Source organism: Centropristis striata, chromosome 24, assembly GCF_030273125.1.
Source record: "Centropristis striata isolate RG_2023a ecotype Rhode Island chromosome 24, C.striata_1.0, whole genome shotgun sequence".
NCBI lineage: Eukaryota > Metazoa > Chordata > Actinopteri > Perciformes > Serranidae > Centropristis > Centropristis striata.
This window is the reverse complement of record NC_081540.1, coordinates 12719796-12840837: the sequence shown is the minus strand read 5'-3', so window position 1 is coordinate 12840837 and position 121042 is coordinate 12719796. Positions and strand designations below refer to the sequence as shown.

Here is a 121042-nt window from a genome sequence, read left to right as displayed (position 1 = left end):
ATTTTCTGCTTTTCTCCATTTTAAATCATATTAAAATGAATATTTTTTTAGGTTTTTGACTGACAAAGCAAGACATTTAAAACATCAGCTTGGACTATGAGGAACTGGGATGGACATTATATTTACTATTTGACATTTTATAAAGCAAACGATTAATTTAAGAAAAAGCATGAGCCTATTCGATACTGGCTGTAATTATTAATTGCATTCCTAGGAAATTGTAAGTTGTTTTGGGTATATTTAGTATAACTGTTTATTTTTTATTTTGGGAATACAATCACATGTATAAACACCTCTAATTTCATGCGCTTTATAAACGGTACTTTTATTTTTGTCGCGGCAGCCGGAAGTGTGCGTGGCTACGTGTAATTACCTTGACAGTAGTGAATAGTGCAGGGGAGTGGAGAGACGCTGGGAGAGGACTCAAACACTCACACACACTGACACACACACTCACACACACACACTCAACACGCACACTTGGAGGAAAAAGACGCACTAAAAGACGCACGAAGGTCAGCGGCTTTTTTTTTTTTTACTGATATTCTGCGCTTTTCTCTTTCTCTCTCTCAACAGCAGGAGAGAGAAAAAGTTTCCAGAAAGAGAGGAAGAGGAGAGGAGAGTCGCCCGGTTCGAGCACGCACAGACAAGCACGCGCTCTTTTGGCTTGTCTTTTTTGTCCTGGAAATAATTTTTCTTTCCTTGATTTTACATATTGTTTTTAAATTTTACGCGCCTCGCTCCTCGCCGGGGGATCCCTTCTGTGCGGGCTTTCCTTTTTTGCACAAATTCGCACCCCAGTGCTGTGTGTTGACAAACAGTGACAGAAGAAGGAGAAAGACAGAAAGAGGAATCGGACCAGGGCGGACCAAAAGGGGCCAAAAACTCACCAGGTAGGCACAATTAAACCCAGGTTTAATCCTGCATATTCCTTACCTGCTGCTGCTGCTTTTATCCTCAATTCTGTCATATTTGCAACCAAACAACCGCCTGTTATTGTCGGAATATTGTAGGAAATGCATGAAAGCCACATAGGATGTCTGTAAAACTCTGATAGGGGGTAACTGAGCACCACACACATGCTGTGAGTCTCTATTCGGCAAATATGGCATGAAAGCACCATAAATGTCAATTATAGTATAGCTAACCCGGCTGAATTCCATTAAACACTTACAACAAAGACTTAATTAATGTCATAGAAATAACATTAGAAATGACAAATACCTTAAAGCTCATTTTCAGCCCTCCACATGCACATTAAATGTATATGATGTGGATATTATAGGACTTAAAGTGCTACGAAAGGTGATTGTGTCATTGTAGATTCACTACTGAGCACCTTTGATAAGTTATGATAGGAATATTATGGGAATTATTATGTGATTTGTCTTGTCAATAGCTTGTGTGGAGAATTCATGTTATTTTTAGCTGCTTGAGAGTCATTTTTATTCATTTATTGTACTAACTATGGTGCTTTCAAGGACCAAGGACACTCAGTGTGAACGCCAGGTCATAGTGATGATCACAACGTTATTGCTTCAGGTTGAGAGATTTGGAAATTCCTCCTGAATCATAGTGAAATCAAAGGATTCCTCACTTTAGATAATCCTGGGCTGCAGCGTGGCACTTCACCTGGAAAACTACACATCAGCCTGTGTGTGTGTGTGTGTGTGTGTGTGTGTGTGCATGTGTAATCTAAGCGTGTGTGTACGTGTGTGCCATTGTGCCAGCGCACGCCTCTCTTCTCCAGGTGAAAAGCCAAACTCGCTCAACTCGCTTTTGTGAAGCAGGACTTCAATTAGAGCCTGCCATTCACAGCCGCCTATTACTCCCAGAACACACACACACACACACACACACACACACACGTCTCCTGTGATAAAACTGGAGTAAGATGGCAGGCTGTTAGATATCAGTCTTGAGAGTGTTTGTGCAGACGGCTGTTGAACTACAACACTGACAATAAGCTGCGTTATTGAAGCTATTTTCTCAGTGAAGTAAATTAATCCAGTTTCTATTTGCAGAAAAAAACACAGTGTGCTTCTTTTTGAAGCTGCAGGAATATTTCATTCTCCAGAAAGACATTTGTACCTGCAATACGCACACAGGAGTTCACACTGCAGCTAAATATAGTTATTCAATTCACACATCCTCACTTTATTGTGAAAAAAACTGCAGAAAAAGCCTTAAATGATAAAAGTGGCAGTTTGGCACAAATAATATATAATACAATAAACAATAAAGTACATTTCTTATCATATTAAGACTATTTTTTGCCACTGATATAATGATAATTAAAAGGGTATACTTGCATTATGATCCTTTATGATAGCAATGAACTTTTAATTATTAAGAATATTCAGAAATTGGACTTGGAACGTGAAGAAAAACTAATAAAATTTAGATATCCAAATAGAAAAACAATGAGTAAAAGGACAAAAACTGCACTTGAATAAACATTTCGCACAGAGATAATCCTTCATTTCTGTCTTTCTGCAGAGATAATAATAATAATAATGACTTTATTTATATAGAGCTTTTCAAAAAACAACTTATAAAGTGCTCGACACAGGAAAATACTAAATAAAAGTAGTAATTGATGCTATAATAGTGGCAATGATTTATTAGAAAACAGTAAAAACAAGTAAAGTAGTATGAACAAGAGTTTAGAGGCAGAGTATTGACAACACAAATTCTGCTGTTGTTATGGCATCATGTTGGCTATGACACATGACACACAACAGGAAGTATCATATGATATACGGACATTACACCACCATGTTTGGGGATAACCTAATTATCGACCTTGTGGCAACCTCTGTTAGCTGCAGTGTTGCATTTAAGTCTGCAGCAAATAAGTACTTTTAACAGTTTTGTCCTTGAATTATCATAAAATATAGAACTATGTTGTCAAAGAACCCAAGATGACACATTTATTGACCTTACTTTATCTGAACAACTGTCCTAAAACGATTTATCCATTTTTTGGTGATTAAAGATACAATATGTAACTTTTCCCACGATAAAAAAACGACCCGATCTTTGTGATGTATAAACTTAGAGAAATCTGTAGTTTTTAACAAGGTAACGGTCCGTTTGATCTGGTTGCCCTTTAAATGGCACCACAATCTTCAGCGTTGTGTTTGACTTTTTCATCCAGTTTTAACCACATTTTCTAGACACACTTTTTAAGTCTCGATTGATTGATTTTACTTATGGATTATCAGATACTGAGGATGAGTTGTAAAAGAACACTTGTTCCCAACATTTCCCGAGATGTTATAAGACAAAAAAAAAGACAACAAAAGACAAAAACAGAGCTAAACGATCCTGAAAACCCAAAAAGCATCACCACAACTATCTACAGAAGCAGCTAAAATATCACAAAGCAAAATTCATCATTAATAAGTTACCTTGTTCCATAGAATAGACCAAACCTGACCTCTATCTTATATTCATTCTTGAATTTTTATATTTTTCTCGACGTTTTGACTTTACCTGCAGTTTATTCCTACGATTAGCTGTCAAACCTCTATAAAAATCAGAACAGGATTAATGGAAATTACATTGGATCACCTCCTGTGAATAGGAATCTGAGTTTGTTGACACACTTAGATAACGTTCTTTTCAACGTTTTAACTATATTTTGACAAGATGAAGGATTTTAGTTGACGGACGTCTGGATCTTAAGTGATCAGAGAAACAAGCTGAGCAAACATCAGCATCCTCCTCGGTCCTGTGTCCACCAAACATCACTGAGAAACAATACATTTTGACGTGAAACTGCATTTTTCAGTATTTTAACTGGTTTTAATCAGCAGTTCTGTTTGTTTTGGAGAGGAGGAGACCTCTATGGATAATTCAGGGGGTGAAAACAACAACTCCCATGATCCCACGCTACTTCACAACATCACCAAACTCCATCGGTTGTTCACAGTTATCTCTGTATTGGTGATTTACTGAGGCCGTTCCGAACAGGTTTAAAACTACCTTGTGCCTGTTTCAAGCTTTCCCTTTTGGATGTAAATGGGACAGTGAAGTATGTGAAGCTCTGATAACTCATCCATCTGCAACTTTATTCAGAACTCAGCATTTCAGTGGTGCAATGTAACCTATTACATTTACTAATAATAAAAACCTCCATATTTCTTGTCCACCAGAGGGGAAATATCTTTTTTTTTTCTTCAGTTTTTACAGCTTTAGTTACTTTACAAACAAACATTATTTTTTTTATTTAATTCTATTTTCTCAGTCATTATTTCTAGAATTGGTTGACAGTGTAAAACATATATAATGTGTAATAATGGTAAATATTCTTTAATACAGTTATTTGTTAAGAAAGCAGCCCTCTGAGTACCTTAGCCATATATGTAATCAGTGAATTTTTCCTCTCTAAAATCAGTAATATTATGTGCATTAATTGCATTAATCTACCAACAGCATATAAAATATTTTGACTGTGACTAACCACAACTGTAAAATACTAAATAACAGTAAAAGCATCAATAACAATCCAATATATAATAATAAAACACTCACAGGGGTCTTTATTCAACATTATGAGTATGTTACCTTTAATACTTTAAGCTATTATGAACTCTTCTTATGTGGATATAACTTAGATTTGACCAAATATGATTCTGTTTTTCTCATCCATGATGAGACAAGTTGTTTTGTGTCTGCTTGAGTTGGTTGTGGCATCATCGATGCTCATGCTGCACGTGTAGAACTTCCTCTCTTGTGCATGACTTTATTTTCCCACAGTGATATTTTCACTGTGTCACCACTTTATTTTACAGCACTAACTCTGGTTGTAAATGCCACCACACACATTTGTCTTGACGCAGGTGATATAGATGGAAATTCAGCAGGTTGAGCTTCTGATAAAATTGTTCTCAGGAAATAACGAGCATATTTATAGATCTGACACTACCTATGTCCCAAACTTCTTATTTGTTTTACTTTTTTAGACTATTATAAATGTGGAAAACTCACAACCTTTAATTTAAGACTGTTTCTATTTCCAAAGCTGTCACATATAACACACAATATGTAGTCTTCTCTAGCTAGGGCTCTCTTAAATTAAAACAAGAACAAAAGAGTTTGGTAATGTAGTGATGCAGCATGGGATCATGGGAGTTGTTGTCTTCACCAGCAGAATTATCCACCGAGGTCTCCTGCTTACCAAAACCAACCGACTTGCTAAATACAAAAAAGAAAAATTTAGAATTAAGCAGTTTCACTTTAAAATCTGCATTTTTTAATGGAGTTTGGTGGACACAGGACATCAGAGGCCACAGGGTCAAGCTGCTGCTAACATGTGCTCAGCTTGTTTCTCTAATAACTTAAGATCCAGATGTTCGACCAATAAAAACTAATAAAAACCAAAATCTTAAAAGTGTATTGTAAAAATTTGGCTTAAAATTGGATAAGGAACTGTTTCCTTTAATGTTAGGTTTGAAAAATATTTGGAATTTCAGCTTACAATTCAACAAATAATTCATACAGAGGTCAGACATTTTCCTGCAGAAAAGTTACACATTGTACCTTTAATCAGCAACAATTCTTATCACTCTTTTTAGTATTTTTTAGGCAAAAATAATCTCCACTTCTGACTTAAAAAAAAAAAAAAAAGTTTTTAACCAGTATTTATTATAGGTCATTGAATTAAACTTGACAATTGTGTCACCTTGGACTTTTTTGAGGATAAAATTCAATATTTTCTGACCATTCATAGACAAACTAGTGAAAGCACTTCTCTGTTGCAGCCCTAAATACAAATATGCGGTGAACAGAGGTTGTTGATTTTGTTGCTTTTCTTATTACGAGTGCCGATTTGTTTGATTTGTATCCACAGTTTCTAGCTGAAAGTAGCAGAACGAAGCGGATTGATTAAATTATTAGCTTATTTGCTTAAATTTCAAATATATGCCTTGAAAAATGCTTCATTTCCAAAGCAATTATTGATATTGATGATTGTTATTATTGATAGGGTTGTGTGAATTGGCATATCACGATATCCAGAGTGAAACATCATGATGGAAGATGATATCGTTATAATTATTGATATAGAAGTAAGAACAAAGTCACAAAGATATGCTGGAAAAACCTAAGGAGAGCTGTCGTTTTGTGAATGCTAACAAAGGAATCGTTGTTTGAACGTGTTTAAGGGAGTTAGCTCAAAGTATGGATTATAAACCTGGGTACACACGTCACTTTTTTAGGACAGATTGAGTGTTTTGTTGCTCGTCTGGTCAAGAGATTTAAATGACAAACCATTGTGGTGTCTGCTAGCAGGTCTGTGACTGAGCAGGAGCTCTCTCAGCAGCAACAGTAGTAGTAGTAGTTGTAGTGGTAGTTGTGTTTGTAGTTGAAATCAGCGTCTCGTCTCAGGCAGCAGTCGTCATTTTCCCGACTCAGTCGGAGGCTGAGTCGAGGCCTGCCTGGCTCCCTGGGCTGAGGCTCTCCGGGCCTATTCTGGGCGAGGCGAGCCCACCACCTACACATCCTGCAGGGGTGGAGAGAGGCATGTGGTCCTCCCAGCAACCCGGGCCTGCTGACTGCCACTCCTCTGTGAGCTGGGCCTCCGCCGAGCCTCGCATGCACATAGGAAGAGTCGAGAACAAGCCTCCAATTTTTGCCTTTTTCTCAAATTTAAGGGCGGCAAGAGGCGAAATTTGGCACAGATCTGAGCGCGTCTTTGCTTTGTGAGTGCAGAGAGAGGAGGCAGAGTGAATGACAGCGAAGATAAATACTAATCTGACAGCTAAACATATCATTCAGAAAAGGTTTATTGACACAATTTGCCCTGGTGCATGTAGAGACTCAAAGAGAGGTTAACAGTAGATCACATGTTTTCAAGCAGAATATGGCATTGAACTGATTGTTATCTTGATTTCTCGTTTGAAATGTCAGAAAAAAAGAGGAAAATGTCCATTGCAGTTTCTCAAAGTCCAATGTGATGACTTGTTTTGTCCAAACCAAAAATATTCAGTTTATAATGACATAAAATACACAAAAGTAGAAAATATCCATATTTTAGAGGCTGAGAACAGCGTTTCCTGACATTTTTTGCATGAAAAATGACTTTATTCCAATTAATCGATCCAAATATCTGTCAATTTGACTCATTGATTAGGCAATTCATGATTACAGCTCTGTTACTCAGATGTCAAATCAAGTGTGAACATTTTTGGAAAGTTATGGAATTTGAAATACAAAATGTGTGGGAACCCTGGAAACACCATGTTTTATTACTATGTGAATTCAGCAGAATATTGCATGAAATTACTGCTCATTAATAGATCAATGCTCCACGTATAAGTGCAATAAACAGTTATTTTCTTTATCAGTTAATCTGCTGATTATTTTCTTGAATAATCAACCCCAGTTCCTCAAAGTCCAAGGTATTTTAAATATCTTGTTTTGTCAGTCCTTAACCAAAAGATATTCAATTTATATTACATAAAGCAGTGAGAAGCTGAAAATCTCCATATTTGAGAGGCTGAAAACAGCATTTTCTACCATTTCTTTAAGAAAAGCAACTGAAAAGTTAAGTGTAGGAACCCTGGAAAAAGCATGTTTGTTTACGATGTGCATTCAAGCAGAATACGACATGAAACGAATGCTCATTAGTAGATCAGTTCTCTGCAAGTATAAGAAATACAAAATTAGCTTTATGAAAATCAGCTTTGTAGTATTTTTGAACCCATGCGTTGAAGGAATGTCATTTCTAAAAAATCTTTCACCTGAAAGATGTAGATTACTGCACAGAGTTAAAGCTTGAATATGAAATACCTTTCTGGAACATTCAGGCTAAAAATGTGAGGCACTCATGCAACGTTTTCACGCACCTGCTGAGGCCTGATAACCTGCAAATCATGCACCTGCCAAGAATAAAATGCGCAGTCCAAATATAAGTCATGTACATGTTTCATAGAAAAAAGCCTTCATGTCAGTGTACAGTGGTGGTTTTGCTGCAGAATAAGGTCTGAGTGGAGAAAGGGTTTTTATTTTAAATGAATTCCCTTGTTTGCAGTCTTTATGCTAAGCTAAGCTAACAGGCTCCAGCTATATTTTCGCTATACTGAGAGGAGTCAATCTTCTAATCTAACTCTCAAGAAAGTAAACATTTTAAATGCAGTCTTGTTGACCTGTCGTGCGTCCTCCTTCAGGTATGGCGGCGGTGTTGCCGAGGACCCTGGGTGAGCTGCAGCTCTACCGGATCCTGCAGCGAGCGAACCTGCTCTACTACTACGAGGCCTTCATCCAGCAGGGCGGCGACGACGTGCAGCAGCTGTGCGAAGCCGGGGAGGAGGAGTTCCTGGAGATCATGGCCCTCGTCGGCATGGCGAGCAAGCCGCTGCACGTGCGGCGCCTGCAGAAAGCGCTGCGGGACTGGGTCACCAACCCGGCCATCTTCAACCAGCCGCTCACGTCGCTGCCCGTCTGCAGCATCCCCGTCTATAAACTGCCCGAGGGCTCGCCCACGCTGCTCAGCGGACAGGACCGAGCCAACACCGCCAGCGTCAAGATGCCCAAAGCAGTCGCCGCCGCCTGCTCCGACCCGGGGAAGCTGGATGTGGCGCGGGACAAAGTATCGGCCGGGTCGCCCCTGCAGGGCAGCAGCGAGGCTCGGTTCTGGTCGGGCCACAGCAACGACAGCGAGCACAGCCTGTCGCCGTCAGACCTCGGCTCCCCGTCCTCGCCGAGAGACGCGTTAGAGGCTCTAGACGCCGCCGCCGTCCAGTCTGTCCTGGAGTGTGTGGACAGGATGGCGCCGGGACTTCCTAAGACGGACTTAGCCGAGGTCAAAGAGCAGCTGAAGAACAACAAGAAACTGGCAAAGATGATCGGACACATCTTTGAAATGAGCGACGATGAGCCACGAAGGGAAGAGGAGATCCGAAAATACAGCGCCATCTACGGACGCTTTGACTCCAAGAGGAGGGACGGCAAACACTTGACGCTGCACGAGGTTGTCCACAAAAAGACAAAAAATCACATTAGTGCTTGACGAATGAAATTGTCCTTGAACTTGATGTGTTTTTGTAACTGTGCAGCTGACGGTGAACGAGGCGGCGGCCCAGCTGTGCATGCGGGACATGGCTCTGCTGACACGACGAGACGAGCTGTTCGGACTCGCCCGCCAGATTTCCAGAGAGGTCACCTACAAATACACCTACCGCACCAGCAAGTGAGTGACACTGCTCTGTCTGCTTTATGTTATTGTGTGCATAGAACGACAAAACCGTGCAAGGAAGAGAACAGAAATGCAGCTGAGACATCATGAAATCAGGCAGAATTATGGTACAGCCAAGGATAATCCATACGGCCTTATGGACGACCACTGAGAAGAATCCTTTAAAAATCCCTCACAATGAGTTTATTGATGCCAGTAACATTGAGATACGTAGCATTTTAGATACTGTTCGATGTGATTTGATTTCAGTTTTTCCAAACAAAATGTTTCCTGCCGTTCTCTTGAAAACAACTTTAAAACAATTTCATGCAAAAAAGTTATTTTGTGAATAAGCTGTGGTGTTTATTTTGAGAAGAGTTTTGTTCTCTGCTTACTGTAGAATAAATCCATTCCTCCATTATTCATGCCTGCTTTTAAAGTCTAAAGTCCTGAAATGTGTTTCCGGATGTTTCTGTGCAGGTCTCGCTGCGGAGACAGAGACGAGCCATCCCCTAAACGGATTAAAACAGAGGTAAGGTCAGCAGGCTGAAACGTTGCAGTCAGATTACAGCCGTGCAGTAGTTGCTGTTGCTAGTGCTTACTGAAATTCAAACATAGACATTCTGCGTCTTTATATGTGTTTTTCCAGTCGTTTCCATGAGTTGTTATTTGTCTGTTTGTGCCTCAGTGTGCAGGATGATATTTGTATCACCTCTATCTGCAGAGGGAGACAGTTTCTTTGTGCTCACCATCAATCTTCAATCTTGAAGAATCAGTCCAGTATTGAGGGAGAGCAATAATAATAATCTATATTATAATGGAATCAAGCAGGGCCACTGCACAACTTTAATGTGTGCCCACTAAAATTGCTTTTTTTTCACCTCGGACGGGCTCAGATTGTCACTTTGAATGTCTGAAACTCTCTGAACAGCAGTTTTCTTTCAAAGAACATGCTCTAGTTTAGGATTTCTTCTCCTCTTTGGCTGGTCCGATGGTCTGCAAGGTGCAGTAACAAACACTACACCACTTCAGCCTGTTGGTATCCAACAAACATAGTCTAAGGCAGAAACAGATCTTTTAGTATGTCAGAAACCGCAATATGAAACCAATAGTACGTGACTAACATACTGTTTCCGGTGAAATGTTACAGTGGGGCAGTTAAAAACATGAAAGATATTTACATATTTTCAGGTTTAGTTTTTCACAATGAGCGAGAAAACAGAGGTTTCTATTTTAGCTATTTTGTGAAAAAAGGGGAAAAATTGACTCTTAAAGGTGCAGCATGTCAATTTTATTGATATTGCGTCATAGTATTTTTTCTTTATTATTATTAATATTTTATTAATATCATTTTTGGTTCTATCTCTTATCCTATTTATTTATGGGATTTTTTTAATTCCAAAAAAATGTCTTCATTTTTTCTGGCTCTGAGGTTCAGATATTTTCATTGTATTGTTGTCTATTATGTTCATTTAAACGTCGTCAGAAATGTATACAATGGTTGTGACAAGGTTGAGTGTTGTTCAGAAAAACAAAACTTTTTGTCTCTGTACAGTTTTATTCCTAATTAACACTTAATAAAAAAGGTCCATGTCGCCAAATGCAGAGACTTTTGGTGCACCGAGACGTAATGTTAGCTTCGTGCCATCCTGTTCCTGTTTCAGTTGAAAGCGAGGTTTAAAAAGAACCAATCCTAACGCCAATGGTGTCATTATCCCATTTCCATTACATTTAGCATCAATTCAAAATGTTAAATTAAAGGAACAAACTTGTTGATTGCCACTTTAGATTTAAAGACGCAGCGCTGGCAGATGCTCTGTGTGCAGCTATCAGAAACAGAATGGACTCAGCCTTGAACAGAGTACAAAGCGATCTCTCAGCGTTCATCTCCTGACACACTTGGCTCTGAGAGTTTTTCTTTGAGCTCTGAATGGCTCCTCTCACTTTGTAAAACGATGATAGAAAACATGTGGCGACTGCAAACTCTGCAGGGATTTTAACCGACACGAAGCGCCGCAGATGCGTCGACACCTGCTCACAGAAGAAAACTATTCTGAGCTCCCAAAAAGGGAAATTCCTGCCAAATTCACTTTCAGGCCGCTCTTCTGCAGAATCAGAAAAACTCCCAAAAATCCCACCTTGTTTTATCAGCTGTTGTTTTATCAAAGGAAATGAAAATAATGTAGATGTTTCAAAATGATGTCGCTGATCTCATGTCACTATGTTAAAGTTACTATGATAAAAAGGTTGATATTATTTATGTGATACTTTCTCAAAATAGCAGTTACAAGAGCTTTTTAAAGTATGTATATTATGATATAGATATATGCATTAATTAATCATTTAAACAAATAATAGTAAACAGTGTAGTAAAAATTTGATTACAAGAAAAAGCAAATTTAAAAACTATTTGAAAGAAAAGATGACGCAGTTAACATTAAATAAAACAACTAGAATAATATATGAAGTACTGATAATAGAACAAACCAGCAAATTCATTTCATTTACATTCAACAGATTTTTTTAAACTAACTAGCATCAGAAGATTTTTATTTTTTTGATCACATTCAAGAATTACATTTTGGTGTTAAAAGAAGATATGATGCTGTTCATCTTCCCGGGTTGTTTTTTTTTCTTCTTCTTTTCTGGTAGTTTAATATATCATATTATGACTATTATTATGTGCATTTTTATTTTGTTTTATTTTATTTTTATTTTGTTTTATTTTACTTTATTTATCCCTCTTTTTTTAAATAATTCTTTTGCCTTTTTTCTTAGATTTTATTATTTTTATTATTATTACTATTATTATTATATTTATATTATTAATAAATCATTTTTTATTTGATATATGTTATCACTGTAGAAATATTTATTTATTTACATTAACATATCCAGAATTTGGCATTTTTGGCACCAAAAAATTAAATAAACAATAATAAGTAAACAACAAACAAAACAATAAACTCCTCTTTTATTTAGTTATCCCTCCAGAACTTCCAGCAACAGTACAGTGGACACATCTTAAGTTTCCTCAAAACCTGACCTATTACTCTACTGTTCTGTTACAAAGAGTTAAATAAGGAGAAAACTAATCAGGACTTTATTTCTGTTTGTTTTTGACGCATTCAGGAGAACTTCTTCGACATCCAGGAGGCGCTGCAGGCCATCCACATGAGGCAGGAGATGCTGAGGGAGCAGCTGGCCTGCGCCAAGTCGAAAGGAGAAGAAACTGTTGGGCGAAATCTGCAGGTAGGCAGACCAATCAAATGAAATAGTCGAAGCGGTTGCTGGTAATTTTGTTAGAATGTGTACACAGTCTTCTGTTAAAGTCCGTGTTTCTATGAATTTTTGTCACGTGACCGTTCGTCTCGAATGAATCAATCTTTGCTTCACAGTGTAGTCAAGGAGCACAGAATTTAATATTTTTTACAAGATCTGATTAGTGCAAATACTCAATTTTAGGCAGATTTTTAAACAAGACTAAAGTGATTTTGATAAAATATAACTTATTATTATTCTGGACAGAAGAGTTTGTCACACATGATGCATTCGATTACTGTCAGAAAGTTGATTATCGTACAATAATTACTGTTTCTACAGATTCGTCTATGATAATTAGTGTAATTTGGGCAATTTTTTAAAACAAATCATTTTTATTTTAGGTTTCAGAGCGTTAAAAGCCTCAGTGTTAGTTGGTTAGAGTTGGTTTCCCCTTCAGGAAAAAATAGCAACAAATATCATTGCTTTAATTCTGCGAAGCCATTTAAAACAACGCTAAATTTAAAAGAGACTAACACACAACCTACGTCATCAGCCCTGTTTTTTTCTCAGCAGCAGACATGGCGACAGATTTCCATGTCAGCAGATGTTTGTGGCAGCAGGATCCAGTTTGATCCCAGTAATGTTCTTTATTGGTTTCCAATGCCTCTGCTGCTGTGGCTTGTTCCTAATTAGAGCCGGAGTGTAGGAGGAGAGCTTTATGATAACTCATTAGCAAGAAAACATGCTCATGTGAACCGTTTGTGGAAAACCAATGCGCCTTCACTTCTTCATGTGTGATCATGTGTACATATGCCGGTTCACCCGTCTCGTCATTTTGATGTGATTTCTCAGAAATCGTACTCAGAAGAAGAAAAAGAAGAGATTTCATGGCTGCGTTCACACCGCAGGCCCTCTGCACTGCTGCTCCCATCAGCCTGTGTGAGGATGTGGAGCATGTCCCGTAATAATCTGAGCTGACAGTGATGTGCAGACTGACATTAAGATGTTTTTATTCCTGCACATTTCTATGAAACTAAGGTGTCAACAAATGTTTGTCAGTCTTCACTTTATTCGTCCTCCGTGTTAACGCTCAATGGCGGCCTGCAGCTGGAGTTATAATTCTCAAGGCTGCATGCAGGACCGCTCACATAGTTTCCTTTGTACTTTTGTGAGGACTAAAGAAAAGCTTGATTAGGTCCAGTCAGATGTCTGAGAGGATTTTGAAGCTCTGTGGGTAAATATGACACCAAATACAAAAAAAATCGCCACGTTTGGATTTTTACTCCAATTTGCCAAATCCACCGTTTATTGTCGAAAGAAACTGTAAAAACAGGCATTATTGTCAGAACAGTCCTTGAACAGATCATAAGTTAAATGTTTCTGTGAGAAAAATATCCAAAACAAAGCCTAAAAATGTCATATTTCTGTCAAAATCACTTTATTCTACATGACTCATTTAAAAAATCGCCAAAAATAAACCATGTGGAATAACTAGATCCTATTAAAAGCATTATATTCTGCTCCTCAGTGACACTGTGAATCCATGATTGATTCTGCTGAGATGAACGGTCACATGACAAATATTCACTGAAAATCTGTTTACACAGACCAGAGAGGAGAGGACAGGAGAGGTTGTAAGTGGAAGTTGGAAAAATAGTTCAATATATATAGCATATGGAGACCAAATTTTTATTTATTAATTTTTTAATTCATGGCACTTGTGGGCACTTGGAAAAGTGTTGTTTAATTAATTAAATTTTATTCCAATTTAAAAGAAGAAAAAAAAAAAGAAATTTAACTGGTGTTTTTTTGTTTTTGTTTGATATATGTCATTATAACAGCTTTTCTGCACTGCAAAATAAATAGGAAGAAGAAAATGTAACTGCTTTAACTGACTTTTAAATTTAAAATTCTGTAAATGCAATGACTGGAATTGTTCAGTTTGTCCTAAACTATGAGTCCTTAATAAAGTCCTTGTTTGTGTCCATCAGATGCAGCTGGAGCGTCTCCTGGCCAGGCAGATGGAGATCCTGCAGGACGCCGCCGTCCAGGAGCGACTGCAGGCTCTGGACTGGAGGATCCCCCCCGCCGCCTTAAAGTACCTCAACGACGCCCAGAACACCAACGGAGCCGCCGTGGACGCCAGCAGAGACAACCAAGGTATGAGGCATGAGGAGACGGTGGAGAGGAGTTTAAATGCTGGTTAAAAAAATAATTTTACTGACAAAAACAGTTTTTGTTTCAGCGCAAAATCAGCCCTGAATAATGTGTCATCTTTAAGTTGTTGTATCGGAAGTTACAAAAATCAAAAATACTGCTTGATTAATTAATCAGTATCTCATTAGATGCATGAGAAAATAATAAAAACAAATATATAGACATTAATTCCTTGTTAAAATGGGTTATAAATTGATATTTTTTTATTTGTCTATTATTATTTATCTTATTAATTCCCCTATTTGTTTAATTTCCTATTTAATTCTTCAGTTTATTTGTATTAACTTTTAAATGAATGAATTTGTATTTGTTTTTATTTTTTTAGATGCATAATAATAATAATAATGATAATAATACATCAGACTACATAGCAATTTTCAAAATTCTGAAAGACACTTTACAAGCAGTAAACAAAAACAAATAATATTCCAGAAATAAATACATTAAGTAAAATTAATAGGTGGAGAAAAATGAAAAATACATTTTAAAATATTTTTTTAAATAGAAAAAATAATACATTTTAAAAATAATAATTACATTTGAATGAAAAATTCATTTTAGAATTGTTAAAAATAAATTCGAAAATATCTTAATAAATGAAAAGGATATTTCAAATATTATCAATTAATTAATGCCTACATTTATTTTTAATATTATTTTGGTAATGTAATAGCACATTTATTTATAGAGTCATTTATTTACTTAAATGTAACTTTGGCAGAAAATTCCTGAAAATATTTCTGGTAAAACGTTCACGTTTGTTTGGACGTGTTTTTGGCCGAGTTGTTTTTGGCTCAGTGCTGCCCCGAGTGTCCAATCATGATGTGGTTGCAAAAAAAACAAAAACAAACAAAGCCTAAAGTGATATTTTTTGGAGAGTATTTCATGTCGTAAAAGCCACTGGATGTGTATGTGGCCTATAGGTGCTGATTTTTAACACCCAGCCGTGGCAGCTGTCACTTCTTTATCTCAAACACAGAAGAAGAAGAGAGAGCGAGAAAAAAAACATCATTATTCAGAATCTTACTTCTCCTCCGGGCCTCATCTCATTTTCATCCCTTTCCTCCTTCACCCACTCCCGACAGCTCATTATATCGCTGTTCCCACAAATCCCACAATGCACCTGTAATTATCACGCCCACGCCTGTTTACCTCCAGCCAGTTGCCTGGAGGGGGGCGTCTCTCTCTCTCTTTCTCTCTCTCTCTCTCTCTCTCTCCTCCCCCTCTTCTTCTCTGCTTTCTTTCCTCTTTTTCGACTTCTTCTCCCTTTTCTTTTTTCCTCCCTGTCATTTGTCATTTCTTTTCTTCTCCTTCTTCTTCTCTGCCTGTCCAAACCTCCCTCTCCTCCCACAGTTTTTTTTTTATTTTATCCTGTATTTTCCTGTTTATGTCTCTCTTATTCACCATTTTCTCTGCTTTTTCTTTTCTTCTTCCCTTTTTTTTTAAATCCCTCCACTGCGCAAATGTTTCTTATTATGCACATTATGCTCGGCTTAATGAAGAAAATATCATTATTTTTTTTATTTGTTCTTTTTTTATTCTGTTTTCATTTATTTTTTAAATTCTTAACATACTGTGAAATAATACAAAAAACAAGCAGTACACAGCAAACAGCAAACATAAAGAAATGTTGAAAAAATACACAAATAAATAAATAAATGGAATCATACATTTTAAATAAATATAAAATGACCATATCCATAAAATAAATAGATGCATGCAAAAATAATAAATAAATACAAAAGGGATATGCTACATTTTAGCAGTTAATTGCCTTTATATTTATTTTTATTTAGCTTAGTTTACTATAATTACTCCTTTTCTTTTTCTGGCTCTTAACTGTTTCTTTTCTTCTTTTTTGTATTTTTTTTAAAATCTTGTTATCAGATGGTCAATAATCTGTGAAGCTCTTTGAACTGCACTAACTTGTATGAAAGGTGTTTTAGAAATTGTTTGATTGATAAATATTTATTTATACTAAAAAAGCCATAACCATTGAAACTAGTTTGATAATAAGCAGTTTACATGTTTGGTTGCACCACCAAGATGTGAGGTTCAGTTTAGCTACTCTGGCATAAAGTCCTATTAACTTAAATATTGTTGCAGAAAATTGCCTATGGTGTTGCCTCTGCAGTACGGCAGCGTAGAAATCTGATACAGTTTGGGAGGAATTTGGGACATGCATATTTTCACTGGTAAAAACCTTAAATGTACAACGTACTAGTGTGCATGTAAAGTTAAAAAACAATCTGTAAAATGAAGAATTTCTTTCTGTTATCAGTATTAAAAATAGAGGAAATGCAGATAAATCTCCCGCCTTTCTCTCTCTCTCTTTGTTCCTGATGTTCATGCTCTCAGAGGGGATAAAAGACAAACACAAGGGATCTGCAGCTTCACTCACACAAACACACTCTGTTACCACTGGGAATACTCAACATGTACTGTGGAACAAAGCCAGTGTTAAAACAACATCTGGGCTCATGTTTACTTTCATTGAACAGGATGTATGTATCGAGGCAAGCATTAGGAATAACTTTTGTGTTTCTGTCTGTTTCTTTCGCCTCTCAGACGAACGACCAATCAACTTGCGCGTGGTGAGTCAGAACATGCAGGAAGGCGACCTCCCATTGGGCAAGCAATTAGCCAATGAACTGAAGCGCCATCACAACCACAACAACAACAACAACAACAACACAGACGAGACCAAAACACCAGCAACAGGTTTGTGATGTTGTGACAACATTTAGCTGATGCTGTGAGCTGTGACCCTCCAGGGTTTTAACAAAGTAGGTCAAGGGTCAAAGGTCGTGCTGAAAAACAAACTGAAAATTTCCAGCATCAAATTTGTTCTGTGGTCAAAACTTTGTGAGTTCCTATGAATATATGTTAATAATACAAAAAATAAATGAACTGAAAATAACTAAATATATAAGTAATAAAAAAGGAAAGCATAATAATCTAAATAAATAACTCTAAGAATAAAATATAGTCCACACTAGAGTATTCTAATTCAACTCCAACTTACATTAGAATACTCTGTATTACTGTTATGATTATTATATAATATATAAAATGATGATACAAATTTGAAAAATGTATAAAATTCTGTCACATACATATATGTTTTATATTGTTTGTATTATTATTATTAATATTTGTTTTTTTAGGTAAGGGCATATTAGATGAATAAATAAAACAAAACGGATAAATACATTTGGTAAAAATATAAAGCAAAGTAATAATAATAAATAAAATATGAGTATTAAATTAATCAATGAAACAATAATCTATCAATCACATACATAAGTAAATAAAATTAAGAAAACACATTTTAAATGAGAAGTGCTTCCTGTTCCGACCAATAGAAACCAGTGAAACCAGTTTGACTTTTAGATTGAAATTCTGAGACATGAAGAAACGATCAGGAGGAGGAGCTTCCTGGTTCCCTGTTCTTAGTTTTGGGCTGTTTTTTGAATGAGGTTTGGTTGATGAGTAATGAAATCAGAGCAGCCATTTATTTTCTTTATATTAGATTCATTATAAACCTCTATGCTGACAATACCCTCCTCTATTTTTGTCTTGATCTTCAGAAAACGGGACGTCGCAGCGAGCGTCCAGCAACGCAGAAAAGAAGACCATCAAGTCAGAGCCGGAAGACTCCACATAGTGCCTCCCGCCCCGACTCCCCCACTTTGTACCCACCCCCAATTCATTCTACTCACACTTGACAGTATGCATTTATTACCCGTCAATAGATACTAAGCAAGCACAGACACAGTAGAGCCTTAACAACCAATGTTGCCTCATGAATAGCATTTATTTTTCTTTGATTTAGTCTTTTTCTGTTTTTTGTTTTTTAAAGGTATTTGCCAAAGCACCTAGAGAGCATGTCGAGGAGCCGCTCAGTGCTCTGCAGGTCTTTGTCTGTTGATTAATTGTACACGTTAGATGTACATGTAATTTAAGAGTGATCCGTTTGTTTACTCTTTACCTCTGCCTGGGTGTTATATTTGTTGCTTTCTTCAGACAGCCAGGCTGCAGGCTGTGACGCCGGGGCTGAGTCGTAACTCAAACGCAGATTCAGAGATGAGATAAAAGCGGAAATGTTGGCTGCGTTGTTGCACGTCTTCATCCCGAACATGTAGCCGATGTTTAAAGGCCTTCTTTGCTCATTTGCACCTTAAAACTGAAGCTGCAGATGCTGCCAATATCCAAGGTAAAAGCTTCAATTCCAAAAGTATTTCATATCCCTCAGACGTTTAGCAACATTAACAGTGCTGCGCCAGAGATGGACTGAAATATCTCGATAATTATTGGATGGATTTGCAGAAAATTCTGAAAAGACATTCATAGTTCCCTGATCATTTAACCTTATCACTTCGGTGATCCTCTGCCTTTTTCTTCTAGCCCCAACCTTCAGGTTTAGAGGAAAATATCTGCACTACTATTGAATAATTTGAACAAAGTTTAGTAAAGAAATTCAAGTCATTCACAACATGAATTTTACAAGTTTTGGTGATCCCTTAACCCTTTAAACCCCACCATCAGCCAGCAGACACCTATTGATAAATATTCACTGTAAATCTGTTTACACAGAGCAGAGAGGAGAGGACAGGACAGGAGAGGCTGTAAAAATGAAAATAGTTCAATATGTATAGTATGGGGAGACCCATTTTCCCCCTATTTTCAAGAAACGTAGGCAACTGGAAAAAATAATAATTTTAAGAGTAATTTAAGTAAGTTGTTTTTTATTTTTATGTTTTTTAATGATTGATGTCATTATAACTGTGTTATTCTGCACAAAAGACATTTTTGAGTTGTTCCCACTTCTAGCCATGATTGTGCTGATTCCACAGAGCTGCAGGACTTTATATAGATTGTATATATTGCAGTGAAATACAAGACCAGTAGTAGTAAAATGTAAAAAGAGCAAAAAACGCCCTGAAACAGCTTTTTGGGGTTCAGAGGGTTAAGGTCTCATAAAGCATCTAGACATACCAAACACTCCCTAACTTTTAGATTTAGACGAGAACTGTCTTCACACTCCATTTCCATGACTTTCCAAGGCAACTAGAGTTCTTGTGTGCAACAAGACGATCTAAACCAGCAATAGCCAAAGATTTAGCAGCATTCGGCTGGTGGCTTATTGTCATTTCTCTGGCCGCAGCCCCGCGTCTTCTGAGCCTCCGTCTTTCTCCCAAATCTAACATAGGCGTCTGCATTTGTACTGTAACTCCGAGGTGTAAAAGTACTGTAGGGAGATTGAGTTAGGACTCAGCCTCTTCAGCAGGTTCGTTTTCTTTTTGTGTCATTCACTTCAAATGGGAAAACAGGAGAGGTGGGATTAATCCTTCGTTCCTCGCTCTTGTCTCGTGTATATTTATGGAAGGTAATTTAAGTAGAGGATGTATAGGAGCTGTTGTGGAGTAACAGCAGGGGACCTCTGTCATTCGTCTCGGTAGGATGGCTGGGCTGGCACGCCGGAGGCCGAGCTAATTGGTTCATTTCACTTTGTAATTTAGCAAAACACTGCTGTTGAGGCGAAGCCACACATCTGCAAACAGGGAGTATTTCAGGAAGAAACATGCCTGTGAGTGTTTTTTTAGCAATGATCCAACAGCAGAAATTGACTCAGTATATAAACTTTCACCTGAAGGCAGAGTGTTAAAGATTGCAGGTATGTGTTTTTTTATCAACAGCAGCAAAAAAGCAAAATGTATTGCTGTTCCTCTTGGAGCGGCACCCTGGGGTCTGTAAATAGTACCGTAATAACAAATAGTGCTAGCCTAATCTCTCAACCAGGGTTTTCCTTTGTCAAGTGTAACTTTGCTGTAGATTTCTCGGTGTCAATACAGTGTTTATGTATGTAGAGCAAAAAGAAAAAAATTTAAGTGTCATTGAGGAAAAAAATTACAAGTGTGAAAGTGTCTGGTATATAAAAAAAACATGCTTTACATGATGATAATGTTGATTAGCCTTAGCTCTTAACAGTGTTTAATCCACCTGTGATGGCCATCAGTGCATATTTCAAAGATGTGTTTTTGCTGTTTAGCGGTAGATACATAACAAATAAGTGTTCACTGTGTTTTTACGTGTTCGCCACACTGTGTAAATACGTCTGTTTGGTCCAAGATGATGATAATGTCCAGACAATTTGGTCTAACTCCCCTTTCCCCAAAACTCCCTGCAGATAGTTTAGTCCCACTCAGCGTAACGGCAGACCAATGCAATATTTATGTAAGTAACAAGTCTATTTGCATACTCCATTTTGTTATGTGCTCAGTAACTGTACGTCTGTCATGAACTTCAAGGGTGGGAATTCACCTGCAGCTTGGTTTGTGTCGTCCAACTTTAAGTGTATTTTAAAGACAATGAGCTCTTTTCGTGGAGGTTGTTTCGAGCGAGGATTTGTCCTTGATCTGGAGAATTCTGGGAGATAAAGCCATCGTGGTTTTTGGGGACAGATAATGTTTTCGTCTCCGGTCCTCTTGGCTCAAACACTGTCTGAGTTTGTGTGACTGTTGTACGATGTTTCAGAGATTAGCGCATGTCTGACCGGCCGTCTCACTGATCACCGTTCTCCTCACTGTTTATTGTAAAGTGATAGATTAGGCTTCACCTAGTTATGCACCTGTTTTTTAAACACTAATATATTTTATTTGTTATACAGCACATAAACATTAAACTTTATTTTTTTGAACTCTATTGTGAGGTGCGTTCTGTGATTAATAGCTTCTTCAACTGAATCCTGGCTGGAAAAAAGAAGCCGGGGACTCGAGTCACACTGAAGTCGCAATTTGAAGACATGACTAACTTTAACCCTCTGGGCTCACTATAATTTATACCCTTTCAGACCCTTCGGGCTGAAAATGTCCACTCCCAAAAAAACGCTATAAAAACATTACAGATTAATATTTTTTCTACTTTTTTTCTGCATAAACCTCTTAAATTACTTCAGCCCTGCTCAAAATTACCAAATATTTAAACATTTTGGGCATTTTAACCCTTTATATGCCTGTTTGATTGCATGATGTCACTGATGTTTTTTATGGGGAAAAAAATAAAAAATGATTTTTGGCTTGGGCATTGTTTCTTATCACAGTCATGGCTATGTCAAAGATTAAAAACAAAATTGATTTTGATGCATTTTTAGGTTTTGTGTAGGGTCAGATTTAGAATGTGAAAACCCCTTTCTTTGAAAAACAGTGACATCATGTAATAAAACTGGCATTTAAAGAGTCAAAATCCACACAATGATTGAATGTTTGGTCATTTTGAGCAGGGCGGAAGTTGTTTAAGGGGTTTATGCAGGAAAAAGTAGAAAAAAAATATTAATCTGTAAAGTTTTTATAGCATTTTTTTTGGAAGTTGACATTTTTAGCCCGAAGGGTCTGAAAGGGTAGTAACTCTGTACACAGTGTATTATAGACCCATTAGAAAAATTGAAATTTTAATTACAAAATATATCAAGAAAAAAAACCTTCATTTGCAGTATCACAGCCAAAATTATTGCCAAACAAAAGTGAAAAATGACAAATATGGCTGAAAATGTCCCTATAGTACCAGAGGGTTAATAAAAGACTCGACTCCACTCGACCTTGACATGAAACAGATGACTCAAAAGGACCTGACTCAATTGTATTATTATATATTCATGACATGTGTGGGCACTTGGAAAAATGTTGTATGTATAAATTCCATTTTATTCCAATTTTGAGAGAAATTAAATCTGTTTATACAGATCAGAGAGGAGAGGAAATGAGAGCCTGTAAATTAGAAATATTTCTATTTGAATAATATGTGGAGACCAATTTCCCCCAGTATTCATGACACTTGTGGGCAGTTGAAAAGGTGTTTTTATAAGAATTCCGTTTTATTCCAATTTCAGAAAAAGGTTTTTCCTTTTTTTTTTTTTAAATGATTTCTGTCATTTAAACTGTTATTCTGCACAAAATACTTTTTTTTGAGTTGTTCCCACTTCCTGTCATGATTGTGTTTATTCCAAAGAGCTGCAGGAATTATATTTTATATATTGCAGTGAAAAACAAGACCAGTAGTGATAAAATGTAAAAAGAGCACAAAAAAAACCCACTTTCAGAAGAAAAAAATTGTAAAAATCAGAATTTGACTTGACTTGCTTGAATTCTAACCACAGTAACCTCACTTCATGTGTGACTTATTCCCACATTTGCTGCTTTGACACATTCATCATCCAATAACAACTGTGAACGTGCCTTTGAGCAAGGCAGGGAGAGCCCAGCCTCTCTCTCTCTCTCCCTGAGATAATCTGTGTGTGAATGCAGAGCAGGGTGGAGCTGCAAAAAAGTGCTTAGTAATCGTAGCAAAGATTGGTCAAAAAGAGATGGGTTGAAAGTGGAGATAGTACAGCTTCCTTTTAAGGAGCTTCTCTATCCTCTCTTCTTCTTCTTCTTCTCTTCTTCTTCTAGTCTTTTTTGTGTTGTTGTACAGAGATGAATCCCGGCGCAGGCCCATTTGCATCAGCGTCACATCAACACATTGTGAAACTGGCTGATGAGTCACTCTGACGCAGGTCCTTTTCACATACCTCCCGTCATCCTCTCCCTCTCTCTCTCCCTCTCTCTGTCTCTCTCTCTCTTTCCACTCCCCCCTTCACACACACACACACACACAGACAGATTTTCTCTGGAGAGCAGCTCAGCTCATGAACACCCTTTGCCGGTCGCCCTGCTCGGCACTCAAACAGCGCCGCCCCTCCCCTTCCCTGTCCTCCTCCTCATCCTCCTCCTCCTCCAGTGCAAGTCACTGATGATGATGTGTTGCCGTGGCAACGGCCGGAGGTGGGCGGGCTCCACAGGCGGTGGGCGGAAGCCAGCCGCTAAGCAGCGTGGGAGTGATCTGCCGAGCGCACCCATCACCCTCATTTTGAAAGGAGCATGAGGCTGACTGCTTCTGAGAAGGTGTGGGTGTTGGTGAATTATCGCCTCTCCTCCCTGCAGCTTCGTTAGGGATCGTCTTGTTTGTCTCCCTTCCTTCCTTCCTTCCTTCCTTTGTTTTCTGCTTTTTCTGCTGCATGCAGAGAAAAGCGCAGCTGCTCACGGGGGAATTTCTGCGCAAAATTAAACTTTGAGAGCACGCTGTTAGTTTGAAAAAGTGGCATTTTTCACACTTATTTTTACATCAAAGTCTCTCAAGGAAGACTCTTGACATCCAGAAGTGATTAAAGGTGATTAAAATCACCATTGAACTCCTCTAAACTGATAATTTACTATTTCAGATTACAATTAAAAGAAAATCATCCATAATCCACCTCCACTTCAGGTTGGCAATGGACATCCCCAGGGTGTCTCTCAGCTGATTTCAAGACATTCTGATGTATTATTTCAAAATAAAACCCTTTTGAAATTTTACGTAATACAATATATGTCCTCTAATTTCAGATTACAATTAAAAGAAAACAGTTCATAATCAAAGACTCATTCCACTTCAGGTGGACAGTGGACATCTTCAAGATGTCCCTCAGCTGATTGCAGGACATTCGGATGTATTTCAAAGTAAAAGTCTTATGAAGTCTTACATATTCTGACATTTTTAATAAGAGGAAAAATAGCAGACTATCTGAGATTTAAAGCAATAGCACCAGCAGCCTTCTTTTCTTGCTAAAGTCTACATGCCTGCTGAATGCAGTTAAACATTTCTTCAGTCGAATGGTGATATTCCAGTTTCTTCTGACACAGCGTACATACAACCTGATTATAATTTTTATTATATTTTTATGTTATTTATGTTCATCTTTTGTTTTCACTTAAAACTTAATCTCTTGAGATGTTAAATACATTTCGTTACTGTCACTGCCACAGCAGTAGATTGCGGAGCTTTTCCCGTGCTTCTCCATCACGAGCCCTGCTGAACGCCATCTATGAAAGGTAATGCACTGACTAAAGATAAGTACCTGAAACAACCACACTTGAGATAATCTGAATTGTCTGAGAAGTCATTGACGAAACTCTCATGCAAGTTTTAAGAGCACTTTATTACTACTAAAGTGCTCTTGAAACTTGCCTGTGAGTTTATTCAATGAAAGATATGCAAACAACAAATTATTAATTGAGATATTTATGTAAGTGCATTAAACTAGCGGTTCTTACCCTGGGGGTCAGAATATCACGGGTTGTTGTGAAGGGATCACAGGAGATCATAGAAAGGGTACTAGAACAAGTAATATGAGATTAAAGCTCAGAAAAATATTGTTTAAAGTCGAAACAGGAAATGTGAAAGAAAAAAAGGCTTAGGATTGTAACAGCATTCATAACTGAGTGGGTTTTCTTTTTATATTTTTTTCCATAGCTCTACATGATGACAACTGTGGCTTTGTTCTGCCCTTCGTTTTTTTGTAATGTTGAATGAAGTGGACTTGGAAACTTTGTACTTTATGGTGGAAATCATAAAAAAAGCATAATTCTGATAATGAACCAGAGTACCATGATGCCACAGAAAAAATTCAGGAAAGGCTTGCATCGTTACCTTTGCAAATGCAAGCAGTCCTGTATGTTTCAAGATCAGCCACTCAATAAATAGTCTGTATACAAACACAAATAGACAAAGTGGAGTAAAACAAACACCTACATTTATATTTTAATTATTTATTTCATCTAATCTAAAAGAGGACGTGTTATGAAAGTAAAATAGTCCAAAATCTCTCATGTTTTTGCCTTAAGGGCAGAAATATATGAATAGAAAAAATATTTATGTTTAAAGATAAGGTGGATATCATGCATTGGTGTCTCGTCTAAAAATATGAAGTTTATAGGTCATCAGGGTCAAGTAAAAATAAATATAAATACAAAATATCAACATACTTTCATCTATATAGTGTTGCAAAAGACATGCTGATGTTGTGTCTTTTAAGCTCATGCAGCAACTGCAAAAAAGTTTTTTTTTCTGTTAAATATGTAGCTTCCTGTAAAATAACAACCTACAAGAAAAGTTTGTTGGAGTTCCCCTTTAATTCTTGACCCCATTCAATGGAAATGTCTGCCAGTTTGTTTAGTCCAAAACTTTTAATGTTCCAAGGAGCATTATTAGTCAGCATGAGTGTATTTGTTTTATCCTTCTTGGAGCTCCGGGTGGGTGGAGTTTTACTGAGATTCAGATAAAATCAGATAAAAAGTTTGGGAGCCACAGAAAAGTAAACTAAAGCAACTCAGAAAAAAAACTTTCCAGTGAGTAATCTCTGTTGTAGGCCATTAACTTATAAGTAGTGTCAAACTCCACCCACCCAGGCCATGAAAGAGGTCAAAACAAACATGATAATGCTGTCTGACTAAAGCAGAACGGCAACATTTTGCTTTATCAGGCTACATAAAAGGAATTTTACCTCACATGAAACAAATCTGCTTAAATGTACAGTAATAAAATTAAAAAAGTAAATTATAACTGTTAATTTAGGGGCTGAGATTGATTTTATAATTATTATTGGACTCACTTAATGTCGCTTACCAACCGGAAGATGGAGCTGTAACTATTTAATTAAGGACAGAGAGCACCATCTGCTGAGAAAATCACAGTCTGAATATGTGCAGTACCAAAAGATCTCACATGGTGTCACAACAAAACAACATATTTAAATCTGAATCTGGCTTCTGTGCTGCTCAGTGATGATTTAAACTGACTTTGAGGGGCTTTACTTCCCTCAACACTATGTTTCAACATGTTATAATGGTCATATGTTAGTGATAAAGTTGCATTATAAGACAAATTAAGGAGATATAATTGTTGTAGACTGTAAAAGAAACTCAAAAGCAAAAAACATGAATGTTTTATACTTTTTTGTTTTTACATACATTAAATTTAAAGTTACAAACAGAGAAAGTTACGTTTAGTTTTACATTAGCAATATTTTGTATTTTTATATAGAATTAACTGTAATTTAACTTTTTTTGGTATAAAAACTATGCCAAAGAGTGGAAATGTTCTTTAAAAATATGATTAATGTATGTATGTATTCATAATTTCTATGGTTAAAAAATAAAATAAATAGTCACAACAGTCAGCCAGAGCCATTGATAGGAAGTAAAAACTTGATTACAGCATCAAAATACTCATCTTAGATGGCCACTAACCACTTTAAATGATTAAAAGAACAGTTTAAGACCACTGATTACAGTTTAGACAATTAAAACAAACACTGGTTAGATATACCTACCTACTAAAGACCATGAACAGACCAGCTGAGGTGGTTTCTTCACCTTCACTGCTGGATGTTGACAAGAGTTCTTTGTCTGGAGTCAGGACTCCCTCTGGTGGCTCTTTGTCTCCAGTACTGCCGGTAAAAGCTGCAGTTAGGTGCAGTCTACTTTCTACTAAATCACCTACATCCTCAGTTGATCAGATCATGTGATTTTACCCCTTTAAGATAATGGCCTATGTCAAGTGTGTGACTTAAGCGGATTTATTATGCCTAAGTCAAAATAAAATGTGACTTAGGCAATTTTTTGAACATGCCTTTGTGACTTAAGCAAGATATGGTAACACTTTATTTTGAAGGTGTCAAGTCTGACAGGCTTGTGTCACTCTTATGTAGACACCTTCAAAATAAAGTGTAACCATATCTTGCTTAAGTCACAAAGGCATGTTCAAAAAAATTGCCTAAGTCATTTATTTCTCTTAAGTTACATAATTTACACACAGTGTTATTACTATGCCAATAGCCATCCTTTGTTACATCCTTTTTGAGTGAAATAATCAATAAATGTCATATGTTACACTTTTGGTGAAGTTTTTTGTGTTTCCTGCAAAACTTGAAAAAATGAGTTAGGCGTTTATTGTAACAGGGTGACTCTATGTAGCCCCTGAACTAAAATGAGTTGTCGCCCCTGAAAAAGACTCTCAACGGCACTGCAGAAAGCAAGAACGTCCTGATGATTGACAGCCCTCTTGACCAATCAGGTGCAGAAAAGCGTTTTCATCCTCCAATCAAAATTCCTGATGCGTGAACGGTAGGTTGTTCCTCTGAGGAGCGATTTCTCTCGTTGAGTCACCGGGAAAAGCCGACACTCCCGTTAGAAAACTGCATCTCTACTGATCCACATTTCTCCTCCTGGCTTCATACAGTAGTTACATCATCCAGATATTCTTCTAGACGGGATTGAAATGTTACATTTTCGGTCAACGGTAGCGCTCAAGGAGTTATTTCAGACCCAGCTGAAGCGTCCTTTGACAGGTAGAGTTGGTGTGAAACCTGCAGCAGCCGCCTGCTTCAGCACCGCCAGGGTGGATGGCAGGTTGCCGGGCAGGTTGCCGGGCAGAGGGAGGGCATCAGCCCCGCAGCACTTCACCAGGAGGCACGGTGTGAGGAGCTTCTGCTCCAAGGGGGACGGACACAATGAAGTCTCGAAGGACTCTGCTGCAGAGAAGTGAGTAAAACCCGTCAGATGTTAGCCGCTAGCTCACACGGTGCGGTAGGCCGAACTTAAGGGAATAAACCAGCAATTATCTGCCGCTCTCATCGTCGGTGGGAGGCTGTGATGATATTCCCTGAAGTTATTTTTTATTTTAAATAGCTCTATATTAAATGTAGAATTTATGCCGAATGAAAATTAACTTCCAATAATGCATAATGACTGAAGTCGTTTTTGTGTTTTGTGTGTCTTGCATCTACACACCAGGCCTGTTTTAACCAGCAGATATTTACATGCTGGCTCGGTAAGCGCATCACACAAGGGCGAGCTGTTTACTAGCTAGCTAAGGTGCTTTACTGTCGGAATGACAACTAGCCAGCCGGCGAAGCTAATGGCTAGCTAAAGCAGCAGTGTTGGCTGGTCAGGGCATTAGTGAAGAGGAGTGATAGCCAGCAGTGACCGGTGAAGAGCTCCCTGCCTACCTGGAGTCTGCAGCCGGGGCGTGATAGCTAAAGGGAAGGGAGATCCATTATCGGACATCGTCACACTGTTAGAATAATCGCCTAAGTCATTTGTCATTGGGTTTTTTTGTCTAAATCATCTCCTCACGACGCCGGCCACCTATGGTAAAATCGCCTCCATCCTCAGTTGATCAGATCATGTGATTTTACCCCTTTAAGATAATGGCCTATGTCAAGTGTTTGACTTGGGATTTATTATGCCTAAATCAAAATAAAATGTGACTTAGGCATTTTTTTGAACATGCATTTGTGACTTAAGCAAGATATGGTAACACTTTATTTTGAAGGTGTCATGAGTGACATGAGCATGTCATGAACATTAATGACACTTTGAAGTAACATTAATGCTCATGATACTAGTCATGTCATGTTTCTGACAGGCTTGTGTCACTCTTATGTAGACACCTTCAAAATAAAGTGTTACCATATCTTGCTTAAGTCACAAAGGCATGTTCAAAAATTGCCTAAGTCATTTATTTCCCTTAAGTTACATAATTTACACAGTGTTATTACTATGCCAATAGCCATCCTTTGCTACATCCTTTTTGAGTGAAATGATCAATAAATGTCATATGTTACACTTTTGGTGAAGTTTTTAGTGTTTCCTGCAAAACTTGAAAAAATGAGTTAGGCGATTATTTTAACAGGGTGACGACATGTATGCTTGTTCTCACGAGACTTAGTCATTTCATTATTATTAATAACTGCTTATATTGTATTAATTGCATGTGAGAGAAGGGCATCTGATCAAACTTTTCTGCAGGAAAAAGATCAAATAAAGGCACGACGTGTGCAGCCAGGCAGATGTCGTGACCAGCTATCATCTTCAGCCAGTTTGTTTAACTCATTGAGGTATTAACCTGGAACCGGACTCTCCTGCCTTTCTAAATTGACAATACAACTCAAACAACCAAAATATGTGTCCGTTTAGCTCAATGCACCATGCAGACAAACCAAGCTTGAACTCAAAGTCTTATGAAGGTCAGTCATCATTGAATCTGGGAGGGGAACGAGCATTTATTTTCTTTATTTTGAATGCAATATAATCACCATTAACTATTAAGTCCATAAGATGGTGCAAATAGAAAATGTGTGTCAGTAATGAAGGTGAGACATGCAAAGAGATTTTGAGGCAATTTTGCTTCCATAACATGTCTTTTTTTAGTTGAAAGAAAACATCCAAAATAATCATGCAACTGTTTATTTTACTTCACGTTGTCTGTTGTGTGTCTGAATATCTCTCCTAAATTCACCAAAAGTTAGAATTAGATAAGACCTCATTTGCCTATAATTGTATATTATTACTTAATAATATTATTTTTTTATTATTCATTTAACGTTGACTCTAATATATTGACAAAAGGATTTAGGATGTTTACATTTCTGTTCTCGAATTGTATTGACCGCGATTGACATTTAAGCATCCATTTCAAGAGTATGACACCGTTGTCAGTGCCTGTGATTATTTGCGGTGTCGTTAGTGGAACAGATAAGGCTGTAATTGAGTGACAGAGGTGATCGTTCAACAGGGGAAATTGTTGAGTGTTGAGAGAGATGTGAGGATGAGAGTCATTGAGGATCGGATGCAGTTTAAAAGCATTTAATGGCCGAAAACACCATAAAATCCCCACCACAGGCAGGTTCTACTTAAAAACCTCTGACATCAATTAACACAATGATCCACTTTGTTAGGTGTTTTTTTGGGCTCTGGGAATGTTTGCACAGTAAACTGCCTTAGCCAAGTGCTTCATTTGCAACAAGCAAATTTGGTATTTTTATTAGTGATTATGGCTGAAACAAGCAGTCATTTAACATAATTGCAAAATAAATCTGCAATAACAAACTGATAACTTCATCCTGTCCTTGTTGTTTTACCATTAGAAAACACATAATTATATTTAATATTAACCTTTTCTTACTCTAAGTAGTTTCAGGGTGTTTTTTTGCTCCAACCACATTTTAATTATTGTGGCTTCATTTTTCATTGCAATATAACTTCAGCACCTCTATGGAATCAGCACAATCATGGCTAGAAGTAAGGAGAGCTAAAAATATATTTAACACATTTTTTATTTTTTTTATCATTTCTTTTACAAAATTAAAAAAACTGAACTGCAGTTCAGTCCAAGTTTCACTGAATTGAGACTGTCGGTCTCAGCCCTCATTCATGGTGTCATCGTTGTGTTTTTTTACAAAATGGTTAGCGTAAACTGTTTTATTTTGGCAAATATATAAATGAGACCAGTAAAACAAAGTGATTTTGGTGAAATATCACTATTTAAAGCTTGGATTTGGTTATTTTTCCTGACAGAAGAGTTCATCTCACATGATTAGTTTAAATATAGGTATAAATATAATGATAGTTTCTGGATATGATTATGTAAATTTGGAGATTTTTAAATAAAACTATTTAAAAGAAAACATGTATTTCAAACCTGCTGGTGGGTCGTATGCTTCAGAGGGTAAATGATATTTGCTTTATTTTCCTGTCAGAAGACTAGTTCTAGTTCTTCAGGTAGCTCATTTTATTCTACCATTAATCCAAACCCCCCAAATATCCAGTTTAATTTCATATAAGGGAGAAAAGCAACAAATCCTCAGATTTGAGAAGTTGGTGCCAAAGTATATTTGGCATTTTTGCTTGGAAAATGACTTTACTGACACAGATTATTGATGACGTCATTGGGCCCGGTTGGTCTGTGGTACATTAGCATGCCAGCAGCATCCAGTCTGATGTGTGTTTTCCTCATAATGAGATGTAAATCTGCCTGGAGTATGCCTCGACACTTCTTCTTTCCCTCTGCAAACGTTGCTGACTGAGGCCTCTGCATGCTGCTGAACATCTGTTTGACTTTTATTTTTCATACCAATATGGACTGAATAATTCTGTTAGACTGTTATTATTGTCTTCACTCTGCTGTAACAGAGTCGTGCCAGTTACAGTACAGTTAGATATGGCAAACTTCTTGCCATTTTGCACTTAAACTGAAGGCTGGTTCTTCTTGCTTTTATTAGTCGAAGCAGCTGTGCCACCAGTCTGTCTTCCCTTCAGAGAGTTTCTGTGGATATTAAAATCAGTGCTGCCGCAGGCCGGCGTCGTCCCATTTGTTTCTATTCACGGACAATTTGCTTAAGCTGTCGTCCATGTTTAGTCAGTCACTTCTCTCAGCTGAGTGGTTGTAAGCAACATCTTGTTTCCCCCAGAGGTTAATTTCAACTCGTCCTGTTAAATATCCACAGTGCAGATTAGTGTTTTAGGAATCATCAACAGGCAGCGTTTAGTGAGTCAGCAGAAGAGCTCTTTGACTGCTGTTGAGGAATATTTTGGCTGTTCATTATCACTTTAATAGTTACCTGTTCATGTGGATTTTTGGATTGCAAAAATGTCTAAATTACTACAGCTTTTCTAATGTGAGGATTTGTTGCTTTTCTCTTTTAGAAAAGCAATGCACTGAACGTTGGACAAAACAAGTCATTTAATGATATCGCTTTGGATTTTTCCCATATTTTCTGGTATTAAATAGATCAAAAGGATTTGATTAATTTAAAAAAATACCTTGGTGATTAATTGATTAAGAATAAAGGTAACCTTAAGTCTCGTTTTTTCACTGCAATAAATTCTGCACCCCTACAGAAAAGGCAACAACAATTTACGTTTTTAGATTCACTGAATATTTGTCACGTGATTGTTGGTCTCAGTCGAGTCATTAATGGCTTCCCAGTTTTACTAACAGGCGCAGAATTTAGTGTTTTTCGCAGGATCTGGTTAGTGCAAACAGTTTATTTTTGGCAAGATTTTAAATGAGATATATAAAATAAAGTCATGTTACTATTTTACGCTTAGATTTGGTTATTTTCCCTGATCTAAAAAGTTCACCCATGACTCAATCAAAAGACTTTCAGGAATGTGAAAATGTGAAAATTATTTTAGTTTTTCCAGTTGTTGATTATAATTAAAAAACAAAAAAGTTTAAAAAAAAACGTCTTTTAAACCTTCCGGCGGGTTGTGGGGTTCAGAAGGTTATACAATATTACAAATAAAGCATGAAAAAAGCAATAATGTACTTAATACTTTAGTCTACTGCAACATAAATATTAACTATAAAATGTATAGAGAAAGATATAATCACAAATAAAAAAGTTACAATGGGAAATTGTACACAAAAACTGCATTTTTTGGACACATTTTTCAGTATATTGTGACATTTTATACACCACTATAACTACTAATCGACTTTTCAAAAAAACTAATCAGCAGATCAACTGTCATCAATATCAGCCCAGCAGGCTGTGGTGCCAGATGTAAACAATAACCCTGGTTAAAAGTCAGTTAATCGGGTCAGTCCAACATGAATAACTCAGTTGAATTTAATTTGCACGACGTGGTGTTTGAATTCCCAGAGGCCCAGAGAGCATTCAGCCTCCACTCCAGTCTGGTTCGGAGGGTCCTGAGGCTGTGCTCTGGCTAATAAGGGGTTAAAAATGTTTGTAATGCAGGGGAGCTTATCCCGCCCACATCATCTTTCCACGTTTTTTTGCACCAAAGCCTGGATGCTGGCGTGCTGCCCGGCAGTTGTCGAGGCCTCCAGGAGCAGATGAGTCACTTGCACAGATTGATTTGTGCAGCACCGCCTCTCAACGCTCCCGCTTTAGTGTCTGCCTCCACCCTCCACGCCAATTTGTCATGACATCTGTGAGGCAGCGAAAGCGGCACCATCGATCCTGTCAAACGCAGCCGATACTACAGACACAGACCTCAGCCTGTCAATAGAATCTTAAGTGTGTCAGTTAGTGAAGGGGAACGTTTCAACAGAGGGTTTGTTCTTTGTCTTTATCCACATTAATAACACTCTAGCTGTAGTTTCCTGACAGGCTTGATTTATAATAAGAACTTGAAAGGGCAGACAGTTTTTCCTGGTGGCTACTTGCAGTATTGAAGCTAAAAATCACCCCTGCGACCCGGAACATATGTTTAAGTGAAAAAGACGCAATTCACAACATCTCAACAAACTCCTTTCTATTATGATTTTTTAAATGATATTCTCTTTATAGGTTCTATTTAGGTCATATTCCAGGCGAGAGATTCTCATTGAGCTGAAGTGGCATCATCTTTGCATCTAGTTCTTATAATATGTGTTGCACTGATAGTGAAACAAATCTGTAATATAAAACTAATTTGCAACTGTGAATCTAGAGCTGCAGTTATTGTTTATTATCTATTAATTCTTCAAAATGTTAGGAAACCCCAGTGTCACGTTTGTTTGTTTTTAAACAGAAATAAAACCCATTAAGTTAATTTTTATGTATCAATTCCCAGATTTAAAAGCCGATAAGAGTCATGTGTAATCCATGCCAATGTTGTACAGGTGGCAAAAATAAAACCCTTAATGGAGGCCAAAAAGAGGGTTTATTATTTAATACCTCATTTTGTAGAAAATAAGCAATAAAATAGAAAAAAAAATCATTAAGGAACAGCTTATTCAGTTGTCAAGCATAAACAGTGGATTTATTTCAACATCTTTAATGTATTTGAAGTGTGCACTGTGCAGCTGTATTATCTGGGGAAAAAGGGAAAAGAGAAATCGGTATCTGTAGATACTCAATATTGACTTTAAATGACTCTGATCGGGATCAGGGGCAGAAAAACTTGATCGAAATGATGAAAATTTCCCCAGAGAGAGAAATTTTTGGAATTTCTGTAAAGTGACATTAAAACTAGTGAAATGTTCAGTTGAGAAACTTCTTCTTCTTCATGCACAAATTGGGCATTTTTATGGATTAGTAAGTCAACCACATAAATATTACATTTTTAATGCAGTAGAGAGCTTCAAACTTAAACACTGGGGAGAGACTACCTTCATAAGACGGTTCACTTTGAGTAAAAATATCAGAAACTCTTTGGTTTCTGCATTGAGACACATAACTCACAGCCTTTATGTGCAGCTCAATCCAGAATAGTCCTACAATAAAGAGTTTTGAAGCAGCAGCGAGTTCATTTCACCTTTCTTGACAAACTGTGCGTGCTTTATAACAGCTGATCTTTAAAAAAAACGTAGAGCGAGGGAAGCTGGAGCGCTAATGAAAGCAGCTGAGGTAGATTAATGAGACGATGCAGCCTGGACCAGATGTTGCAGCGGCACCTTTAACCTGCTGGTGATGATGCTCCCAGAGGTGAAACCTCTCACAGGCCTCATTAACTCAACAAGAACGATACTCAGGGTCAGGGTTTTATGTCTGTCTAATATTTACTTTAAAGGTGAGTAGGTGCCACTTTATTTAGGTTCCCTGTTTGGACCTAATGAGCTGCCTTTATTTATCTTTCATTTACATTTTACTGCAGTAACTGAAGTTTATTTTTAGCAGCAAGCCTACTTAACATGCCACTGGTTCTTAAAGCCCTCTATTACTGCTGATTCAGTGTGAAAAGGGCATGTTGTGATACATTGATTCATATATAATGTGATTTTTATGGCATATTCACAACTCTGATGCTTTTCATTCATTAATTTCTGTTTTTCTTGTTAGTTTGTTGTCCTGACAGCATCTATGAATTATGCCAGTATCCATACTTCAGCCAATAATCTGATTACATTTTGTTTATTATGACATTATTGCTTGTTTTTGTAATGGTGTGCTGGTCTTCTGTGCTGTAAATGTCATTTTCACTGTTACTAATTCAGTATTATTCCCTCTGCACACTCTCTCCCTCTTGTTGATCTGCTTGCTTTGCATTTGTAAGTATGTTTCGATTTTTTATTTTAGTTTTAGTGTTTGTTTTTTTTCCATCTGTTTTCCTGTAGATGTAGAGGTTTTCTGCGGAAAGCCGACAACCGTTTTTACCTTGAAATGACCTCACTTCCTCCCAGCGGCTGCGCTTGAATTCCCTCCCTCTACCTCACCTCCATCGTCCCCCCTTCCCCCCACAGACACACACACACACACACACACACACAGACACACACACACTCTCTGATGTGTATTCCTTCCCCACCAGCAGACATCAACCTTCATTAATGAGGCCAGACCACGCCAACAAGCAATGAAAACCTTGTAACAACATGCTTATCCGGAGTGCATGAGAATTATTTTTAACTCAGTAATAATGCTGCGTTCCACACATGAGCTAGAAAGTCAGAAATTCAGATTTCCTGAGTGAAGGACGTTCATCTCATCAAAGTCAGATTTACATAAAGAACACATACATAATGCTGGAGATATTATTGCTTTAAACTACATGTTCCTATATGCATGATGCTATAGAAATATATAAATAAATAAATGATGGCTGCCCTGCATATACAGGATTTTTCCTTCCAATTATAATGTATAGGTGCAGCGGCTGTGCATTTTTGTGCACCACTAAAGCCAAATTAATATAAAAACAACATAAAAAGAGCATAAAAATAAAGGATTCCCAGATGATTCTATTTGGTTTGGTTAGTCCAGTGGACTTCTTTAGAAAGTTATGTCTTTAGGCTTTTGGTTGATGTGTGTTTATTATCTGCTCTATCTTTTCTGAATCATCACACACAGATATTGGAATAATGCTCCAAAATGATTTCACATTTTAACGAAATAAATTTTCTTGGGGAAGGGGCACCCAAACCTCCCAACTAACTTGTGCATCTAAATCTTCCCCAAACTAAGTTAAAATGTTGATTATGCACGTTCTCAGAAATGAATCCTACACGTCTGCAAGATGCAATATGCACATGAATATTACGGGCAGTTTGGTGATGTGACAGGGTCACAGACTAGACGGACCAAGTTTGCACTTACCCGCATCTGTACGATGTATTAGTTTTGCTACAAATTGATCAGTACTAATTTAGAAGTCAAAGTGAAAACTTGCAAAAATAAATGCAAACAAGTCCGTGCATGGTGAAACATTTCTATACCGTTTGAGGTCTCTCTCAATGGGAATTTTTCAGGAATATTTCTAGTACAGGCAAGTAAGTAGGACTGGAAATCGTTTGGCTGCAAGCAAAACCATACAAAAATAACTTTTTTCTGGATCTGGGTACAAAGAGTTGTGTTAAGGCTGTCGTTTGACTGACGGGGGGTTTGATACTAATTGCTGAATTATTTTAGAATAGAATAGAATAGCCTTTATTGTCATTGTATATATATAACGAAATTGGAGTGCAACTCCCATTGGTGCAAATAAGAAACTTAAAATATATATATACATACACGGTAAAAAAATAAAATAAAAATAGAATAAATAAATAAAATAAAATAGATTTTTTTACATGGGCTATGCTTAAAAATGTGTCCTCAGATATTGTTCAGTAAATACTTGGTCAATACTTTAAAGTTATCAAGTACTGAGACTCGTGGTTAAAAAGCAAGTATATCTCTGTTTTTGTATGATCCTCAGAACAAGCCCAGTTCTCGTTTCCGGCATTTGTTGACACCAAAACACCACATTCACTTGTAGAGTAATAGGAATGCACACATCTAGGCTGTAATTACTGATAATTTCTGACTTTGTGGCTCTGAGTGGAACTGTTAGCATCAATAATGAAGTCTAAATGAAGTGTTTCCTTTGTATTATTCTGCAGTAGTGTGATCCGGGAGAAATGTCAGATTCTTTAGATTTTGTTGTAGTGAATACATTAAATGTAATATTCTACAAAGGGTAAGGCTGGGAATATTACTGCTGCTTCTGCTTGTTGTCAACGAATCCTATAAAAAGGCTGAAACCAACCATGAACTGATAACTGCTGACATGTTATGTGAGTGTAGTCAAGACATTGTTGGTTCTGGTCGGTTTAGGGGCTTTGTTGATGATGACAAAGAAAAAGAATAAGCTGCAATCAGCTGACTGGTGTTTGGATGTTCTCTTACTTTAAGTTCAGCACCAATGTCCTATGTTATTTTCTCAAAATCATACAGTTATGGTCTAACATTCCTACCAAAACTCTTATATCCATTGATACATTGACTTTTCAATGGCAAATCTGGTTCATTACAGTTATGATGCAGTTTTATTGATTGTCCATGTCCTCTGTCAGAGGTTATAATCTCCTGATAGCTCACTGCTGCTGAATAAATCCAGAGGAAACCCTGTTAATGCTGAGTCTGAAACTGCTAGATTTCTGCTCTCGTGTCTCAAAGGGTCCAAACTCAGCTTTATATCTTGGTTGGCAGCTTCATGGAGCCACCTGCCAACTAAAGCTTTACCTCCAGACATCCTCTCCTAGCACACAGGCCCCATGATGCATTGCAGGACAGAGTGCGTCTGAGCGGGCACCCAGAGCTTTGCACAAATCCAATTTGGTGTTGATATGAATCATAGCAGAGAGCCTGCTGTGAGATTGTCGCCCCGTCTGCCTCCTGACACGCTACTAACTTTCCTCCCAGAGACGACTTGGTGTGGAAGCGCCGCTTAGAACACCAGCCAGGCCGTAACACTGATTAAAAAATAAAAGTTGAATTAAATTATCTCAATGGGAAACTAGACAATGCAGCTGCAAATTAGAGGCTTGCAGGGGGATAAACACATTCAGTGGTGCAGGAATGTAAAAATGTTGCAAATGCATGATTGAAATATGAGTCCCAGCTTTATTAAAATCTTCAAGCATCTGTTCAGCCACTGTAGGATAGAATCTATTATGACAATCATATGCAATGTGCCCATCGTGTACATTAACAGTGAAGTATGTAAGCTGCAATATGCTACATACTCCAAACAAATGGGGAGCAGCATTTCACAGTTAGACATGTGAAATTAATCTTTCAAAATCCTAAAGAATGTATTGCAAACTATGGCAGTAATGCCAAATGATGACAGTTTGGTGAACCATTTGACGTTCATGCAGTCCATCTACTTCTGGGTCCGTAAAATCTAGATTTGCAGTCATCAGTTATTAAAAACTACTAACTAACAGCAGGGCAAGAGTTGGCAAAGTTTGACCAAACTGCTGAAACTCTTTATATATCTAACTTATACAGAATTTGGTATGTTTTTCGGTACAGTTTATTGTCATTAGTTGTTTGCTTTATGGCAAACGTTAGATTACCTGTCTGAAAGAAAGCATTAAAGAGCTGTCTTCTGCATGGGAAAGCCATGCCAGTTTTTACTTTTTGCTTAATTTAAATCACTTATTTTCTTCGCTGCCAAACTGATTTTTCGTGGTGAGCGTGTGGCTGAAATTGTGACAAAGAGTTTCAGCCACCTTTGTGTTTATAGAGCCATGAACTAATTAACAAGCACTCCGGGCTGCTCTAATTTTTAGTCCTCTCTGGACTTTACAGTGACTCACTATTGCCTCTTGAGGTACAAGTGGTATTACAAGACAGGACTAATCTCGCCAAACACAATACAAAGTCTTTCATAGACTTTCTCTAGTTGCGTCTTTCTGTTTAACACGACTAGATTCAGCTCCTAAAAGCATATATTACTACAGTATTGTATTCCAATATTAACAATTTTCAAATAATATTACCCTAGTGCTTGTTGGATTGACAAACTTAAACTCTTAGCTGTGACATTGTGATGGTGTGACTTGGGGCCTGATTTAACAACCATCACGTAGAGTGTACTGTCAGTGTGAGTCTGGTGGTCGTTGCTTCCAGCCGCTGATCAACATGGCAGCAGTGTGCCGAGAGCGTTGGCCAGCTTCCACGTCACAGCTGCTGAGAGCCAGTCATCACAATTCACAGATTGTGCTTTTATACGGCTGAATTGCTGTGACAACGCAACCCTCATACACACGCACACACATATTGAAGAGGACAAAGATGCTTTCAAGGCAGCTTCTTTCACAGACTGTATTAATATTGTCGTGAAGTATTTGTTGCGCTGCCGTCCTGCTCCACTGCCCCCACAAATTACACAAATTATGAATTCCTCAAGAGGAGTTTCATTCAGGGTCAGAGGGTTCGGGATGACAAACTATTCAGTGAGTTATCTGGTTAGCTGACGTCTCTTTTTTTTTTTTGTGAACAATTTTTTATTGCTTTTAAAGACAGAACAAGTACAGCAGTCCGACAAAATCAAAAGGTACATTACAATCAAATTGAAAATAATAATAATAATAATAATAATGAAATAAATAGAAAAGAGAAAAAAGAAAAATAAGGAAAATTTTAAAAAAAAAAATAATAAAAAAAAGGAACCAGGCGACGACCCCCCACCCCCCCAACTTGGATCTCTATAAAACTCTTACAGGACATGAGAGACCATGTTCAAGTAATGCAAATAAAAATATTAATTACAGCAATTCCTTGATCTTATCTGCCATTATTTGCCATGCTAGAATAGTATCAGCTCCAGCACCGTGCATTCTTGCCACTGAAAGCTCCATATTTATTATGTCAATGCATGTGTTAATCCAATGGGGTTTGGTTAGCTGACGTCTCTTTAAATATATTCCTGGCTGGTATTCTAGCATAATACACGATTAACAGTTTACATTACACTGGCCTTATGGCAGCATATTAACCCATGGAAAAGTCCAGGCGTAGTCTTTTCCACAGGTTATGATACTAAACTGAGGTCAGTGTAAGGTAATGTTTTCCAGTGCAGTATTACAGTTATTACTCACTGCTTCTCCTTGCAGTAAAAAGCTTTTTTCTTCGTCCTCCCTCTGCTGCAGTTCCCCTCCATGTCTCCACTATAGCGGGCCTCACTGTGGAGTTATTTTTCTCACTTTTTTTTCTCCTGTGCGTGTGTTTTTTATTTTCCTTTGCTGCAGGAGAAGGAAGGCAGGCATCCTGCCCAGCCTGGAGGACCTGCTCTTCTACACCATTGCAGAAGGCCAGGAAAAAATCCCTGCACACAAATTCACCACAGTGAGTCCTCAGAAAAGGAAAGATCACTATTTTCCACAAGATTAACAAATGTGAAACAAAACAGGGGAAGTACTGTAAGATTTATAACAAGCAGACAAATGTGTGTGTGGAGATAATCTAGCAGGCTTGTCTGTGTCTCCATAGTTGAATTATGTTTAGACTCTTGAGGTGCCTCAGCTCACGGCTCGTAGATCTATTGATTTGTTGTAAGCCTGTCTTAATCATGATGTTCCTGCTCTCTACAGGCTCTTAAAGCCACAGGGCTTCGCACAGGAGACCCCCGTCTGAAAGAATGTATGGAGATGCTGAAGGTGACCTTGAAGACCACCTCTGATGGAGCACTGGACCGGCACCTCTTCAAAAAGTAGGCTTTTTAAAAAACATTTTACATTTCTTTTGCATAGTTTTCCAATTTTTGGATTACATACATTATACAGGGTTCATACTGGTGCTTGAAATCCTTGAAAAAGCTTGAATTTCAATGTTGTATTTTCAAGGTTTAAACAGTGCTTTGATTTTGGATAAAGTGCTTGTAAATGCTCGAAATTCTTACTGTATTTCTATTGCAATCTGACTATATCCATCTATAGACTATAGATAATCACATGTTCAATGTAAAAAAATAATGAGTAGCCTATCTGAAATGAAGACCGTTCCTCCTTAAAGTGTAAAACCATCGCTGTTGGTATGGTTCAGTGAAATCTCCCTCTTTTAGTATGTAAGTACTCATCTAAAACATGCAATTAAACAAGTGTAAGATACTGGAAAAGCTTGAAAATTTACATTGAAAGTCCTCGAAAAGTGCTTGAATTTGACCACTGCTAAAGTGTACAAATCCTGATTATAGGTGTCGGTTTTGCAAAGGCATAAAGACAAATTTAGATGCTTTTTTTTTATAATCTAGAAATATGTAGTCTGTTATAGCAATGAATTGTTATTTAAAGCCGGTGTCTCTTTAAGTAATACCCTGCTGGCTGGTTCACCCTATTATCAGCATCAATCTTTCATCAGAGTCTATCGTAGGAATCGTTGATGCTGGTCAGAGGCCTCTGCACTTCCCTGCAGCAGAAAAAAGGGTCACTGCACGTCATTAATCATTCATCACTCCTCACTTTATACGTCATCGGCATCTTGTCGAGGTTTTCATCCGGCTGGACTCATTCAAGAGCACGACTGCTGGAGGAAAAACAGGACACTTGAATAACTAATAAAACACATCATGAAAACACTACACAGCCAGCCTCAGGTCATAATAAATAAACAAATAAAAATATCAGTCCAAGTTAATTTTAGATAACAAGGATGTTTAGGACATGCATCAGAAAATATTTAATTTTATAAAGTCTATGATTAGGAACAAAAACCTTTTTAATTTGTAAAGAAAGCATCAATCATCTTAACATCTGCTAATGATATTAAACATCAGATTAAAATCACAATTATTCTGGTCAATACTGAGATCAGGTTTATTACTCATTGACTTTGGAAACATCATGCGTTTATTGGAAATCTTATTAACAATGAATTATCTTGAACTTTAAGTGTAGTTCAAATAAATATGTAAATAAATGTAAAAAAAAAAAAAAGGAAAGAGATAAATTAAACAATTATATGCTATACATATATTTATATTTAAATAAATAATGTAAAAACAATAAATACAAATACATTAGACCAAAATAAATCACATCAGTTATGTTGTGAGTACACAACCTGTTAAAAACAACACTTTGGTAAACTATATGCAGCATATTCCAGTCAAGACAAGACAACACAATAGCATTATTGTGAAACATAATACAGCATAATAATTGTTTTATCTTTCTTGTCTTGTCAGAAGCCAAAATCATAACTGAATAGCATTTGAGTTTAATTTAGTTTTCTGCTTCTTTATACAGTTGTGTGTGAGTGACACTGGAGATGAAAGAAGTGATATTTACGGCTCATAGAATGACCTTTCACGAACCCACAACAAAGGTCAAATCAGTTCTATTGTGAGTGTGTGGGAAAGTAATTAGTTGTTATAAAACAGCCTGACTCGTGTCTTTGTGTGTATTAAAAGGGCATTTTTGCACATCTAAGCGTGGATTTTTATCCTAAAAAAAAGAGCGGCAGTATTAATCAGATTGATATAGTAATCGAAGAACATTTTTAGCCCCACAACCTGCTGAACTCCCAGTAGCACTGCTGCTGTTCGCCCCCCCTCAGAGGAAACAATGCTGAAACAGAAGTGGGTGACAGCTTGGGTGAGAGCTGGGGCATATGAGAGCTCACCAGGGAGCTGAATCCTCAGCGCACAGACCCCAGCGCCGCCGCTCCTGGCTGGGATCCAGCACATCCGCTCCTCCCCGGGCTTATTTATAGAGCTCGGCCTCACAGAGGGAAGGGAAGCACGTGAGCGGGCGGTGGAGTGTGGCGTGTGTTTTCTCTGCAGGGATCCCATGCTACCGGGATTAGACGGGGGTTTGATGCAGTGAGATAGCTGAGCCACAAATCTCTCTGCCACCAGAGAGGCCCAGCTTCCACCACACCACCTTATTATGCAGAGTCGTGTGTTTACCGTCAAATAAAAGGATCAGGACAGAATCTAATCTAAGAATTTAAGATTGTACTGCAGATAATGTTCTGCTTTTTCATAGTTTATTCTCACCCAAAGCCAGTGGGAAACCATAAAAAATTTAGCTGCATTGAATGAACACAATGAACTGTGATAATCTAGAGTAGAGATGGAGTTTGGTTAAACAAAGACACATAAATCCTCCCAACATGCTCATCAAGAAGTCACCTGGAAGTAAAGGCACTGAAGCAGAAAAGCAAACAGGTCCCCTAATGACAACACAACTAATTATGTGATATTTGAATCCAGTAGCAGATGTGTCACAGTGGCAGCTGGTGTGTGAAGAGCTGGACCCACCAGCCAGAGAGATTTTTAACACTGAAGAGCCGAAGCTTCACATTAAACTATCAAACTAGTGAGACACCGTTTTGGTTGCACTGCAACACTGAACTTATCTAGACTTTACCCCGTAGACTGTATATAAATATAAATAATGGATGTAGTCACTGTGACTCTACATTGGTTGTTAGTGACCTGTCAATCAAAGGTAGCCACGCCCCAAATCATACGATCCTTTATCTTCTATTTTCTTCTAAATATGTCCGTTATTTGAACTATTAACATCAAATTGTCTTGAAGAAGATTTTTAACTAGTGATTGAGACCATAGTGTTGTCTTAAAAAAAATTCTGAGGTAATAAATCAAGTGAGAAGTTTTCTCATTTTGTATTGAGATAGATGGACCGAAATGCTTCTGCAGCCGCCGTCAGCACCCCCTGCTGGAATTGTCGGTAGAATGCAGCTTAAGGCACTTCCTGGTTTGCCTCCCTGCTCAGACCCGGAGGTTGCCGCCTGCTTTACTCAGAGCAGCTGTGTGAGGGCAAATCCGGACCATGTCTGAACCTGAGTTTTTGGATTTTATCAGGAGTTCATATGAGAAAACAGCTCTCTGCCCTCTTTTGTGATTAAAGGCCAACTATTGTCTTGTCTTTTGTCTCAGGTGTGTCCAGAGCAACATCGTTCTGCTCACCCAGGCCTTCAGGAAGAAGTTTGTCATCCCAGACTTCCAGTCCTTCTGCGCTCACATGGACGAGCTCTACGATAACGCCAAAAACATGTCTGGAGGGCAGGTGAGTGAGGGCTACAGCCTTCAATGTCACTATTTAGAATGATTGCATGCAATGTTACTATAGAAACAAGTGATAAACCTGACTTAAGCGGTGTGATGTCCTGCTGTAGGTGGCTGACTACATCCCCCAGCTGGCTCGCTTCAGCCCCGACCTGTGGGCCGTCTCCCTGTGCACTGTCGATGGACAGAGGTACGACTCAAAAGCTCATTTGTACCAGATACACTAGCTGATTTTTTTCTGTTTATTTTGAGTGACTTTTGTGAATATGAATTAACACATTAAAGCCCCAAAGTCACACAATACCACAAACAAACTTACCATTTGAGGCAGCAGTAGACCAGAAGCTCCTTTGTGCTGCAAGGTAAAATGGAGTTTGGTGGCTTTGAAGGAATATCTGGAAACCTTTCAGAATAGACTTTGTAGAAGTAATGTCACACCTAAAGCAGGTAAACTAAAAGTTTAAAGCATAACTGCATCTTTAAGGTGTAATATATCATTATTATTATTATATATTATAATAATATAATATGATATTATATATTATATACGGTATTATTATTATTATATACCGTCTAGTCACTATATCATTGTTGCCATCATATCATCAGTATAATTACCTTCATCTTGTCAACCATCCTACCAACTGATCTGCTTTTTTTAACTTCTTAAGTGTCCTTGTTCTATTCTGTGGTTTTTTCTATTGTTGTTTTTATTTATGCTACCTCAGTATTTTATTTTATTTTAGTCTATTGTATTTTATTTTTATTGTACTTGAATACCGGACTGCTGTGACAACCGAATTTCCCTTCGGGGATGAATAAAGTAATCTATCTATCTATCTATCTAAATCTTTTGCTCTATGTAAACAAATAACCCGTCCGTCTCTTTCTCAGGCACACTGTCGGCGACACCAAGGTCCCTTTCTGTCTGCAGTCGTGTGTGAAGCCGCTGAAATATGCCATCGCTGTTCACGACCACGGCACTGAATACGTGCACCGCTTCATCGGCAAAGAGCCCAGCGGTCTGCGATTCAATAAGCTCTTCCTGAACGAGGAAGGTGAGAAAAGGAACCGTGCCGTGCATCATGACTCAGACAGCTGTGGCTGAACTTTCTCCCGGGGCTCACATACTTACTGTAAGAGGATCCATCTTGAGGCCTGGTTGCCATGGAGCTGTAGTAAATTGTTAATGAGAGGTTGCAGCACCACGGCAGGGTAAAACAGAGTGGCCAGTGTGTAACAGAGAGTTATAATAACCTGGAAAAATGACAAGCTGCTGGCACGTGGCTCTGCAGAACGCAGCCAGGGCTGAGCAGCAGGAGGGGACAATGACACTCTGTTTGAAAGAGTCTCATTTATTTTATTCAGGCCATCCAATGTCCCGTAATCTTATATGAAATGTACTGAGGAGAGGAGGTTAGAGCATGCACGCATTAAAGATTTATTCTGTATGGCTATATGTCAACTATAATAAGAATCATTCATTTTAGCTGTGTTAATGCACATAGAAATAGATTTTAGATTTTGCAAGTTCAACATGTGTATCCAAAATACAGACACTTAAGGACAAAAATTAGTTTTTTGTTAAATAAAAAACAACAGCAGCAATCCCGAAACAAATAGGCATTTAAAGGGTTCAAATTCTGAAATTGAGTGAGTATTTGCTAGTCAGAGCTGATGTTGGTTAAAAAATGAATTCAATATACGTGGAAAAAAATAATTTAAAGGATTTTTATTGCTGTTTTAGAAAGGGGACATTTTTGGTTGTTTTTTATTTAATCAATCAAAAAAATAAAAATGCATCACATTTTCCCTACAAAATAATTCACATTTTGTTTGGGGTTTTTTTTATAACAGCAAACAGTTGCCTTATGTAAACAGACAGGCATTTAAAGGGTCAAATATCTGAAAATGAATTAATATTTGGTAGTAATGGTCAGGACTTTAGTTGGGGTTTTAGTTTTAACTAAAACTCTATATTTTTGTGAAGGCATAAGGGTTTAGCTTACATTTTCAAAGAAGAAGACTCAGAACCTGAAAAGGCCAAGATTGAAAACAAGTTCAACACTATTTAAATAAATATTATAAAACAAACCCAAAGCTTCAATCGTATCAGTAAACGTCTACAAATACCACAGCGCTCATATCTTCATCTTCTGTTTTAATCTCCAGTAAAGATTATTTATTCTGGCTGTATAAGGACGACGGACATACAAAAGAAATTTTGCCCATTGTACTTTTCTGTGTGTGAAAATGTTCAACTGTAGCTTGAATTGTTGGTTCTTCCGGTCAGCGGACACTTATATCAGTAGCAGACATCAGCTTCTGTGAAAAATAGTTTGTTTTCAAATGGAAGCTGGTGTGAGAAAGTTTCCAGGTTTCCTCTCTTTGTTGCTCTCTAACAGAGCAGATAATATTCCAGCTGTTTATTTTTAGATTTTTTTTTTTACATAAATATTGTCCTGGTCTGTTGCATGAAAAGATTAAAGCAGTATCACTGCACACTGAGTGCTTTAGTTTTGTGACTGTGTACCTACCTCATTACATTAATGTTCACTCAGTGGAATATTCCGGCATAAAAGTGTTTCCAAATGTCCCTTTTTTCATAGTTTTACTTAATATTTTTTTATGAATATGCAACTTCTTAATGCATTTGCATTCCAAGTTCTCCCCAAACCTTTAACACGATCAGATCTGTGTCTTTGCTGATACAATCCTTTATTTTCTCTCATACAGATAAACCGCACAACCCCATGGTTAATGCTGGCGCTATTGTCTGTACCTCTCTCATTAAGGTAAGCTGCATTTCCATACCCCATCATAAACAATAAAGTATGTTCATTTTGGAAACTGATGAGCTCAAATACATTATTTTGAGAATACCATACAAATAATTATAAAAATAAATCAATAATATGTACTTAAATAAATATATACACAAAATAAATCATTAATAAACTAATTTGAAATGCAAAAGAAAATGTAAGTAATAATAAAAATAAATAAAAGAGAACATTCAATAAAGAAAATAAATAGCATATTAATCTATTAATTGAGTCATTTATTATTATTATTATTTTAATTATGGCATCTTCTGTCCTCCAGAGTTAGTTTCAGAAATGCATAAAACCTCAAATTTGTCATTTTATATCTTCAGATTTAAGATTGTTAAGTAACTGCAGCTCAAAAGTCACAGAGAAGTTGTATGAAATAGAATTATAATCGTCTAGAGAACGTGCTTCCGCCAGATTACTGTATACGAAGAGATTAAGGTTATAGATAATCACGCTGAAAGGGGATTTGGTTAAAAGCAGCATCGCTCTCACATCCTGCACACACACACACACACACAGACAGTTTGCAGAGTGGGTGGAGATGGAGACCGGTCAGGTCAGCTCAGCCACATTACCAGCTTTAATCAGAAACTACCTGTTTCATTAAATATCCTCGTCTGGCCCTCAGACACAGGGAGCTGTGTTCACCTCTCTGTTAAACACACAAGAGCACCACCTGCTGATTTAAATTAAACTCACGGACCTGAGGATCATCAGGGTTTCCCAGTAGAATGAGAACAATTTAATTATTATAATGACTCTAAACCTGTCACTCTTCAGAAACAGAAACTAGAGATTCTTTTTCTGTGCTTCTTATCAAATGACACAGTCCACTGATCCGATCCAGTGACTCGCCAGTGTTAACCCTCTGAATCCCAAACAGCTTCAGGGCTTTTTTTTTTTGTAATGTAAGTCCTGTACCTCTGTGGAAGCAGCACAATCATGGCTAGAAGCAGCACAATATAACACATTTTTTATGCTTAAAATCATTACAAGAAGCTTATATTGTGATAATTTATTTTACAACATTTTTTTTATTTAACCTATATATTTTACATTCTTTCAAGTCTCCACAAGTATTAAGCAATGTTGGAAAAAATCGGTCTCCACATGCTATTTATATTAGACCATTTAATTATTGTAGGACCTCTTATCTTAGCTCTGCGTAAGCAGCCTGCAGTTCTGTCCAAGTTTCACAGAATTTTTCATATGTTGCTGTTTGCGCTGATTTTAAAGTTTTTTACAGGATCCGGTTAATGCAATCGCTTAATTTTTGGTGAAATTTTAAATCCGAAATGTAAAAAAAAAAAGAAGAAATGTAACATATTTTAAACTTCTAGTTACTTTTTCCCAATGGAACCTTTCATCACAGACGTTGACGATACACCAGTATAGCTGTTTTTATAGTTTTTATTTTAAAAATCACAATGACATTTTTGCATTTCTTTAAACTAAAACATGCTTTTCAAACCCACTAGCTCATCATGCTATAAAGAGGAAAAATGTAGAAAGGGAGGAGAATTTGATCAAAAATAGGAAGCCAATGGCAGGCTTTTCCTAACAGTCATCTGATGAGTCAGACTCATTTATTATCAATCCCTGATGATCCTCCTCAAATGCAAAGTACTTCCAAACTTGACTCAGCATTTTTCTTTGCAACCAGATGAGATGGAGATGTGGCTGCAGCTGCACTTGTCGCACATGACATAGTAAAATATCGACACCAGACACTTTGTTTGAAAACTTGAGTAGAAGCTTTAAATGTATAAACATGACATTTGGTGCCGCCCTAAGATCTGTTGATTTCTGCCAACCAATCCTTTAAATCCCAACCAATCACTTCCTGTTGTGTTATTCTGTAGATCATTGAATAATAAAACCAGGTTCTGTGCATGCGTCCCCCCCTCCTCTCTCTGAATCTAGATCTACACATCAAATACACATCATCATTTGCAATGTACCTTTTCAAGGCTCGTTGTGTGGTTTTATGTGTTGTTGCATATTTTACAGCATTAGGATCTTTGGGAAATTATGACCACTGCAACAGGTCAATGACGTTGGTAATTTTTCCTTTTTAATTATTTTTTCCCCTCTTTGGTCTGGATTTGTGACAAGCTTTTAGCCTTCACATGGCTGTTTTATGAATGTTTAAATGTGGCTTTTATACTTTTCACCTGCATTCTCCCAAACTGTTTATACGTCTAGATTATAAACAGTACAGCTCTGGCTGAATTCAAACACTGGTTTTATATCATACTCCATACTACTTTTTTTCTGTAGAGGAGGTTGTTTTTTTATTTTTATGCTTTTAATTCATGTCGGTGTTAGATTAAATTTTGTACAAATACATCCATTTCACTCTTTATTCTTCAGGCCAGAAAATCAGTTTTTGTCTGTCGGCCACAGTAGTAAATAAAACCCAAAACGTGGACTCACACTGCAAGCTACATGACAAGTCTGTAAACTGAGACTGATGAATGGACAGAATACAGTCTCACATGTTATCAACTTTATGTTTGAAGACTCTTGTCTGATAAAACCTGTTGCAGCACTGTTGTTCGCTGCATTATTGTTATTATTATAAGTGATTATGCATACATTTGTCATAGGATTATATACCTCAATATCAGAAATATTCCTGCTGATAAAATAATATTGATTTCTATCATATCGCCTAATTTAAAAGGGCTGATTCCTGACCACATGCTCCAAAAACAGAGGGTATAGATATATCTAATGCAGTGAATGCAGTGAATGCAGCTGATATTCTGCCTTTAAGAAGCAAAAAAATGTAAGTCAAGCAAATTATTGTTATTATTTCAGAAAACCAATAAAATTAGATGATGTCAGTGAAACAAAAAAAAAACAAGACCAGAAACCTGATGGTTGCTTTAAAAGGTTATCCGGTGATTTAGCACTTCACTGTAGTTGTTGGAATCACAAGACGGATAATAAAGGATTATCAAAATATAAAAAAAAATTCTGACTTTTAGTAAATTAAATTGCTTACAGAAACACCGGATTTTTTGTTTTCCATATTACAATAAGTATTACCTTACACAAGAAGATGTTAATAGCTGTTATCTACTTATATCTACTTATTTTAGTATTAATGCTAAAAAAAAAACCTCTAATAACTAATCTAGGTCACTCTGGTTCTGGAGATAATTATTTCCAATCTAATACCACAATAAAATTACCTGAGCAAAAAAATGATATGCAATAGATAAAATAATAAATATTTCGTACCATCATCCCAACATTTACTTTCATCCGCTATATTTCTGCATAATGCAACAACACGACTCTCCGAGTGAATTATTTCCGACACTACTTGAATGCAGCATGTAATGAAACTTGTGACTTGTTGATCATGTGGCTCACAGTGTGAATTCACCTTAAAGTAAACTAACACACCTGCCACGGCTTGGTACGATAAACACACCTGTACACTCACAGTATTCTGATCAATAGTGACACAGCTAACGTACATTAGTGGAGAACATTTTCACGCTGTAGTTAGTTTAGATTTAATAAAACAAGTTTAGTTCAACCATTTTTTTCAGTTCTTTTCCAAAAGCTGAGTGGATTAACGGTTTTTATTTCACCTCCTCCATCTCCAGCTAGTCTGCCACCTCTAATCTTAATTCATCTGATGTCATGACTGGATTGATTGGTCACATAACTGATGAGTTTAAAGGCCGTAGTGATGTAAACTTACACTGTTTTCCTGTCGTAGTTAAATGTGGATCATACATGATAGTGCTAATGTCATGACATGGGTCACTTTTAGTGTCAGTTTGATGTATTGGAGATACTATTTAAATGAATATGTTTAATACTGTGATTCTGTTTGTGTTTCAGCAAGGGGCAAGCAACGCTGAGAAATTTGATTATGTGAGTATTGGCATGTATTTTTGAGTGTCTTTTTTTCTTAATGTTGTGGTTATAGACGTGTTTCGGGAAAAGTCACCAAACCAATCACCAAACGGATGATTATTTTCATTATGGATTCACTTTCCTATTGATTTTTTATAATTGTTTCACCGTTTAGTCTATAAATATCGGTATAAATACCCATCAAAGGAAGCAAGTTTTGACAAATGTTTATAATTAATGGAATTTAAAATGAATGCAAATAGTGGATTGAAACAGTGAGAAATGGCAGATACAAAGTGCTTGATTTAGCTTTTATCCATCATTATTAAAGTAGCAAATTTCCCTTTTAATCCTCTGAACCCCAACAAGTCGTTTCAAGGCGTTTTTTGCTCTGTTAGATTTTACTCACTGTGGCCTTGGATTTACTGTAATATATTAAATATAAAAGTCCTGCAGCTCTATGGAATCAACACAATCATGACTAGAAATAGGAACAATTTAAGAATGTCTTTTGTGCAGAATAACAGTTATGACAGAAATTATTTTTTAAAAAGCAAGTTGAATATCTCTGCTGAAAAGTTTTTTTTATATGGAATTTATACACACAACATTTTTCCAAGTGCCCACAAGTGTCATGAATACTGGGGAGAAATGTGGTTCTCCACATGCTTTACATATTGAACTATTTGCATTTTTACAGCCTCTCCTGTCCTCTCCTCTCAGCTCTGTGTAAACAGATTGTCAGTGAATATTTGTCACATGAGAATCAGTCATGGCTTCACAGTGTCTCTGAGGAGCAGAATTTAATGTTTTTAACAGGATCTTGTTATTCCAAAAGTTTTATTTTATTATTTCTGTTTTAAATGGGACATGTAGAATAAAGTGATTTCAATGGAAATATCACAATTTTAAGCTTAATTTAGGCACTTTTTCTAACAGAAACTTTCGTAACTGATAATCCATTCAAGGAAGGAAGATAAAGCTTATTTTTGCAATTTCTTTCTTCGATAACTGGTGTATTTTGGCAATCCTTTAAAGAAAACATACTTTTAAATCAGAGGGTTGGTTAATAAAGGTGGCAGTATGCCAGTGTTGTGCTGCTCAAGCAAGCTTATTTTAATGAGGCTTATTAGTGCTTCATTTACAGTAAATCTGCTGCTCTGTTCTGCAGGTCATGAACTTCATGAACAAACTGGCAGGAAATGAGTATGTGGGCTTCAGCAACGCCACGTGAGTACAACAACACATCACAGGAACACAATGAAAATACTTTTATTTTCATAGATTTATCCTGTTTGTCAGATTAAGCGTGTAAATAAATAAATAAATAACAAAGAAGTCCCTGTGGTGTGACGGGCATCTCTGGAGAGAAAAAAAATCAGTTTGAGTTTTATATAACCTGAGCTGAGTCATGCTGTGTGAAGAACAAACCTCTTGGTCTGTCCCAGTTTCCAGTCGGAGCGAGAGTCCGGAGACAGAAACTTTGCCATCGGCTACTACCTGAAGGAGAAGAAGGTGAGGTCAAAGGTCATCTAGAAACCAGAGAGCTAGAAACCTCCTCACAGTGCAGTCACATAATTCACAATTATTGATGTTCTCTAGTAAACTGCACCTGTCTAAAGTAATTATCAGTTACTGTCATACATTGCAAACATACGTTCTATTACAACTTAAATCTATTGCTTCATTTTTTTCAATGTTAAAATGATACTCTGATATTTTCAACATCATTTTATAATTTTTCCTTTAAAATGCTGATTCTTTTTTCCACAGTTGAGCAGCAGATGTGGTTGTTGACAGTGTTTAAATGTTGACAATGTTGTTGTTCTTTTAGTGTTTTCCAGAGGGGACGGACATGACCTCCATCCTTGACTTCTACTTCCAGGTGAATGGAGATTAGAAAAAGGCGGAGAAACTTAAACTCTAATAAAAGTACAAAATGGTCCAATGACTTGGAGTACTTGATTGATTGGTTTTATTATATGGGAAGATCACAGGATAAATTCTGCTAATTTTCTGCTTCTATTTTCTTGTTAATGTGACAGTATAATCTTAAACAAAACAGCCTGATAGATAGATAGAAAAACTCTTCTTAAAGGCATAGTTGGGTTTTTTTGCAGCTGCAGCCCTCAGGACGTTTCCACTAACTTTGTTTCACTGTTATTTCCTGTTAGCCTATACTATTAGCCATCAAAAGTTGATAACAACCCCATCCAAAACTCAGGACCATTCTGTCTTAGAGGGTTAAAACCACAATTGCTTTGTTTATTTTATGGGAAGATCACAGGATAAATTACACACATTTATTGGACCTGGGGTATATTCTTTAACTAATGAACTTTATGAACATGCAACAAGAAGCTAAAGCTAAAGCTGCATGTTAGTGTCATCATGTTATAATCACTTATTTGACATAATTTAATTTGATTAAGGTGACAATTAGAATCTTAAAAAATGTTTTCTTAAAGGTATAGTTTAGATCTTTGGAGTCTGGAGTCAGATACATTGTTCAGGCCAGGCATACTTAATACTGAAATGTTAAATAGTTGTTTTTTTTACAAAAAAATTTTAATGCAAGAATGACTGTAGGTCACCAACAATGATGAATCAAATTCAAAGTGTTAATTGTAGGTAAATCACTGACTGTCGATATGTTCCTCATACAACTCTACTTTATAAAAAATATGAACTATCCCTTTAAAGATCCCTTTTTTATGCTGCATTATGAACCATTCAACAACCTGTGATCCTCCCTGTCAGTTGTGCTCCATCGAGGTGACCTGCGAGAGCGCCAGCGTCATGGCGGCCACTCTGGCCAACGGCGGCTTCTGTCCAATCACAGGCGAGCGCGTGCTGAGCCCCGAGTCGGTGCGAGACACTCTGAGTCTGATGCATTCCTGCGGCATGTACGACTTCTCCGGACAGTTCGCTTTCCACGTCAGTATCTCCTTCATCACACATTCGCTCCTCTGGGATCATAAGCATTTTGATCCAAGAACTGATTTTAAGACATTTTCCTTTTTCTTCTTCTTCTGTTTCAGGTGGGGCTGCCGGCTAAATCTGGTGTTGCCGGTGGGATTCTGCTGGTTGTTCCGAACGTGATGGGCATCATGTGTTGGTCTCCTCCGCTCGACAAGCTGGGGAACAGCGTCAGAGGCATTCAGTTCTGCACGGTAACATCTGCTCTAACTTCCTTATTTAAATGTTTTTGTTTTATGAATTTTGTCAAGTTATTTTTTAAATTCAAAGCTTCTACTAGCCCCAAAGCCCTAACGTGATCCATAGGATTAAAGGAGTCTTTTATTGATTAAATCAGCTTTTTTAAATGAATATAAATTGTCAGATTCATCTCCATAAGTATGTGTAGGTGTATAACTAACTAAGCTTACTTAGTTTGCTAACATTAGCTAACAATTAAAGTTGTTTTAATCACAAAAGGTAAACTGTGACGAATTATTTCCTGTAGCTAAGCACATGCAACTTTCAAAATAAGAGCAGTGTTAACAGAATCCACCACAGAATTTACAACAAGACTTTCAAAATAAGATGCCTTAAATAAAACATAAAATAACCTTTATTCCCCTTTTAAATAATTCATTAAAATATGCAATCATTAATATCAGTGTATATGATGGAATAGTGGCATTAGAATGTGCAAGAGGCCACCAAATTTGGGCTTTTATTGAAAAAAAGCCAGCTTTTTTTCCACACTGGCTACTCCATGCCCGAGTAGAAAGCCCGGTTGAGAGCAAGATTCTATAATACGGTATCTCCTGACTGTGAAAAATGTTATGTGAGGTGTTTGCTCTCATTTGGCTCTCAAAGTGCACAAGAATGATGCATTTTACTTGAATTCTAATAAAATCCTGTTGGAAACACTGAGACTGTATTGAAACTTTGAGAAAATGAAAAGTTGATCTACTCCATCGACCTCCTGCAGGTCAGACGCTCTCAGCCAGCCGAGGTAGAGACTTCATGATGTTTAAAAAGTCTTCATTCATGTTGTGTGTGTCTTCTTTCAGGACCTGGTTTCCCTCTTTAACTTCCACAACTATGATAACCTGAGACACTTTGCTAAGAAACTGGATCCTCGAAGGGAGGGAGGAGACCAGAGGGTGAGTCCCACAAACACAAACCTTCATCAGCCGCCAATATAAATAAGAAAATGACTCTATAAATAAACACAATGGACAATGAGAAAATAATACGTATAATAATATGCAGAAATAAATGAATACAATTAATATATAAATACACTTAAAAATGTATTTAAATACATGCAAAAATAAATGAATAAACTAACTAAAATGACAAAAATAAATCGAAAAAAGGGTAAAGTAAATAGAAAAAGTAAATAAATAGGTGAAATAATATAAATAAATAAGAAAATGAACAAGATCGTATTGATTTATTAATGGCTATAATCATTATTTTATATTTCTGGTTGATTAAATGGAATTGTAATGTATTTATCAAGTCAATATTTTTCAATATTTTTTGCTAGCTTCTCTTCCACTTCAAGTGTTAAAACTTGAGCTGTTGTGGTTTATTTTCAATCTATAATATAACTATTTAACAAGAAAACATCTTTCAGACTGTCTGCATCACTTCCTTCCACTCTGTGCTGCTCTGGCTCCTGCAGGCTGTGACCTTGTGTCTCATTTTAACCAACAGCACCACCTGGTGGAAAACTCCTGTCATCTCACCAACAAAAACTCGTCTCATTTTAGTCCCTCATTCCTAAATTATTCTAATTTTAATCTTTTCTTGTATGATCCTGAAATGTAACATCTGAAACTTAAATATGTGTCTCACTGGGAGTTTATAATGAATTTATTTTATAAATATCTGCCTGACAATGAATAAAGAAATTGTCGATTTATGGTTTTAAATGTGTGTTTCAGGTGAAGTCGGTGATAAATCTTCTGTTTGCTGCTTACACCGGAGACGTCTCGGCCCTGAGGAGGTAACCGACTCTTTTATCAACCACAACTACAAAAAACACATTGTGTCTTATATTATTTCATGCAAATGAAGTTTGAGTCAGTGTTTAAAGTCTGTGGGTTCCTGGTCCAGGTTTGCGTTGTCTTCCATGGACATGGAGCAGAGGGACTACGACTCCAGGACGGCCCTGCATGTGGCAGCTGCTGAAGGTAAAACACCAAGGAGGTCATTATTCGTTTGTTCATGACTTATTCTGATCAGTATGTTTGTGGAGCTCACACACGTGTGTGTGTGTGTGTGTGTGTGTGTGTGTGTGTGTGTGTGTGTGTGTGTGTGCGTGTGTGTGTGCACGTGTGTGTGTGTGTGTGTGTTTCAGGACACGGTGAAGTGGTTCGTTTCCTACTGGAGGCCTGTAAAGTCAACCCAGTTCCCAAAGACAGGTAATCATGTCTTTTTAAAACATATTTATGACGTACTACACTATGTTTTTTGTATGTTATTTATTTGTTAATGTATTTTTTCTTCATTTTTGTTTTGTTTGCTAGTTCTTATGGAATATTCAACTATGACTTTTTATTTAAATTTCTATTACGTAGTATGCCATTTATTTATTTTCACATACTATACTTTTACTTTTTATTTATACCACTATATTATAATTTTTTTGAAAATTTTATGACATAGTATACTATATATTTTTTTATGACTTTAATATATTTTTATGGCATATAATGAGGTTTTTGTTACATTTTGCTCACTCGTTTACACACTCGATTTTAATTCACTAATTTTTTACATTTTTATGACATAATACATTATGACACTATGAAACTATCCTAACTTTTCATGACATTTTAAAAAAACTATTATTATTTTATTTTATTTGTTTATTTTTAAATTTTTATGACGTACTACTTCTACTACAACTTTATATGAAATTGTTATGGCATAGCATACTTTTTTATGGCATACTTGTATTTTTTTTTTTTTTTTAACATTTTTAAGAAATATTCTTTATTAAGGATAATTAAGATTGAACAGAAATTTGGAAAAATGACTTTTTATGGCATACTATAGTATTTTATTCCATTTTAAAACTGTATTGTTTTGTGATTTTTTTTTATAGACTAAAATATTTAATTTAAATGTTTAAAAAAAAAAAAAAAAAAAGAACTAAGTGGGATTTCCCTCCAACGTGTGTGTGTGTGTGTATGTTGGCTGCAGGTGGGGGAACACACCGATGGACGAAGCGGTGCACTTTGGCCACCATGACGTGGTGACCATCCTCCGTGATTATCACAACAAGTACAACCCTCCCACCACGGAGGACAAGCAGAAGTCAGAGAAGAACCTGGACGGGATGCTCTGATGGAAAAAAAACACCTGAAGCAAAGAAGATCAATTAAAATGAACGGTTAGAAAAAAACTTCTTCAGTCTGGATGAGAAAAGTCAGGAAGGAAACTCTATTTAACTCACATAGGAAACAGTTAGGAACATTAAACTGTACAGTGAAACAAACCCCTTAGATGAAGCTTAAGAGTCTCCGTACACACAGGGAAACCACCATCCCTCCAAAGTAAAAGCTCCTCATCATGCTATTAGATGTTGTTGGTTTTTGTAATATATTGTCTGTAGTTTGAGTGGGGAATATATTGTTATTTAATTTCTCCTTTTGTATTTTGCCATCAGCTTTGTAGCTTCAAAGACAGACTATTTACTTTCAAATCCGCGGTTTTATTCTGAAAAGCTGAAAAACAGGAAGTAGCAGGCGTTTGTTCCCCTGATTCAAAACCTTAGTCACTTCATCATCACAGCGTGGTGGAATGTATCCTCCCAAAAAACACTTTGGTGTGTTTGTATGTGTGCGTGTGATATTTATTTATCTATTTAAGATAAAAGTGTACATTCATGTAGTGTGTGAGTGTGTGTGTGTATATTCTTGAGGAGAGGATAAATGAGTGTAAATACGTACAGGTGTATAGTTGTGATTCTGTAGTCCGACAGCTGGATTCAGCTCTGATCACGAGGTGCGTGAGGTAGATTTCACTAAAACTCTGGAAACTGTCAGTATTTCCGTTTTAAATATGAGATTTACATGAATATTGACATTTAAACTGTTAAATATTCAGCTTTTTGTTCAGCTATCTAATAGCTGGTTTTGTTTTTAACCCCTAAACAACTGTAGTTTTATTTTTTACCGTTATGCTGATTTATTTGATATTTATTTTTTGTAAAATAAGGAAAGCGAGTCAGCCAAAGTTCAGGATGTTTGTTGAAAGAGTTTCTAAATATCATATATGACACTGCCAGCGCTGACCGCAGCTTGAATTACTGTAAACAAAATTAGAATAAGTTTGTTTTATACTTTTGTTTTTGCACTCAACAATAGAAAAATACCTCAATCTAAACATTGTTCAAACCCACAAACCTCTGTTATAGATTATTAAATATATTTTAATTGATGCTCAAGACACCTAGAATGTTTCTTTTTGATTTAATAAAATAGAAATATGTAATGAATGAGTCTGGTATTAAAAACACAAAACTCAAAACTGTGCACTAGAGCTGCTGAATTGGTTTAAAATGAATCCAAAAGTGAATCAAATCAAAATTTTGTTTGCTCAGCCTCCAATTTAATCTTTAATTTCCACTTTAATGCTGATTGGTTGTTTCTTAGAGCAATGTGAGTAATTATAATAGTAAACTTTCTTGAAATAATGATGTAGTACCTTAAAAACAAGCTCTTTTAGTGTTTTTGGTCAAATAAATTACCAAAACAATCACAAAATAGCATAAGCATAAATACCAGTGTCAATGAACATGTATCAAAAAATCTTTCAAATATCTTATGGAGAGTTGATTGAAATATTTGGTTCATGTTTCTACATTTAGAAATCTTTTGCATCAGTGTGTTTTGTTTATTTATTTATGGCACAATTTCAATATTTCTATCCATTATTATGGTTTACTGATTTTAGTTTAGGTTATACAGATTTAGGGTTATGAAACACTGGCACAAAAACAGAAAAATACAACCACGCACATTCTGAAGTTAAAGTTTCTCTTATTTACTGAACTAAGACTGACTTAATTTCATCTTTGACTAAAAATTGCACCAAGAAAAACAGCCAGTAAAGCCCTCATCCAGTCCCCCAATAGTAGATACTTATTTGAAGATACTGACTCATTATTTTATGAATTAGTAATGACTTACTGTATCTTCTTTTTGGATCTGTCTTTTTTTCAATAGGACGGCCATTGAAAGAAAAAAAAAAATTTCTTTGTTGAGTGCACTGGTTCTTTTTATTTCATTCTGTATTTATTATCGAGTTGTCATTACATTTTCATTGTTATAAATCTAAACATGTTTTTCAAAACAAAGGCTTTTAGTGCAGGAAACGTGCTGACTCTGTAATGTATCACATGAATTATGATGGTTTGTATGTAAACACTCGTTCCTGCAGAGGACTCAGGAATCTGTCTCCACAGCAGATTTGAAACACTAAAAACAAAACTGAAGGAGCTTTATAACGCAGACAGATTGTTGTTTATTTTTAAACCCGTAATGTGCAGCAGAATCTGTTATACTTGAAAAGTTGTGCAGATGTGTCGTTTTTTCCAGAGGTGTTGTGCGTTTGTAGCGTGTTGAAAGTTTGGATGTTGTTTCTGTACAAACAAACTGAACCAGGCAATCAACATGTCTGCGATATTAACAATCCACACTCCAGATTCTGTTCAGATTTAGTGCATTTTTACTCCTCAGGCTGGGATCAGTTCATACGGTTTGATTGAAGCGGTTATTTAAAGTATTTTTGGTTCAAAATTGATTATACAAAGCACAAAACTATACCTAAAAACTGCAATATTTTGAGAAACAATTAGCAATACAAATGCAATGATTGTACGATCAAATTAGCAATATATATTATGATAAGAGCTGATCCCGACCTGCAGCCGTCGTAGATACGAAGTGATCTCTGTTTGCAGCGACTGAAGTATTCTGAATGTAACGTGTTTGGTGTCGTTCTGTTTCTTCTTCATGTATATTTGTGCTGCTGAGTGTCACAGGCAGTTCAGATGTTTATTCACAGATCAAACATTTAATAAAAGTTATGAAATTCAAACAGGTGTTTAATTTATTTTATTATATCATTATTGAATTTAGATATTTATTTATACCTATATTTGTACCCAGGATATGACAATTTTTGTGTTTACAAACTGTTCCTGTGCATGTGTTTTCTAAAATAAATTTAAAAAAAGATCTGTCCCTGAGACATCAGCTTTTGGAAAGTGTCGTCACAAATCAAATATTGTCTATTCTAAGACATAAAGAATAGAGGACCTTTATTTGTGACGTTAATTTCTCATTAAAAAGGCATAAAGAAAAGAGGATCTTTGATTTTTGACGTTTACTTCTCATTAAAAAGGCATAAAGAATAAACGATCTTTCTATCCTCAATGTCTCATTAAAAAGACATCTAAGAATAGAGGTTCTTTGATTTGTGACTTTTTTTCAAAGATCTTTGATTATATAAAAACGTCATAAATCAAAGATCCTCTATTAGATGTCTTTTTAATGAGAAATTGAGGCTGTCAGGCACATCATTTCAATTTTGATAAAAAAGTATATATATATATATATATGTAACAAAATGAGTGATATATTAAGCACACAGACACTCAAAAATTCTCAGCAGGTGTTTTTTATTGCTTAGATCACGTGAAAACCAAAGCGAATGACAGTGTCTTAAATAAAAAAGCTCAGGTGTGTTTTGTCTCCCTCTGCTGGTCATGAGAGAGAAAGCACTTAAAGCTCATTGGCTTCATTTACAAAGTGTGACATCTAAATATGGTGTTTTTCTGTTATCTAAAAAAATTACCAATATATATATCAACAGACTATAATAAGACCATTTAAGCATTTTCAGGCATTTTAAAATTTGACCACTTTTGACTTTTTTTTCTAAATTTAAAAAGACACTTTCTTACTTTGTTTTATTAAGATTGAAATGTGCCTGACAGCCTCAATTTCTCATTAAAAAGACATAAAGAATAGAGGATCTTTGATTTGTGACATTTTTTCAAAGATCTTTGATAATATATAAAACGTCACAAATCAAAGATCGTCTATTCTTTATATCCTCAATTTCTCATTAAAACATCTTAGAATAGAGGATCTTTGATTTGTGACATTTTTTCAAAGATCTTTGATAATATAAAAACTACAAATCAAAGATCGTCTATTCTAAGATGTCTTTTAATGAGAAATTGAGGCTGTCAGGCATATATACTTTATATATGTATATATTTCTATCATCTCTATGATGGATATAAACTGGAGGAAAACTGTGAAACAAACTTGTGAACGTTTTCAATCTAACAACCAAATGTTTAATATTTCAAACTGCATGATTCTGTTTAAAAAAGAGAGGAAGTCTAGTGTCTCCTCTGTGGTCTAGTGGAAAAGTTCCAGCCCATAATGCAGCAGGTTCTGGATTCAAATCCAGCATATATCATTTTTTTCAGTTTGTCCTCTTGAAACCTCCTGCTGCATTCATGACAACAAGTTAGGAACAGCACAGTTCCTTTTATGTGTTCCTCTGGTAGAGTGGACATGTCAAGGATCCTACACCAGAAGGTTGTGTGTTCAAATCCAGCCTGAAACCTCCTTTTCTACCCATCCACTCCAATAATTACTGCTGATTACATCATTCACGTTCCACCTGTTGCCTGCATCTCTGCTGTGGTATAGTGGTCATGGGTTCCAATCCCATCTGGAACTCTTTTTCTGTTTGTTTGCTTGCTTCAATACCTCCCAGTGCAATTAAGAGTGTCACCTAGACAAAAGCATTGTTCCACAGTGGTATAGTGGTATACACAGACATTCAAAAATTTTCAGCAGGTGTTTTTTATTGCTTAGATCACACGTGAAAACCAAAGCGAATGTCTTAAATAAAAAAGCTCAGATGTGCTACAGGAAACTCATGCTTTAAGCTCACAGTTTCTGTTACAAATTGATCTAAGCAAGCAGAATCACATTCTGATATTTCACTGTTTTACATATGGGATTAGGGAGATTCACATTTAATAAAAGAAATATTTATGTACACAAATAAAGTGACAGATCATGTTTAAACTTGATTTAAGCCCCTTTCAGACTGGAATTATTTACCATTACCTGTATGTAATTAAAGCAGCTACAAGGAGTTTTTAAAAAAAGTCTAAATGAAATACTGATGCCTTAAAATGATAGGCAAACAGCTGTATTTAAGAAAAATAATCTTTCTTCATGAGGTGGTGCTTATGGAAACCGTACCACTTCTCTCCACAAGCAACACAAAACGAAAGCTCCTTGTTGCTTTAAAAACAGGTTCAGGTTGTGTAGATGATTATTCTCCACAGAGGCGGTTTCTAATCCAACAATAACCTCGTCCAAATGGGCCTTTTTCGTCTCTGGGGGGCTGACCTGCATCCTGGTTCCATAATCAAGAGTTTCAAGGTCTTTCCAACACCAGTAAGAGCGTAATACATGAGAGATAGAACTGAGTACACTAATGAAGGTGTGGATGAAGTGAAGAAACTTCCTCAGTTTTGGTCTGAAAACTCTGCACTCATCTGAGGAGAGAAAGAGAAATAGGACGACAGGTTATTTGACTGTTTAACACATTTGTGTCCATTTTTCTTAAAGAGGAATAAAAGGCAGAGACGACACGTGATTATAAGCAAAAGTGTAGTCCAACAGATTAAAGCTGCGTCTACCTGAACGTCAAACCCTTCAAATCCAGATATCAGATTGCTGGTCTGAAAGCACAGCAAGACGACATGGAAAGCAAGATTTACAGCAGCAGTCAGAAATAAACACAGCTTCAATTTAACCTTCTGAACCCCAATTAGTTGTTTCTTTGCTCTTTTTACATTTTACTCACTGTGGCCTTTTATTTCACTGCAATATAAAATCTATAAGTCCTGCAGCTCTATGGAATCAGCACAATTATGTTGGAGGATGGGGGCAGGTGGTTGGATGCGACAAGCGCCCGACTTTCACCTATATCACATATTATGCTCTAATATGACAATAATTGACCCCTTTTAAGCAGTTTTAGGCATTTTAAAATTTGACTAATTTTGCCCAAAATCGACATGCTATAGTATGACTTTTTTTTTTCTTCAAATTTTGGACAACTCAAGATATTGTGTTTTTCTGTCATTTCTGGAAAAGCCACCCAACTGCATGTATCAACTGACTATAATAAGACTATTTTGAGAGTATCGGGGCATTTAAAATTTTGTATGACTTTTTTCCCAAAAAAATACGACATGCTATAGTATGACTTTTTTTTGAGGGGGTCATTTTTGGAAATCCCAAAATATGGTGTTTTTCTGTCATTTCTGGACATATTATTCTCTAATATGTATCAACAGACTATAATTGACCCATTTTTAGCAGTTTTAGGCATTTTAAAATTTCACCAATTTTGACCAAAATCGACATGCTATAGTATGACTTTTTTTCAAATTTTGGACACTCAAAATATCGTGTTTTTCTGTAATTTCTGGAAAAGCCACCCAACTACGTGTATCAACAGACTATAATAAGACTATTTTGAGAGTATCGGGGCATTTTAAATTTTCATGACTTTTTCCCCCAAAAATACGACATGCTATAGTATGACTTTTTTTTGAGGGGGTCATTTTTGACCAAGCCTTTTTATTTAAAAGGAGCTTGTTACTCCTCTTCACTTTGCTTCATTTAGATATTTCCCTCTTTCCCATCCAATCATGTGGGATCTTTGTGGTTATTTTTCTTGGATAACTTTGAGATACCCCAAGTCCACAACTGTGCCCCATACATCACCCCCCTGACTGATTTTGACAGAAATATCACAATTTTAAGCCTTCTTTCTAACTGAAACTTTCGCAACCTATGATCCATTCAGGGACTGTCAGAAAGTTAAAATTTCAACGATTATGCTTTTTTTTTTTTTTTTTTTTTACACTTTTTTAATTTAAATGTAAACATTTAAATACATTAAATTAAATGTATTTTTGGCGATCTCTTCTCAGGATGTTAAAAAAAACGGGGTTCAGAGGGTTAAAAAATAGATCACAGGAGAAAGAAAACCAGATTATAATACTTTCAAATTCAATATGAAATCAGTTATTTATGGAATAAGCATGCCTTTTGCAACCACTACCTGCACCTCATTCAGGCTTGATTCACAAAAGACACTGTGCATATTGATTTAAAGTGCAAAGGTGGAGTATGTGTTAACCGCTCACCACAGCATCGATGTCTCTGGGACTGACGTACTGCGACAAAGCCTTGTAGTCGTCCGGAGACATGGGCATCATGTTGTCCTGCAGTCTGGACGGATGTCTGGACAGAAGAACACTGATATCAACTCTGTTCAATCTGTTAGCCATAAAATATGTCACATGAATTATCACAAATACTTCAACTTACACTTCTGAGACCGATATGAGCTCCGTCTTCATGTAGCCCGACTTGCCCGGATCATTCTCCACGTCCATGGGCTCTGCAGCTGAAAGTCAGTTTAAAAATAGGTAAAAACGTTAAAAGTTTGGTGCAAAAATGCGGAATTGTTATTGGGTAAATAAAAGTAAACAATCAATCAATATCCTTTATTTAACCAGGTAAAATTCATTGAGATTAAAATCTTTTTTTCAAGAATGACCTGGCCAAGAAGGCAGCACCATGATAAAATAAGAACAATCAACCACAATTCTCATACACCACATTCAACATCAATTAAAGTACATACAAGATCAGGGACAAGACCATATGAAGATTGAAATGAGTACAGTTAAAAATGAAATAACATTACGTGTTCTATAGTAATCGGTGGGTAAGACAGGGGGTCTTTAAGGGGGAGATAGCAGGTCAACAGTAGATGTCATATAGAAGTGTCGTACATCATCTGACAGCTGGAACTTGAAGATTAATTTGTGTGTCAAGTGTGTTTTGTCACCGGCGCTTATTGAAGTTAAAAGTTTTGAGTTATAAGAGCTTAGAACGAATATATGAAAATGTCTGTAAAGAGGGGACTCGTGGGGACCCATAGAACTAATTCTCATTCAGATATCTAGAGGTCAGAGGTCAAGAGACTCCTCTGAAAGTGGGCATGCCAGTGGAAGCACTAACTGGTGTAATAGCAATTTTGATCTCTGCCACTTTGAGATGCCAGACTCCCTCCAATACTTTAAGTTTCCCCTTTGTGTCTCAAATTTGATATGCAGATGAGATTTTACACCTGAAAAGGTCCCCTTTGTATTTCAAATGGGATGTCCAGACAAAGCTCTCACACCTAGCAAGGTCCTTTTTATGTTGTAAATTGTGATGTGTCCCACACCCTGGGAGGGGGGGCAGGATATTGATACCAGACCCCTGGTTTGCATATAGGTGCGCCCCACACCCTAGTGGGCGTTCTCCAAGTATAAATTGGGCTGCCTCTCCTTCATTTGGGGTGTTTCTTCATTTTGACTGCTCATGTGTTGAATGACCTTTCTTTGCCAAGAAATAAAACATTGTTGGCCGGCAGAAGTTCTCTATTTCATTCTTCACCAGCAGCAGAGAAAATTTCCACTACACTGGAGTTTTGCGACTTACTCTCTGAGGGTTTGGGGTAGTATTTCCCGAAGGCCTTGTCCTTTGGGATGTCGGGGTAGAGGAAGCGGAGCGGGTTCTCGGGGATGTTCTCAGCAGCCATCACCTTGTAGGTGCGGATGATGTCGGGCAGAGAGACGGCGGTCAGCTCCTTCTTGGTGTACGGCTCCACCGAGTGGAAGAGCGGCTTGTCTGGTTTCACAGAGAGAAACAATAAATCATTCGTGTTAGAGGAGATCTTAACATCCAGCAGCTGACCACCTTTACAGCAACAATCTAGATAAGCAAATAACTGTCTTTTATCTTTTAGCAAAACATGACTAATCAAGTTTTTTAAACATCGCTATTAATCCATTAGTGTATATTATCAAGGAATGTAATATCTATAATAATATAAAATAAACATCACTGTGATCAGAATGTCTTTAACTGAATTTTTATGGTAAACTTTGAGATATTTCTAAAGGGAAGATTTGTTTACGTGTGTTGATGCATACAGACCGTTTGACCTGCATGAACCCTCTCAACTGCACAACAACGCTATGTTTTATTCAAAAAATAATAATTGCCAAATGTATACCTTCTATGAATGCCATGAACTGTAAAAACTGAAATTATTTATTGGATTTGAACAAATCATAAGTGACGACCTTCTGCCAGCAAAAATAACCAAATCTAAGCTAGTCGTATTTTTTCATAATCACTTTATTTTATATGTCTTGTTTAAAAATTAGACAAAAATAAACCATTTTCACTAACCTGATTATGTAAAAAAATAAAATAAAAAGTCAAATTCTGCACTCTTGAGTGCAACTGTGAAGCCTTTAATGACTCTGCTGAGATTATTGTTGGAATTTGAACTTTCTTCTTTCCTTGAATGGATCATATGTTAGTTACGAAAGTTTTTCTCAGAAAAAGTAATCAACTGAAACTTTAAATTGTGAAGATTCTTTGAAGATCACTTTATTCTATGTCTCATTTGAAAAGTTAAGGAGAGGAATAACAAGATCCTGTAAAAAAAAGACATACAATTATGCGCTCTTTAGTGCAACTGTGAAGCCTTGAATGACTCGGCTGAGAACAACATTCACATTACAAAGATTCAGGGAATCTTTTCCCCCCAATTATTGTAAATAAATGATCAAATAAACTAAACCTGCCCTCTTTTCTTTTTTATGCCATGACTGTACTGTTTCCATACAGCTGCAGGATTTATATATTGCTGTAAAAAATATGAGGTCACAGGAGCCAAAAAACTAAATTACCTTTCAGAGAAAAATGTTGAGATAACCTTCAAAGCGAGAGAGACATTTTGTGTGTCCAATTTTGTAAAACTATGAATAAATCATTGGGATAATGGTGTTTTTTATGCTCAAAACCCTTTTACTTAATACTAAATGTGGCCGCAGGAGCAGTTGTTCTCACCGTGGACGTCGTGTTCGATCCAGGTGAAGGTGATGGCTCCCTCCTTGCTGCTCTCACTGAAGCGGAGCAGGAAGGTGCCTGGACACCTGTTGGTCAGCAGGAACTTCTCTCTCTCCTTACTGATGAAGCCCATGATGGAGCTGCAGACAGGAAGTCACCAAGTACATTTATTACTGCTTTCAAGTACAAATTTGGGGTACTTATACATGCATATACAAGTACAGCTGATAAGGAAATCATTTCTTATATGAATACATTTCATGGTTACAGCTGAAACATGTAACATTTGCTGCTTTTCCTTTGAACAATTAATTATTATTGATTCAATTTATTTTTCTTTTCGTACTTTTTGTCATTCTTTTGATTTCTACTGTATTTGTATACTGTAAAAATGCCATTGTGTTTTTCTAATTGTATTTTTTTTAACATTTATATTTTAATAATTTCACTATTATTGTATTTATTTTTATTGTACTATTCATTTTATTCTAATTCTGTATTTTTATTGAAAAAAATATAGTTTTGTTTTATTGTATGTATTTTTATTGTATTTTTTATTATCGTTTTATATATTTCTACGCTATTTCTTTTTTATTATTGTAAAAAATATGATTATATTTGTTAAAATTTGATGTATTTAGTATCTTTAATTGCACAGTTAGAGATACTTTCTTGTTTTAACTTAACTTCTTGTTTTAATCTCTTGCTTAAATCTATTTCCTGTTCCAAATAAAATTGATTGACCCTTGTGCATTTTACTTTTGTTTTCATATTTTCAAATTTCAATTTTTTTTTTCTGTGTGGTATAAGTACTGACGGTTTAAAATAACACTCGCTCACCCGTCGTTCCAGAGGGAAAGCAGGTGTCTTTTAATCAGATCCAGGATTCCTTCGATCCACAGCCAGAAGGGAAACGTTTTCTCGTTGGCACTTTGCTGCTGGACAAAAGTAAAGGTGTTTAGTTTAAAAAAGACACTGTATAGTGTAGGAATGAAGTAATATTTTTACAAGGCCTCTGATTTTTAAAACAAACCTATGTATCACAGAATTACATAAATTTGGGGCTGAAATTAACGATAATTTCCATTAATTTATTGTCAGAAATTAGTGAAAAATACCCACTGGAGATTCTCTGAGATTTCTTTTGTACAAACAATTGTCAAATATATTTAGTTTGCCATCACAGGAATGTAATAAAAAAACTGAAAATAGAAAAAGATTTGCATTTACATTTAGTCATTTAGCCGACGCTTTTTATCCAAAGCGACATGATGCTGTGCGGTACAGGTACCTCCCACCCCTCTTTGTTCTGTATAAAATGTTAAAATTCCTCAATAAAAAGTAAATTTAAAAAAAAAACCTGAAAATATTCATATTTGAGAAGCTGAAACCAGTGAATGACAAAGTACTTTAAAAATGAAAAGCACTGAAATAAGCGTGTGTTAAAAATAAAATCTCTTTTTTTCTTGAAATCAAACTACATAAGACAAAAGGAAAGATTTGAATACATTTTGTTTTTATTAAAAATAATTTTTTTTAAAATTAGCAAAAGCTAGCGAACAAATATGTGGTGGGGAGTATTTTTTAAAATAACTGTGGCTCACCTTGCAGAACTTGGTCCAGGGGATATGTCCCTCTGGGTTCCTCTGGGCTTTCGCTCCTGCAAAAAAAACACTGAGGTTTTAACATTTACGCTTCATTGAGGTTTGTTGAACTAAAATCAAAAGTGTAAAAAAATCTGCCGGTATTAGAAGCTACAAGTTGTTGTGTTGTGGTTCCTACCCAGCAGCTTGTCAGCCAGCATGTTGAGCTGCTCCTGGTTCAGGCCTCGCTTGGTGACGGAGGAGAACTGCCAGCTGAGGACCTCAGACAGCTGGGACCACTTCGCCGCCGGAGGAGTGAGGAAGAACTTCAGATTCTGAAGACGAGGAGAGCAAAGAGGAAGGGGAAACTTCAATAAACCTGAATTTCTTATCAAAGTCCTGTCTGCGAATTTAAATGCGTCAAGCAGAAAAGCAGCAGCCTGACTTTTTGTGGAATAAATGTAGTTTAGGTTTAAAACTAATTTAGAATTTTAAAGACATTTAAAATAGAAATAAAAATAAACTACATAAAAATGTAATAAAAAAGATATAGCAATAAGGATATAAAAAAAATAACAAAAAATAAGCAATAAATAATCACTGAAACGGAAACTGAATTAAAAAAAGAGAGCAATAGGAATATTAAAATTCTATGTAAAAATAATACAGTAAATAAAAATACATTTTTAAAAATTATTAATTAAACTGAAAATTGAAAAAAGGGGTTTGGGATAAAGATATTAAAATGTTCAGTAAAAATAAGGAATAAAATATGGAGTAATACAGAACTATATAAATAAAACTTAAGCAAAAAAAGAGTAAAATTCCAGGTAAAAATAATGTATTTAAAAAATAGTAAAAATAAATAAAAAATAGACTGAAATAAAAAAAAACTAAATATTGAAATTAAAATTAAATAAGAAATAAAATTATTTTTAAAAAGTAAAAATAATAAAATAAATAAAATACAACCCCCAACCATATAGGATAAAAGGAAATATTATCAATGCTGTACCTTTTTAAAAAAATAAAGTGTTTTTGTGTGTGTGTGTGTGTGTGTGTGTGTGTGTGTGTGTGTGTGCTCACCTTGGGCTCTGTGGTCAGCATGTTGTACCAGAGGATGGAGGCCCAGCCGCTGGGCAGCTGACAGACGTTAGAGATGACCACGACAGGCAGAGACGTGGCCTGCAACAACAACAACAAAACAACAGGAAGTAAGCGAGAACAGACTCACAAACAGATTCAGAGTGAATAATAACTTCTGTCATCTAATCTCACCTCCAGTTTGATGTTGAGTCCGGACTGGTTCAGCTGCAGCTCCGACTCAAAACTGAGCGAGTGAAGCTCCTCTGTGACGATCAGAGGACCCTGAACACACACACACACACACACACACACACACACACACACAGTCAGCCTACACAAAACTACAACACGTGATGAAAATACACATTTAATGTGTCATTGTTTGATGTTTTATGTCTTGATTTTTTTTTTTTTTTTTTTTTGAATGGTGTGGTCAGGTGAAAACAGAAAGATTGTTCAAAATTGTAACAATCATAAAAAAAAAACTTCAGATTGCATAAAATCTTAAGGATGCTTAAAAATAAGCAAGTTAAATAAATGTAAAAAACAGACAGAATAAAAATTATGAATTAAAAAAAGTAAATAAAACATAAAATAAAAAGGATACAGCAATGGATAATAAGTAAGGATATAAATAAAAATTATGAATAAAAAAAAGGAATAGATAAAAACTGAAATTAAAAAGAGAGAACAATAAGGGTATTAAAATTCTAAGTAAAAATTATGATTACAAAATGATGAACATATAAATAAATAAAACTGAAATAAAAGTACAAATAATGTAAAAATAAATAAATAAATAAAAAGAAATGGAGATCAGAATAAAGATAATATAATACTGAGGAAAAATAATGAATAAAAATATAAGTAAACTTAATACATATAACTGAAATTAAATAGTAGCAATAAGGATATTAAAATTCTAAGAAAAAAATATGGAAATATGAAAATAAATAAAACAAAAATGAAAAACCTGCACTTTTTTAGCCATTGGTTGGGTTGCCATGTTTGCAATAACTTTATTTCATCTCTTTATTCCCGTTAATTGTGTTGTTATTTCAGATTTAGACCTCAGCAAGTATTTCTAATAACAACATCAGAAGGATCACTGAGGCTCTTACCTCGTTTGTTCGGTTGCCGGCAACTTTCTGCTCTTTAAGTTGCTGCATGAAGAAGAGAAGAAGTTAGAGAACAGTTCTTACTACAGGTGTGTCTGTTTGGGTTGTAAAAGCAGTTCAGCAGATTTTACTCAAAAAATGTCCCATCGTTCTTTTTTTTGTTTGTTTGTTTTTAGTTCTAACACACCTGCAACTCCCTTTGTCACTTTAAGTTTTCTAATCCTGCTGTGATATAAATGATCAACTCACAAAAATCTTTTAACCCTCCAACCCGACTTCCTTATTTATTCAGGAATAAAACAGCAAAAATATATAAAATTGTTACCAAATGTCTGAACTCTGCTGCCAGGCTGCCATTCGACTCTTCCATGTTCATAACTTTGGTGTTTGTTCCCAAAATATTGAACTTCCGAAACCTGACAACAGACACAGCAATAATAATAATAATAATAATAATAATAATATGTATAAATGTTGTGATAGTGTTCCTTTTTACAATAGAAATATATAAAATATATATCAAAATGTGCATAAAAGTTAGTGTTTTTAGACGTACCCTTTCTTCTCCGTCACGTCTCTGAGAACAGAAGAGGATTTATTAAACAACATGTTCAACCAACCGCAGCAACAGTTTTCAGCAGGTTTCATGAACTCTTAAAACGCAGCTTACTTATCAAACCAGGCCTTGACTTTAAGCTGGTAGTTGAACTCTTGCAACTTCACCAGGAACCTGAAACGAAAAAAGAAAGAGATTCAAATGAAAGAGGAAGTCTCAGCAGATTTGTCTGTTTGTTAAATTACACTGTCGATGGGACAGAAAATGTAAATTAAGAACATTATCTTTGTTTCTCCTACTTTCTGTGGTTGAACGGATCATGTATGACAGAGAAAAGGTTACCAAAGAGACATACTTTTGTAAGATTTCATCCAAATCCCTTTAATCTATACGACTCATTTAAAATGTGTCCAAAAATTAAGTGTTCACGATCCTGAAAAAAACAATTAAATGTCCTGCTCAGCGCAGAATTTGTCACCAACGATTGAGCCGAGTCATGTCACAAAAAATTCAGAGAAACATTGGACTGAAGCAGTCAAGTTTTGTTTCTTACCGGAGTTTCACTGTGAACTGGACACCTGTCTTCAGCACCAGGGGTCTCTGGGGGTGGGTGGGCATGCAGGGCTGCCTCTCTACAACCAGAGAGCTACACACACACACACACACACACACACACACACACACACACACACACACAAAGTTATTTTTAAGTCTGAAGCTGTAAAACAGGATCTGTTTTTCTCTCTGATAATCAAACTTTCAAACTTTATTTAAATAGCGCTTTTCATACATATAAATGCAACACAAAGTGCTTTACAAAAAATAAAAATAAAAACAGACAATAAAAATGACAAAACCCACCCCTCCCATCCCCACATACACATCTGTATGTACACATACACATACATGCAAGCACACACACGCATACAAATACACACACACACACACACACACTCAGACTCACACACAGCACATATTGACTGAAAATGCAATAATCAAGAAACAAAGGCGATCAATAACTTGTGTTGCTGGAGGTTCCTTACTTGGAGAGCAGGTTCTTGAGGAGCTCCAGTGCACGGCTCTCCAGGAACGCTTTTTTCTGTGTGATGGGGTCGCTGTCGTAGGTGAACTTCTGCTCCAACTCCTGCAGTTTCTTCAGGTGCTGCCGGACCTGCTGGAGACTCTCGGCTACTGCCGTGAACCTGCAGGAGGAAGTGAAGAATGTTGAGAAGGAGGATGAGGAGAGTTTTTGTTCCTCTGAAGGCTGTGGGACGACAGGAGGACTCACCAGTTCTGCAGCTGGTCCACGCAGGCGTTGGGTGGCCCTCCGATGCAGGCGATCTGCTGCCGCTGCTTCCACTCCGGCAGCTCCTCAGAGATCAGGTCCGACAGCAACGCCTGAGTGACGCTCAGGAGGTCGGTCAGCTGTGTCACCATGGCCTAAAAGAAGAGAAGAAAAAAATTGTTTTTCCATATTTACATTTATAGAACTTTATACTCCACTCCATTATTTTTTATCACATTTAAGCCAGGAAAGCATTACCGCATTTCTACCATTAAAACCGGGGGCGATGTTGCGTTATTCTACCATTAATGCCTGGAAAGCGGATACGTCGTTTTGTAGTATTTGTAGTTTTTCCACCTATTTTCGGTCTCTTGGCCAATGAAATGCATCAGAATACATGTGGGAGTGTCGCAATGCAACGTGGGACTTTTCCAGAACTTTGAAATCATGGCGGAAGACGACAATAGCGGAGGGAGCTCAGATATAACAGCTATAGGCTCTCAAATACTTTTTGAATTTCATTTCTATCTGCTACAGAGGCTGAAAATCGATTATTTAGTAGGAAGTGTTGACACTTCTGTTGAATTTACAGAAAAACTTCAGGTTTTAGGGGCTTATTTCAAAATCGCGGTTTTACAGGCATTTCTTCCAGGTGTTTTAGGCCTAAATGGGTTAATATACTTCATGGCAATAGATTTTTACATTTGTTTTCTTATTATGTTCTACATACTTGTTGCATTCCTGCACATTTATATAGAATAAACAACACGGTAAATAAGTACATAAATAAGAAGGGAAAATAATAAGATTGGGAAATAAAAGAAGATAGCGTCATATACTGTACATACCTACATATATCTATGTCTACATCTGCACCTACCTACACATCTAGATAAAAAAAGAATACATAAAAATAAATAAATAACAGAAAGCATAGCAAATAAACCCAAAAAGTGCCCAGAGTGTATTTACACTGAACATAATTATAAATTCAACACTAGCTTTTCGCTAGTTTAATTACAACATAAAGAGAGATAGAAATAAAAAAAATTAAAAAAGAGCTGCTGTTATACTTTTGCTCAACGTACATGCAATGTTTCAAAACATCTGGACAACTCAATCTTTTAATCTAGATTTTTTAAAGTATAAATATAGAGATTTTTAAGTGTTCTTTCAGGCATCTGGATCAGTTCTTCAGGGATTACCTTGTGTCGGGGTGCTCACCTCACGTTTGGTTTTCAGTTCGTAGCACATGCTGTTAACTGTTATCTTCTCTTTCTCCAGCTCCTTCGCTGTCATGCCGTTCATTTCATTCTCTGCAGAAACATTTTTTTTAAAAACCTTGAATAAAACCTTAAAGAAGTAGATTTGATGGTTGAAGGGAGGTTGTTCTACATAATTTATTAATGTAAATAAGAATGAACACATTTAGTTTTTCCATGGAAAGCTCAATAACACACCTTTACTAAAAATCTGATATTTGCAGTTTCTCCTAATTCATGATTTTAATTCCAATTTGTGACCAAAAACCAGACATTTTCTCACCTCTGTTCTTCAGTGTGTTCACTTGGAAGTCGTACTCGTCTTGCAGGTCTTCTAGGTTCTTAATGTTCTGATCCGCCACCTGAACAAGAAGAATATTTGAAGAGAAACTGGATCAATAAATGACAATTTAGCATCAGACAGAAGATAAAGAACAGTTCTCATGGAGAAACATGAATCACACTAATCAGTGTTTAGTCTTTACACTGAAATGACATGTTGTTGTTTTTTTACCTGAACTCTGTCTTTCATCTCCTTCACTTTGTTGTCCAGCTTCTGTTTCTCCACCACCATGGCCGACACCGTCCCCTCACCCTCCTGCTGCAGACACCGGGGGAAAAACGGATATTACTCTGGGACAGTTATTTGAGTCCATTTTAGACAATTTCCCTGAATAAAAATTTCAAAGTAAACATTCAATTATCAAGGGTTTCATGTTGGAAACCTTATTTGAATGTATAATCTGTATAATCTGTAGATGGATTCCACATTTTTGTGCATTCGACTCTTGCCTGCTGAGTTTGATTAATATATATATATATATATATATATATATATATATATATATATATTCAATACAATAAAATACTAAATAAATCTAATATATTGAAGTAAATTAATTTGATTACATAAATATTAAACTGAATTTTTAAAATAATTTTTAAACATATAAAATAAATAAAATACAATGATATAATGCTGTTGTAATATATAGAACAATATCATATATTTTGTTATTTTAGTATTCATTCAATTTAATATAACTTATTCCAAAAAACAGCTGATGATAGTTATGATATACATACAAAACAAGAAGCAAAAAAAAAAAGCCAATTGTAAAAAAATAAATACATTTTAAAAAAGTACTTTGAAAGGTTAACTTAATTATATCATCTTATACTAATGATTAAAAGGAATAATTTTGATATTATAAATTAAAATGTTTCCTAAAAATTATTGGCTTTATTTATATTATTATATATACAATTAGTAGATGTATTCCATTTTTTTCTCTCAATCCAAGAAAAAAATAAATCAGGAATAGAAGTTTTACCTCGGCGGTCTTGGCACTGGCCAGGATCTTCTGCTCCTCCTTCAGGTTCCTGGAGATGATCATGGCCATGTGGACTGGATCCTCCTGGAACCGATCCTGCAGGGGGATTTAAGAGTTAAAACCAGGACTGACACACACTACACAGAGCCTAAAGCCTCTGGTTCCGGCTGGGTTCTCACCTGCAGGTTCCTCTTGATCTTGCGGATGTTGTGCTGCAGCAGGAAGTTGTTCTCCAGGGCGAAGCGGCTGTGCTGGTCGTCCAGCTGAGCCAGGAGGTCGTGAAAGCGAACGGTGGCCAGAGAGTCCTGAATCGCCACCGTGTCCCTGAAGAGGCAGAAGACACAGTACTACCACTGCAGACAGCTATTTTCATTCATTGATTATCATTTTGATTTTTTAAACTACATAAAATGCAGAGTCCAGGCTACCTATTGCAAGGTATTTCTCTAGCTGAAGGGATCTCACACTGTACTGTCCATTATTCTTTCATTTATTTATTTGATTATACTGTATTCATTATTATTCAGCTTGCTGTAACCCAGTATGACTTCTGTCTTTGTTTAGTTTTTTCGCACTGCCATGTGTACTCTGTGCAGAGTCCAGAAAGAATTTAATTTTTATTTATATAAAACATAAAAATTGCGAGGAAAAGAGGAAAAAGTAGCATTTTTTTTCCCTCTTTCTCTAATCAGGGTTCGTACACTTTTTCAGTGGTCAAATTCAAGCACTTTTCAAGGACTTTGAAGGTCCATTTTCAAGCTTTTCCAGTACCTTTCAACTAATGGCATGTTTTAGATGAGTACTTCGATACTAAAAGGGGTAATTTCACTTAACCATACCACCAGCAATGGTATTACACTTTTAACAACTAAAAGCAGTTTGCTAATCTCATAAAACATACTGGTATGTTTTATGAGATTAGCAAACTAGAAGTAAAAGTAAAATTACAAAAATCATCAACCGGCAGTTGGTGGAAATAAACACTACTACCCAAACTAGGAGGAAAGCCCCACAAACAGATACATGGTAGAGCAACAAGAAACATCTCAGAAACAAGAAGAGGCAGGTGGAGCGGTCTTAATTTCAGATAGGCTATTCAGTTTATAAATATTTTTCGATTGAAAATGCAGTTATCTATAGTCAGATTGCAAGAGAAATACAGTAAGAATTTCAAGCATTTACAAGCACTTAATCCAAAATCCAAGCACTTTTCAAACCTTGAAATTAAACATTAATTTAATTAATTAATTAATTTTCAAGGATTTCAAGCACCCGTACCAACCCTGTCTAATATAACTACAGTGTATCCAGTGGTGGAGGAAGTATTACAAACAATATACAAATAAATCATGTTTTGTCCAACGAATAATCCAAAATGTTAATGTAAAATGTGGAACCATTTCAACACTTTTTGTACGATAAAACTTTATTTTAAAAAAAGATTATGTTTACCAGTCGATGCTCTCGATCCACTTGCTCAGGTACTGTCGGATGTCCATGGGGAAGGAGTCATCGTACAGCTGGTCCACCTGCTCCAGGTACTTACAGTCCAACATCTGGAGCTGGCACCACTGGGCCATCTTCTGCTCAACAAGAGAGCACGAGCAGCTTCATTAGGGATTCAGGGCAACTTTTAAGCTTGTCAGAATAAAAACTGGAGCCTACACAATGCTGCAATAACAGTCAGTGATGGAATCTAAGTACATTTACTCAAGTACTGTACTTAATGTTAAGTATTTGCACTTTCCATGAGTCCTTTTTTTTTATGCCACTAGAAAAATATTGTACTTTTTACTTACTGTCATTGTTAAAAAAAAGGAGTTCTTTTCCAGAAACGTACTGTAGTATTTTACAGGTTTGAGATTTTTTTCTGCATAAAGTGCAAAAGTCACATATAAGTAAGTTACTTTTAGTCTTTGTGTCACCTTTATTTATTTGAACATAACTCGTATCTTCTAACTCTAACTTTACCCTGATTGATGCCTGGAATAGTTTTTTGTTTCTCAACTGTTACTTTCCTGAAGAGCAGCGTTCATTTTGTTTCTTGCAGTTTAAAATGAAACTACCCAATATTATATAGGTGTATAAGTGCAGTTGCAAATGTATTATTATTGTTGTCTTTTTTATGTAAAAGAAAGAACAAAATTATTTTTTCAGGACTTATTAACCAAGTATTTTACATTGAGGTTTTAGTACTTTTACTTAAGTAGAAGATCTGAATCGTCCTAAAAACTGAAAGAGTTGACATAACAAAAATTCTGGTATGATATTTCATACCAGACATAAACAAAAGTTTTTTAATAGGGATGTCTTGCATAATAGGAACTGTGCAGGATGTCAGTGCTCTGACATGCTGTACATCTCAGACCGATCTTTGAAATGTCTGTTCTGCAATTTTCTGTTTCGAGCTGACATACCGAATGAATGCTGACACCAACATATTTGTGATTATGTAACATCAGGCAATAGATATAGTTGAACACTGATTTAACAGTTGGGCTTTAGTAAAAACAAAAAAAATCCTCCTTTTGAAACCCTAAAAACTCATAAAAAATACTTAAACTGATTAGAATAGAATTTATTTCTTATGACCTACAGTAATACTGTTTATAATTTAATTGATTTCTTAAGATCTATTATACTAATGTTACTGCTCCTACAGAAATGTGCATATTTTGGTTGTATTTAGTCACTTTTTGCCTCTGCAGCCTCCCAATCTTCCCACATCAATCAATCAAGTTTCATATAATCACTAAAGCCATCTAAAATACACAAAAATAATGCAATAATTTGATATTCTAATACGTCTAATATGTGCACAGATTTGAAGCCTGCAGCTTGTTTACAGAACAGGAAACTCTTAATCAGAAATGTACGGGCTTCTCCTTTTACTGTGAAGATGCATTCACTGTCAGCATGAAAGTCCAACACCTGAGACTTTAAAGTTTGATGGAAAATCCAAAAAGTAGGATAAATTATTAATACCATTGAAAAGTAAAATGTTGACTGACTCATTCTACCATTTCCAAAGATGGAGCTAGTAACATGGATCAATTATAACTGCCTCATAAAGTATGACGTTAAACTAGAAAACTGAAGCTGGTAAAGGTGAGTGGAGGAGGAGAAATCCATAGGTTTCGTTTTCCTCACTGCTCTCACTCTTCTCCTAAGCATCAATCCAAAGTAGAAACCCTTCCTGAACCCACCTCACCTTGATAGGTTTTTGTATCAAACCAAATTCCGTCAAGAAATGTGACTTTATAAGGATTTCTTCAATGGTGCAGTTAATAGCAGCGTCATAGCCGATGAAATAAACCCATTAAATCACAACACCTGGGATAGGTTGATACACTGAAAAAAAAAGTATTATTATTTCAATCATCTATATAAATTCTACAAATAAATACGAATTCAGTGCTTTTACTTTAAAATAGCAGTTTTTCATGTCGTGCATTACTTAGTGATTGTTTGTTATTATTATGTGTCCTCAGTTTTGTATGTGAATTGAATCATTTGTAAATAATATTCACTAAACCAGTCCATTGGCTTAATTAGTTGATATTTCCAAGTAAAATGTAATTGAGGGACATCAGTGAATCTGCAATTTACTTGTGTATTTTCTTTTTTTTCAAAGTGGTTCTATTAAATAAATATTACTAAGAAATAGTCTGAGTTAAGATTACAAACACTTTCTGTGTGGAAAAAGATTTTTTTAAGCAAATGTCACTGCAATTTTTTTCAGTGTAGCTAAAGTTTAAAACTTTAATTGGTGGGCGGTGACAGAATAAGTAAAGTCGTTTAAAAAGTTTAATTTTGAATTAAATAACTGCTGGCTTAGCATAGCAAATAAACAAGTCGAAGTAGGCGGCATTAAATCGGCACGTAGTGCTTGTTTAAGAGTCGTTTCAAGTCATCGGCAGGTTCAAAAACTGATTTTTGTAGGTGAGTTTGCAGTAACAGAAACAGCTGAGTTTCCCTTGATATGACAACAGATAGCTCACCTGCGTGAGGACGTTAGTAATTAAACTTACCTTTTATGTTGAGGAGATGTGTACAATATCGAACAGAAAGGTAATTTAATCCCACAAAGGTTTCATCCAGAATTGTGCAACGCCTGTGCAAGACAGCTCCCTATTTCTGGTAATGTCAGTGTACGGAAACAGCGTCAGCCAATCGCCACTTAAGCTTTGCAACAATGGCCCGCCCCTTTACTTACGACAGCCAACCAGAACGATTAAAAAACGGCTGCTCTGCCTTTTAGCAAGCTCACCCATAATAACAATAAAAACAATTGTGTTTTTTGTGTATATTGCGTAAAATGAGCCCAGGATCGTGAATAAACATGTGTAAACACTTTGTCCGTCAACTCTAAGGGGTTCAAACTATTTGTAAAACATTACAAATGTAGTTGAGAGCAAAATCATTTACTTTTACGGAGGGAGGAAAGCCGACAAGAAGAAGAGCTTACAGTAACCACGTGTTTTCAGAGAAAGAGAAAGTAACGGCAGAAAAACTGAAACTCTGAAACTGAAACCTAACTTATCATAGAAATTATCTTGCACTTTTTCCAAAATAAGATAAGAAAATAATTTCTAAAAATATGTGAGGGGAAAATAAGAATTTATTTATCAACAAGAAATGTTGGACATTTTTTAAAAAAAAGAAGAAGATATTAACACTTTTTGTACGTGTGTCAAACTTAACCCCATAACAACAATAATATCATATCATATATGCATAATGATTCCCAGCCTTGCATTGGGACATATTTAATGCTTAACATGATAGATCTATGGTTGTTGCAAAGTGATTAACAAGCTAGAAAATAATAACACTTAATTCTGCGTCCAAATTTAGCACTTCTATGTCTAACATATAGTTTTGTTCTTAAACATGGTAGAGAAAATCTGGACATTTTGTTCAGTAGTACAAGAAAATAACAGAAATGTTAATCAACTATACAGAAAAATTCTGAACAAATTAAAAATGTGTCCAGGGCTGTTATTTTTGCATATCAAAACATGATTAAACAAATGTGACAATGCTGTTATTCATGCATATATATGAGTGATAATTCAACCAACCTGGCCCTTTCCTCACATACCTCAACACTTCAAAGTATTTGTACAAATTTAGACATTTATAGTTGATTATTCATTTACAGAGTGCACAAACCACCAGGTTGCAAGGCTGCAACATGTCTTGCAGATATCTAGAGCACACTGCACGCAAAAAGCAGGAAAGGCACAAAAAATAAGGGTCATATTCTTTCTACTTTTGCTTGGAAACATTTGGCACCACCTGGTGGCAGAAATAAATAACTTTTTTTTTAACATCATGAAGGAGATATTACCCAGAAATGTTGTGCGTGTGACAGTTTACATCTCCCGTGTGAAGCAAAAACACTGACGGCAGAACATTTGAGAGAGAGAAAAAACATATTTAAAGGACCCTCTTGTGTTAAAAACCACCAATACTTTATAAGCACATACTTAACATTTCCTATGGCCATTTTCCAATGCATGCAATCACTGCTTCAGTCTCTTTCAGCAATATTTTGCAAAAAATTCAGCTTGCAGAAACTTGAAACATCCTTGAAATAAGTGTGCGATCACAGTGAACAACGTTACACTTACGGTATGGTGTTTATTAGTCATAATGTGGCATTAAAGTCACATGTTAATGCAGTTAAATGCAAGTATTACTCTCTAACCACTCATGCTTTTAAAGAAACAAAAATGCATCAAAGAGTGTGAACAATTTACCTTTGAACATGACATTTTCAAGCGATTGTCAGTGTGTTTAAAGGATTATTGCACATCTTAATGTGTTTGTTTTAACTGTAAGCTACACTGTCTTGTCATGAAACACATCAGTGCTTGTGTTAATATTGCCTTTTCTTACAAAATGTATAAAAATCTGCATGTTATGGTTTGAAAATGGCTTAACACGCCCTCACATCAGCCAGAGTCGACCAGTTTTAACTTATCTATGTCATCAAAGTTTGTTTACACATCACACATCAAAGACAGCAGCATTTTCAAAATTCATCCTCAATAAACAAGAGACAAATGGCAAACTTTCTCCTTCAGCTGTCACAGAACAAAAATCCATCCAAATCTGCTTCTTTTAATAACACAGTTTGCTCAGGTAACAATTTTAAGCCAGGACATATAAAAAAATATCCACCTTAACATGTCATTTTGTCACTTTTATTGAAATATAAAATCTTGTGATGTTTAATAGTGCTCCTTTTAAAAAAATGAAAATCTATGTTTTTTGTGGATTAATTTGCCTTACCTAAAGGAAACTGTCATGCTTATAGAAATAAGAAACTGGAATAAAACAGCTCAATAATCTGCCCCTTTCTTGCAGAAAAACAATCCAAAGTGCACCAAATAACATGGATGGAACTCGTGGACGTTCTGTTCCAGCAGCAGAACAAAGACTTTTGGGTCAGAAACCCTGTGAAGCACAACAACAGTCAGCACATCTGCATCGAGATCAAACCTCCCTCTGTGATCACAGTTCCTGCCCTCACATTGGAACTGGCTGGGGTTTTTTTACACTATTTTACCAGTCAGTGATGAATTTTAGATTTTAGATCCGAAACGATCCAGAAGAAGAACACAGTTTGAGTTGAGAGGTCTGGTTTTAATCAGTGCAATAATTCTTCCTAAGAGCATAACATTTTTTAAGTATTTTTCCTCTCTTATGTCGGGTCCCACTGGGTCATAATTGGAATTTTTCTGTTTCAGGCTGTTCCATTCACTGTTTTACTTATAGCAGACTATTATTCATTTTAAATCCTTTGTGATCATGAACCAGGACGCAGAGCTCGTTATGACCTTTGGCCCCGATAAATTAAGCCAATGAAGAAATGAATTAAAACCTGCATTCTTTCTAGTGGCCAGCAGAGGGCGATCACACTAGCTGCAAAAAAAAAGTCGCTACTCACTTGCTTTACGACCTCAGTAAACAGAAGCAAAATTTGTATTTCTTGCATAACTCCATGGTGACTGGGGAATCTGAAAAAATGCCAAAAAAGTTGTAAAATAATGAAAATGAATTGAAGTAAATGGAGGTCGAGTTTAACAGCAAAACTTAATCTTAAAACATGGGTTTACAAACTCTTACACAAGACATGCAGTATAATGCAAGTTTAATTTATCCAATTGTTTGCCCACAACTTGCTAAAGACATGCAATATTTGAAACATTTAAGATAATCGTCTCAGACTTCATCATCAGAGACTCGCCACAACTGTGTACAATATGGATGTAGCGTCCTTGACGACACCCACGGGCTTCTAAAGAGCTGAAATAACGGCTGTCACCATCTTGGCACCAGTGAAACAGGTGTTTTGATATAGTTTTGCTGTTGGCCTCCATTTACTTCAATTTGCAAAGGATTTACTACATTATTGGCCAAGTTTTCTTCAGACATGGTGAGAAGTTGATATACAAATGGTTATTTTAAGGCATTCCTATGGTGGCATTGAGAGCTCACAGCACTGCAACTTAAGAAAACAAATGCAAATAAACAAGACACAAGCAAATTGAGAAAACATCTTCATCAATCACATTTAGAAAACACGCTGCAGAGACCACAACACAACACAATAGGAAAATGCAATTCAAATAGACCACAACAAGACCAACTCTGTGCTGTTGAGAGAGACCAACTAAAATGTGTATCATTCATTTATTAGATTTGTTTACCTACTTAGCAATGTGATTGATACGGGCTAGCAGGCTAACGCTATATATCACATTATAACATCTTCTCAAGTTGCAGCGCTGTGAGCTCTCAGGGCCACCGTACATTCCCTTAAGTACGTCTTTATCCTGCAGATGTTAAGTGCATGCACACTTCAAAACATAAAGAAGAGAAATTGCAAAATGACAGAAGAAGAAGAAATTTTTTATCAAAAATCCCCTCTAAAAATCGTTAACATGCTGCAAGCTTCAGGCATCACATTTCAAGTAAAACTCATAGGGGTACTTTTAAGATTTGATTTGCACTTTGCAAGATTGTCAGGTCTCTCAGCCTCTCTCGACCAGCTCACTTTTCGTGGTGCTGGTCATCAACTCACTACATACATTCATTAAAATGTAGGGACACACAGGGCAGCAGTCTCAGAGTCAGAACATTGTGACATCTTTCTCTCCGTCACTGTTGAGAACAGATCACAGCGAGGAGTTTGCAAACAAGCCTTGGGGACAGGGGACGGCGATCTGTCAGCTCAGTGTCACTCAGTTCATGTTTTTCTAAATAATGGAAGAAGCCCTGCAGGGTTTGTTCTGGTCAAGGCTCAAATCAGGACACGTTTTCACAAGACAGCAGGCTAAAAAGTTAGAATAAGAAAGTTAGATAAGATGTCAACAAGTCATCTTATTTCTGAATTGTCTCTGGTATGACTGTAATGTCTAAGGACTATATTTGAAGGTATAGAATTTTAAAGAATTATGTGATCTATTTCTTCAGAATAATACTTCCTGTTTCTGCAATGTTTGGTCAGATATCTAATTTTTGTACTTGGATGAGAGCAAAAGTTTGAAAATTAAAACCCTCTAGGAGTCCTTTCCTTGAGAATTCTCCTTGCACGTCTTTTGTAGATCGGATGTTTCTTGGTCTAGGTTTAAATTTTTAACAAAATGTTGTGTATTTTGCACATTTTTTTTGCTTCTATGAACGAGTCCATGTCCTGCAGATGCACGGGGTTCCTCAGGAGCAGCCGCAGTGGTCGACCACCATGGACGGGATCTTCCCGTAGATGATCTGCTCCTTGCGGTTGAAGTAGAGCATGTTGATGGGCGACATCTTGGTCGGCGTGCAGCAGGGCCCCGCCGTGCCTCGAGGGTTGGCTTTGTTCACCAGGTGAGCGTGCGGGTACTGCTGCAGGTGCATGAACTCGCACTCCCCCGAGCAGTAGTTGGCCCGGTAGCGTTTGGGCGCGATGATCCAGTCCCAGCCGAACTCCTCGAAGTCGACAGTGAGCGGGTAGCGGCAGCAGCGGGTCTCTGCCGACTCCTCGTCACAGTTGAGGCCGGAGTCCCTGCGGGACCTCTTGGGGGTGTCGAGGATCTTCACTTCAATGAACGGTTGCTGGAAAGGAAGAGGAAATGTAGAAACATAAGAAGGCTTCAAAGGCTTCATGCCGATTCAAGCCAAGAGATTTTTACACAACTTAATAAAGTGACATATTAACCACAGTTTGGGCTGTGGATTTAATATAATGGGACATAATAGATTTTTTTTTTTACAGTATTCAATTGCTTATGTTTCGTTTTGTTTTTAACGAAAAAAGCTCACACCACAAACTTAAAAATTCTGCAAATTAACTCATAATCAGCACTAGAGATTTAACTAGGTTAGATGCTGAACTACATTTCGTTGTCCTAGTACTTGTACTCTGTTCAATGATAATAAAATTGAATCTAATCTAATCTAATCTAATCTAATCTAATCTAATCTAATCTAATCTAGAGCACGGTTGTTCAAGATTTACAGATAAAACTTCTAGCTGCGCTGAAAGAACCCAATTTGGATCTCCAGTAAACTTCCGTGTGTGTTTCAGCTTGTTGAAGTAGATCTGTGTGTCACTCACCAGTCCTTCCTCTCCAGGCTCTGCTGATGTCACGGCCAGATCTTCTCCATTCGAGTTGTAGGCGTTGATCTCGATCCCGTAGTTGGTCTCCGGCTGACGCAGCCAGGCCTGCAGCACAGACTTGATGTCGATGCTCTGCCAGGAGCCGGCGCCGGCGTCCGTGTCGATCTTCAGGGAGCGGACTCGGACGCGGGTGTTGTTCCCCTCCTTCCCAAGTTTGAGGCGGGAGATCTGCAGGAAGACGGTGGTGACCATGTCCGCCGGGCGCAGGTGAACCCACAGCTGAGCACGCAGGATGTTCTTGGGTTGGATCTTCGGACTGAGGCTGAACAGACAACAGGAGGACAGTTCGTCCTGGGCGATCGGGTTAGCTGCAAAAATCATTTAAATGTTAAAGTATTTTGTCTGCTGCAAACGGATTAAAGACTTTCAAATGCACAAAAGTATTTATTTCGTTGACCCCCTGACCTTTCCTCTAGCACCATCATCAGGACACAATCAACCTTTAAGCAACACTCTTAAATAGGCTCCTGAAGAAATTTCCTCTTAAAACCCACCTATGCAAAGATGTTTATGTTGGGTTTTATAATGATTTATATTAATTATTCACAACAAAATCCGTACAAACTAAAAAGCATGCTTACAGATAGTGTGCTGACACATTTGTAGAAAATAATAGTATTTGCATTTTTCTTTAATTATACATAATATAATATTATGCAATTCAAATCAAAATGATTTTATATTAATTTATTTATTTATATATATATATTATTTATAATTAATTTTATTATAATACTATTCTTAAAAATATGTTTTCTAATTATTTGACAATGCAATATGGCATTTTAAAATAAATACAAAATAATACTTAAACAAAATAAAAACTACACTAAGACATTCACATCAGTTATGTTAATTGAGAAAAATTTAATTTAAAAGAAAATGTAAAAATAAATCGTAAAAAAAAAGACAAACGTTGCCAAACATTTACCGTCTTATTGAAGTTAGAAAAAACACTTTGTTATATCACAGATTATTTAATTTAATTTAAAAACAAATAAAACCATAACAAAATTGGATTTTAGAGGAAATCTATTGCCGGTGCAAGTTTAAAAAAAGTTTGATTGCAAGTAAAATAAACCTGTGATGAAAAATGTTTGCTTCAATATCCAAGAAAGATTCATAGCAAACAAAACATTTAGATTTGGATTAAAACATTTATAATCACACACTGATTTACTTGCAATAAAGCATTTTTTATTGCAGTGTCGATAGTTTTGCTCTCATTCTGTTTTAATGCATAATAAAGACAGTTGGATAGTTTATCAGTGTTTCTTCAGATTTCTTGTTTGTCTAAAATTCAAAGATATTCAGTTTATTGTCATCGAGGAGTAAAGAAAGCAGAAAATATTCACATTTAAGAAGTAGCATTAAATGGAAATACTAAAGTACATCATTTTAAGCATACTACTTCAGTTAATGCAGTTATAGTCAATCACTGCTTAATCCAAGTAAAAAATATTGTATTTTAAACTTTTTTTAATTCAATGTGCAGAACGATTTAAGTTTCACCAAACTTTCCAAACTTCATGGATTTTAACTTCTCTAATCTCTCTCCAAAATCAAAAGCCCCAAATTAAACTTTAAAAAGTGATTATATTCTTTATCAAACTCGATTAAAAGAATTATATAGGTCTTTATGGTCGTTTACGCCAAAAGTGCCTCCAGAAACCAACTTTACGCATAGATTTTACGCACGGATGATCTCTTTTTACGCACGACGTTCAGAATGGATGCAGTGCAAAAAAAAAAAAAAAAAAAAAAATACAGGAAAAAAATACAGAAGAAAACATCAAGTCAAGGATTTTTAGCTACGCTTCGTGGCCATGGTGATGATGGTCTCCGTCGTGGCGTGGTCCTCGTCCTCCACCCGCGGGTCGTACTGGTCCAGGAGCTGCGTCAGAGGAGGCGCTTTGGGGAGCAGCTGGCGGATCATGTCCCGGCTGATGTTGGGAGCCTGCTCGAGCCGCAGGATACTGAGGATCTGGGACTTGATGCTGTGGAGCCGCATCTGTTTGCTGTGCTCCCGGAAGTCGCAGGCCGAGCACTGCTCTCCGCTCTCCGCCAGCAGTTTGGAGGTCTGGTTCATCTCCATGGACGAACCCACAGAGAAGAAGACGGCCAGGCCGAGAAAGAGGAGCATCCTGGAGGGAAGAAGAGCTCCGCGCAGTGACGCTGGCCGAAATGAATCTGTCCTCAGGCTTCGGGACTTTATGATTGGCTCCGAGGAGGATCTTTTTTTTTTTAATCAGAAGGGAGATTTAAAGAGGTAGCAAGATTTTATGATCAATATCGATCATTAAATGATTAAAGAAGACTTTGTGACTGACTTGCTGTGTTGGGTCTCAGTTTTTATTCTTAAAAATCTGTTATAAATACAAAAATAATAATATTTTAATATTAAAAACATCAAAATAAATAGATATTTGAATCAAAAAATGAGAAGAAACCAGACAATACTTAAAAATACATAAAAATCTAAAAGATTGCTAATATGGAAAACATTTATAATATAGATTATAAGTAAAGTAAAGTCATTGTTATTATTATTATTATTATTATTATTATTTCTTTTATTATTATAATTATTATTGTCAACTGACATTATTTTTATGTTATATTATTATGTTTATTTTTCAGCTCATTTCAATTAATTTATTTTGTCGTATTTTATTATTTTTCCAAATTATTATTTTTGCTATGCATCTTTTGCAGTCTTTGTTCCTCAGTTGACACATCTTATTTTTTTATATAATTGAATTTTTGCTGTTTTATGTGTGTGCAAATAAATAAAAATGAAAATAAATAAAAGCAGTTTAACTTCTCCAATTCAGAACAAAACTCAAAGGAGATTATTTTCATCCTCTCAAGTGAAGCAGCTCATTTTTCTATTTTAAAACTATTTTACTATCACAAACAGCACTAAATAACCACCAAAAAAAAAGAAGTTTGTCTTTATTTCTTCTGATTTAAAACTCACTCAAGGGCGTCACTTGGTGGCGGAAGTGGTGCAGCACACTCACAACCATCAATACTGTTCAAATTATGAACAATTAATACATTTTATATTTGTTTTATTAAAAAAAAAATAATATGGTGACAGTTAAGAGTAGTGACAACCCAAATAGTAAAACTTAAAATAATTAATAATTAGCCAACTACTTATCCTTTTTTCCCCCCTTCAATTATTTATTGCTTGAGTTCTGTTTCAGAAAATGTATTTTCCTCTGGATATTTATTTTTATTTGAAATGTTGTATGGAGGACAGAAACTGCTATAATAATAAAAAGAATATAACAAAATGTGACTTAAAATTGATTTTCTTTCTTCATTCATAAGCTATTGCATTAATTCCCCTTTATATTAAATTTCCTATTTAATCTTCCTATTTATTTTATGTCACTTTGAATTTCAGTCCAATCATGTGCATAATAAAGAAAAATTCATAAAGAAAAATAGACAAATAAATATGGAAAAATTGCAATAACAAAAAATCTTAAAGTAAATACATGTATATTAAATTGAATAAATAAATAAATAAAATAATAGAAAAATAGGTGAATAGATAAATAAAACAGAAATATCAATTTATATCTAATTTGATCAAATAATCAATGAATGTATTTATTTTGAATATTATTTTTGATACATTTATTAGCATACATTTTATTAACTTTCATCCTCATCCATAAATAGTTGTGTTACCTCTACTTTTATTGTTAATAGTATATTAGCCTACATGAATAAACCCCTTTAAAAACAAGGCACTGAAACTGCTCTAAAGGAATAAAACCGTGTGTTTTGGGTGGTGGGTGGTACAGGGGGACCTGCTCCTCCCACCAACCTGCATCAGGAGGAAACAGGTTCATCTGTCTGTTTACCAGCAGCTCTGCAGGTTGTAGAAACCTTCAATTAACCTGCAGGGAGTCCAGAGAGGAGCTGCAGCACAGGACAGAGGGTAAATATATTAAAAAACACTTCAATATTCAGATTATATTCTTTATTTCTGTCCTGTTTTGTACCTTTGTTTTTTAAATATTTAAAGGCTAACAAGTAACTATTTCATTTAGCAGATGAGGCATGTTTGCACACTATAGTCTCCATGTTTTATTTATTTACACACATGACCTTGGTTGAGGCTTAAACAAACTAGATTTTCTTGTTTTTTCTGTTTATGGTTAAACAGAAACTTGCAGGAAATGAAACACTGGAAAGAAACACTGTTTAAGAGACTGTGGAATACATTTTAAGTATCGTTTTTGGTCTTTTCTGCAGTCATGGAAATGATCATCAGATAATTGACCTGTTAAAAAATCAACTGTTCCTCCAGTGAGCCGTTGGGATGGGAGGTAAACAACCCGGATGCTGGGCTTGGGCCTGTTTACAGAAGGAGACAGCCATCGACAAACAAGAAGAAGAAGAAACAAAGGTGTTTTTAAAGGAGACAAAATGTTCAGAAGAGACGACAGCAGACGGCTGTTCATTGAAAGCGATAATGGATTTTGCCCAGAAGATGTCAGAGGATGTGGTGGCTCAGGCTCTGCAGCTCTGCTGGGAGGAGGAGATTCACTACAAAGAGTTCCCGTTCATCGACGTGGAGTGTGAATATGTTATATGAACTGGACTCAACAACAGATAATTGCAATTTATGGCATGTTTTTGGCCTGGGCGAGGACTAAAAGGTGGACCAGAATGTGTTTAAACTAACAGGTGAAAATGTCAAGTTCACATCCTGCTGAGGAATGTAGAGTCTCTGTCTACAACGTGTAATTTGTTAGTTTCTCATTTCACAACAGGGAAACAAACGAGTCTTGTGTTGCAACCGACAGTGTAGTGTTGAGCAGAAGTAAGAAAAAATAAAACTTCATTTTCAGTCAAATTGCAAGTGTCATTATGAGTCGTTATCTTTTCTTTCTTTTTCTTCTTTTTTTATTATGAAGGTTATTTATCAGTTGTTTTTGTTGTTGTTGTTGTTGCTGTTGCTGTTGTTGTTGTTGTTGTTGTTGTTGTTGCTGTTGCTGTTGTTGTTGTTGTTGTTGTTGTTGTTGTTGTTGTTGTTGTTATTGTGAAAATGTAAACCAAAATGTAACCAAACAATTTACAGGATGATCAACAAAGTTCTGGGACCCTATAAGAGGCCAAAATAAAATAAAATAAAATAAATTAAATTAACATACATTTTATGGAGGATAGAAGATACCAAAATAAAATAATAAATTATTAAAATGCCATTAAATTTACGAAGTCAAATCAAAAATATATAAGCATTGATAAACAGATAAAATGTGACATAAATTGATATTCCTGATGTAATTAGCATCTTTATATATATATAGAGAGAGAGAGAACAAAGTCAGAAATCCTCTTCCGTTTTATTTAATCTCATCTTTTTTTTATTCTTTTTTTTTCCAAATAATCTCTCAAATTAAATTGGTTTATGTATGTATGTATGTATGTATGTATGTATGTATGTATGTATATATGTATGTATGTATGTATGTATGTATTTTCATAATGCTAATATGGGTGCTGTCATTCAAAATGCCTTGAAAATTAAAAATTAAAAAACAAATTTATAATAAGTTTTTTTTATCTAGAAAAATAAATAAAATGTGAAATAGAGTAAATTGAAAATCATAATTATAATTGCAATTAATTGATGAGTACATTTATTTTTAATATTGTTTTGGTACATTTAATGGCATATTAATTCATTTGTGTGTCATTTATTTTTTGACAGCGTCCTCCATAAGGGGGGGCAGTTTGCATCTCAGTCAGAAGAGCCAGTGATGATTTTCTCTGTTAGTGAGCAGAGACGTGTTTCAGACACCTGTTGAACAGAGCCACCTTGTCATTCAACATGTTTACTCACTGCAGAGTTTACGTTGGCATGAAACATAACCAGAGGTTAGTCTGGGTTAAGTCAATGTTTCCCTGCTCGTCTGTTTAGGCAGCAGAGGAGGAAAATACTAAGTTGAACTTTACTTTGGTCACACAAAGAGAAACAAGAGGAAAAGACGTGCAGAATCCTCAAATGACAGCAACAGTTTATTTATTTCAGGTTGAGGAGTCATAGTTTGATGCCTCTACAATGGAAGATATGTATCGAGTTTTATTGTGTCTTTATTTTGCAGTCAAACAGAAGAGGAACAGCCAAAACATTTTACACACTTTGTGTTCATTTAACATCTCGTTGCAGTCACTTTGATTCGCTGTAGGGACTTTTTGTGTCTTTGAGAATGTTTTCTTCCTTTTCATAGTTTTTGTGAGTCTCTGTGTCTCTTTGCAGCTTTTTTGGTCACTTTGTGGTCATTTTGAGTCTCTGTACTTGCTTTGTGTGTCGTGTGGTTCTTTTTGTCGCTGTTTTACGTCTCTTACGCGAAGTTGTTTTGCAATTATTTGAAGTTGTTTTGTATGTCTTTGTCGTCATTTTGACTCTCTTTGTTAATGCTTTATGTGTCTTTGCGGTTGTCCCTTGTCGTAGTAGTTGTGAGTCTTTGAGTGTCTCTTGGCAGTTATAGAAGTCTCTTTGTAGTTGCTTTGTGTGTCTTTGTGGTTGTTTTGTATCTTTTCATAGTTGTTGTGAGTCTCTTTGTGTCTCCTTGCAGCTATTTTGGTCTCTTTGTAGTCATCTGAGTTTCTTTGTAGTTGTTTTGTGTCACTATGTACTTAGGTTTTTAAGAAAAAATATTTTTGCAGTGATTATTGACTGAGGTTATTTCGCCCCTTTTTGTAGTCATTTGTAGGTTTATTTATTACAGGTTGCACTCAAACAAAAAAGGTTTGAGAGCAAAACCGTACAAATTAAAAATAGACTCAAAAGAAAATCTGGAAAATTTGAGGCTTGACAATTGTGTGTCTTTGTAGTCCATTAACGTTTGACTTTGTGGTTGTTTTGTCCCTTCATAATAGTTGTGAGTCTGTTAGTGTCTCTTTGCAGATGTTTTTCCCCTTTTCTTATTGTTTTGTGTCTCTTTGTAGTAATTTTGTGCTGTGTTGTCTATTTCCATAGTCGTCAGAGTCTTTGTGTCTTTTGCAGCTGTTTTGGTCACTATTGAGTTCTTTTGTAGTTGCGTTGTGTGTCGTGTGCTTGTTTTGTCACTTTTTGTAGCTATTTTGTGCCTTATGTGTCACTATGTAGCAAAATTGTTTTTGTATCTATTATTGCAGTCTCTATTTTGGTCTATTTTAGTTATTTATGGTTCTTTGTGGTCATTTTGAGCTTCTTCCTGATTGGTGCAGGGGCCTGTTACGTTTCAAAAATAACCTTCCCATACTGAAATGGTACCTCATAAAAAGATAATAGTCTTTAAAAATTTGGCAGACAGTTCAGGTGACTCACTGTTGCCTGAAGCGCAGGAGGCGGAAACTACACCTTCAACACCTGTCACCCTAACTGACACTGCCACTCCACCCGGAGGTGTTGGCTGCATCTCCAGACTGCACGCAAAGTTTTTTTCTGAGAAAAGGGAGCAGAACTCTTTGTACTGCTAGACCGGTGTAGTTACCCAACCCATACTTTTAACAAAAACACTATTTTACACACCTCATTGTCCTTAATTCTCCTTTATTGTGTATTAAAAATGACAGAAACTCAGTTCCATACCTCTATGCAGCTGCTAGAATATATATTTATAAACAGACTTTATTTAGTTTAGGTTTTTTAAATAATATTTAAATTTCGTATCGTGCAGAAATACAGTGTTAACCTTTTCATTGCAAAACAGCAGGTAGAGTTTCCGACGATGTTTGGAGGTCATTGTGTTTTCTGGCTGGAAGACAAAACAAAACAGGTTTATCACACTAGAGTTTCTTTCAACTAATATCTGACCTTTTGGGGGTAAATACAAACTTACTGACAGTAAAGTTTGAATTAAGAGTGTTTTAAAGGCTCTGCAAACTTGGCATCAAATCCTTTTCACTGGTATTCATCTGCTGCTTGCATATTTATTCATTAATATTTATATTGGAATAATTATAATATAAAAAAACAACTTTAGGTGTTATTTCTAAAAAGTTTGACACGTCTATAATGCCTTGTAAACATACTTATAAGGCATAATAATCTGCTTATAACAATAATCATAACATCAAAGCAATTCATAGGGTCAAGTATTAAAAAACTTCATAATTGCTGAAATTTTTTGCAAGATTATGTCTATAATGCATTATAAATATCCTTATAATACATTATAATGTGTTATAACACCATATGATTATAGTTAAGCTTATAAAAATGTATATCAACAACAATAAATACATATACTTCTTAATTACAGGTCATTCACTCTGTATTATAATTCTCATCATCTGAATACCTTATAATAATATTATCTAATGCATTATAATCACTGTTATAATGCATTATAATGTGATTATTTTACTTTACCTCATAAGTCATTATAATATGCTTTATAATGTGTTATGACAATTGTTAAAAGGCATTTTTGAATATTTTTGAGTGCTAATAACTGCAATTACCAGCAATACAAGCACATTATAATGCATTAGAATATGATTACGATACCTTACAAGTCTTTATGACAAATTACAAATACAATGCCTTATAAGTATGACATCATAGACATAAGCTTACAAAAAGTGATCAGCAGTTATGAAGTACTATAATAACTGACATGTAAGTCATTATGAAAACTGATGGGTTATGAAGCATGTATGAGTGCTTATAACTAGATATATACAGTGTTATAAGCAGATTATAATGCAGTATAAGTAAAACCCTGATTCTGCTGTGAAAATAAAAACTGAATACCTGGTTTGTAATTATAAAATACTTTCTAATGTGTAATGATTACTGTTATAAAAAATATAAATACTTATAAGTGCTAATAACCATAATTATACAGCGTTATAAGCAGTTTATAATGCATTATATACACGGACTTCGTAGAGACTGTTTAAAACTCAAAAATATTACCTCGTTATTGCGTTGTGGGCGGATCAGATTTGACTTCAAGTGAGATTCAAATGTTACTAAATTCTCATTGGTGTACAGAAATTTGTGTTTTCCAATTGAGCTCCGCCCACTTCAAAAGCAAAAATTTCAAAATGTGAAATGGACAAAAATACAAAAATATCGTGTTGAAAACTTAATTGATTAAACTTGTATCTCACCTGTATTCACCATGGTCGCCCATGACCACGCCCATGACCACGCCCACGCCCATGACGCCTATGGCCATGCCCGTGTTTGCGATGTTTTTTACCACCTTTGCCGTCATCGCTGCCACTGCTGCTGCCGCTGCCACTCCCATTCCCACTGCCAGGGCTTCCAGAGCGACGACGTTCACGGCCTCCACCGCGTTCTGGGCTGCATCTTCCACCATGGCTTTCCCCGTGGTCGTCATCACGCCGATCCCTACCACGCCGATCCTGATCCCGGTCGTGATCACGTCGATCCCCACCATGGTGGTCGTCATCACGCCGATCCCCACCATGGTGGTCGTCATCACGCCGATCCCCACCATGGTGGTCGTCATCACGCCGATCCCTACCATAGCGATCCCGGTTGTCATCACGCCGATCCCCACCATGGTGGTCGTCATCACGCCGATCCTGGCCTCCACCACGTTCTGGGCTGCATCTTCCACCATGGCTGTCCCCGTGGTCGTCATCACGCCGCCCACCATGGGGATCCCCACCATGCTGACCCCCACCATGGGAATCCCCACCATGCTGACCTCCACTATAGGGATCTCCACCATGGGACCCACTTCTGGGCTGGTGGCTCCCGTCACCACCCCCATGAGAGTCCTGTTGCCCTGGAAACGCTGGCGCCACTGGAAACCCTGTCCCGCCGAAGCCAGAGGGGTCTTTGTCTGTCGGAGCACAAATCAAAATCAAACAAAGAGATTTCGTTTAAGAAATAAAAACATGATTTCAAGTGAAATGACACAGAACTCAACATTTGTCTCTATAGTAAAGAATAAAAGTAGGAAGTCAGGTACTTGGATCTACGCCGGAGAACATCTTCCTTTGGCGGTGTTTGTCTCTGTGGCAGATGATCTCTGAATGACACAGTGCTAGATAAAAGAAAAACAGGGAGACGTCAGTTTACCTTTAAGTTAAACCAGTTTGACCGTAAAATTAAAGGCGTGGCAAATTACACGACATTAAAAAACAACAAGCAGTTGAGTCAGATGAAAACTTCTGTCTGTAAAATGCCACCATTATTTGTTTTTGTTTTTTTATTTGATTTCTTTTTGCACAGTTATATATTTTTTTCAACTGTTGCTTTTGTCATTTTTATTTCCCCCAAAACTTTTTAATTGTATTTAGTTATTAATACTTTTTTTCTCCATTATGCAAATGAGGGGGCTTCTTCAAAGTGAAGATACATTAGTTTAGAAACAAGAAAAATAGATTAATAAATTAATGAATTCATGAATTAATAAAAAGGAATATTGAATGGTGAATAAAAAGAGTTAAAAAAAGTCATATTTTATTAATGAATGAATACCTACATTTATTTATAATACTATTTTCTTTTTCTTTTTTTTTAAACATTTTATGCCATAGTTTAATAATAAAGTTGTTTATTTATATATTTTTTCATTATTTTTGGTAGTTTGTGTCCCCCATATATGATCTCCGATGTGTTTGTAATCTAAAGGCTACACCACCTACATCGAGATAAACAATATATAAAGGAAACTGAGTCACTTAGGCTTTTCTATTGAGTTCAGCTAACTTCAAAGCACCTGTTTAATGTTAAACTAAAATTAAATGGAAAATATCCCAGGTTTTTCACATACACATGGAACAAAATACAAATCAATTTAACCTTGTCTGATATAATTACATCTCCAATTCTACAGAAAACATTCAAATCTTTAAAATGAAAGAGTTTTTCCCAAAGCAAAAGTTACATTTCTAATGACAGAAGATAAAACTGTACTTACATGAGATGAATCGGAGTCAACAACAAAACCTCCTGTGAGTGACAGGACGACGCTCTGTGATTAATAAGCCGAGTCTTTCAAGCCTGCATTCTTGTCCCATCATGTCACAGAAGATGGGAGGCGTTGTCATCAGAAATCAAACTCTGCTTTGTTTGTTGATTTGAGCCTTCGCCAAACTAAATGCAGTCACCTACTATTATTTTATGACAGAGAAGAAATACTTGTACTAGCTCTTGTAAGTACTAACAACTTCATTGTTTCTTGTCAGGAAGTGAGCAGAAAAAAAACCAATGCTCCAAAGCTCGGCTGAATTTTAACCAGTGAAAAACTAGCATGGTCATTTTCAAAGGGGTCCCTTGACCTCTGACCTCAAGTCATCTAAATAAAATTTCTATGGTGTTATGGGTCCCCACAAGTCTCCTCTTTACAGACATACCCACTTCATGCTAACCACATGCAGTTTCGAGCAATAAATATGTGATTTTGTTTATTGTATTTTAATTATTCTGCATACTGCGGTCTCTAAACAGTCCGTGAATTTCATAAATCGGATATGACTGGAAAGCTGAGACTCTTTTGGATTCAATGAGCCCACTTTTATTAATGTGTGATAATGCTAGTCCCCTTAGTAGCATTTCAATGCAGTGAAACTTGAGATCACTGTATAAAATGAGCTGCTGTAACCTCTAGGATAATCACAGCCTCATGAAACTTTACAACCACAAACTAGAGACCTGGAGCATTCAGAGGATGGATGGCTTTCCACAGTACATTAACAATAAGGGGGTTTCTGGTGCTCCTCATCTTGTAACCAACAGATGCAATTCTTGCAGAAATCTACAAAATGTAAAAAGTTTTTGAAACCAAATCACAGCATGTTTTTTTCTATTGTGTTCTGGTGTTTTAATATGCTATTAAGGTGTTCTTTAAGTGTTTTAAAAATAGATAAATTCTCAAGTTTAAAATTTTTAAATTTAGCACCAATCTGTATATCAAATGGTATCAACTCAATGGGACAACATTTGAAAAGGCCTCTAACCAAAACATAACTTTTAATGGAGATTAATGATTAGAATATCATGACACACAGTGCTAAACTGCATCTGAAATTTAATCTTCAGGTTCCCAGCTTTCAGGTGATGTATACTACTTCCCTGTTGCATCTACTGTTGACCTGCTGTCTCCCCTTAAAGACCCCTGTCCCCCATAAAAAAGACAAAAAAGTAATAGATCTATGGTGGGCAGTCATAGATATATAAATAGCAAATTAGTTTGAATTTTGGAGTGTGCGCATGTGAGCAGACATACTTCATCGGCCACAATAATGGTGAGTTGCAACAAAGAAAAGACATCAGTTCAGACAGTCAGGGCAGCAGGATGAGTTCAATGAGTTATTGTAGGAATAGATTACAGGTAGGAGCGTACATATGGCTCTACCTGGTGGCAGAAACTATGAAGCACATTCAAGTCTATCTTGGAGCAAAATTGGGTTCATAAGGGTTTGTTATGTCTTTGATGCCAACAGTTCTTTGATTACTAATGAATTTGATCTAGTTAAATCTTTTTCTGTAATATGCAGAGAATAAAACTTAATAATTATATGTTTTGGTTTTTTCACTGAATAGTGTCCCCCTCAGGCAGTTCCTTATGTTTGATCAGTTTATTTATTATATTTTATTTTATTCTATTTAGCTACCTTGGTCCTTTTTTTTAATTTTTTTTTTATTTAAAGGCATATTCTTGTTTCTCTGTATCATTAAGTTGAGTACATGTCTGCAGTGTTCAGTGTTTTTCCCCCCTAATAGAGATAATGATTTTTGTTTGATTTGGTTGATAATAATTAATTTAATTTAATTTAATTTAATAATTTTATTCTATTTTTTAACCTACCACAAATTTTGTTTTTCAATGTATGCATTTATTAAATAATATTCTATTTTCCCTGTATCATTAAGTTGAGTAAATGTCTGCAATGTTTGTACAATTTTATTTTTCGACTTTAATGTCGGATTTTACGGAAGTTCTGACTGTATTCTCAGAATTCTGAGAATACAGTCAGAACTCAATTTTTTTTCTTGTTTGGCCCTAATCCTCTTCCGTAAAATAAGCAAGTAAATGAATAGAGCACTTAATACAAAGGAGGAAAAAAAAAAAGTAATTAAAACAGAAATATACATTTCTGAATTCACCAATGCCTACTTTTATTTTTTTATTATATTTTGGTACATTTAATGTATATATTTGTGTTATTCATACATAGTATTTATTTATGTGATTGTCATATCTGTTTGTTTCTTTATTTTTAAAATTTTATTTATAACTTCGACTGACAGACTCATTTGCATAATGCAAAAGAAATGCATAAAAAATGTATGAAAAATAATCAAATAAACCCTAAAACAAGACAACGCTACCAGGTGGCGCTATTGAGTAAAGTTGAAGCTTTAACAGTAGAAGAAGAACAATTCAGAGATTAAATATAGAGTAAGATGACTCGCTCTACTGTTGTTTTGGTTTACCGCGGAATATTTACGATAAGAAGAACGAAAGCGTGTCACTGCTGAGTGAACCATCTTGTTAATAGACGATCTTTGTGTGTAGCGGCGGCTGTGTCAACATTAAGAGATGAACAACAAGCAGCGGCGTTTAGCCCTAAAACACAGTAACAGACGTGTGTTTTTCTTGTCTACCTGAGTGACATATCAAGGAGTTTTGTACCAGCCTGCTGGTAAGAAATAAGAGTGTTTTTGTAATTAAGAAAATAAAGAAAAGACACCTGTGGTTTGAGGTAGCGGTTTGGCTAGTTAGCGAAGCTGATTAGCTAGTGTTAGCCATAGAGTGTATATAAATAAGGTGTTAGCTAGCAGGAGTGACAGGTATCTCCTAACAGATGGAAACACCTGTCAGAGGTATGAGGTCATCAAAGCTGTACATTTAGGATGCGAGACCTTTTCTAAAAGCGTTTGAAATGAAACCACTATTGTTTTCACTTTCACATTTCACCTAATTGTCAGTTATTTTCCAGTACATTGGTATTCCCCTAAAACTTAGACTTTGTTTGCTTTGGCAGCAATGTAAAAGTTAATGTAAAAGGGGTGTTTCACAGCTCTAATGTGGTGCGTTTCGTTTGGCAGCAGCAGAGTCAGAGACTGAACTGGCACCCTGATGGAGACATAAAGCCCCACTGATGGAGAGGAAGAGGTAGGTCTATCCAAGTCCTTTATTATTATTATTATTCCTCTCAACTTGTTGCTTGCTTTCCCATTTTCTGTCTGGATGTGATCACCATGTGACACCGCCTACGGATGGAGTTGTGCTTACTTCTGCTTTCACCCACAAAACATCTGTTGTTCAGATGTGAGGCTGCACAGGAGGAGGGGCGTGAAACACTGGCTCAGGATGAATACTTAAGGGCCTGCTGGCAGTTTGTCAGCCACCCACACCTCTCTGTCTATAATCTCTCTCCTCCTCACATCATGACTGTTGTTGTTTTTCTGCACTTTCATTTACGTCAGGCATGTTTTTGTGTGGTTTTTCAAATGAAGAACATTGTGTTCCCATTCGGGCTGGTTATCTGTACTCAATATCTTTAATAAGGTCTTGACGTAAGTTACCCAGTTTATTATCCTTGTCCTTGGAGGATAAACATGTCTGCTATAAAATTATGTATTCACATTAGAACACAATCGATATTAGATACTAATACTAATTTTAAAGGGGAAAAGTTCACCAATTAACAATAAAGTGGCTGATATAGTGAATTTTGAGTAAAAATAGACCTTTTCTGTATTATGCACAGATATGACTGTGAAGGTACATAGAAGGCTGTTTTCTAAAACAAATAACTTTATTATACGATATTAAACATTATTACACATCATGCATACAATGTATTACCTTGTCAGCCAATTATAGTAATTAAAACTCAGAAAAAAAATTATAAAATATAAAGTAAATAGCAAAATAAGCATCAATAATATAGGTTCCGTATAAATGAATTGCTGAACATTAAAAAAAAAAAAAAAAATTAAATAAAATTAAAAGATGTGTAGTACTGTATGTTCAGTATTAAAGAAAAATGAGGTTAAATGTGAGGATTTAATGCTTTCCTTGGTCTTGAATTTAAGAAAAATGTATATTTTTGGGTTGGAAAAACCTGAAATCTGAATAAACCACTTAAACCCAGAGGATATTTTTACAGGCTTCTATTAGTGTTTTGTGACATTTTATTGATCAAATGATCAATGGAGAAAATAATCTCATTGGTATTGGACATAACGAAATGCTTTAATTTTACCTATAACTTGACTGTTTATTCCTTTTCCTGGGATTGCCTGACTGTAAGAAAATCAATAATATGACCAGTGACCGGCAGCCCTTCTCATTATGTTTCTGACTGATGCATCTCTCAGCTCTGGGGATGACGGTGGTGGAGAGCGAGGCCTGCTCCACACCTGGAGGGGCTACTCCTGCAGTGTCACCCCAGAAAGGCTGCTCCTCCCTGGGCCTGTCCTTCAGGTTGCCCTGGGCACACGGCACGGCGTTCTGCTGGTGGAAGGTAACATTATGGTTTTAAAAATATATATTTTTGGGTATTCAAAGGCTGTCGTTACAAACGGACAATGGAGAGATGGCAGTGAGAGAACTCTTAATTCTTAAAGTAATGACAATAAACTTTTATCTAATAATTAAACAAGATACTTTTGATTTTAATGCCTGTCGATCTACATTAGCAAACGAGACCATCAGCGAGAATACTGGCTATTTCTATATAGTATTTTGATCAAATCAGAGAAAGATCATGCAGATTATGTAGAACCTCCTTCAGCTCAGACCCTCTGTAACTTTAATCTATAAATGTACTTTACCATATGGTTATTTTTTTCCGTTAATTACCAAAAACATGCTGTATGGTATGGTGTTATATATCCTTATTGAGATATGAATCAGGGTTGAAGATTTTGGCCATATTGCCCTGCTGTGTCTTCATCTGCATAAAAGCAAAGTGGCTTCTTTTTCTGCGTTTCTTGTCAAGATAAATACTGACACTTTTGGTACAAATCAGGCATGAATAAATAAATAAAAGATTAATAAAAGGACTGTACTGATTTTTTTTCAAGAATGTGCTATAAATATCCACTTCTCCACAACTGAGAAAGTGCAGCATTTGATAAGAAAAACTCCCCTGATCGTCTTTGTCTTTGATTTTTTTTTGCTGTTGTGTTTTTTTTTTTTACAATTCAGGAGGGCAGGTGTACAGTTTTGGGGAGTTGCCATGGAAGCAGAGTCAGGTGCCTGAGCCGGCAAAGCCCACCCTGGAGAGCGTGCTCAGCGGCCAGCGGGTGGTCGCTGTTGCAGCTGGAAGTTTCCACAGCGGGGCGGTGACGGAGGACGGCGGCGTCCACATGTGGGGGGACAACAGCTCGGGGCAATGCGGCTTGTCGGGCCTCAGCACCGTCCCCAACCCGACTCCAGTCGCTCTGGTGGACTCGGACACCAGCCCCCCGCAGACGGTCCCCGTTCTGGAGCTGGCCTGCGGGGAGCAGCACACCCTGGCGTTGTCGGTCCAGCGGGAAGCTTGGGCGTGGGGCAGCGGTTGCCAGCTGGGTCTCAACGTCACCGTCTTCCCCGTCTGGAAACCACAAAAGGTGGAGCACTTGGCCGGCAGGTATGTGCTCCAGGTGGCCTGTGGGGCGACACACAGCCTGGCTCTGGTGCGCTGCCTGGGCCCTCAGGACAACCACCGCCCACCTGTGGACAAATGCAGACAGTGTAACCAGCTGCTGTACACCATGACGGACAAAGAGGACCATGTCATCATCTCTGATGGTCACTACTGCCCTCTCGGGGTGGAGCTGACTGGGGATGAGAGCAGGCTGGAGGCGCCCGCTCCAACGCAAGTCCTCAAAACGTCCCCGTCCGAGCCGGTCCTCCCCTCCTACACGTCCACCTCACACTCCCCTAAAGGTGCTGAGCCCTCCGACCACTCTCAGGACTCAGAGAAAGAGGAGTCAGCTTTGGCTAACGGAGCGCTGCCAGAGTCAGACTCCGACCCCTCAGCTCAGTCCGCAGCTGGTGTTGCTCTGGGGGTCAAGAGTTCACCGTATCCTGATGAGCAGGCTGTCAGAGACTACCTGAAGAAACTGTCCGACAACACGCAGGCTGAGGCCAAGACAGCCGGAGGACTGCACACTCTGCTGGTGAGTTGAACTCTTTCACATTAGCCCATTGAAGCCTGGAAGGCGGATACGTCGTTTTGTAGTATTTGTATAAGCTCTCAAATACTTTTTGAATTTCATTTCTACCTGCTACAGAGGCTGAAAAATCTATTATTTAGTAGAAGCATCGAAACTTCTGTTGAATTTCCAGAAAAACTTCAGGTTTTAGGGGCTTATTTTAAAATCGCCCAGAGGTTTTACAGGTGTTTTAGGCGTCAATGGGTTAGAGATAGACGATTTATTAATATTTATCAGATAAAATGACAAATTTGACTTCAGGTCAGTGATTTATTTAGATTTGGGCCTGCAGGCCACAGCTTGAGTGTCACTGGTGCAGATTGTAATTCAATTGATCTGTTTGTCAGGTGCATTTACAACAGGTTTTTATGACAATGTGGGTCAGTCTGTCTGCTCCAGTCCATCCCCTTTTACTGCAACAATAATGATTGAAGTAAGAAAACTTTATCTTATTCCATATTAAGGCTGTCCTTAGCTAAAGAAATTCTTAGTCGACTGGCACGTATATCATTATGTCAACTGTCTCTACAGATAATCAGCAAAAGCAACACTTTAAATCCAGAAAATCAGAATCCAGTAATTTAGCATAAAAGAGAAAAAAAATTATTCAGCCCACCATGAATCCAGCCATGATTGATTATGCCGACAAAAGTAGTCACGTGACAAGTATTCACTGAAAATCTGTTTACACAGAGCAGAGAGGAGAGGACAGTAGAGGCTGAAAATAAAAATAAAAAATTATCAGAGAAATTCAACTTGCATTTTTTAAATTATTTTATTATTTATGTCATAACTGTGTTATTCTGCACAATATACACTTTTGTGTTGTTCCCACTTCTAGCCATGTTTGTGCTGATTCTATAGAGCTGCAGGACTTTTATATTTTATATATTGCAGGGAAACACAAGGCCACAGTGACGAATATGAAAAAAAGAGCAAATAACACCCCAAAGCAGCTTGTTGGGGTTGAGAGGGTTAAATATTGGGAAAATATCTTATTGTAGAGCTGCTGATGTTATACTGAGACGTTTCTGCCTCTGCTTTCCTTCTCCTCCAGCCGTCAGCAGGAGGGCTGCCCTCCTCCACCCCCAGCTCCACGCTCAACAGCCTGGTGGCGTCCTGTGCCTCTGCAGTGGGCGAGCGGGTCGCCTCCACCTACGAGGCCTTATCCCTCAAAAAGATGATGAACTTCTACCTGCCCTCTGGGGCGGCGAGGTCTGGCGTGCCGGCGGGGCTCACAGGTGTCGCGGGTGACAACACCACGGAGCGAGTCCGCCAGGAGGAATCCACACAGGCCAAGAAGAGCTCCAGCACGGGGGACATCCGCGAGGAGGAGGCGGAGGGTCTGCGGCGCCGGCTCTCGCTGCCAGGACTCCTCTCTCAGGGTAGATACGCTGTTCACCTCTTATCCTCCTCCTATGGCCTGCTGCGTAAGTACTTCTTGCGCATGAGCAGGTTGATGTGTTTGTCTTTGCTTCAGGCTTCCTCATCCTGCACGGCAAGGGCTTGTCCTCGTGTCACACTTTGTGCACGGTTGTGCTTCTGTATTCTGTGTAAGTCGCCTCCATTCAGCTGGATGAAGGAAGTTGCAAGTTTTTTTTTTTGTTTAAAATCTTCTGAAAGCAGTCTGATGAGAAATGTAACTACATACATTTAGTCAAGTACTGTATTTAAGTGCAATTTTGAGGTACTTTACTTGAATATTTCCATTTATCGAACTTTTACTAACTACTACTCTGCGACATTTTAGAGGCAAAAGTAATTAAACAAAAAAAGTAAAGCTGTAAAACCACTCCCAGTACACTAAGTTGTGTCAAGAGAACATGCAGTTCATAATGCTCCCCAAAAATATATATTTTTACAAGGAATAATTGTATTAAAATTGCTCCATGAGGAATTTCACTAATGAAACAGCAAAGTGACACTGAGTGCGATTAGTTAGCCGGTCTGAATGGTGGTCTTTGTGTGATTAAAAACACTGAGGAATGCACAAAGGAATGCAGATGTATTAACCCTCCGACATGAAAAGGGATTTTCAGTGATGAAGAAAACACTGAAAGAGGATTTAGCGGATTTAATGGAGCAGAATTAGGGCCTTGTTGGGTTTGATTATGGGAGAGTGAAGGGAGTTTGGTGCTTTATGGGAAAGCTTCTGTGTGTCCCTGGACAGGAATCAACAGGGACAGAAAATAGACAAATGAATGGACTTTCCCCTCGTCTATTATCATATCTCTATTTCCTCATAGATAGCCCAGATATCGATTGTTTGCTGTGGATTTCATCATCGGTCTTTGGCCTGATTATATAAATGTCAGGCTTTAAGGCTGAAAGATCAGATTTAATGAGAAATTTGGAAGACAAATTCTGAGTTTGACACACAAGGAGGCCAAATTCTTCACATTCAGAACTTAAATGATAGCTTAAGTGGTAATTTACAGTTATTTTATAAAAAAATATATTGTTTATGTACCCTAGATATCTGAAATATTCCCACTGAGTGTTTCTTTCTTAAACCTTTTTAACCGGGATTAATCATTCATCAGTGTTTGTTCTGTGTGCTGCTTCTCTGTGACGAATAATGACATAAGTAGAAATAAATGGATGTATAAGTGTGGAAATAAAAAAAAGGCAGAAAGCTAATTGAAATTCTATATTTTCTACATTAATTTTATTATTTATTAAGGTATTTCTGCATTTATTTATTCAGCTATTTATACATTTTTCATGTATGTCGTTTAATATTATTTCCACTTTTTATGTGTTATTTTTTTTGATAAATGTATTTTTTATTTATAGATTTATTTCTAAATGTATTCATTTATTTATATTTTTTAAAATGTACTGATTTATTTCTACTCATGGCCTGTTTTCATCCTTCATTCTTCTCGTTGTTTGTCTGCTGAATGGCGGCTCGTGTTTGTGATGATCTGGCCGATGTGAGCTGAACGTCACTGTTGTTTCTGTGCGGCCATGTTGTCGTTTTGATAACACACATTGATTTATTCTGCTGAACTTTGCAGCTTAGATTGATTCAAGTTGAAGTAGTTTCCATCAAAACATGTCAATATTTGCGTGTGCACCCAAAGTGTCCCCGCGGCTGCTGAGGAAAGCCTGTCGTCCCAGGATGCGTGCGGTGGCTCTCACCCCGCTGGGAGGGGCCGTCCCCGAGGCCCAGGAGGTGTTTCCCACCCTGCAGACGGAGGTGTGGAGCTGGGGCCACGGCGAGCAGGGACAGCTGGGACACGGAGACAATCTGGCCAGGTGGGAGGAAGTCTCTTTTCTGACAATAATCTGCATTTTGAATCAAATAAAAACACAACAATAAGAAGAAAAATAACAAGAAACTGTATCTAGTCTTGACGACAAAAAAAGTTCTGTATACCCTTTAAAAATACAAACGCTAAGAGCAGTTGAACAAAACATTAAGATAATAAAGACGAATGTTTGCATTTTTAGACTTGATGATGATCAATCTGATTGCTGTGGTCAATTGTCCAAATATGAGATGACGCCCTTTTTTCCAACACTTTTTATAGACATGTATTTATTGAGTTTTAACAGTTTACAAAAATTACATTTTAATACATTTGACAAAGCATCAAAGTCAAACTATAAAGGAATCCACTCCCCCCACCCCAAAGGAAAAATAAATACTTAAAGAAAAGAAATAACAGAACTAATAATAATAGTAATAGAAAATAAAAATGAAAAAGTGGGTAACGACATTACATATTCATACACAGCTAGCATCACATGGTTAAGATATCATCCATTAGGGACAACATCACCTTCAGGTTTCCAAAGTTTCCTCAATTTCACAGTTCTCCAAGAATGCAAGAAAGGGATTCCAAATCTCTTTAAATTTGTCAGATTTCTTTTTCAATGTATATGTTAACTTTTCAAGGACAAGACATGCTGATAGTTCTTTGAGCCAGCGACCAACAGAAGGGCTCTTGAAATCTTTCCAACAGAGAGAAATCAAGCGTCTAGCTTGTATTAAGCATAAGTCAATAATCTGCATTTTGAACACAATAAATAAAACAATAAAAAGTAAAATAACAAGAAAACATGAGACCAGTGAACAAAAAATGACAAATTTAGACTTGATGATGATCAGTCTGATTACTGTGGTCAATTGTTAATAATAAACATTAACCTATTGGTTCAAATATGAGATGACGTCCATTTTCAACACTTTCAGAACAGTCCTAGTGGGACACGGAGACAATCTGGCCAGGTTGGAGGAAGTCTCTTTTCTGACAATAATCTGCATTTTGAATCAAATAAAAACACAACAATAAGAAGAAAAATAACAAGAAAGTGTATCTAGTCTTGACGACAAAAAAAGTTCTGTATACCCTTTAAAAATACAAACGCTAAGAGCAGTTGAACAAAACATTAAGATAATAAAGACTAATGTTTGTATTTTTAGACTTGATGATGATCAATCTGATTGCTGTGGTCAATTGTCCAAATATGAGATGACGCCCTTTTTCCAACACTTTTCCGAACCTTTCAGAACAGTCCTGGTGGAAAGGTTTCCCAGAGATAGGATTAGTCCAAGGAGAGGATAGTCCTCATCCTTAATCCTCTGACCTCCACAACTTGCTGGCTGGCAAAGATTACACTATTTTTTTAAAGCCTAAAATCATCAAAACAGAAATTATCATTAGATTTTCATGGTTCTTGAACAAATTAAATGTGACCAAAGCTTTAATCACAAAACAAAAAACAAATCTCAGTTTAAAAAAGTGGTATTTCATCAATATTACTCTATTATACATTCATTCTCATTGAACTTTTTGCCAAAGATTTAATTATTTGCTAATTTTGAGCCATGAATGAATATCTGCTGAGAACATCAAATTAAAAAAGAAAATACTAAGAACATTTCATTTGTTATAGTATTTAATTCAGAAGTACATAAAAAAAGGCTTTACCATGTGAATATTTCCTATAGACCATTTATTTCTTGAATTACCAGAAAACATGATATTGTGTAATAAATGAGATATGAAATTATCAATTTTTTACTCAAGGATTTGTGCTAAATTGCACAGCCTTCTGTGCAATATGAGAATTAATAAAAAGTTTTACTTTTGCTTTCGTCCGACACATTGACATCAACTCAGGAACCAATTTTTGCTGACTTTTTTTGTTCTGACCTGGGGGCGGTTCAGGCAAATTTATCAGATTATTTGACACCACATGAAGGAAGCACAAATTCCATATTTCGCAATTTAAATGAAAAATGTAAAAATTTCTTCTTTGGCTCATGCTACAGCCTTTCACAAAGTCTAATGAAAATCCAGCCAGTTTTTCAGTTATCCTGATGACAAACAAACCTGAAAAGAAAGCATAACTTTCTTGGTGAAAGTGAATTAATGCAATGATTCTACTGATGTGCGTGTTTGCAGATTACAGCCGCTCTGCATCAAGAGTCTGAACAATAAGGAGGTGGTGCGGGTGGCGGCTGGCGCTCATCATTCCCTCGCTCTGACTTCTCAGTCTCAGGTGAGTCAGTGGCCTCCTTAAACATTTTAACAAGCACTTCACTGCAGAAAATACAGCTGTTACCAACCTTTTTCTCCCCTTTCCATCCAAATCCTGCAGGTGTTTTCCTGGGGGAGTAACAGCTCCGGCCAGCTCGGACACATGGAGTCACCCAGCACCATCCCTCGCCTCGCAAAGGTGAGATAACCACCTCCTCTACAAGCACACAGACTAAGGCCCCGTTTACACGAGGACGCTCGCGGGTAAAAACGAAAAAATATTTTATCGGAAGTGCCTTTTGTTTAGACGGTGACGGCGTTTTGGGGGCTTAAAGACGCAAAAATCTGAAACCACCTTCCAAAGTGGAAAAGTTAAATCCACTCCACCGTAGCGTGTCCGTCTACACTGACAAGATGCAAAACTCTGCTCAGATCTGCTCACGTCACGTATGTGTTTACGTCACATACATGCTCCAGTACAGGAAAATAAACAAACATGTGGGATTATTTCCATGCGTCGGACCTTCAAGCTGCTCTGGCAGCTCTAATAAACTTACAGGAGTCTTTCCACCAAATGTACAGGATATGTAGAGATAGTATTAGTGAACAGAGAAGGATCTGGAATTACCTCTATCACATTTTGGATCCACCAATTGGTCGGAGGCGAGCCAGACAGCTTTGGACGAGACCTGGGAGATCTAGTGATGGTGGAGAACTTTGTGGAAGGAGTAGCTGATGAAAATGTGTGGCGTGAAAACTTCTGCATGCCCAAAGATGCTCTTATGGCTTTAAGTGATGCCGCCTGGCTGCATACAATCGAATTTCACACACTTTTGCGTCACCGTATGCACGCAGATTTCCTCCCGAAAATGCTCGTCTAAACGAGGAATAAAAAGTGAAGACAAGACGCCACTTTTGCGTCTTCTGTTCAGACCGTCCTCGTGTAAACGTAGCCACAGAGTAATCAGGTTGATTTAACTTTCTGCTTCTCCTCTCAGCTGTCAGAGGGGATCCGGGCCTGGGACATCAGCGCTGGGGAGAAACACTCCCTCCTGCTGGCAGACGGAGACTGCTTCCGGCCCATCATTTACTACAGCGGACAGCAGGTGAAGGACGGGGTGGAGGAGAGCCAGAGCAAGGAGCCGGGTCAACAGGAAGAAAGGGAGGAAGAGGAGGAGCGGGCAGGAGGCTACACCCAGCAGCCTGTACTGCTGCCTTTCTGCATAGACGTACGTACTAAGTAGTTTATTTCCAGGTTTTTGGACATACTGCTGCTGGGGAAAAATCACAAATGACTAAAGTGTTTTCTGATATACTAAATATTTAACCTGGAAAGAAAATAGACCTAGAAAACAGTTCCAAAGGTTTATTTAACATTATTATACATTATACATACAGTGTTTTGTCAACCAGTTCTGGAAACACAAAATAAATAGCTTAAACATCATAAGTCATTAAATAACCATGTGCTTGTTTCATATCGACTATTTATATATTGAATTACCAGCAAACATGCTATATCATAACAAATATCGATATCCAGATATGATCTATTGGGATAGAATATGTTGGCTGTATCACCCAGCCCTATGATAGATAGTTTATGAATTTATGAATGACTCTCTGTTCATATCAGCCGGGAGAGGAACATAGAATCAGCTTTCACTCTTTCAATCTCGGTCAGAGTTCTCAGTTGTTTTGCTTCTTTTTGTGGATTTTACAATGGATGTAATGTAATTTGTCGTTATTTTGGTCAATATTTCAGTTGTTTTGCTATTTTTATAAAGCTATATAAAGTGTAAACACAGGAGAATGAGCAAAAAAAACAAACAAAAAAAACATAATCTGGCTGTTAGATTATAGGCAAATCTAATAAGATTCGGGGTTCAGGTTTTAGTCAGAAATGCCCCATATATTTTCTAACTTAGATTTGGCAATTTTTCCTAAAGTACGTTCTGGTAACACATGACTCATTCAAAGACTGTCTGAAATTTGAAAATCAGATGATTATTGTTGTTTTTATAGTTGCTGGCTATGACAGATGGTGTAATTTAAGTGATTTAAAGAAAATATAAAACATGCCTTTCAAATCCAGAAGTGACGGCTGTTTGATTCCGTGTGTTTCCATCATGTTGCGTCTGTCGTCCTCCAGCTCGGTTATGTGAGCAACGTGTTTGCGGGCGGCCAGCGGTGCGTGGCGCTGTGGGACAGGAACGTGATGGGCCTCATCGCCAGCCTCCACGAGCTGGCCGCCGCCGAGAGGAAGTTTTACTGCAAGCTGTGCAACATCAAGACGCAGATAATACGCCCCCTGCTGGAGCTGGGTAGGAATGACAGAATAACAGAGCAGAAAATTTATATGTTTTGCCATTTGTTTTGCTTTGTCTGAATTTTTTTCTCTTTGTCCTTCTCCAGAGTCTCTGAGCGCGGTCCTCGGCCCGGTGGCCCTCGGGCTTCTGCAGACTCTCGCTGGGCGCTTCAGCCTCCTGTGTCACCTCACCGGGCAGCACGCCGCCAGCCTCACCGCCAACCTGCGGCGCGTCCGCGAGGTCAAGAGCCTGCTCGTCCTCGACCACGCCAGCATCTTCCTCGACTCTTACCACGAGTATGTGTCTGCCGTTATGATCGTTGGAATATTTGTAGATCCTAAAACACAAGGTTCAATTAATTGAAACTGTTTCTGTCTCATCAAAGGTACTGCAGGGCTGTGGGGAACTTCCAGGTGATGGGAGGTTTCCAGACCCTGACCAAACCCTCACTGTGAGCACACACACACACACACACACACACACACACACACACACACACACACACACACACACACACTCTTTCATCTTAAAAATCCTACTTTGTTAAGATGCTGGGACACAATAATACAGTTATGATGCAAACAGACAAAAATACAAACGACACCAAAGATTACTTTTGCCTCTAAATGCAAAAAAAAAAGCAAATAATTAACATTTTTATGAACTTGTGGTGATTTTCTTTGAAGAGATTTCTTTGGGAAGAGTCCCGAGCTGCTTAAGAAGCTGTCAGAGTGCAGCGAGGAGAACCCCACCATGGCCGACCTCCTGGTGGCGCTCTTTTACCTCCCAACTCGCCACCTTGACGAATACGGCCGGCTGCTGCTCAAACTGGCCACCTGCTTCGAAGTGGTGAGTAAAACACACACCAGCTACAGTCGGGTTAGACTCCTGTCAGAATCATTTTGATTTTGATTATTGACCCCTGATAGAAGACAGATAAATTATTCTGTTTGTCATGTCAATGTAACTTTGTATTTTGCGGTTTTGAAGATTTTTAAAAGGTATTGGTGTATTTTATCTTGAGGTTTTTTTTTGCTTTTGCTGTAGTTTCAAGTCACATTGTTGTCTGTCTTGAAAAGCAACATTAACTCTTTGTTATAGAAATATTTTTAAGTGCCCTTTTTCCTTATTCTTATTTTCTCTTTAAAAAAAAAAATCAAACAAAATATGTTTTAAAAATAGAAGAATATTATATATATATTTTTTATTATTATTAATATTGTGATTTTTAACATGTGGTAGAATACCCTATGATATATACGGTAAATTAATACATGAATAATAAACAACATAAAAAAATGTTGTGAATGTATAAAACTTGCAGCATAGAGACAGCTATGTTCACTAAGCACGGTTAATTCTGACTTTTTTCTTTTTACAGAACAGCAGGAAAAATTTTAATTTTTTAGGGAATTATTAGAAAACTGCTGACTGGTAAAATAAAATGTCAACTGATATATTTATAGCAATATTAAATACAATTTAAAGCACTAAATGTTTTTCTTCATTTTGAGCTCAAATTTCTCTGAATGTATGTTTATTTTCTGTTGGTAAAATCAACAATATTTGACTGAAAATTCAGACGTGCATATTTCATATAAAGTGTTTCTGTGTGTGTTTCAGTGCTCCGATGACTACCAGAGGCTGCAGGACAGCTGCTCCAGGTTCGAAGCTTTGGCGCTCCAGCTGAAGAGAAAAAGGAAGGACGCCGACTACACGTTTCATTTCTGGAAGAGCTTCCCCGGCAAAATGACGGTAAACGCTCTGAGTGTGTGTGTTTGTTTTCACCACCACCACGAGTGCATCCTTCATATTGTGTCACATGATGTCACATATTGCTGAATGATGTCATTGTGCGTGGTCAGGACTCCCTGAGGAAGCCTCACCGCCGGCTGATCTGCGAGAGCAGCAACAAAGCGCTGACGCTGCAGAACGCCGGGAGGTTCTCCGTCAACTGGTTCATCGTTTTCAACGACGCTTTGGTCCACGCACAGGTCAGCCTCACACACACTCACACTCCTGCACTTTTCATCACACCCTTTGACTTTTTCAAAGCCGACACTGTAACATGGTGTGTTTCAAGCGTTTGTGTGTGCTTGCCTCCGTGCTGTCAGGGCGTGGCGCCTTGTAAAAACCTCGTAAGTATGCAGCCAGAAGCAAATGTCAGCACAGCGACCTGTACTCCCCCCTGTCCTCGCTCCCCACCTTTTCTTCTGTGTGTGTGTGTGTGTGTGTGTGTGTGTGTGGGTGTGTGAGAGGGGCTTAGGGCTCTGTGTCATAGGATTCACCCCTTAAACACATGACACATGACAACAGGGCACCAAAATGCAAACTAAGTTATGTTAGTGATAAGGGTTGGGCGATATATCGATATATTTTTAAATGTGATATGGAATTAGGCCATATCGCATATATCGATATAGTTCAATTTTTTTTCTTTCTTTATGTATAAATGCTGCCCTTACTAGGGTTTGTCATATTTAGTTCTTTTGTAATGTTCATTCTTTTCTCACATAAATATATTTATTTCAGAAAAAGATTGGCCTATTTTATTTCATAGACTATTTATATTTAAGATGTTTTTTTTATTTAAATGTGAAATTTATGGAGCTTTGATTTTAAAAAATAGGTACTCCTGTTGTTATACAGTATTTATGTTCACTTAAATAAACAGACTTCAAAAATCCCATCTTGATTATTTCAATATATTTGTCAGTGGAAATGAGAGAAAAACATATCATATCATATCAAACATATAGATGTTTGTTAATTAAGTGGCCCTCTGGTTCTTTGAACTGCAATATACTTTTTATGTCTTATTACGATGTTTTATGCTACATATACCATAAAATATATAGTTATGGTCTAGTAGTAAATTATTTAAAAATTTAAAAAATAAGAATACATTTTTAATCCAAAAATTATTTTATTTGCATTTAAGCATTTTTAAAATTTCATATTGAGTTACTTTTGTGTTTTCATGTAGGTTTGAAAGCAAAAATGAATAAATAATTGCAAGCAAAATAAATGCGTGATTAAAAATTGACAAAACTTTTGGATTCAGAAGCACTACCTTTGGATTTACAAACAAAACATTAAGATTTTTAACCTCAAATTTTCAAGTTTTGCCCTCAAATCTATTTTTAAAATGCACTCTCAATAGGTTTGCTCTGTAATCTATTTTTATTGCATAAATAAGACACAAAAGTAAGCCCACATAATACCAGACCTGTGCAAAGAAACAATTAAATACAAAGTTTATAATGTGTTTTTGCACAGAAAGAGGACTGTGCAAAAAACTGTGTCTCTGAAACACAGCCAGCAGTCGTGTAGGTGCATTATAATTGAAATGTGTCCGGTGATACTCAGCCCTATCCCCGCCTTCGCCCTCTGCCTGCTCTCTACCTGAGAGAGACTGCATGGAAGGATGAACTGACTGTAACCAAGGCTCACTGGGTTTAATGCATTTTCATTATTTCCTCGTAAATTACTGCTTTTGTTATTTACATTACAGCCAATCCGGCTTGAAATACAAAACAATTAACAATTAACTCAATTAATCTGTAAAATCTCTGACTCTTCTTTCCTGTCGGAGCCTTGGTTTTCACTGTTGGTTCACATGTGATTTAGTGATAGGATTTAAAAGGTACCAACAGTTTCCTGTTCATGTCTCCTTCCCTCTCTCCCTGTTTGTCTCCTTTTAATATTTGCATTTCTGTCAATGCCTTCCCCCTTTCTCTTCGAGTCTGCACTCGTACTGTGATTGTCCTGCAACATTTCAGTCCCCTGACTTCCTGACTGTGTGCCTCACTGTCATTCTGTTAAAAAAGAAAAGTCCGAAATTGTAAATAAGGTGAAAACAGAAGTATCAAGACTGTTTTTAAAATCAACTTTTGTGTATTTAAGTTCCTAAAGCAGGTTGTAAAAAAACTAAGAAATAGATGACGGTATTGTCTCGTGATGTGAATCTGTGCAGCTGTCTGACTGAAGAAGCAGGGTGTCCATGTTAAAGAGCATGCATGCTTACCTCTTCACTTCTTCTTTAGAAACATGTGAAACACATGTTGTCTTGCATGACTGACCCCGGCTTCCCTTCAGTCAAACTTTAAACAAGATGCATCATTTACAAACTGTCACAGTCAGCCTGAATGTGCAGTATTAATGTTTTTAAGCCTCTAATAATCATTATTCAAAGTTTGTTCTTAAAACAAAATATAATATTCACCAAAAGCCTCAGGTTTTATGTTTTATCACAGTGGAGTCGTGAATGTCAGGTAGAAATAAACAAATGAATTAACGCTTATGCATCACTTTCAAAAAATGCTCTGGTGTCATTCAAGAAAAAAATTCTGTATTAAAAAAAGACATATATATATATTCATGTTAGAGCTCAACCAGTATTGAATTTGTAAGACTGTTAGTAATTTAGGAGGGTTAAAATTCACTAATTACCAATATGGCAGCTGATTATACAAATTTTTTGAGCTGGAAAACACAACTTTACTATGCGGATTGCTCAATAACTCTGCAAAGGTACTACTAGCTTTATAGTCATGTGCAAATATGGTTTAACCCTAAAAAAATTCTAACCGGTTTCTCAGTGGTTTACATCAGATGTACTTAAAAACATACTAAAAGTTTACACATTTTTGACTCCAAGAAATGCCCCATTTTCAAAATTGCGGCCGCCAGGTCTTTAAAATGACCTTTATATTTGTAATTTTTAATATATGCATCCGCCTATCACTAAAAAAGATTACCTTACTAAAAGAATATTTAACATTATATATTACATACAATGTATAACATTATCAACCGATTCTAGAAATGAAAACTGAGAAAATAAAGAATAAATAAATGGCTAAATAATCATCAGTAATGTATGTTTAGTATCAGTCAGTTGCTGACCATTTAAATAAAGAATAAATAAAAAAATATAAACACATTTCTAAATCGTGGCAGACAATATTTTCTGCATTATATGTTCTGTGAAAAAAGTATAAAAAGGTAAGGAAAATTAAAACAAATATGCCAATACTGATAGATACTAATACATTATTGATAAGCCAGTGTCAGTAAGCCCCTTATTAACATTATTCTGTTTCCTGCCTTATTATTTTTTCTCTTCCTTCTTTATTATACCTTTTCTTTCGTCCCTTTTACTTCACTCTGCACTTTTTTCCCTTTGTTTCTTTCCTTTTCTTTATTAGCGTCCAACCATTTAAAGCGGGGCGGATCATTAATTACCAGTTATTGGAAATTGACTTGTATGTAAACAAGCATTGAGGAAAGTTGACTTTACATAGAGCAGAGATCTTTCTACGCATTTTTACTTGTTAATTATGATTAGCTGCTTACAGAGAAGGCTGTAGTTCACCTGATGTGTCCAGACACATCTAGTGGGCTTTTTTATTGCATCACTGTCTCGCAATCTTGTCAGATTTGTTAATAAAATGTATGATTTTTCCTCTTTCTTTCCCTTTTATGAACACTCATCTTTCCCTTCTTTTTCTCCCCTCTTTCCCCTCCATCCTTACCCCTAATTCCCTCTTCCTTCCTTCTTTTCCATTCTCCCCTCCTCCAGTTCTCCACCCATCATGTCTTCCCCTTGGCCACACTTTGGGTCGAGCCGATCCCAGAGGAGAACACTGGCATGTAAGTCTGCAGAATCTGAGTGTTGACAGTTTTTTGTGAAATAATACTGGAAAAAAACAACACATTTTTTTGCAGAAAGCCTTTGTTGTGACAGTTTAAGTACATTATGATGGATGTATATGAAGTCCCATGCTCAACTATGTCTCATAAGTTGTTGCAGCATTTTTAGGTTTATAGCATTTGTTACACAGATTTTGTGCTAAATTTAACCATTTTTTAACCCTATAAAAAATCCATACAATCTCTTACTGTCAATTTATGTATGAAATACATCCATACATCTTCTGAATGCTCTGGATCTCTAGTTTGTGGTTGTTAAGTTTCATGAAGCTGTGATTATCCTAGAGGTCACAGCAGCTCATTTTATACACTGAACTCAAGTTTTTCTGCAATGAAATGCTACTTTGGGGTCCAACATCATCAAATATGAATAAATTGGGCTCATTGAATCCAAAAGAGTCTCAGCTTTCCAGTCGTACCTGATTTATGCAACTCAAAGTTGTATGTATGCAGAAATATTAAAATATAATAGGCGAAAACCTGCATGGTTTACTGCCTGGGATTATTCTAGTGTGCATGTCTGCAAAGAGCACCATACAACACATTCAATTTCCTATAACTTTGCTGTAAACCGATGTGTGTGTTCAGATACGGATTAAAGGTGATCACACCAGAGGAGACGTTCACCCTGCTGGCCTCCTCTCCCATGGAGAAGGTAAACCTTTGAATGCAACAAAGTGACAAAAAGAAACTGCATTTCTATTCGTTGCCGCTAAAATTACCTATGTGATATTATTCTTAAAAGTTTTCTTGTATTCGTTCTTAGACCAAGTGGCTCCGCTCCATCAACCAGGCGGTGGACCAGGCCCTGAGCGGGGCGGGGCAGGACTCTGCATCCATTGGCTCGGGTTCGGGGCAAAAGCTGGAGCCTCCCGCCTCCAGGACGGCCTCCTACACTTTTTATAAGGACGGACGGCTGAAGGAGGCGACATATGAAGGACGCTGGCTCACCGGGAAGCCCAACGGCAGGTCAGACTCAAATCTGTTTGCATTTTGCCAGAACATTTTAAATATTGATATTTAATAATGATTGGAGTGTTTTTCAGGGGTGTGTTGAAGTGGCCTGATGGGAGAATATACACAGGGACGTTCAGGAACGGACTGGAAGATGGGTGAGTGCTCATGAGTCTCGTGTGTCTCTCGTGAGTCGGGATATTTCCTTGACGCTTCTTTATGTGTTTTTGTAGCTTTGGTGAATTCCTGGCTCCCAATAAGACGCTCAACAAGAACGATCACTATCAAGGTCACTGGAAAGACGGCAAGATGCACGGCCTGGGGACGTACAGGTGAGGGGCGAGGATAAATGATAAATTAATAATAAATAAGGATGTTTCCTTTATTCTAAAGACTCCAAACAGTACACCATTTGTTGTAGAAGCTGTAAAAACAGACTTCTTCTTCTGACATTGAACGGATCATAAGCAAAATGAAGCTTAAAATTGTGATATCTCTGTCAAAATCACTATTTGTTATTATGTCTAATTTAAAACGTGCCCCAAAAAAATGTCTGGAATAACTAGATTCTGTTCAAAACATTAAATTCTGCGCTCTTCATCGACACTGTGAAGCCATGATGGATTCTCCTGTCTGTCTGCAGGTATGCGAGCGGCGAGGTTTATGACGGGTCCTTCCAGGACAGCATGCGACACGGACATGGCATGCTGCGCAGCGGCAAGCTCAACACCTCCTCCCCCAGCGTCTTCATCGGCCAGTGGCTGAACGACAAGAAGACCGGCTACGGAGTCTTTGATGATATCACAAAGTACGCTCATTTTACGTGTACAAAATCATTTTCATCTTTAACTATCTGACGTCTGCACAGTCTCATTTGCAGAAAAGCTCACACAAGATTAAAGACAGCAGAGTGTCTTGTTGTCTGTTGTCTGTCAGAGGGGAGAAGTACATGGGCATGTGGCAGGATCACCAGCGGCAAGGCACCGGGGTCGTCGTCACTCAGTTCGGACTTTATTATGAAGGAGCCTTCAAAGATAACAAGATGATGGTGAGCACCTCTCTCTGTGGTTTAAGTCAGTTATCTCCTCTCATCTCATCTCATCACAGTCTTTTCTTTGTTCCCTAGTCTTATTTTCTCTACTTATTTCCTTCCCTCTTTACTTCTCCTGTTTCCTCTCCTCCTGTTATTTCCTTTCCCCTTTCCTGTTCTTAAAAAGAGGAATAATCCAGCTCCTTTGTGAGTGGGAGCTGTTTTATACAGAGACTGAAGGAGGTGTTTTCTGTCTTTTAGGGCACGGGAGTCCTCCTGTCAGAGGACGACACCACGTACGAGGGGGAATTCTCTGACGACTGGACTCTCAATGGAAAGGTGACTAATGAACACAATATCAATATCAACAGTACAGTAAATCTATAAGAATGTTTTAATGGCAATATTTATTTCATTTAGTTATTTCTTTATGTATTTGTGCTTTACAATGTTTTTTGTTTTTTGTACTCATTCTTATCTATTTTATTTATTTATTTTTAAGTATTATCTTGGTATTATTATTATTACTATTGCATTTTGGAGCATTTTAATTCTTGTGTGCATTAGCCTCAAATTGTTTTACATATTAAATATGTACTGTTTTATTGTTAGCTTGTCCGTCATCCCTATAGTCCTTTAGATCGATTGACTGATCAAGAAAAATATACAGATTTAGCAATATTTTTTTTATTTATTTTTAAACAATATAATTTTAGGCCTGCAATAGGGCAATTAAAATCAGAAAAATGAATAAATAAAAATAATATTAATATTTAAAAAATCATAATAATGAATTATAATTAATTAATTGTAATAATAAAAAATACAGAATAATAATATAATATAAAAATAAAACATTTTCTGATCCTTTAAGATATAAAACAGTACTCTAAAACACAATTGGAATGAATAAATACTTTTCTTTAAGTTATTAATGTTATGATTGGCTCTCCCCTCAGGGCGTGCTCACCATGCCAAACAGTGACTACCTGGAGGGCTCCTTCAATGGCGAGTGGGGCTCTGGCCTCAAAGTGGCGGGCTCCTACTTCAAACCGCACCTGTTCGACACCGACAAGGACAAGACCCGAGCCGTGTAAGCTCACAGAGTGTCTGAAATCTACAGAATGTTTCTTTTTTTATTCCAGTTCATTTCACATTTTGTCATATACGTTTGTGTTTGTTTGGCAGGAAGCTGGGGCGTCTGTGTGTGTGTGCCGAGGATAAGTGGCAGGCGGTGTTCGAGGAGTGCTGGAGCCAGCTGGGCTGCGAGGCGCCGGGTCGAGGAGAGAGCTTGAAGGCCTGGGAGAACATCGCCGTGGCCCTCACCACCAGCCGACGACACATCCAGGACAGGTACACACACACTCTTTGTTTTATCGTGTGTGACTTGTGGTTTAATCTAAAGGCAGATATTAACAGACAGGTAAAGGGATAGTTTGAACTTTTTAAGATGATGTTGTTTGAGGTATTTATCCACAGTCAGTGTGACACCGACATTAGAAGTAGGCAGCCACAAAATCTATGTACTGCTGAAGATGGAGGCAGCAACGAGATGTATTTCAGCCACCTAAAAAGGGCCATAAATCAATATATTTTACGCTATATTTACAATATTTTTATCGCTTTACGATTTGTGTTGCAGTCCAGAGATAATGTCTCGAAGTCACAGCAGAACCCTGGAGAGTCTGGAGTTCATCCCGCAGCACGTAGGACCGATCACCATGGAGAGATATCACACCATCCGCCTCTACCTCATCAAGGTACGCCCACTGAGCACACCTCACTTTAAAAAAACACATGGAATCAGGGTTGAACAACCTTTTTTTTATTGAATAATTTGTTCTCTGTTCATCCTTTTTTTATAATTGTTATTGACGTTAGAATTCAATTTGGATTAAAGATTGTGAATAATTATCCCTCTTTGAGATAATCAAGGGTTTAAACATACATTGAAAAAAACTTTTTATTAGTAAAATCTCCTACTCAAAATATGTTGTTTTTTTAAGTCTGTGTGTTTGAGCTCGGTAAGGCAACAACAATCATGATCCATTTCAAATTGTTATCTTGTCTTTAATATCACAATCCAAATCATATCTATAACATTAACTACTCTTATGAAGCGCAGAGTAAAGTTTTGATGAGTCAGCTCCATGGAAAAAAGATTTAAAATTCACTTTTTTGATTTTTAAATCGTTTTCAGCCCACATTCAATTGAATTCAGTGCAAAGACAAAACATTTCATGTTCAAGCTGCTAAACTTTTATTTTCTGTAAATATACATTCTGAATTTGGTGCATTTTGCATCCCAGCTTCTATGGAATCAGGGTTTTTAATTCTTTTACTACTTCCTCCAGGCATGTGACACCCCGCTCCACCCGCTGGGCCGGCTGGTAGAAGCCCTGGTGGCGGTCTACAGGATGACCTACGTGGGCGTTGGAGCGAATCGTCGTTTGCTGCCTCAGGCGGTCAACGAGATCAAGTCTTACCTCAACCGCATCTTTCAGATCGTCAGGTAGTTTACATGAAGTAGAGAAATATCCTGCATGAAGCCTAGTTACAAATGAACTTAAAAAAATGATATAAATTGATTTTTGTTTATGTTCTCGTGGGTGCTCTGCAGGTTTCTTTTCCCAGACCTGCCAGAAGAGGGCGGTCTTATTCCAGAGCCGACCACTAACCAGCAGGACAAGACGGACCAAGGCTCAGCTGCCCCGCTAGAGTCACCAAAACCTGGGTAAAGAGCTGACAGCGTCCCCCCTGTGAAGCTCTGGTGCTGCCTATTTATGCACACTTGTACTGCTTAGTGCATAAAATATGCTCTTTAAATGCATGGCATAAAAAAAATGATACGTTATTATATTCTACTTTCATTGGACTGATTTTTCCCCCCACATCTCACCTAATTATTGATATCAAACACTAATTGATTTTTTAATATTTTAACCCTTTATATGCCAGGTTTCTGTCATGATGCCACCATTTTTATAGACCTGGCTTCAATCGCAGCTATATAAATAACTCTTTTTTTATGAGTTTGTTGTGTTTCTCTAGATGGCTGCATCTATGATGTGATTCAAGAGATGATCCATTTTTTGATTTATTTGAAGCAGTACATGCTTGTGTGTATACATTGTGTGTATAAATCACATGTTTTTTCTCTATATGCTGAATATGGTCAAAATGACGCAATCAAATCAAATCAATCAAATCAAAATTACTTTATTCATCAATCTTGTGGAAAGTAGTAAAAATTATCAATTCCAAGGCCAAAGTCCAGATTGACACCAAGATTTAATATAATGCATGTTTTATGCTTTCATGTAAGTGAGATCAAATTTTTCATTTTGAATGGGTTTCAATATCGCATTTTACGCGCCCAACCTTAAGAGTGTAACTATGTTTGTAAATATTGTATTTTAGCCTTACTGCAGGAGTTCAGCTGGAAATAACAAGATCAAATAAAAATACACAATTTTGCCAAAAAGCATGCCAATTGCATGAACACGGCCAAAACTATTAACAATTGAAGAATAAAAAGCGTGTAAAATGAGCTCAACCCTGAGGGTTAAACCACATGAAACCCTCCTGTGTGTCTCCTCAGGCGTGTGGTGAGCAGCTCGGCTCTGCTGCTCCCCGTCCTGCTCCCTCGCCTCTACCCGCCGCTCTTCACCCTCTACGCTCTGGACAAGGAGAGAGAGGACGACGTCTACTGGGACTGTGTCCTCCGCCT

General features: G+C 36.7%; 5 protein-coding genes across 12 annotated transcripts in view; 3 read left to right on the top strand and 2 right to left on the bottom strand.

The window, feature by feature from the left end:
* Nucleotides 1-540: 540 nt before the first annotated feature.
* nab1b (NGFI-A binding protein 1b (EGR1 binding protein 1)) lies at nucleotides 541-21367 on the top strand. The gene is made up of 8 exons (XM_059328267.1): nucleotides 541-893; nucleotides 8175-8977; nucleotides 9063-9196; nucleotides 9662-9713; nucleotides 12314-12433; nucleotides 14437-14605; nucleotides 17231-17383; nucleotides 18253-21367. The coding sequence occupies exons 2-8, from the start codon at nucleotides 8177-8179 to the stop codon at nucleotides 18327-18329; spliced, it is 1506 nt and encodes a 501-aa protein (XP_059184250.1). The 5' UTR covers nucleotides 541-893; nucleotides 8175-8176; the 3' UTR covers nucleotides 18330-21367.
* Nucleotides 21368-27691: 6324 nt separating this feature from the next.
* Nucleotides 27692-59828, top strand: LOC131962732 (glutaminase kidney isoform, mitochondrial-like). 3 transcript variants are annotated; one of them, XM_059327779.1, is made up of 18 exons: nucleotides 27692-28056; nucleotides 40271-40361; nucleotides 40607-40725; nucleotides 43918-44047; nucleotides 44157-44236; nucleotides 44941-45104; nucleotides 46783-46841; nucleotides 50745-50777; nucleotides 51931-51989; nucleotides 52208-52274; nucleotides 52594-52644; nucleotides 53520-53696; nucleotides 53801-53932; nucleotides 54782-54874; nucleotides 55664-55725; nucleotides 55836-55912; nucleotides 56080-56143; nucleotides 56928-59828. In XM_059327779.1, exons 1-18 carry the CDS (start codon nucleotides 27794-27796, stop codon nucleotides 57070-57072), a joined length of 1866 nt encoding a protein of 621 aa, XP_059183762.1. In that variant the 5' UTR covers nucleotides 27692-27793; the 3' UTR covers nucleotides 57073-59828. The 3 variants fall into 3 exon arrangements, with proteins under 3 accessions (XP_059183762.1, XP_059183761.1, XP_059183763.1); XM_059327778.1 differs by having other exon boundaries at nucleotides 40265-40361; XM_059327780.1 differs by lacking the exons at nucleotides 27692-28056; nucleotides 40271-40361; nucleotides 40607-40725; ... (2 more) ...; nucleotides 44941-45104; nucleotides 46783-46841 and adding an exon at nucleotides 47096-48940.
* A 1771-nt stretch (nucleotides 59829-61599) lies between these two features.
* Nucleotides 61600-79134, bottom strand: stat1a (signal transducer and activator of transcription 1a). 4 transcript variants are annotated; one of them, XM_059327872.1, is made up of 25 exons: nucleotides 79013-79134; nucleotides 76434-76564; nucleotides 75161-75305; nucleotides 74982-75077; nucleotides 74162-74248; nucleotides 73931-74009; nucleotides 73610-73701; nucleotides 72389-72540; nucleotides 72144-72302; nucleotides 71654-71746; nucleotides 71215-71274; nucleotides 71101-71121; nucleotides 70870-70960; nucleotides 70548-70589; nucleotides 69619-69708; nucleotides 69427-69525; nucleotides 68540-68675; nucleotides 68362-68417; nucleotides 67598-67695; nucleotides 66758-66897; nucleotides 65336-65524; nucleotides 64172-64250; nucleotides 63988-64084; nucleotides 62467-62508; nucleotides 61600-62322 (listed from the first exon to the last, which is right to left on the bottom strand). In XM_059327872.1, exons 2-25 carry the CDS (start codon nucleotides 76559-76561, stop codon nucleotides 62293-62295), a joined length of 2301 nt encoding a protein of 766 aa, XP_059183855.1. In that variant the 5' UTR covers nucleotides 76562-76564; nucleotides 79013-79134; the 3' UTR covers nucleotides 61600-62292. The 4 variants fall into 4 exon arrangements, with proteins under 4 accessions (XP_059183855.1, XP_059183857.1, XP_059183858.1 ...); XM_059327874.1 differs by having other exon boundaries at nucleotides 67598-67692; XM_059327875.1 differs by lacking the exon at nucleotides 62467-62508.
* A 504-nt stretch (nucleotides 79135-79638) lies between these two features.
* Nucleotides 79639-86912, bottom strand: LOC131962875 (growth/differentiation factor 8-like). The gene is made up of 3 exons (XM_059327968.1): nucleotides 86470-86912; nucleotides 84592-84962; nucleotides 79639-84089 (listed from the first exon to the last, which is right to left on the bottom strand). Exons 1-3 carry the CDS (start codon nucleotides 86795-86797, stop codon nucleotides 83709-83711), a joined length of 1080 nt encoding a protein of 359 aa, XP_059183951.1. The 5' UTR covers nucleotides 86798-86912; the 3' UTR covers nucleotides 79639-83708.
* An 11166-nt stretch (nucleotides 86913-98078) lies between these two features.
* als2b (alsin Rho guanine nucleotide exchange factor ALS2 b) overlaps nucleotides 98079-121042 on the top strand; it is a 29803-nt gene continuing 6839 nt past the window's right edge. The window contains exons 1-30 of one of the 3 annotated variants that reach the window (XM_059327835.1): nucleotides 98079-98304; nucleotides 98711-98777; nucleotides 99989-100134; nucleotides 100821-101776; nucleotides 102870-103242; nucleotides 104899-105073; nucleotides 107230-107326; nucleotides 107426-107503; nucleotides 108303-108533; nucleotides 109457-109628; nucleotides 109720-109909; nucleotides 109999-110064; nucleotides 110300-110462; nucleotides 111237-111368; nucleotides 111479-111607; nucleotides 111728-111751; nucleotides 115198-115268; nucleotides 115917-115983; nucleotides 116095-116297; nucleotides 116375-116440; nucleotides 116516-116614; nucleotides 116926-117090; nucleotides 117219-117330; nucleotides 117574-117651; nucleotides 118272-118405; nucleotides 118501-118665; nucleotides 118955-119072; nucleotides 119667-119824; nucleotides 119933-120046; nucleotides 120914-121042. The exon at nucleotides 120914-121042 is cut by the window's right edge and continues 48 nt beyond it. In XM_059327835.1, the coding sequence (XP_059183818.1) occupies nucleotides 98764-98777; nucleotides 99989-100134; nucleotides 100821-101776; nucleotides 102870-103242; nucleotides 104899-105073; nucleotides 107230-107326; nucleotides 107426-107503; nucleotides 108303-108533; nucleotides 109457-109628; nucleotides 109720-109909; nucleotides 109999-110064; nucleotides 110300-110462; nucleotides 111237-111368; nucleotides 111479-111607; nucleotides 111728-111751; nucleotides 115198-115268; nucleotides 115917-115983; nucleotides 116095-116297; nucleotides 116375-116440; nucleotides 116516-116614; nucleotides 116926-117090; nucleotides 117219-117330; nucleotides 117574-117651; nucleotides 118272-118405; nucleotides 118501-118665; nucleotides 118955-119072; nucleotides 119667-119824; nucleotides 119933-120046; nucleotides 120914-121042 (4625 nt within the window). In that variant the 5' untranslated portion in view covers nucleotides 98079-98304; nucleotides 98711-98763. Of the gene's footprint in view, nucleotides 98305-98710; nucleotides 98778-98815; nucleotides 100135-100820; nucleotides 101777-102869; nucleotides 103243-104898; nucleotides 105074-107229; nucleotides 107327-107425; nucleotides 107504-108302; nucleotides 108534-109456; nucleotides 109629-109719; nucleotides 109910-109998; nucleotides 110065-110299; nucleotides 110463-111236; nucleotides 111369-111478; nucleotides 111608-111727; nucleotides 111752-115197; nucleotides 115269-115916; nucleotides 115984-116094; nucleotides 116298-116374; nucleotides 116441-116515; nucleotides 116615-116925; nucleotides 117091-117218; nucleotides 117331-117573; nucleotides 117652-118271; nucleotides 118406-118500; nucleotides 118666-118954; nucleotides 119073-119666; nucleotides 119825-119932; nucleotides 120047-120913 lie in introns of those variants that run through there. The other 2 variants (XM_059327837.1, XM_059327836.1) reach the window with 2 other exon arrangements.

Bases quoted from the DNA above. Each gene is read 5' to 3' on its own strand.
- LOC131962732 (XM_059327778.1), top strand. From the start codon at position 27,794: ATGTTACATTTTCGGTCAACGGTAGCGCTCAAGGAGTTATTTCAGACC. The intron at 51,990-52,207 runs GTGAGTACAACA...GGTCTGTCCCAG, and splicing joins GTGGGCTTCAGCAACGCCAC to TTTCCAGTCGGAGCGAGAGT. The intron at 56,144-56,927 runs GTAATCATGTCT...TGTTGGCTGCAG, and splicing joins AACCCAGTTCCCAAAGACAG to GTGGGGGAACACACCGATGG.
- LOC131962875 (XM_059327968.1), bottom strand. From the start codon at position 86,797: ATGCTCCTCTTTCTCGGCCTGGCCGTCTTCTTCTCTGTGGGTTCGTCC. The intron at 84,963-86,469 runs GTAGCTAAAAAT...TGATTTTTGCAG, and splicing joins CATCACCATGGCCACGAAGC to CTAACCCGATCGCCCAGGAC. The intron at 84,090-84,591 runs GTGAGTGACACA...CTTCCTTTCCAG, and splicing joins AGCCTGGAGAGGAAGGACTG to CAACCGTTCATTGAAGTGAA.
- nab1b (XM_059328267.1), top strand. From the start codon at position 8,177: ATGGCGGCGGTGTTGCCGAGGACCCTGGGTGAGCTGCAGCTCTACCGG. The intron at 8,978-9,062 runs GTTGTCCACAAA...GTAACTGTGCAG, and splicing joins AACACTTGACGCTGCACGAG to CTGACGGTGAACGAGGCGGC. The intron at 9,714-12,313 runs GTAAGGTCAGCA...TGACGCATTCAG, and splicing joins CTAAACGGATTAAAACAGAG to GAGAACTTCTTCGACATCCA.
- stat1a (XM_059327872.1), bottom strand. From the start codon at position 76,561: ATGGCCCAGTGGTGCCAGCTCCAGATGTTGGACTGTAAGTACCTGGAG. The intron at 68,676-69,426 runs GTGAGCACACAC...CCTCGTCTTCAG, and splicing joins TGCTGACCACAGAGCCCAAG to AATCTGAAGTTCTTCCTCAC. The intron at 65,525-66,757 runs GTGAGAACAACT...CTGTGAAACCAG, and splicing joins GATCGAACACGACGTCCACG to ACAAGCCGCTCTTCCACTCG.